The sequence below is a fragment of the Carcharhinus amblyrhynchos genome, chromosome 4, assembly GCF_965287045.1.
Source record: "Carcharhinus amblyrhynchos chromosome 4, sCarAmb.v2.hapA, whole genome shotgun sequence".
Lineage (NCBI taxonomy): Eukaryota > Metazoa > Chordata > Chondrichthyes > Carcharhiniformes > Carcharhinidae > Carcharhinus > Carcharhinus amblyrhynchos.
Genome location: NC_137327.1, coordinates 86,795,256 through 86,912,107, shown reverse-complemented (window position 1 = coordinate 86,912,107; position 116,852 = coordinate 86,795,256). Strand labels below are relative to the sequence as shown.

Below are 116,852 nucleotides of genomic sequence, written 5' to 3'. Positions count from 1 at the left end.
GAATCAGATCCAATACACTCCCCATTTCAAGTCTGCCCAGCACTCAGAATCAAAATGGTAAAATAGGGCCCATAGTGTTCAATTCTGGTCACTACACTACCAGCAGGATGTGGAGGCATTGAAGATCATACAGAAAAGATTTACCAGGATGTTGCCTGGTATGGAGGGCATTAGCTATGAGGAGAGGTTGGAAAAACTTGATTTGGTTTCACTAGAATGACAGAGGTTGAAGGACAATTTGATAGCAGTCTACAAGATTATGAGAGGCTTGGACAGAGTGGATAGTTAGAAGCTTTTTCCCCAGGGTGGAAGAATCAATTACTAGGGGGCATAGGTTTAAGGTGTGAGGGGCAATGTTTAAAGATGTACGAGGCAAGTTTTAAAAAGAATACAGAGGAACTCGTTATCAGAGCAAGTAGTGGGAGCAGATACAATAGTGACTTTCAAGGGGTGTCTTGACAAGTACATGAATAGGATGGGAATAGAGGGATATGGTCCCTGGAAGTATAAGGGGTTTTAGTGCAGTTCGCAGCATTGTTGTGCAGGCTTGGAGGGCCAAAAGGCCTTTCCCTGTGCTGTAATTTTTTTTGTTCAAAATATTTCAAAAAATATTCAAAATCTTTAAAATTTGGAATTCATTGCCACAATAGTTAGTGAAACGGAGTCAAATCACACAAATAAATAGATCAAACACTGCAGGGGTAGACCAGGGAAATTGAATTAAAGTAGATTATACCAATCTGTAATTCACACAGTACAAAAGCCTCTTTCTGTGCTGAATTTTCTGTCAGACAGTTGGGAAAGAGACTGCACATAGCTGCAGTAAGCAGCTGCAGAGAGTGGGGGAAGGCTTCATTCTGAAAAGGAACGTGGTGCTACTGTTTCTTTCATCTACTTCAGTGAGCTCTTTGTTCCCCACTCTGCTTTAATTATTTGCATCTGTAATACTATAATCACAATGCTTTGTTATATTAAATCCACGTACTCTTCTTCACCTCTTGAAGATTCAATGCACTACACAACTCACTGCCTAAGAGGTTTGACTGGAGGTGATCACTGGCCTTCACCTGTGAAGCTTCGCAGCTCAAGCACTCACCAATTTCTGGTGTCACGTCAAATCACTTTGCTTGACAGTTACTCTCAGAGAACAATGGCAATTGGGGAGAAAGAATTAATGGGAATGGGGGAAAACTCTCCACTGGCTGGAGTCATACACAGCACCAATGAAGATGATTGTGATGGCACGATGACTGCCCAAAGCCTGTCCACAATCTACAAGTCAGGGGTGTGATCTTGCCTGGGTGAGTGGAGCTCTAGCAACACTCAAGAAGCTTGGCACCACCTAGGAAAAAGCAGCCTGCTTGATTTGCACCCCTTCCACAAATATTAACTGCCTTCCCCACTGATACAAAGTAGCAGCAATATGTACCATCTTTAAGATGCACTTCAGGAACTCACCAAGGTTCCTCAGACAGCACCTTCTAAATCTACGACCACCATCATCTAGAAGGACAAGGGCAGCAGATATATGGAACAACACCACCTAGAAGTTCCCTGCCAAGTCGTACACCATTCTGGCTTGGAAATAAATCACAAACCTTTCAGTGCCGATGGATCAAAATCCTGGTACTCCTTCCCTAACAGCGCTATAGATCTAGCTACACCACATGGGTTGCAGTGGCTCAAGTTGGCAGCTCACTACCACCTTCCCAAGGGCAATTAGGGATGGACAATGAATGCTGACCTAGACAGAGAGGCTCAAATCACAAGCGAATTAAGAAAGGGCTACAAGCTTTTGTTTTCACAAAATCATTTCCTTTATTAAGTATACGGCATCGATTGAACCACAGTTCAAGCAACAAGTCAGAGCCTATAGCTGAGAATTAAAATCCAGAAACATGCCACAAAGTTTCAAGTCCTGCCTGGACTGTATTATGATAATCACTGATACCAATTCAGCGTAAGCAGCAGATCACTAGCTGTTCAAGCACGAATGATCCAATAGGTGCCACACAGTGACACGGAGGTTAGCGCTACTGCCTCACAGCGCCAGGGACCTGGGTTTGATTCCCAGTTTGGGTCACTGTCTGTGTGGACTTTTCACATTTGTGGGTTTCCTCCAAGTGCTCTGGTTTCTTCCTACAGTCCAGGTTTGGTTGATTGGCCATGGTAAATTGACCTGAATTTCGAGGGGATTAGCAGGGTAAATATGCCGGATGATGGGGATAGGAATGGGATAGTTGTTGGTGCAGGCTTAATGGGCCAAATGGTCTCCTCCTGTATTGTAGGAATTCTATGATCCCTGTTCACAAAGCAGCGAATCCCTAGCTGCTACCTCCCTCTGACTTTTAATCACTCTGTCCCCAAGGATAAGCATGTACTGTACTGAGAATTAGAAGAGAGGACAAGAATCTGTTTAGTTTGGGGCTGCTGTTCAGGGAGAGCCAGCAATGGTTGTCAAAATAAACATAGCAGAGATTATCAAGGAAAGAGCACAGGGCAGCCATGGGCTCATTTGTACAAGATACTGTTCTGGGACGGTAATAAGGTGCAAAGTTGGTGGGATCAAAGCGGCAGGCAAAGCAAGGAAGATATTGTTTTGAAGAACAGAAGTGGTGGAGAGTCTGAAATACTATACTCAACTCTCAAACTCTTAAATAGACAGTAGAGATATATTTGAACTAAAAGAAACTGAGCTGGACACCAAATGTAAAGCCTCCCATTTTCTTCCCCCACTGATACTTCAGTACTTACTTCAGGATGAAGCTCCATTATATGAAATGGATTATGTCATGCAGAGTGTAGCTTTGTGTCCTCGGGTACTTGTTAAATTTGGTGTTAAGTTTGTACCTTGCACAAACACACAGGACTAACGTAATTCATTGAGGGGCAGCATGGTGGCACAGTGGTTAACACTGCTGCTTCTCAGCTCCAGGGACTCGGGTTTGATTCCCAGTTTGGGTCAGTGTGTGTGTGGAGTTTGCACATTCTCCTGGGTCTGTGTGGGTTTCCTCCAGGTGCTCCAGTTTCTTCCCACAGTCCAAAGATGTGCAGATTAGGTGCACTGGCCATGCTAAATGCTCCCTCAGTGTATCAGAACAGGCACAGGAATGTATTAACTTCATAACAATGTGAACGTAAGCCTACTTAATAAATAAACTTTAAACTTTGATGGGAGAGTTCTGCGCCAGCTGTACTTGCACTCTAATATCCTTGTTGGAATGCAGCAATACACACAGTTTCAAATAAGATAGACCAGCTAGGACTGGCCTACTAGCATTTAAGGACTACAAAAAAAAGAAGTGTTAATATCTTTGGAGTAGGGGAAAGGGTAAAATCAGGTTGTGAAGTCAGCATCTGCTTGGGAAGAGAGTCTAACAGGATCAGTTATGATGGCCTCTTGTGCTGGAATGGACTGGTGTCACATGAATCCTGATTTAGTCAGCACCCAGGCAGGGTGGGGGAGGGGGTGCTGGCAATATGGAGAGAGAGAGTGAGAGAGAGCCTCACACACTGAGAAGAGCAGATTAAACAAGAGAAATTACTAATGAGCACTGAAAATTAAAAAAAGAGGACATTATTAATTCCTTTCATTATCATTTATAACTCATATTTTTGAATGGATTCTCCCTGCAAGTGTCTTTCAATTCATATTTTCAGGAATTAGTTCAGCTTGAAAAAACTTTTAAACAGTCAACAGACACAAAAGAACATTACATATTTAATATTTTATTATTCATCATTGCTCTAGGATGAAATTATAGCCCAGCTTTTCACTTCTCATTTCTTAAGTTCAATTCGAAAAAAGAAACAATATTAGCATCATGCAAGTCAAATTCAGCTCCACTGAGATCCATCGATTTTGCACCAAAAAGCTATTCTCAATTTAGGCTGAAGGCTAATAAAGCCTTAATGTTTTCTTATTAAAACTTAAATACCAGCTGATCAGACACAGAAATATATTACAGCACGTAAACATTGAAATGCAAATTGTGTCAGAAAATAGCAGCGACAAACCATTAAGCAATGGTCTAAAGATAAACAGATTTTTAAAAATATTATAAATGAGGTCAAGGCATTACCTCAAATCTCAAGTGCTCATTCATGCCTTCCTTGCTTAACAAATCGATTTTAACCAGGGCAGAAAATTACAGGAAGGAGCAAATGCTTTTTCATAAGTGAAATGTGGTCCAGTTGTAAACAGGGGTGGGGGGTGGGGGGAGGGGGGGTGGTAAATAGCTAACTAGTCCATCAACCAGAAAATCAGTTGGATCCAATATTGCTGTCTTTCATTGCTGTATGTTCAATTAGTCCTTGATTGGGCTGTTAAACATAGATGGAGAGGGGAAAAGAGGAAGGAATGCATAAATATTACCATTGTGAGATAGACAAACTAGGCTGGCATTTCATCTACTTCAATTAGAACGTTAAAGCAACATCACACCAAGTTCCCAATCACCATGTATCGCTGAATGAAGCAGGGTCACTGTGTATAAAGTGCACCCAAGCAATTCACTGTTCTGAAGGAAATGCTTCAAATTTGAATTCCTGCCATGAGATGAAGAGGCTCATGATACATACGGCAGAGGCAATACTGGTTCACTTTACAGCAATACATGACTAAACACAAGAGGTGGCAATGCAACCGGAGGGGAGCTTCAACATTTACAAAAAGCATTGTTTGCCTCCTTTCTGTTAATGTTGCAATAATAAAACAAGGACATTTCGGGATGCTATGCAACACTGGGAACAATCCAAATATTTAAAGGGTCGACAAACAACAGAAAGGAATCCAGCAAAAACTAAATCTTCAACTGAATTTGATAACGAAACAGCAATTATCTAACTGGGCAATTTAGAGCTATATTTCTACTGTAGTAACAGCATTACATCTCTCCAGGTGCAGTAGTGTTTCTCTAACCCATTTTAGCCAGCTGGATGTTATGACTCATGAACTGATTCTATTTATGATCCTTTCCTAACATAGCCTTTTCCTATGGCATTTATTTTCTTAACTACATCAGTGATGTTATATCTGTAACGGCATTTAGAATCAGAGCAGAAAGCTAATTTGCTAAATATGCTCTATTAATCTATACAATAGAATCAGTTTAAGCACAAGAACTGGCACAATCTCAGCAAAAACTTCTTACAAATAATCACTAATGGAGGTAAAAGCTATACAGAAAAGTCACTTATAACAAAATACAATAGAAAGACCACTCTCCAACATTACTAATGGTTCAGTGAATCCCAATCCAGCACAGAAGCTACTGCTAAGTACTTCGCCAATACTTGCAGCAGTATCTGACACATCTTGGTGCAGCAATTCTTCGGATCTGCTCACGGACCAAATGCTTAATGCAACCAACCCTGGAATTCAGTTTCACTAACTGTTCAGTTAGAAAAGGCAAGAAATTTTAGCAGAAGGCATGCAAAGACTGAAAAGGTTCTTATTCATTTAGCTAGCTTCCCACTCAAGAACTTTCTGGGTGGGATATCCAAATCCAGCAGCTCATTGTAATGAGAAATGATACACACAGACATACATTCCATCATGCTTTGGTACAAAGTGTTGGAATGTTCCTGAAAATACCTTGAACAAGACAATCTATGGATGCAGGAAATTGAACTGACAGAAAATGCTGGAAATGCTCAGCAGCTCAGACAATCTTGGAGAGATAAACAGAAGTTAACATTTCAGTTCGATGCCCCTTAATTTGTGACCTGACAAAGATCCTGATCCTGAAACAGTAACTCCATTTTTTTAGCTCCACAGGTACTACCAGATTTGCTGAGTATTTCCAGCAATCTTCTTTTTAACTTCAACAAGAGAATGTTCAGGATTGAAACTCAATAAATCAGATCAATGGCCCTAGGTTTCATGCTGTTACATGTCCAGTGTAACTGTTGAGACCTATAATCAGGGAAGAGGCCCACTGATGGTTCACAGAAAATAGTGGGAATGTAAGGAAGGCTCATGAGAAAACTTCCATGAAAATATAGATACTTAATGACAAAGCTGGGATACAAAGTCTTTAGTACAAACGTTTGAAATGGTTTCCTTAAAAGAAATTCAAGATTCAAGTTTACAAAGGCAACAGATTTCAGTCATTTCAGAAAGTTAAATATTTAAAATGGAAAAAAAAACATGTTATCAAGTCCACTAAGTGCATTTATCAGTCGCTGATTGATTGACAGACAAATGACATTTTGGCAGTCGAGTCTTTTTGCACAAAGTGCTATTTCATTTCAGCTTCTTGCCTCCCAGTTGAGGCCGAAGTAGCAAGGACCCAGGTATCCATTCATTGGGACTGGACACCATTTCTTGCCAAAGAGCCATTTCTTCTTCTGTGGAGTCCATCCATTCTACTGGGATTCCATAACTATATCCTTCAAAACATAAACAAGAGCAATGTGAACGTTTACTCGCGCTAGCAACTATGCACACACGCACATCACTTTTTGTTACATTTACGGGAGTGTCAATGACCAGGAATATTTCAAATAACAGACTAGGCACAGAAGAAAATGGTCTTATTTGAGATCATATTGGAACTAGGTTAACTACAGGCAATATTGACGAGTCAAGCAATATGGAATTTCTCCAATTGCTGCTGTTGAGGCTCCAGAGACACCAGCCCCTTGACTGGGCCACCAACATTGAAATTCCAGCAACACTGAAATTCCACTTACCATCCTTAAAAAGGACAGCGAAAAGGAAAGGCCGTCAATTAGGAGGCTGGTGCACTTGTGCGGCAATTATGACACTGGAATCCCAAAGTCCACAGTAGAATTCAAAGCAATATATTGGAGGGAGTGAAAAGCTGTCTATCCATATATATATTTTTTTAAGTTAGACCCAATCAAAAACCAAATTGATCCAAAGTCCCTATGAGAGAGGCATTACAGATCCAAGGTGACCAGATAGGCCCCAGTTTTCCTGCCTTGGGGTTCATCAACAAGATCCAAGCTGATAGGGAGAGGCATTACACTCCCTCCAGTGCCTGATCTGAGCTTCATCTGAGCCAAAAGGCCTAGATGGCATTTTAAAAAATTGTTTCAAATGAAGTCTTAGTGTAACCTCATTGACTTCTATCAAGTGTAGGATTTGATTTGATTTATTATTGTCACATGTGTTAGCATACAGTGAAAAGTATTGGTTTTTGTGTGCTATACAAACAGACCACACCTTTCATAGAGGAGGAAATAAGAGTGCAGAATGTAATCATAGCTAGGGTGTAGAGAAAGATCAACTTAATGCAAGGCAAGTCCATTCAAAAGTCTGATGGCAGCAGGGAAGAAGCTGTTCTTGAGTTGGTTGGTATGTGAACTCAGACTTTTGTATCATTTTCCTGATGAAAGAAGGTGAAAAATAGAACGTCCGGGGTGCATGGGGTCCTATGTTATGCTGGCTGCTTTTCTGAGGCAGCGGTAAGTGTAAAGAGTCAATGGATGGGAGGCTGGATTATGTGATGGGTTGGGCTACATCCAAGACCTTTTGTAGTTTCTTGCGGTCTTGGGCAGAGCAGAAGCCACACCAAATTGTGATACACCAAAAAGAATGCTTTCTAAGGTGCGTCTGTAAAAATTGGTGTAAAAAGAGTTGTAGTGGACATGCCAAATTTCCTGAGAAAGTAGAGGCGTTGGTGGAATTTCTTAACTATAGTGTCAGCATGGGGGGACCAGAACAGGCTGTTGGTGATCCGGACACCAAAGAACTTGAAGCTCTCGACCCTTTCTATTTCGTCCCCATTGATGTAGACAAGGGCACATGCTCCTCTACACTTCCTGAACTTGTTTTGTTGACATTGAGGGAGAGATTATTGTCACCAGACCAATTCACCAGATTCTCTATCTTATTCCTGTATTGTCTCTTCCTTGTTTGAGATCCGACTCATTATGATGGTGTCATCAGCAAACTTGAAAATCAAGTTGGAGGGGAATTTGGCCACACAGTCATAAGTGTACAAGTAGTACAGCAGGGGACAGAATACAGCCTTGTGATGTTGAGGATGATCTTGGAGAAGACGTTTTTGCCTGTCCTAACTGATTGTGGTCTGTGGGTTAGGAAGTTCAGCATCCAGTCACAGGGATAAGCAGAGACCCAGGCCACGGAGTTGAGTTTCATAGGAATAGCGGTGTTGAAAGCTGAGCTGTAGTCAATAAATAGAAGTCTGATATAGGCGTCATTGTTATCTAGGTGTTCCAGGATTGAATGCAGGGCCAGGGAAATGGCATCTGCTGGAGACCTGTTGTGGTGGTAGGCAAACTGTAGTGGATCCAGGCAGTCCAGGAGGCTGGAATTGATTTGTGCCACAACTAACCTTTCGAAGGACTTTGTAATAATGGATGTCAGAGCCACCAGCCAATAGTTATTAAGGCATACTGCTTGGCTTTTCTTTGGTACTGGGAAGGTGGTTGTCTTCTTGAAGCAGATAGAGAGGTTGAAGATGCCTGTGAATACTCCTTCCAGCTGATCTGCGCAGGATCTGAGTGCTTGTCTGGATACCCCATCCAGGCCAGTTGCTTTCTGTGGACTGACCTTCAAGAAAACTGCTCTGACATCTGCAGTAGTGACCTCAGATATAGGTTCATCCAAGGTTTCCAGAATAGAGAGCATGCTTTCGCTGACCTCTTGATCAAAAAGAGAGTAAAATGCATTGGAGCCGGTGATTTTACATGCCTTCATCTTGTAGTCTGTTATGTCTTGCTGATCTTAACATAGTTGGCGTGGTTCTGTGTGGCTAGTCTGGGACTCTAGCTTTGTCCGGTACTGACTTTTGGCAGCTTTGACAGATCTCCTTTGATTGTATCTGACTTTCTTGTATAGGTCAGGATCGCCTGACTTGAATACCACAGACTTGGACTTCAGCAAGCAGTGGATATCCGTGTTCTTTCATGGTTTCCGGTTGGGAAACATGCACATTTGCTTCTTCTACAAACTTACTAATGAAGTCAGTTACTGTATTGGCGTACTTGTTCAGGCTGGTGACAGACTTTTTAAATACTGACCAGTCCACTGACTCCAAGCTGTCCTGTAGGAGATCATCTAATTTGTCAGACCAACATTGCACAACTCAGGATCAGCAAACTACACTTGATCTTAGCCAAAAGGCTGTCTATCTATATATTTACTACAAAGCAATGTCAAATTAAGCATTACATTTAGAGAGACTCTAAATGAGGAATTGGTGATTCCTGCTGACAGGTGTGTGGTATAAATGTGCTCCACAGTATTATAAGATGTGGAAGTTGTGTTTTTGTTTTATGCACCTGCAGTTCTAACAAATTAGCATTCCTGTATATAATACCCAGTCCAGAATGGTAACTGCAAAAGTTACATGATGATCATGCAGATATGGATGTTTATTTATCCATGTCAATAGATAACATTAGGCACAATAAATCACAACTCTAACAGCAATAAAGTAAACAGGAATTATAGTAGAGATGTGCATCACTTATGAATGTTCATAGTGACTATGCACAGGATGAGGAATTATAAACAGAATTTATATGGGCAGAGTTGCTATCACAAAAATAGTTAGCTTACATATTTGGGACTCGTTGCAATTGCAATGCAGCATTTTTTTTACAATGGTAGCATCACCCTTTCCAATTATTTGTTTAAGGTGATGTTTCCTCCAGATTGGTGATCGTAGGAATAAAGCAGATTTTCTTCTCTCTCTACCTGAGCACCCATCCAACCTTAATTCTGCCATCCCGTTTGGCTGCTATCTCAGCCCTGACGCCCTTAGGCTAAAGCTTGACCTTCAATAGAACCTCCTGCCCCACCTCTGAATCATAAAAAGGCTATGGGTCGGATTTTACGGCCTCACTGGTTCCGAAACCATAATATCCTGTTTGAGGTCAATGCTCCGCCCCCTGTCTGCTCCAATTCCAGCCTATTCCTTTTCCCCTTCATCTGCAAAACATTGTCCGCTTTCTTTCTTGCCCCTTCCACATGGCCGTTGAAGAGTTAATTTCTACAAAACTCTCCTTGCTGCCGATACTATGTCCACAAACTACAGGCCATTTAGAAGCCCATTGACTAATTTTTTCTTGCACAATACGCTATGAACTGATTCCATCATAAGAACATAAGAAATAGGAGCAGGAGTAGGCCATCTAGCCCTTTGAGCCTGCCCCGCCATTCAATAAGATCATGGCTGATCTGTCGTGGCTCAGTTCCACTTTCCCGCCCTCTCCCCATAACCCTTAATCCCCTCTCTTATCAAAAACCCATCAACCCGTGTCTTAAAAATATTTAGCGAGGCAGCCTCCACCACTTCAACGGGCAGAGAATTCCAGAGATTCACCACCCTTTGAGTGAAGAAGTTCCTCCTCAACTCCGTTCTAAACCGCCCCCCTTTTATCTTGAGGCTGTGCCCCCTAGTCCTACTGTCTTTTTTGAGCGGGAAGAGTCTCTCCACCTCTATCCTATCCATCCCATTCATCATCTTATACGTCTCAATGAGATCTCCCCTCATTCTTCTAAACTCTAACGAGTACAAGCCCAGTTTATTCACCCTCTCCTCATAGCTCAACCCCCTCAACTCCGGTATCAGCCTAGTAAACCTCCTCTGCACTCCCTCCACGGCCAAAATATCTTTGCGCAGGTGCGGCGCCCAAAACTGCACACAGTACTCCAGCTGCGGCCTCACCAATGCCCTATACAGCTGCAGCAAGACCTCCCTACTTTTATATTCAATCCCCCTCGCTATGAAGGCCAGCATCCCATTCGCCTTCCTGACCACCTGCTGCACCTGCAAGCTGGGTTTTTGCGACTCATGCACAAGGACCCTGAGGTCCCTCTGCACCGTCGCCTGCTGCAGTTTTTCGCCACGTAAGTAATAGTCCTTCCTACCATTCTTCCTACCAAAGTGGACCACCTCACACTTGCCAACATTAAATTCCATTTGCCATTTCCTGGCCCATTCGCCCAGCCTATCTAGATCCTCTTGCAGACTCTCCACACCCTCCGCACAATTTGCCGTTCCCCCAATCTTGGTGTCATCAGCAAATTTCGACACCCTACACTCGGTTCCCTCCTCCAGATCATCTATATAAATGGTAAAAAGCTGAGGCCCCAGAACCGACCCCTGGGGTACTCCACTAGTCACCATCCGCCAATCCGAATAGCACCCATTGACCCCCACTCTCTGCCTCCTATTTGACAACCAATCCTCTATCCACGCTAACACCCTACCCCCAACTCCATGTCCCTCGACCTTCTGCAATATCCCGTGAATTACTTTATCGTTTTCCTTATTTCCAAATCCATGCATATCCTTGTCCGCCCAGTCTCCCCCAAACTTGCCTCAACATACAGCCACCTGGAAAACATACATTACAAGCTTTCTGCTGCAAAAAAAAGTGTCTTAACGGCAAGAAAACCATTGCAATCAGTGCCAGTCCGAACTGCAATCTCTTTTGGGAGGGTGGCAAATTGTGCATCAGTTTGGGGGGCGGCGGGGGAATAAACACACCAATGAGCTTGATTGCAAAGCGCTTGAGCACCATTTTGAAAGGGTGCCCTGATTTCAGTGCAATGGGAGACCGTCTCTCTCCCCGCCCCCCCCGCACCTTATCAGTGGCATGTTTCCCCACCCCTCCCCAACACAGCTCACCAGTGTTGGGGCACTCTCAGTGGGTCTCCCAATCATGACCGTCCTCCATCATGACTCTCAACTTGCCCTCCCTTCAAATTCCACCCCTGCACAGCCCCCAGAGTCCCCCGGTCATAGCCCCCCACACAGATTCCACACCCACTCAGGGCCTACTCCCTTGGCACTGCTCCGGCCATGTAGCCAACCATGGGGGCTTCAATGGCCTCCAAAGCCCCTGGCATGGCCTTCGCACCTGGTCTCTGCTAGTGGAGGGCAGTAATGATTCTCACTAGTCTTGTACTGCAGCAAAGGTTGGAAGATTCCGGGAGCTGGAAGAATCTGGCATCAAATGGGCTAAGCATACGTTAATGCAACTTTAAATATGTTAGTCAACCTTGCACCCTTTGTATGCAAACTGTTTGGCGCCAAGTGCAAAAACAACATGCTAATTTTTGGGATTGGTGCAATCTGCTCCAGGCACGGCAAGGTCAGAAAATCACCCTGTACTTGTCTGTTCATCATTTTACTTTGAGTCCTTTATAAACATCATTGACAAGAGACAGTCATTGCCCATACAGACAAAAATCCCAGCAGCAGCACTGCTCATTTCAGTTGGCTGCATGGCTGGTTAGTGACGCAGAGTGACGCCAGCAGTGTGGGTTCAATTCCCGTACCAGCTGAGGTTATTCATGAAGGGCCACCTTCTCAACCTTGCTGCTCGCCTGTGACATGATGATCCTCAGGTTAAATCACCACCAGTCCCCACCCTTTGAGGGGGCAAGCAGCCTATGGTCATCTGGGACTATGGCTATTTTATCTTTACTGGTCAATCAGCACCTACAGCCAGGACAACCACCTTGCCACAGAAAACTACAGCCCTCAAAAGAAAATTCCACAAGCCCAAAAATGTGCATTTACCAGTGCCGAAGCCCAGTCGTAGTCCACCCAGAAAGTGATTGGTCAGCTTTTCATGGTCCCATACAGTTAGCTCAACACAGGCTTCCTTAAGATCCTCTGGTCTGAAGCCATCATACACAATAGTGTGGTTATAAATAGGGTTAGTGTCCTTCTTCACAATCCGAGTCTTCTGGTAGCTCTTCTTACTTGTGTCGGGAAGCACGTAACTGAGGATAAATAATGAGGGGAGTTAAAGTAGTCTCATGGAGGGTGGAGAGATTGTGGTCATAGTGGAGGTTTGGTGGGGGGAGGGGGACTTAGATTAATGAGCCAACCAACACCATTTCTGATTCCACCACAAGTTGGTGGTGCCTCAGGATTAAATGGGAGTCACATGGCTTTCCCATGCCTTCTGAAGGCTGCCCAAAACATCCTGTTGGGTTTGCCTGTGGCCCAGGGGCAGAGGTGTACCTCATACACTGGCACTCAGTGCCTGTTAAAGGCTTTGGCAACAGAAAGGGTGGGTGGAGGGGAACGGGGGGGTGGGGGTGGGGGTGGAGGCTGGGTGACAGGCACCCTCAGACATTGCCCCATCTCACAGACCCCCACCCCGACTCCTATCCCACCACTCACCCTTGATCCTTTGATTCGTGGTGCCAAGAAAATCCTGGACTTCTGGTAGTTGCCTTGTCACCAGCTGTCAACACCCCCACTGAAAGCATGAGGAGTTCTTGGCCTCTGATTGGATGGCAGCTTAGTGGGTGAGGCTTCCACCACCAGGTATCTTAATCCCGGTGAAGGCTCAATGGTGACCATCCATGTGTCTGAACAGCACTTGACTCAGTCAGGCCTTCCCCACAGACCTGATGGGGTTCCTCACCAGTTTTCCAACTGGTGGGTGAGACCACTCTCAGTCTGACAAATCAGACACTGGCTGAGATTCTATGAATGACAAGAAATAGACAAGACAATGAGAAAAAAAGTTCTGCTATCCCCCCAAATCTCTTGTGGATTTGAAAATGAAGTGATGTCTCTGCAGGGTATACATTTGAGATAGGTATTAAAGTACCATTTCACAAATGAATCTACTCCAGATGATCGAAGCTGGGGCAAGTCCCTGGCATTTTTCATCCAGATGTGAACCTCTCCAGTGGGTGGATCACCAGCACCTAAAAAATTAGACATAAACTCAAATTAATCCTTTCAAGACTAAATATAGCTGATAGCTCACGTTGTTCCATTGTTTAAAAAAGGTTCTGAAAGTAATCTGGGAAATTATAGGTTGGTATGTTTGACATCAGTAGTAGGTAAATTATTGGAAGGATTACTAAGAGATCGGATCTACAAATACTTGGATGGACAGGGACTTATTAGGGAGAGTCAACATGGCTTTGTGTGTGGTAGGTCATGTTTAACCAGTTTTTTGAGGAGGTTACCAGGAAAGTGGATGAAGGGAAGGCAGTGGATGTTGTCTACATGAACTTCAGTAAGGCTTTTGACAAGGTCCCGCATGGGAGGTTGGTTAGGAAGGTTCAGTCGCTAGGTAAACATGGAAAGGTAGTAAATTGGATTAGACATTGGCTCAATGGAAGAAGCCAGAGAGTTGTAGTGGAGGATTGCTTCTCTGAGTGGAGGCCTGTTACTAGTGGTGTGCTGCAGGGATCGGTGTTGGGTCCATTGTTGTCTGTCATCTATAGCAATGATCTGGATGATAATGTGGTACATTGGATCAGTAACTTTGCTGATGATACAAAGTTTGGAGAAGTAGTGGACAGTGAGGAAGGTTTTCAAAGCTTGCAGAGGGATTTGGACCAGCTGGAGAAATGGGCTGAAAAATGGCAGATGGACTTTAATGCAGACAAGTGTGAGGTATTGCACTTTGGAAGGACAAACCAAGGTAGAACATACAAATGAAAATGGTAGGATACTGAAGAGTGTAGTAGAACAGAGGGATCTGGGAGTACAGATACATAATTCCCTAAAAGTGGCGTTACAGGTAGATAGGGTCATAAAGTGTGCTTTTGGAACATTGGCATTTATAAATCAAAGTACTGAATATAAGAGTTGGAATGTTATGGTGAGGTTGTATAAGACATTCATGAGGCCGAATTTAGAGTATCGTGTGCAGTTTTTTATTACAGGAAGGATATTAATAAGGTTGAAAGAGTGCAGAGAAGGTTTACAAGGATGTTGCTGGGACTTGAGAAACTGAGTTACAGAGAAAGGTTGAATAGGTTAGAACTTTATTCCCTGGAGTGTAGAAGAATTAGGGGAGATTTGATAGAGGTATATAAAATTACGATGGGTATAGATAAAGTGAATGCAAGCAGGCATTTTCTATTGAGGCTAGGGGAGAAAAAACTAGAGGACATGGGTTAAGGGTGAAAAGTTTAAAGGGAATATTGGGGGGGGGGCTTCTTAACACAGAGTGGTGGGAGTAAGGAATGAGCTGCCAGATGAAGTGGTAAATGCGAGCTCACTTTTAACATTTAAGAAAAATTTGGACAGGTACATGGATGAGAGGGGTGTGGAAGGATATGGTCCAGTTGCAGGTCAGTGGGACTGGGCAGAAAAATGGTTTGGCACAGCCAAAATGCCTGTTTGAGCTGTAGTGTTCTATAGTTCTAAATATATCTACTTTGAAAAGCGGAGGTGTAAATTAAAATTATTAAGCGGAATTGAAGAATTATATTAGGTTAGGTTGATTGGCCATGCTGGGTTCCTCTGCATACAAAGTATACAAAGTCTTCCTGGGAACTGGGGGAACAAAGTATTCCTTTGCATACAAAGTAGGTGGATACAAAGGAACTGGGCTTCTTTGCATCCAAAGGAAATCTGAAGGCATGGGAAATCTTACAGAAAATGGAGCTGAAAGTCCCAGTTGCTATCAGCATTTTGCAATGTGACTGTGTCTTAGAATGCTAGAAGACAGGTTTGTGTTTTTGCAGCATTCACTGGAGGCTGCACACAAAAAGAGACAAGGCAACAATTTGGAAAGGATATACATTGATCAATCTCAGCCACCTTGAGAAGGGGGACCCAAACTGTAGAATAGGGGACAATATCATTGGAATTTATATGGTCTTTGCTGGACCATACTGACAAGCATCTTTGAAGATGGATCGATTTTTACCTAAAGCACCCGGTGGTACATATTTGATGGCAAGGTTTATTTCCCCTCTGTGATCTATTCCAACTCCCACAGCAGGACTCTGCAAAAGAAAGTTTTTTAAAAATTTAAAGTTGTACACAAAGTGATCCATTCAGTCATAGTTTGCTTATTTGATAATCAGTGGAAAAAAATACCTAATCAGGATAGAAATCTTATCCCTTGCAGAAAAGTATATAGGAAAACAGCATTGTCACTACAGAATTATTGATTGAAAATTCCATCATTTCTTCCTTTCCAATCAAAATATTCACTGGTGTGATATTTTGTTTTAGAAAAAGGAACTGTAAAATGTGCAATGTATCCTTGACTTTGCCTTCTGAATAGTAATGAATGTAGTTTAAAAATCCTTATATTTGATAACTTTCACACATACAAATTCCAACTACACATGTTTACTTTCTGTTTTCAAGTTTGCCACATGTTGGTCAACTCCCTCAGCCCCCACCCATTTTAAATCTCCACATCCACAATTTGAATTGAAATTATCTGCTTAAATTTGGCACCTTAATGACACCTTCCTACCACTAGTGGCAGCATTGTAACCCTTTTTGACAATTTTGAAAACTTCCAGGAGCAGAATTTCAGGGCCCATTTGCAGTGTGAGGGCTGGGCAGTAAAATGTAGCAAATTCCATGGACTTTGGCAGGAACGGAATGTCCCACTGGCAAGAGGGGAGGCAACAATCCACCCCAGGTATACTGCAGAGAAACTCCACGGGAGAACATTTTGTTCACATAGTGCTAGCTGTGTGTTTTTTTTCCATCGAGAGCACTGAAGCAAGCAGTAGCGGCTGTGTTGGTCGTCTGTGGTGGCACTGCATGTCCATAAGTCGGCAAACATGGAACAAACCTTTTCTTTTGAAGCATGAATCAAACCAAATTATCTCTTTCCCAAAGTCAGAACTTTGGGAAAGGACTAACAAACTGTAAGTAAATGAAAATAGGGACAGAATGTCCATGGTTAAAATGGGGACTGTATGTTATGTTGAAAAAAAATCTTACCACTGCATACCTAGCCAGCTTCACCCAAAGATTACACAATCACAATGACTAATCACAATCATTTGTGCTGCAATGCACATCAACCCAAGGCAGCTCTGAACCAATTTTTGGACTGAATGCATTATTTTGCCTTCACATGTGATCTAGTTTCTGGGTTACTGCTCAGGTGTTATAGTTGAAGACCTTTCTTTTTGGGTGCAATGTAGGACTTCAGCCAAGACATCTTAAAGAACACTGCTTAATTGTATAACGCTAGGGTCAAAGGTAGTACTTAAAGTTCTCTTTCACCTATCCACATTCTTTAATTAATTAATTCAATTTGTTACAAATAAGAACACAATGAACCATTACTTGCTGTACCAGCTGTCTAGTTAGATTTGCACTTGCAAATTGAGCTTTTTAATTTCCTTTGCCTAGCAGGTTGCTAATAATCTCACAGAAAAGGAATTTTCAGAAGGTGGGGGGGAGGGGGGTGGATTGGCTTGGTCACATTTTGCTGATGGCAGCACATTAAGTGACTGCATTCAGCAACAATCTTGTTCCAATAAATGAGTCTCCACTTGCATTTATTATAATCTCCAATTTCATTCCAGAGGCAGTCCTACTTTGTACTGTGAAGAAAACCAGCAAAATGAATGAAATATCTGTTATTTTTTCAATAATCCAGCCTTCAGGGAAACAGGATTTTCCAAAATGGTAATGCTAAAGACAAAGTCTTTGGTTAGAGCCGAAGAGATGAGAAGAAAAAGTGGCCCTTTTGGTATCTATGTGCTATGAGGAGGGGAGTGGGGACAGTGAATCTGATGCCTGGATCCTATATCCTGATAGCTAATGTGGTAGGTTTTGCATTATTCAAATCTTTGCAATTTTGGTTACTGAAATTGAACACACTCATCATTGCTACCTGCCATTCCAAAAGAAGCGTTTTGCAAAAAAGGCTGCAGTGAGGATCTCCATCAGGATTACCGTCAGGTTTGCAGCATGATTTACTTACTCTCGATTTGAGAAGATACCAGTTGAGTTCTCGGTTACTCCAGTCCCAGCTGGCCAAGTCCACATCCACCTCTCCCAGAAAACTGTTTCGGCCCAAAGTATCATTGTGCCAGACAGATAGATTGAGTTTTTGGATTAGCAGAACACTCTTCTCAATTTTATACTGTGTGGGAGGGGAATAAAAAGTAATTACCACAACAGAGATGGTCGTATAAATTCAATTTATTTGCCTGGTGGCTTGGTGCAATTAAATAAAGCACTGATATTTTTCAAAGTCTTAATCAATGATTCCTTCAATCAATTATATCATAAAGGAAATTTATTCCACCGCTGTCTATAGAAGTACAAATTCACCATCATGCTTTTGAAATAGGGACTACATTTCAAAAATAATTCATAAACTGCAAAATGTTTTGGGACTACCCAAAGATATGAAATCTGCTATGTAAACAGCAGTCTTCTTTTCCTCTCAAATCTTTGCTGTCAAGATACAATTCTAGGTCAGACAGAATCAATAAAAATTGAGCTCTATTACTGGCAAGCGAAATCAGACACAGTAGTTGTCAACTGTGTGTGTCTTGCAGAGTGCACAACATAAAATTGTGGAATTTGGCATAGTCAGAGCACAATTGGAAATGCCATGTAGACAACCCATCATGATTGCTGGAGAAAAAAAATGAAATGGTCGCACAAACGTAGTGCATGTTATTGAATTGACATCTATTGGCAGGACGAAAGTTTAGATGACATTTTAATAGGGAATTAATAAGGAATAATTGACTGGCAATGGCACAAAACATGTGGCATCAGATCAACATCAGTACCTGATATTTCATTCCATTGACTGATTTGATTGTGGCCTTTTGTGCAATGGCCCAAATTTCTATTCCCAAACCTCTCACTGAGATGAAGGTACATAACTCTGCAATCATCTGATCCCATCCTACAAGCTCTATAATAGCACCTGGAAACTACCTGTATAATTACCATCATCCTTTGCGGCTAGCAGTCATTGAGATCAATCTGTACACAAGAGTCTGCACAACATTGTAGAAGAACTTGTGCTGCACTTAACCTGAAAACTCTTGATGCAAAATTTGCTCCACTCCTCAAAACGGTTAATACAGACAAGTTATTCATGAAGATCCCATGCAGGTAAATTGGCCCATCAGTGGCCTAAGACTCAGATGCGGCAAACTATTGGAAGATTCTTCCAAAGAGTCATATATACCTTTAAGATAAACCTCAGCTAAAGGTACAATAATTCCCTTTTTGAACAACTGTGCATTTGAGGCAATCAGCTTCCATGGAAGGACAGTCAAGAATGAGATTGTTCGACCACAGACACTTGTTTGTACCACTGCTCAAGACAACTTTACACCTCATGGCCTTTAACTTCCAGCACTCAGAGCAGTATATGGCTAAGAAAGCTACAGGTGCTCCCTGAGGAGAAAAGCAATCTGTTAATGTTAAGGAATGTTAATGTTTACACCATGATAGACAGACAAAAGGAAATTTGAAGAAAAATGGAAAAATTAACCTCAGAGCCTAGGATGTGCTAGCTAGGACTTAAGAATGGATGAGAGGGAGGGAGATTATAAAAAAAAATTCACATTCAAAATTTTGAAGTGGTCCATATTATGTAGGCAAATATGGGAGGCAATTTACACACAAGATGCCACAAATAGTAAAGGAGGAGATCAATGAATCAGAAAATAAATGCATGTGACTCAGAACTCTTCGCTCTTCTTCAAGTTGGTCTCCAGGATCTTTAAAATTATCCTAAATAGACAGACTTAATTTAATGTTCTACTGACAAGGTGGCAGCTTAGACAGTGCACGACCTCCTTGTTACTGTATTTCATTGTTAACATAGAATGCCTAGATCAAACTTGGAAGTCACCCATGTACCCACTGGAACCCTAACAACAGTCCAGTTGATGAACATAATCATCTTCATCTTGAAGGATTAATGATAAGAGGATACGTGCTCACATCCTGGACTGCAACAAAAGTTAATGGCAAACATAATACTGTTGCACATTGGTAAACAAACACTGCTGACTGATATGGTTTTGGCATGTGAAGAATTTTCTTCTGGCAAAGCTGGTCTAATCACAGAAGAATTTTAGGAATGAGGTTTCTATTTAATCTCTAGGCATTGAAAGATATCCACAGTACTCAAATTAATGCAAAGGAATGCAAATATCACCGCCATACCTTCAATATTTCATTGTAAAGTGGATTAATGTTTCTCCTCTTGACAGAGGTCTTTCTCTTGCCCATGCGTGCCTTGTCTGGGAGCAAGTAGGTCTTAACATATCTGCAATTACCCAAACAACATGCTTCAACTGTTCAATCCATGATACAACATGGCCTTTCAAACATTGATACAATGATAAAAAAACTTTCTCAGCCTTTCTCCCCCACATTAGTGGTATTTGATAGCACAAATGACCCATAAAAGACCAGGGAGGTTTAATCTCAGCTTTGCCAAGAAAAAGTGGTTTAAACTAGGTGAGAGCAAGACATGTTTCTATGCAAGGGAAAGGAAAAAGGGGTGGATAAAGTCATCAAAAAAGTCTCAATCTGAGAATCAGTGTGTGGATGTCAACCAGGGATAGAAAACCAGTAGTTTCTTCAAAGTTGAATATCCCAGGAAAATTACACAATAATGTTCCAATGATTTATTTTACTTGCATAGATATAATATCTTTAAAATAAAATCTGTTTTGAGAGTAAAGGTGGGGTGGGGGCATGGGGAAGAAGTGCTGGTTTCAGAAAACAAAAAATAAGCTAGAAAATTATTGACTTACGCATCAGTCCGACCTTTCTTTTCATCCACTACTGCCAGATCCTTACACTGACACACATAAATTTGGAACTCTTTATTCTTCTCGTTGTAATCCAAAGCGAACTGAACTGATCCCTGGGCATCAATGCTGCCGAAATCACCACTGTAGACACTCATGATACTTCCACTCACCTGAAGGTGGCATTCATAGACAATTACTTCTAATTAAACCATCATAACACCAGACAGGTTAACAGATACATGTGCACAGGGTACACAGAATTGTTATATTCACCACTGTTACATGGAATGGTGACAAAAGGAAGGGAAAAACATAATTTTGGTATTGAGATATTCTTAATCCACAAGGCAGTAAAATTCTTCTTCAAATAATCTACACATAACCAGGAAGCATATCTCAAAACTTATAAGCAAACTTTTAGCTAGAAACATCAAGAATATTATTTATGAATATATTAATTAATATTACGTTAAACGAACAGAACTTTAGCCAATTATTATTTGTGTTACCAGTAGAACAGGCACCACTAATGTTTTGACACTACTAGAAGCAAAAGAAAACTTAGAAGGTATGTTCTAGTTTTGTTGCATAGCCAAACAACTAACCTCAGATAATTCAAGAGTAGGGTGGACATCCAAGAACCAAAAGTTTCACAATTATGCATTAGCAGGGTTAGGTAATGTTCTTTTGCTGGTAGTTCAAGGAAAATAACAAACACGCAACCTAAATGGGGAAATCCCAGTACTGAAGACTCAAAATGCTGGATGCATTTTGGACAGTCTGAGGGGCATGCTTCAAAGAAAGACTTCAAAGTTTTGCAAGAAAATATTATTGAATAACTCTTCCAAGCAATTCAAGATACTTCCCTTCCTCTCCTCCAGTGTACAGGATCAATATTCCAGGTCATTTGTGTTAGGTGTACAAGAAGAGTAAGAACAGGATTGGTCTGCTGCATTAACCAATAGACTCAGGAGGAGTTAGATAGTATGAATAGGCAGGTGGTGGGTACAGGGCGAAGGGTATTCATGGAATGCTTGCAGTCATTCACAGAGCCCAGCAATACTGTCCGTCAAAGTCAGACACTGATGTTTGTCATGCATAACATATGGGCCAACTTAATATGGGACACTTGTATACAAGTTTATTTCATTATTTTACAGGATTTACTGGTCAGTAATTACAACTAAAGGAAACTACATAATGCTAATTACAAGCTTGTAGTGTTCAACGTTCACATTAAGCACTAACAGAAAAGTGGAAGAATGGCAATATAAATTCCTCTAAAAGTTAGCAAATGGCCTATACAAACACTTCACTCAGGTTATTCCACATTTGACAGGCAGGGGAGTTCCTTGCTTTCAAGGTTTGAAACTCACTCACAACCATGCTAGCCAGACACTGGCCAACACCCATTTCTATCCAGCATCTCCACATCATGGCTACCATCAACACTGCAAACTGCCAGCTCCAAGTGGAGAGGATCTCCAAGGAGATTGCATATATTGACACAGACATCAAATTTCTATCCGGCATCTCCACATCATGGCCAACACTCATTCACCAGTGACACAAAGTGAGCAAGCTTTCCAGCATCTGCTTTGCATTCATTCCAAAATTCTTATTGACAATGATCTTTCTGTGCGCACAGGATTCCTCCAGCAGCACTCAGTAAAGTAATTCGCAGGCGGATTTGTTTATGTTCCACCCTGGGAAAAATAAGCCAAATCACCAGACAGGGTCAGGTATGAGCCCTGTAGTCCAAATAAATGTGTGCTCATTCAGCTGTTTCTCAGCCAGTGGCATCAATGTACTCCAAGATCTTCCTGAATCACTGAGTACTTGGCTGCTGACTGGTTCCACTACTGCCTCTAGCAGATGCAAACTCAAAACATTCAATGATATTCAATTGTCATTGACAACAAACAGGATAAACAGAGGCCCTGGTGAGCCATAGCCAATAGAGCTTACAGTGTCACTCAGCAGAATATTCAGGATGTCAGAGGGATTTCAATTTTTATACAAATATACATATAACATGTACTAGAATAATTTTATGTAGCATCCCAATAAGCACAGGCTTAAACTATTCCAAGATTTTGTTTCCTGCTTACAAATAAATTCATACCGAAGATACAGATGCCATATCTGAGGAGTGGCTGGCATCACTGGGACTCTTCCTGTGCCACCCAACGTTGAAGCTGACCTCAGAAGCAGAATCTGATTCACTCTGTCAAAATAAGGCCAGAAATATAAAAGGTAATTCAGCTTCGAATCACACAAAAATAAGCAAGATGTTTAATCATTAGGCAGGGCAAAATACGTCTACACTTATTTTTCCTTTCCTTCTCAACACATTATTTAAAGAATTTTTAAAATTCTTGTGTCCCTTTTATTGCCTAAACAGGCCTCACTAATGCTCAGCACACTGGTTTGGTCAGCTTAAAATGCCGTGGCTTCACTTAGGCTGGCTACTAGGAAGATCTAAATGGGAGAAAACAATAGGTCTTTCTGAAGGCTTATCTTTGAGATGTAGCCAACAGCACATCGCTTGTATTAGGAATCAACCATGCTAGCTTAGTATTCCACAATACCAAAGCAACTCAAAGTTAGCAGATCTGCATACGTCATACAATGAATTGTTTTGGAAATACAATTGTTCTGTTATGTAAGGAAATACAACAATCATTCTACCTCATCAATGCTCCCTGATTAGTCATGGGATCAATGAAAATTGCATTGCTTTTTAATTGTTTAGTCAAGGGTGAAATATTTGCCAATCCAACTTATTGCTCAAATAATGCTATGGGATGTTTAACTTCCAGTTGAACATGCAAATTGAAATCTCAGTTTAGTCTCTCAAAAATAGGACAGTCATATTAACTGGAAATGAGAGACTGGTATTAGAAGATTCACCTCAGTAATGGAAGCAACGTTCAAGACTTGGACAGAGAGGCTTAAGTCAGTTGTGAGAAAAAAAAACAAATTTTTCTATTGAAGAGGGTTTTGGAAGCAACTTCTGCAATGGAGGCTGCATACAGTAAATTCTAACTACATTGCAGAGGAAGTGTTAGGTGACATGAAAGGAGCAATGTGTATTTTAAGGAATAGTAGAGGTTAATCTACAAAATTTAATGTATTTGCCTTCTCCATTGGATCCCATTGCTGGCCTTCCAAGGCAAGGTAAGCACCTGTACGCTTACCCAACCACAAGCTTTGAAAAACTCCATATATGTTACTGTGCAGACTTAAACAAAGTTGGTCCAGTGACACTGAATAAAAAGTTTGAAACCCTATGGGAAATAACATAGCAAGTTGAAGTCATCTTCACCATAACTTTTCCCACTGAAATTTTAATTCAGGACAATTGATCTGTATTGACAATAAATCATACCTCTCTGAATCAGTTTCACTTAATTTTTAAGTGCTTTACTTTATTTGGAGGATTAAACTTTAAATACGTTAGACTTTGTGACTGTATTATTATCTTACCATCACTGAAGGAACTCACACAAATATAATTAACATAAAGATTGGTATTTTTTTTAAATCACCAAACTCACCCATTACTACTCAACAGCCCATTGTATTTTTTGGGCGGGGGGTGGGGGGGTGCATGGGGTGGAATTAATTTTTTTTCATCTAATTTATACAACCAGCTCTCATTCTGAATGCACATTTCCTGCTCACAGGGACATTACCTCAGTCATGAGCAAAGGAACAGATTTGCTCAGCTCCTTCACTCTTGCGTGTTCCACAGTTGGAAGGTTTACAACAGGTGCTTTGACATTAGCTGGAAGAGCAGATTTTGACATTAAAATATAGAACTCCTTCTGACATGCAAGGAATAAGCTGTAATAATAGTCTAAACAACAACTTCTAGTGCATTTCAAAGTCATCCTTAAATGTAACCTTGTACATAACCCTAACAAAGTCATTAAATACCAATTTTTAAAAAAGCTTGATGGAAATTCATTCATACACAGTTTAGCACAGCCGAAACCTCTGCCCTACAAATATTTTATTTAAAAACACAAAACTGAAATTAAGGATATAGGATGCAGAAACTCTTGCTGATTGGTAGACATTGCAAGCAACAGAAAATGAGTGCTGAGTGCAACCCACTTGTGGTTGATCCTTACTGACTCTTTATTCTGAAGGTTCAGTAACTCCTCCTGTAACTGTTTGTACGTTTTCATTCTATTATTGAATTCAGTAGCTTTCCACCGCCAGTTGCCTAGCAGAGCACCACAATCTAAAATCTCTTACTTTAAAAATAGTCCCATTAGCAATTAAACGCCATGGAATCTCTACAGTGAACAATGAGGCCATTCAGCCCATTAAGTCTGCACCGACTCTCCAAATGTAACCCCACCTATTTACCCTGGTAATTCCCCTAACCTGCACATCTGTGGACACTAAGGGACAACTTAGCATGGCCAATCCATCTAACTTCCATATCTTTGGCGTGTGGGAGTGAACTGGAGCACCCAGAGGAAACCCATGCAGACTCTGCATGGACAGTACGGAGTCTTGCAGACTCCATGCAGACAGCGACCTGAAACCGGGATTGAACCCGGGTCCCTGGAACTGTGGGGCAGCAATGTTAACTACCATGCTGCCAACTATGCCACACTTAATCACTGGATGCCAGTGGAAGATATCAGGCTGTGTTTTGTGCCTGTGGCAAGTGGTCAATGGTCATTACCCCCCCCTGAAATTGATTGCAACTTCAGGGTGCAAGCCAAGTACAGATTACGGAATTCTGAAGTTTCAATCGGTCATTCATTGCTCCAATACAGGTTGTGCTGTGGATCACTCCACAGCTTGCATTTGTTCAAATCTATGAAAATGTCAACTTTCCTGCTGCTCCCACATTGCCGTTGGAAACATCTTAAAAAAATTGCGTTAAACGGGGTTTAAATGATGATGTGATTAATAAAATATGACAAACAATAGAACTGGCCTTGGAAAAAAACATTTGGGAGTCCTGTTAACTGATTAATTAGTAGATTAACATATTTTTAAAAGAATATATTTTAATCAGTTTCTTCAGAATATTTTAGCTTCTACCTTCACTTCATGTGAGTGTACTAATCTTTAATTTGCTCCAAGTGAACAATTGTAGTGATTTTATCTTGTTGCTTTTTGTTTCCTGTTTGGGTGTCTGTGAAAATCCTTTAACATAATTGGCTGCTTGGACAGCTTGATGGCATTACGGGGCATTGACAGCATGGAGCTGGAATAAAGAACACTACCATCAGTTACAGTACCACTGCGCATAAATAGGTGTGAAATTTGCAGCAGAGAAATCATTAGAGGCTGTAACTTCCTTGGAGTGGTAATCAGTGGTGGATTGACACTCCTTACCAACTTACATGCACTTGAAACAGAAAGTGCCCACCTCGCCCAACCTGAAGAAGCAAAGTGTGCCCATGACTCCAGTGGCGAAGTACAAATGTTAATCTACTAATTAATCAGTTAACAGGATTCCCAAATTTTTTTTTCCCCCATGGCGAGTTCTATTGTTTGTCATATTTTGTTACTCACATCATCATTTAAACCCCATTTAAACAAGAGGACATGCGCCCATTTTTTTGGCAGCACTAGCTGGGATTTTAAAGGTCCCATTGAAAGGGAGAAGATAAGTTTCTAAATTAATGGGAGAATGGGATGCGAGTGGGGGGATTTGGACATCATTGTGGGGTGGTGCACGCAGATGCATGGCCGGGTTGGGGTGGGTGTCATTTGCTTTGCAGGTGGGTGTGAAGGGGGTGTCACTTGGGTCTGATTGGGAACTTGGTGGAGAATTTCATGCAGGCGGGGGGGCTTAATTGGGGATGTGTGTGAGTCTACCATGTGGGTCTCATTTTGGGTGTTTAAAGTAGTTATTCTGAAGTCAGAAGTGTTTTATCTGCTTCCAACTCTTTCAGAGCAACTATGAATGTAAAACTGGCAGAACCATCTGGAGTTAGTGATCAGAATTTTCTGACCTTGTCAGCGACTGTGATTTTCCAGTCCCACTGCAGTGAGTGAAGATTTGGCTGAATGCCAAATTCGCTGTTCTCACTGGCAACAGCGATGGGGTGTATGACATCAGAGAATTCCAGCCAACGATTTCAATTTCTTCGTTGGTGATTCCCAGCCCAGTGCAATTGTCATGGGGAAGTTGTCCCTTCTGGATAATTTCAGAGTAAATCCTTACCTGAAAGCTTCTGAGATGGTGTACTTCCCATGTGTGATGCTTGGGAGCCAGGAAGTTATGGCTCCAAGTCACTTGGCAAGACTTACTCCACAGTGAATGCTTTGCCACATGCAAATCCCTGGTCACTATTTATTAGACCATCCTTAAAAACCAACTTAAGCATTGATGTTTAGCATAAATGCACCCCAGTGCATTTATTAACTGCAGTCCAACACCGGAATCTCCACATCATAGCATATTCGCAGAAGACTTTCAGCATCATTCATTCTCAATTAGACACAGGTAATACCAATGCTAAATTGGTATTAGCACTGGAGAATTAACATGCAAGGAGGACCCAGAGTTAATTGCAAAGTCAGAGAGAAAGCATGCACTTAGTATTCTTGAATCCTGTTTTGCCTCTGGTAAAGCACATTACAATGTTGTCAGAAAGAGGAAGGAGAGGCTATACACTTCAGACACCACTTCCACACTCAGCTGAAAGAATATCACAGAATTCAGCAAATCATACAGAGTTCCCGATGTGGTTAATTTGTGGATAAAGATTGAAAAACAAAACTTTACTACATTTTAATGATTAATTCCTCACCCTCTTCTTTCATTTCATTCTCAATCACTGAAGAAGCGATGGTTTCTCCTGTAAAGAGAAAACAAAACTGAATTCTGGCTGTTATTAAAATGATGAACACATCCACACACTGTGCCAATAGAACCAACAGACTCAGAGTAAGCAGCTTAGGCAAATAAGGAAAAACACTGCAGATGCTAAACAACAGAAATAAAAATGCTAAAATGCTGGAAATACTCAAAAAATCAGGCAGTATGTGTTGCAAAGGAAGCAGGGAAAACAAATTGGATAAAGCAGGAAAACAGGGAAAAGGAAAACTGTAATGCTGATTAATTTGTCTGTTAGTTGTGATGTAGACAGGATGTAAATTTTATACTGCCTGCTGATTTAAATGATTGTGGCGTATAGCCAGCACTTGTACACACTGCTGAGTGGTTACATGCCTCAGCAAGGGACCAGAGTTTGTTCAAGGCTTGCACCATTTAATGGCGAGGTAGATTCTGGTTGTAGTAGGTGCTGGAACTTGCTACAGAAGAGTCCCTGAGCAGGAAGAAGTGTGGAAATGGCATAACAGGCTGGCTTTTAAAGGTTTTTTTGATGTAGCTCTAGATGCCTTGGTGGAGGCATTGCTACGGAGAAATCCTCTTCCCTTAGGGAACAAGGAGGCCTTCCAGACAGATATTGAGAAGGCTGAGAGGGCAGATAATGTTCATTTTCAATGCCAGCAGTCTAGCCCCATGCAGCAGGATGCAATGCATGAAGCATAAGTACTACAAACAAGTGAATGCATCTTTAAATGCCATATCCTTACTTTTTTTTATTCATTCATGGGATATAGGCATTGCTGACTGACCAGCATTTATTGCCCATCACTAGTTGCCTTTGGAGAGCAGATTGGAGTGAACCACATGTAGCACAGGCCAGGAAGGATCACAGACATTAGTTAACCAGATGAGTTTTTTTGACAATCAACAATGGTTTTGTGGCCATCAGTTGATTCTTAAATTCCAGATTTCTTTTTCATTGAATTCAAATTCCATCATCTGCTGTGGCGGGATTCGAACCTGGGTCCCCAGAACATTAGCTGAGTTTCTGGATTAATAATCGAGCAATAACACTGCAAGGCTATCACCTCCTCTCACACCACTCCATTCACCATTCCCTTTCACTCACCTACCAATAGTCTGTAACACGCACGACTCAGACCTAACATTCATAGCGAGCATGGCTGCAAGCCTCACACCAATATTTCTTACTGTGCCAGAATTCAACTGTGATTGACAACTCACCCAAACATATTGTACAACACTCAATGACACATTATCCTCCCTCTTACAGGGCATTATTGGAGGCAGCAACATCCAATCAGCAAAGGCCAATTAAAATTCTGTGTCCTCAAAGCCCAGTCTAGATGCTGCTCACCATCACTTACCATAACAGAGAGCATGGCAAGTGATCGCACAGAAACAACATTATGGCTCATAACCGCTCATCTCCAGGACATCATATTCAGGAGGTACCCCAAAAGAAGTGCTGGGGGAGCGCCCCTACTTCAATTCACACGAATCACCCAGTAAGTTCAAGCTTCCGATACTCAATTACATTGTGCTGGGAATCATCCAATACTCTGATTTAAAATTGGAGACTTCAGATGGCTCTGACTGTACTACCATAATAATTACACTGGAAATGTTAGAAATATTAAAACTACTCCTGGCTAACTATAACACTATCCACCTCCATCTATCCTCTCTACCCCCTTCCCACCACCCAAACTCTCATCACTTCACTCCCATTAATCATCAGATCCCTACCTCTCATCCTAGCAACTTGCCTTCTCCCCGATTCCTCAGACTGGCTTGACTTTTCAACTGACCGCTTTACAGCAGCTAGTGCTGTTGCTTTATTCGACGGAAAAGATTCCTGAAGAGCTGCCCTCCTGACCCGAGTTGGAAGCTTTGGTGCAAAACGTGCAGCAGTGTTTTGGTACAAGTAAAAAGGAATGGAGTGGCCTCAACGTTTTCCTTCGCCTCCTCATCACATCCCTAACCTTGTGCCTTTCTCCTTTCAGAGATCCAAAAACTATCAAGTGGGCAAAACACTGGTGCAGGAGAGTGAGGTGCAAAAGGAGCAGTAACTGATGAAGAGAAGTCACACAATCTCAGACTTTAAACCAGCAGCTCAGGTATTAGTGCTGCACACATTTAAAAGATTAGTGTAGTGGTGTTATCACCACATGTTGAGTTACTGGACCTGCAGCCAGGTAAGGGGGAAGGGTTGCCCAGGTGTCAGCTCTCTAGAAGGCCATAAATTCTGCAGGGGACTCAGCTGAGGAGTCTGATGGGGTGGTGCACAGGAAAAGGCTGACGGGCACATGGAATGAAATATTTGGTGTAGTGGCAGGCCTTTGGGAAAGATTAATATCACTATCAAGGAGCACAAAGGAATCCAGCAGCAATATGGCACTAGGTGTCTGCAGGAAGCTTGAAGTCCATAGTTTCGAATGTGGAATTGGTGGCCAACTCCATATGAACATTTGCAAACCATTAGTGCCCTTGCCTCCCAGGCAGTTTACCCAGACTGCTGCTACCCATTCTGAGGTGATGCAGTCCAAACCAAGGCCTCCAAAGCCCAGGGCTGCTCCAGGTCACCTTTCAAAGCCATCTGTAGTCTCTCCCAATAAGAGTTAGCAGCTTTCCACCAGTCACGAATCAACCACGGGGATGACACTATAAAGGAGCATTAGACCAAGCAGATACTTGAAAAAGGCTAAGGGAATGAAAAAGGGCAACTGATTGACTTTTGTGTAGAATACTGGACGGTTTGTTAGGTAAAGTTGATTTGGAATAATTATTCAATGTGGGTTTTATATCAGTATTTTCGCCAAGAAAACATTATGATCATTAGTAACAGAGAAATGGTAAGATGCTTGCCTTCATTGGCCAGGGCATTGAGTTTAAAAATTTGCAAGTCATGTTGCAGCTTTATAGAACCTTAGTTTATAGTGTTCAATTCTGGCTGCCACGCTACCAGAAGGATGTGGAGGCTTTGGAGAGAGTACAGAAAAGATTTACCAGGATGTTGCCTGGTAGGGAGGGCATTAGCTATGAGGAGAAGGTTGGAGAAACTTGGCTTGTTCTCACTGGAATGACGGAGGTTGCGGGGCGACCTGATAGAAGTCTGCAAGATTATGAGAGGCATGGACAGCACGGATAGTCAGAAGCTTTCTCCCAGGGTGGAAGAGTCAATTACTAGGGGGCATAGGTTTAAGGTGCAAGGGGCAAGGTTTAATGGAGAAATACGAGGCAGATTTTTTTACACAGAGAGTAGCGGATGCCTGGAACTCGTTGCCAGGGGAGATAGTTGAAGCAAAAGTAATGACTTTTAAGGGGCATCTTGACAAATACATGAATAGGATGAGAATAGAGGGATATGGTCCCAGGAAGGGTAGGGGGTTTTAGTTAAGTTGGGCAGCATGGTCGGTGCAGGCTTGGAGGGCCAAAGGGCCTATTCCTGTGCTGTAATTTTCTTTGTTCTTTGATTGACTGTTGTACAATGGAGATTTGGGGTTGTTTTCAATGGAGTTGTAACTGGATGAAGTAATTGTTAACAATCTGGCTGGAAAGGGAATGTGTTGATTGCCTCTTCTTCCTCTTCCTGAGTTGCTGGTAATACCCCTGGAGATAAGAATGATGGCCAGGTTATGCAGATATAGCAAACCAGCAAATAGCAGGACATCTGCTCTAATATACATGACAGGGTTCCTCCAGATCAATCCACACTCATCAGCCTGTTCCGCAGCACGGTTCTTAGTGTGCTAGCCATGGGTCACTGGGTTGCACAGCAGAGTCATGAGTCAGGTGCTTAGTAGATAGCCTTGTCGCCCAGCAGTCAGCCTCCAGTTAGAGGCGATTCTGAGGAGATTGGAAAATGATACAGAATGAAGGCATCTTAATTGCTGCCAGGTTAGCAGGCATTCATCAGCATGATGTGCTGAGCCTGATCATGCACCAACTGTATATTCAACAGGTGGATCTCCTTGCAGTTGGGATACATTTCAGATACAGATGTTACTCCCACAAAGCCATAAATGTGCACCTTGTACCGCAGGGTTGCCTGTTATTCTAGTATGCTGTCTGCTTTTCTCTGGCCAAAAGAGAACCCAATGATTTTTCCACTTCTGGCAAGAGTGCAAGTCGCCAGTAGATAGCAAAGTGAGAGGTGTTACAGATGTTGCCTGCTCCAACATAAAGAAACTCATGGCCACAGCCAACTTCACAGCCTCAGTTCTTCCTGTCTTTACCTGATTCTAATGCTGCGGATTTGCCTGTAAGAGTTGCATAATTCTGTGAGTATCTCCTTCACAAAGCACAGATGACATTGTTACAGTCCCCGTGGGTGAACCATAAACCAAAATAACCAAATTTACGAATCAACCCCAGAGTGAAGACCATACCAACAAAATTTTAAATAGTCAATACAACAAAGAAACACCTTACACATACTCACCCAATTCACATATATCCATACCCACAACCACCCATATCCACAAACATACCCACCCACATAGATCCATGCCTACCCACCCCCAAGAATGGTGAAAACCCAGATTAGAACTTAACCTGACAGAAAATCTGAGGAATTCTTCCCTGACCAAAAATATGGTTAACTTAATTTCAGGTTAACAGACTTACTGGTGACGCCAGCTCCACTGGCTCACCTATCTTCTCATTCAAGATGCTTACTTCTTACAAGGACTCATACTACTCCATTTTGAACATTTGCAGCAAACCTGCACTCTCTGCAATTTTGTTGTTTTCAGAGATCAGCGCTGCACAGAATCTAGTTCCAGACTTCCATTACTTGTATTTACATTCCCTAATCCTCTCTTGCCTTTTGCTGAAAAGCCTATCTATGTGCACTGAATGTAATCCCTTGATTATTTTGAAAATCCTTCATATCTATGCTTTACCCAATACACGAAAGGATGGAAAATAAACAGTTTTAGATGCAGTCTGATCTTGTTGAAAGAAAAGATAGTACATCTTGTTTTATATTTGCCAACCTAGCAATTGATCCCAACACACTTTCAGCTTTTTCAACAATCCAGTGAACAGGAAACAATTCCCCTAAGATTCTTCTCTCACTCAGTAGCTTTGAGCACACAACCCTGACCAACTAATATGCTACCATGCAATATTACCATATTATTATTACCATATCAACTATTAACAGATTAGGTCTAAGCACTATTTCACATTGTGAAACACAGCAAGTTAATTTAATAGTCACAAGTAAGGCTTACATTAACACTGCAATGAAGTTACTGTGAAATTCCCCTAGTCGCCACACACCAGCACCCATTCAGGTCAATGCACCTAACCAGCACGTCTTTCAGACTGTGGGAGGAAACTGGAGTACCCGGAGGAAACCCATACAGATATGAGTAGAATGTGCAAACTCCACACAGACAGTGACCCAAGCCGAGAATCGAACCTGGGTCCCTGGTACTGAGGTATCAGTACTAACCACTGTGCCACCGTAATGCCCATGTTTGCAAAATGCTGCATAGTTTAATGAGTGTTGTATTGTCATCTTTCTCCAATTGCCTGTTAAAGAGGGTGTAAAAGATTCAACTGCAGTATTCAAAGACAAAATTTTTCAGTATGACGTGTCAAAACTCAGATGGCTAGACAGTGTAGGACAGAATTCTGGAACCTCATTTTGGTTCACTTACAATCTCATATTTACAGAGATACACATTGCATACCATGGACTTCCAACTGAAAAAAAAATCCCTCCTTCAGCTTGCTCCTATACACAACAAAATTCCTCCACTGTGCTGGCTCAGCCTCCAATCGACTGAAGAGAGGAGTATTTAAGGAACAGGATCACAAACCTGAGACTAAGATCATGTTTTACTGGGCAGCAGAGCTCCTATATCCTTCAGAGACTTGGACAACGTATAGCAGGTACCTCAAGAACTGGACCCCCAGCAGTGCCTTTGCAAGATCTTCCAAACCTGGTGGTAAGAAACATAGGACATTGCTGTTGTCCAGTCTACTCTCGATCATCAGTAAAATGATGCAAGGGGTCATCAATTGTGCTGTCAAGCAGCAGTTACTCAGCAAAACCTATTCACTGATGCTCAGTTTGAGTTCTGCCTAGATTGCTCAGCCTCATTGGTTGGTTCAGGCATGACCAAAAGAGCCGAAGTCTAGAGGTGAGATGAAAGTGATTCCCATTGATATCTAGGCATTTTGACCGAGCGTGGCATCAAGGAGTCCTAGAAAAATTGGTGTCAATGGGAATCAGGACAAGGCTACCTGCTTGATTGCTACCCTTCTGCAAACTGGCTGGAGTCATGTTGGCACAAAGGAAGATGGTTGTGGTGCTTGGAGGTCAGTTGTCTCAGCTCCAGGATTTCACTGCAGTGGTTCCTCAAGGTAGTGTCCTGGGCCCAACCAGCTTCAGGTGCTTCACCAATGACTTCCATTCTATCCTAAGGTCAGAAGTGGAATGTTCACTGATGACTACACAATGTCAGCACCACTTGCAACTCATCAGAAACTGAAACAGTTCATGTCCAAATACAGCACAACCTGGACAATATGCAGGCTTGGGCTGACAAGTGGCAAGTGACAAGTGCTAGGCAATGACCAGCTCCAACAAGAGGAGATCTAACCATCACCTCTTGATATTTAATGGCAATAGCATTACTGAATCTCTGATCATCAACATCCTGGGGGAAGTCACTGAATCCCTGATCATCAACATTGACCAGAAACTGAAATGGACTCACCATATATATCCTGTGGCTACCACAGCAGGTCAGATGCTAGGAATTCTGCAGTGAGTAACTTACCTCCTGACTCCCCAAAGCCTGTCCAACATTAACAAGACACAAGTTAGGAGTGTAATAGAATACTCTCCACTTGCTTGGATGAGCGCAGTGCCAACAACACTCAAGAAGCTCAACACCATTCAGGACGAGGCTACCTGCTTGACTGCTACCCTTCTGCAAACATTCAATCCCTCTACCACTAACAAACTGTGGCAGTCATGTGTACCATCTACAAGATGCATTGCAAGAACTCACCAAGGTTCCTTAGGCAGAACATTCCAAACCCACAACTACTACTATCTAAAAAGGACAAGGGCAACAGACACCTGGGAACACCAGCACCTAGAGGTTCCCCTCCAAGTGACTCACCAATGCCTCTACTTCCTCAAAAGACTAAGGAAATTTGGCATGTCAGCTACAACTCACCACCTTTTACAGGTGCACCACAGAAAGCATTATTTTTGGTTGTATCTCAGCTTGGTATGGCTCCTGCTTCATCCAAGACCACAGGAAACTACAAAGGGTTGTGAATGAAGCCCAGTACATCATTCAAACCAACCTCCCACGCAACGACACTGTGTACGCTTCCTGCTGCCTCAGAAAAGCAGTATAATTAAGGACCCCATGCACCCCGGACATTCTCTCTTCCATTTTCTTCCACTGGGAAAAAAATACAAATGTCTGTTTTTTTTTTATTTTCATTCCAATTCAATCAAATCAAATCCAATTCAGAGTCTCAACAAGTTGGGACATTCCCGATCCAAGCTGACAAGACAGGGCTCTCACCTCCTGTCTTGGGCTTGATCTACATGATCCAAGCTGATTGGAGTAGGTGTAGTTCCTCCTCCAAGGCTTGATCTAATTTGCATCTTAGCCAAAAGGCCGAGATGCCGCTTTTAAAAATTGATTCAAATAAAGCTGAAATGTAACCTAATGACTTCAACCAAACACAGCATTTCGATACTACACTTGATCTTAGCCAAAAGGCCGAGAAGTGACAAGGACACGTACCAACTGAATCAAGAACCAATTCTTCCCTGTTGCCATCAGACTTTTGAATGGACCTACCTCGCATTAAGTTGATCTTTCTCTACATCCTAGCCAAGACTGTAATACTACATTTTACACTCTCTCCTTTCCTATGTACGGTATCGTTTGTCTGTATCGCACGTAAGAAACAATACTTTTCACTGTATACTCATTCATGTGACAATAATAAACCAAATCAAAGACTAGTGGAGATTCCTGGCTTGTGACCAACCAAACTAAAGAAGTTTCATTCAGAAGATATCAAAAATATTTAAGAGATTTAGTCCACAGCATGAAGTTGAGATGTTGGAGATAGTGCAGAAACTGCCAACTCATCTACTTGAACCTTTAACCTTGGCAGCCTGATCACACACTGGACTTGTCAGCCATCTAGAACCAATCAAAAGTAAGTAAGTGAAAGTAAGTCATCCTTGATCTTGAGGGCTGCTTAAGAAGAAGGGTACATACATGAGCAGTCTCTAATTCATACTCACCATCTGAATACTATTAACATTAGTCAACACAGATTCCTCACCCGAACAGATTAGCTGGTCTTCCATTTCATTGCAGTTTGTCAGATTTTACAATATGCAAATTCATTGTATTTGTTTCTATAATTGACATGCCAAAGTTAACTTATTGACAATATGTTTTGGCACTTCTTAAGGATCTGAATACTGCCAAATAAACGCGAGATATTTTTGCTTCCACTGTAGGAATATATCAGGGAATGCCAATACTTACTGTCTGTAGTAGAATTTAGGTTATCCATACTCTTAGTGTTGGCTTTCTTAGCTCTGGCTAAAGCCCTCATTACAGGAGACAATCCATAAGTAGGACCTGAATTAAAAGTAGGGGAAAGTTTTCATGCAAAACTGATCACATTACAAAATAACATACATGCAGAAAGGCACATCCAAACAGCTGAAGTATCAACCTTCAATCTTTGAAGGAGGGAAGCCCCTTTAGCTGGAGAAATCCTAAAACATTACCCTTTTACTAAGAGGCAAGAAGTTGAAATTAACCCAAATCATTTTTTTTCCCCATTGATGACTTTTTTTTTGCTATAAATCTGTTCGCAAAGTACTTTTTGTTCTTAACATTTGAAGATCATTGTCTGGTTTGTTTCATAATTCAAACAAAATTTCTATAAGAACCCAATAATTTTTAAATATTTGGTCCAACAAGCTCAATTCTTTTAATTAGGTGAACTCGATCTATTCCCCTTTTTAACAATACTATCCATCCCTTTTGCATCTTCTTGAACTCATTCCCAATAACATTCCACAATAACATTTCACTATTATTGGCCCCAGATGTAAAAGTTCATCTTCTGTTAGAATCACAGAATCCCTACAATACAGAAGGAGGCCATCTGGCCCATTGAATCTGTACCGACCACAATCCCACCCAGGCCTTAATCCTCATTTATGTCATTAGGGTCAATTTAGCATGGCTAATCAACCTAACCCGCAAATCTTTGACTGAGAGAGGAAAGCACCCGGAAGAAACCCATGCAGACATGGGGAGAATGTGCAAACTCCACACAGACAGTGACCCAAGCCGGGAATTGAACCCAAATCCCTGGCACTATGAGGCAGCAGTGCTAACCACTGTGCCACTATGCCGCGCACTGTTTACACCCCTAGCTTTCCGATTTTTATAATTCACTTCTCTTGATATTTGAATACTTTGTCCATGTTGAACTATCTGCATTTGATAACTGGTAATTCCTCTTAAAATCTTAAACTTCACCTTGAAATCTTACCTCTGGAGGAAAACACATGTCCTAATCTTCACTCCCAATCTTTAAACCCAGACTCAGATCTGCTGCTTAACCTGAAGCTTCTCAATATTCAGGTAACTAATGAGATTATATTTAACTTTTGTCACTTTGTCATGGTTTTCCCAAAGTTGAAAGGGATCTTTGTAGAATACAGAATTGACATGCACCAGTTAAAGCTTCATCTAAATGATGGGCCCAAGTGATGTCAAACCACAATTTCTTTGGGGTGCACAAGTAGATTGAGAGCATGGTTCAGTTTATATCGACCACAAAACAGAGGAGGTAGGTTTCAGGAGTTTAACATTCAGCCATCACAAAAAGATAAATTACTAGATATTAAAAGTCAAACCTTGCTCCATTCCTTGAAGATCGTCATTACTTTCTGAATCATCCATAGAATGGATACTGTTTGAATATTCCTCCTGCTGGACTCTGGAATTTCTTTTTATTGCATTGCCCAAAAGGTCATCTTCATTGTCGTGTGTGCCGGTGAAAGTTAAAGGTTTGCTATTGACAATGGGGTTTATGTCGACTGAATGATTGAGCTTATCTGTAGATGATGCTGTCACACCAGCATCTCCAGAACGTGCCTTTGTGCATAAAGATTTTGATTCTTCACTCATACCTCTTGATACTGCGTGTTTATTGCATTTCTTGGGTTCAGTTAGATCGTCTTTGGATGATTTGTCCACCAGGGCTTCTACTTGGCTCCTCAAAGAAAGATTGGCAGAGTCATTCGTTACTGGGGCCATTTCCTGTTCCAACAGAAGAATATCAGACTTGGAAGAGTTCAGCCTGATTTCCTTGTTACTGTGGTTTGGAAAATCTTGGCATTCCCTGTCAAGTTTTATTGTGTCACTGTCCACAGGGATCCTCATCTCTGCTTTGTGACCATTGTCAGCCAGTATTGGTCTCTCACTGCTGACTTCATTTTCAGCCTCTCTCGTTGTGAGCTCATCTACAGGTGCTGATTCAGCTGCCATTTTCTTTATCTTCTTGAAGAACTCCTTCCTCTCTTTCTCTTTTGATGGAAGAATCTCCTTTTTTATAGTTTCCTCCCTAACGGAATCGCAAGTAGCTTGCCTGCTTTTCTGGTTTGACAGAGATTCATCCCAACTCAAGTCATTGGAGAGCATAACCTCTGTGGATCTTGCGCGTTCAAAGGATTTTGGCACAAAGGAATCTTTGGCCTGATGATCATTGCTATGAGTTTGCTGGACATTAGCTTCAGGCACTTCATCAATCATGGAGGGAGTTACTAATTCGTGCTTATCCCATTTGGCTATCCCTGCATCATTCTTTCCCATTTTGTTAGGTGCTTTGATTCTTGGTGTAGGAACAGGACGTAATTTACTAATCCTGCTTAACGGACCAACTTCTTCCTCAGAGGAATGAAGTTCTGATTGATTCCCTTGAAGCTCAGATTTAAGGAAGTTATTTGTCGGAGGAATTTCCCTCGTTACCACATTGGACCTGGGCTCAGCCACTGTGGAATCCTTCATTTCAGTTGGACACCTCTTATAATCTGGTGATCGGAGCCTTCTGGGTGGAATTTTGGAAACTTCACTTGGAGGCTCATTGTTTGCTTTACTGGATTCAACTCCTGTTTCCCAAAAATTCCTCAAGTTTTTAAAATGGCTGGGATCAGTCAGGATTTCATCTTCAAGGTGCTTATTACTCAAAGCATGTATGGTGAACACAGCTTTGTGGCCTTTCTCTGTCTCATCATCAGAAGAGGATGGCGGATATTTAGCTATTCTGGAAGAAGGTTGGAAGGCAGCCTTTGCTTGACCACTCACGTCAGTAGTCCCGTCCTTACCTGCCAACTGCCTACTTGATGGCTTCAAGTCCTCAACAGATGCTTTAGGAGTTTCTCCTGCTGCTGCTTCTGAAGTACTCTTCAATCTTGGAATTCGAGATGTGGGTGACAAGTCTAATTTCTCAAGCATCTTGAGAGCTTCTTGGTCTTCATTAGCAGGAGCTAATGGCTGTCCTTGTGGACCTACAGTTCATAAAGCAACATTCAGTCAATTATGTCTAAAGCTTGAGTTTAAGCTACACTGAAGTGGACAGATATTAAAATCAGTAAAACTTCACATGATAAAAATAAAGCATTTGGCCCACTCTGAATTGGTATTAACTATTAGATCAATCACATTACACCAATGTACTCTCAGAAATCTTATCCCTGCCTAAATTCAACACTAACGTTCAAGATTTATTCAGCGATCTTTGGGCTGGACTTGACAAATTCAAACAAGCAGATTGGCCAAAATTTTCCAGCCCTTTGTGCTAGATCTTCCTGTCCTGCCAACGTGAACAAAGATTTCAAGGCTCGTCAACCCCACTGTGGGTTTGTTGGAAAATTCCAGCCATTGTGTGATTCAGTTGTGTAAGTGTCTCGTAAACGTACAAAGCACCCTCAAATAACACTAAGCCGAACAAATGTATTTTTAAGCAAACTGAATGAAACAGACTATATTCATAAGACACCAAAGAAAAAGTGTCATATCTTAACTGACATAATACAATGCTGCAAATTATGTTGACACTTCTAAAAGAGAAAAAGCTAATCAGATATTTCTCAAAAGAAGACAATGCCTGAAGGAAAAGTTTATTTAAGGAATAATTTATACGTCACCTGGCTCAGAGGCGAGGCTTTCTGGTTTCTCTGTTGATAATGCTTCACTTTCTCTAGATAAGCTCCTCCATTTTGGAATCCGGCTAATGCTGGAGGTAGATATTTTCCTTTTGTCACTGACCACTGGAGTCTGATAAGTAGGTGCCCCTTTGTAGTGAGTGGCCACACTCTTCTTTGGTTTTGGCACATCCAGGACCTTCTCACCCACTGGCTCATTGGTAACAACAGTGGCAAATCCTTGCTCTGAAACACAAAAAAAATGACGCTCACTTAATGAGCAGCTATGTTCTAAGATAAGCTTCTCAAGTCACAGAATGTACGATACATTCATTGCAATTTCACTTTCAGTACTGAAGTATACACCAATTGTATGATTTAAGATGATGAACAAGTGGATAAATAGCACAGCTGAATTAAATCCAGTTCAAAGCAAAGTGGCAAATCTTTCCCCTCTGCCAATTGCTAGGAAATGTCTGGTGAAACTCAGGCCTTGGTTGGTCTCATATCAGCATGAAAATGACTAAGGCAATGAGGAAGAAATGGCAAAAGGAGGGATGAGTGTGTAGAAGGGAATCAGCTAGTAAGATTCACAGACAGATGTAGTCTTTTAGGAGACAAGAATGAGAAGGGATTAAATGATTCTTTTTAACTAATTAATTTAGACGGTTTGCTCATATGTGAATGCAATAACGGTATTAAAACAAATAAATATGATTTTGAAGTATATAGATATGAAAGTGCATTTTAATATATAAAACGTACTGTTTGTCTTAGTCAAAAAGAGAAAATGCTGCAAAGTGCAACAGTAATGTCAGAAGGTTAGAGCTATAAACCGGCAATCCATGAGTTAGCAAAAAGTATTTGAAAGTTTCAAGTTTTTGGGACAAGTGTTGTAACATTATGATGGCATACACTGTCCTGACATAGATGATGCATTTCTAGGGCCCAGAAATCACGTATCTTTCTGTCTTTGCAATGAACCTTTGGGAAAAGTTCACCTATGGAAAGCATCCATTGTTACACAGCAACCAGGAAATGGGTTTAGCTAAAATGGGAGGATGTCCAGATTGAATAGACTAATGAGATATCATTGTACTGAGTGGCAGATTGCAATTGACCGAAATACTTACCAAAACATGGACTGATATGTGAACACAAAATGAAATTGATTTTAAGCTAATGATGAGGTATATTTTAGATAACAAAAGGTATAAGCATTCTATACTTTGGCTGAATGCCTCAGGCCTTTGGAGAGGTTTTACAATACTGAACCTGAGCTGTTTAACCCTTTGGGGGCCTCTGAACGGCTGCTTATGTATTGTTTGTCCAGTTTGATTTTTGCGTTTTAAATAAATTTTGTTACGTCTTTAAAACAGAGACTTTGCCTTTTGCGAGTTTTTGAATAGAGTCAAAGTTTTTAGATATAAATCGGCCACCTTTTAAAAACTCCCCACAGAGTGGAAAAAAGTACAACAAAATAAAGTCAAAATCCCACCAATATGTGACTTCTTTAGAGAGGACAATATTACTTCAACTCAATGAATCAACTTGCAGTAAATGAACAATGGAGATACTGAGGCCATTCTGGTTCATGCCAGTGTCTAAATCCACCACACATAGCTTTGTTTCAGAGCTTCTGCTCCAGGATTTAATTCCCCCTCCATCTCCATACCTGCCAAAAAACCCACTTTGACCAAACTTTTGGCCACCTTCTCATTTGATCCTTAACTGTCTTATGTCCATTTTCAAATATGAAGTACCTTCAGATTTCCTTTTAAGGGTGCAATGTAAATTCAAACCATGACTATTGTTTCACCTAATGGTTCTGGGAGTGCTAATTACTCTGAGTAATTCTTTTAGCTTGAAATTCACTGAAGTTCTCGACCAGCAACGAAGCTTTCATTTTGGAATGAACGGTAAACCAGCACACAGGTACATTTTCTCTCGTGGTAGAGTTATATTTCTCAAACATACGGGGGAGGTGGTGGGGGGGGGTGGTGGGGGGGGCTGGAGAGGAGGTGCGGGAGGGGATTCTCCCATTCTGCTACACTGCTTTTGCAATTTCTGCACCGTCAGCTCTGCATCAATTTCTGGCACGATCAGAAGGCCAGCAGTGCAGGCCACTGCGCACCCACTGATCTCGGCACTGAGATCAGCTCATAGGCAATGGCCCGCTCAGCACTGTGCTGTCAGCCTCTTCAGGGAATAGGTCCTGCCCATTGGTTTCTGGAACGATTCATGCTAGTACATTCTGCAGTGCACAGAAACTCCTGTTGAAAAAAAGCTTGATATACTCCAGTTTTTATGCAAATTCAACATGAATTTTTTTTGGAAAATTGCCCCCACTATTTTTAATCATAAGAACATAAGAAATAGGAGCAGGAGTAGGCCATCTAGCCCTTCAAGCCTGCCCCACCATTCAATAAGATCATGGCTGATCTGTCGCTGCTCAGTTCCACTTTCCCGCCCTCTCCCCATAACCCTTAATCCCCTCTCTCATCAAAAACCCATCAACCCGCGTCTTAAAAATATTTAGCGAGGCAGCCTCCACCACTTCAACGGGCAGAGAATTCCAGAGATTCACCACCCTTTGAGTGAAGAAGTTCCTCCTCAACTCCGTTCTAAACCGCCCCCTTTTATCTTGAGGCTGTGCCCCCTAGTCCTACTGTCTTTTTTGAGCGGGAAGAGTCTCTCCACCTCTATCCTATCCATCCCATTCATCATCTTATACGTCTCAATGAGATCTCCCCTCATTCTTCTAAACTCTAACGAGTACAAGCCCAGTTTATTCACCCTCTCCTCATAGCTCAACCCCCTCAACTCCGGTATCAGCCTAGTAAACCTCCTCTGCACTCCCTCCAAGGCCAAAATATCTTTGCGCAGGTGCGGCGCCCAAAACTGCACACAGTACTCCAGCTGTGGCCTCACCAGTGCCCTATACAGCTGCAGCAAGACCTCCCTACTTTTATATTCAATCCCCCTCGCGATGAAGGCCAGCATCCCATTCGCCTTCCTGACCACCTGCTGCACCTGCAAGTTGGGTTTTTGCGACTCATGCACAAGGACCCCGAGGTCCCTCTGCACCGTCGCCTGCTGCAGTTTTTCGCCCCGTAAGTAATAGTCCTTCCTACCATTCTTCCTACCAAAGTGGACCACCTCACACTTGCCAACATTAAATTCCATTTGCCATTTCCTGGCCCATTCGCCCAGCCTATCTAGATCCTTCTGCAGACTCTCCACACCCTCCGCACAATTTGCCGTTCCCCCAATCTTGGTGTCATCAGCAAATTTCGACACCCTACACTCGGTTCCCTCCTCCAGATCATCTATATAAATGGTAAAAAGCTGAGGCCCCAGCACCGGCCCCTGGGGCACTCCACTAGTCACCATCTGCCAATCCGAATAGCACCCGTTGACCCCCACTCTCTGCCTCCTATTTGACAACCAATCCTCTATCCATCAATAACATTATTGCATGACTATTGACTGAGGGTAGGGATAGGATATTCAGGCTCCAGGACACCCACATCAAATGGTTCAAATTCATGTTCCAAGTTCAAATGACGTTTTAAAAACTGTATGAAACTATATAACTACTTTGTTCTTTCCTTCCCTATATTAACATACAATGAAGCTCTTTCGTTGGATTTATACATTTCCAGGGTTCAGTACATGCTGCTGTGCAGGTTTATTAATATAACTCGAGACTATTAGTCTTTGAACGACCACATTGCGGAATTCTGTCATTTATAATTTCCTTTCTGTTAAAAAGTTACCTAAAGCAGATATGAGGAAGACATGGCAATGGAAAGCCTCAACTCTGTCACAGTGATTAAGGAAGCTAATAAAGATTGCCCTGATAAATTGCAATTGCACATCCTCATTACAATACAGGAAACTTTTGAAAATAGAGGGGAACATTATTCAAAGTTCACAATGGCTTTAAAGGAATATGATAGAACTTTAAAATTCTTGATACATCAATCTCTAGATTTTGATTAACTTTGTGCTCTTTAAGGCAAGAGAAAAAAAAGTGCGGATCACATCACTTTCAGTACTGTGGGTTTGATGTTTGAGTGGATATAGAAGCATTTCCATTTGCCATATCAGCTGTATTTCTTGGCTCACTTTGGGAAGGCCATTTTTCTAATTCCCATTTCAATTGTTTTTAAAAGAGGCATACATAATTGTTAAATTGAATGTTGATAACCTTGAAGATTCTAACCAGAAAGAGAATAACCAGAGTGAAGGAACTAGATTAATGGTAAAGTCATCATATTGACAAACTGCTTAATGGAAAGACCACCAAAAATGAGGGGGCTGTATTAATGTAAGGAGATGATGAGCAGCAGAAAGAGCAAGAAAATTGGAATAACCACACTTTCATGAGATGATGAGATTGGTTAAGCACTTTAGATCAATTGCAAACTTCTGCACTGAAGTTAAGCCATGCTCTTCATGTGCTGAGCCACAGTAATTGCATTACCAATTAGATAAGTCAAGGGCACTTTGGTTTGGAACCATGATGTTACTAACAGTGAAAGATCCTCAAGCTATTGTTTAGTCAGATTGTTGGGAAATTTGGAGAGAGAGGAAAGGAGGTAATTTTTAAAAAATTAACATGGCTTGAATCATTACATATTGGGCTCATTTCAAGACCACACACTCACCATTTAAATTACTGTGCTCAGTTTCTTCTGGAGCCTTCCATGTTTCATCTGTATTACCTAAATTACTCTGAGCTCTTGTCATCAGAGAGCTGTCATCAGTCGATGCAACTCTTTGGTCCCTAATTTTAGCAGCCTGGTAGGCCTGTGTCCTATCACAGTGACTATCTGCAACACTGTCTTGTTTCGTCAGGTCTGGAGCTTGTTCACAAGTAGGAGATTCTAGACTGGAAACTACAGGAATCTTGTACTGACCTGTAACAGAGACCATATCAAATCATCCCAAATAGTAGCTGTCTCATAATATGGCCTATCAATAGAAAGTCAAACATATATTAAGATCATTTTTGGTTTTCAGTACAAGGAAAGACAAGCAAAAGTTAGCCTCATATTCGCACTGAGAATATGTAGATTCCCTATTCATTTTACGATGACCATTATTGAGGAGTGATTGCAAAGTTTCCAAGGCTGAGAACTGAATATTCAAGCATACTTGACATTTCAGAAGGATAGGAAGGAGGGAAGAGGAAGTGGGGTAGTTCTGTTAATAAAGGATGAGCTCAGTAGGTAGTTAGAAATGATTTTGGCTTGGAAGATAAAGATGAAAAATCAGTCTGTGTGGAAATAAGAAATTGCAAGGGAACGAAGTCACCATGTGGGAATAATAATTGCCACACCACCACCCCACCCCCATCCCGGATAATAACAACTGTGTAAGACACAGTATAAAATCAAGAAATAAACATAGGAAAGGTTTTGCAATAATTGTGGATGATTTGACTCTTTATATACATTGGAAAAATCTAATTGACAATGGCAACTCTAAGGACAAGTCTGTACAGTGCATCCGGAACAATTTCTTACCCCCATCCCACCGTACCAGGAGGTAATCAGGATCACGTTCAGAAAGGGTGTGAACCTGATTTCCATATATTTTAATAAATTTATATATAATTACTGGGATTGACGCTGTTGGGTCCACCCACAATGCTTCATTACCCACCTTGGTAATATGATGTCACATCAGTGCAAAGCGCCACTGGTTTCTAAAAGCAAAACCAGTCATGGTGACAATGCCAGGGACATGGAGGTGCCCATAGCCCCTGGGGAGAGGGATCCCGATGTCCATGGAGGGAACAGTCTGAAATTTAACTTGGAGGTCCGGGTGTCCTTTCCCAGTCTCAGATCCCCAGCATTGCTGATGTATTTAGGGTCCACCCCTCCAGCTGGCTGTCTAATCCTCAACAGCATTCTGAAATTGCAAAGAATGCTGTTAAATCAGGTGAGAAAAAGTGGCTGTGAAACCAGTGAGTTTCTCACACCTGATCCAACACTGTGCAATTTTGGAAAGATGGCACCAACAGTTCTCTAAAGTAGTCAGGAAAATAAGTTAAAACACAGGACTGGGAGGTACTTAAGGAGATATTTCAGAATCCTAAATGAAGAAATGGTACACAGTATTTATAGAAAAGGATAGTGGATTGCAAACTCTAAGTTGATCTTGAACATGCTTCTTCATGCAACTGGCTCAATATCTCCACTAGCTGCCCTTTCACTTAAATTGAGGAATAAAATGGAAAAATTACTCTCCTGACTCAAAGTCAGATTATTTTGTTTTGAAAAAGCAGGTTTAGCTAGGTACTAAGCCTTTGCTTAATGCCTCATAATGCCTTTTTGAACTTCTTTATAGCAAGGGTAGAATTCATGCCTTCATAAGCCTGTCTATATAAATTCAGATTTTAAAATAACAAGGTTTTTAAAATGGAGCAAACACTTCCTCTCCTCAAAATCTTTGTTTTTGTGAATGCCTGCTTAAAATATGGAACTATAAGCAGACTGAACAATTTCAAAAGGTGAGTAAGGTTGCCCTGTGGAACAAGAACATAAGTATTAGAAGCAGGAGTCGGCACCAAGCTCTTCAAGCAGAGAATTCCAGAGACTCACCACCCTCTGCTAAATAAAGTTCTATGCACTTCAGTTTTAAATGATCGGCTCTTTATCTTGCAGCTAAGTCTCCTTGTTCGAGACTTTCCCACTAGTGAAAACATTTCACTATCTATCCTGTTAAGGCCCCTCAGGATCTTAGACGCTTGAATAAGGTCACTTTCTCACTCTTCTAAACTCCAAGGAATATAGACCTTGGTTATTTAGTCTCTCTTGTTAACCCTCTCATCCCAGGAACTGGCCTGGTGAATCTCCTTAGAAAATGCAGAAAACCACCAGGAGAAAAATATCATAATAAGTCACTATCTCATTATTAAGATTTTAGTTTCAGGATCTAGCATTGTCTAAGATCAAACAAACTGTATATCAATCTAATGTTTCAAACATTTTCTGATGATCATGGTGTTCTGTAGAAGGTTATACGTAGAATTCCATAAGCAATTCTTTTGTATTTACCAATGGAGCTTTGTGAATTTATTAACTTACAAAAGAATTGAATTTTCAGAAGACTGTATCATCATTCAGAAATTATGCACATCCCAATAAAGCACATTTCTCCTTCACCTACTTACCATTGACGTGGCCTTGCTCCAATATATTGGTATTTGGTGCTGTAGACTCCCCAGTTTTACCCATGTCTCCTGAAGCACCCATAGAATTAAGTCTTCTTGGAATTCGAGAAACACTAGAACATCTCATCTGCAGGTCAGTGGAAATGTCAGAACCTGTGGAAGTCTGGCAGGTTTGTGGATGGCGAATATTTACATTCTTGGCTTCTTCCTGCCAATCTGAAGCTGGCTCAGATATTGGAGAGAATACATTAGGTCCTGTATCTCTTTGTTGCCCTGCAACATACACCAGTTGAGAAAACTTAGGATTTCTGTTAGAATTAATGATTTATACCATGCATCAGAAAGCCTCACTGCGGCCAGAAAGAGACCATGCTCACATTGGTAAAAAGGTTACTGTGTCTTGCATTATAACAATTCGTCCAACCAGGGTCATTATGGAACAACATTCAGCTGAGGAGGAACAGAGGGACATAGGAAGGCCAGGTAACATCTGAACCAGTTCCAAAATTCAGTCAGATCATTGCTGATCTGTAACTAATCTCCATTCACCACCTTTGATCCATATTTCTTGATGTTCTAACCCAACAAAATTCTATTAATCTCAGTCTGAGAAGAGGGGAGAAATTGGAGAAGGGAGAAAAAAGAAGAAAACCAAAACACACATGGAACATTCCATTTGAGTTGGACTACACTGACAGATTCTCATTCACTCCCCAAAATAACTACTTGATCCAATTCTGTAGCGACATTGATCTCTCACACCATAGATTTAATCTGAAGGTGATGCAAGGAAATGCTGTCAACACAGAACCAAGCCAAAGCAGCTCTGTCAGGGTGGATGTCCATTTTAAGTGGGTTTCAACTGGCCATGTGTGATGTGTTTTGATGGGAAAACACTAAAGAATCCAGAAGAGAAGTTAAACATTTGCTCTGAATGAGGAAGGCAACTTTTGCCACTCTTGCACATTGTGTACTGGTTAAAGAGGTATTGGTAGGATTCGGAGAGCGGTTACTATCTCAGCCTTTTAGCCAGAGGCTGGAATTTTACTGTCTGCCTCTCACAAGAATCAGAGCGGGTGAGGGCGGACCATGGAAAGGTCCGTTCACCTCGGGTGAGATTTTACAGTTTTGGGACAAGTGAGGCCATAAAATCGCGTTCAGAGTGTTTCACTATCTAAACACAATGAAAACTCATCAAACTGAAACGTCAACTCTGCTGCTCTCTCAGCACATGACCTGTCACATCTTTCCAGCATCTGCTGTACGTTGGTTTATGAATATATTTATTGTGTAGTTCAATTCAGCCACCAGAGGGTGCTTTAATATAACATTTGGAGCTCATTTTCACATTTCAAACGCAGGATTTTTAACTACGATCTCGGTGTTTCGTGTTCCATATTTGCATTCCAAAGTCTGTTGACCTGTAAATTGAGGCAAGTACACGGCAGGATCACAAGAGCTACTCTTCCCATTTAAATTGCAAAAATTTATCAGCAAATGCCCTCAAATAGAGAACAGCCACGGAAATGCCTATGTGAAATTAGGATTGGACAGCTAGGGCAAAGTTTAATGTAGACTTACTCATTGACTGGAGAGCTCTGCACTAACTCTTCATCAGAAGATCTGCCAAATTAAGTGCCAATCAAATATTTAACTGGACAGCAGCAGTGGGCCTTGCATCAAGGACCCTGGGATGAAGATGCTGCCTGTGAAAAGCTGCCAAACAATCATCAGCCTTTCATTGCTCAGCAGTGCCACTGAGGAGGCAGTGACTGCTGCCGGCACTACACATGCCCACACCCACATGTCTGGCCAGAATTGCTGATGGGTCAGGCATTGGTGGTTGATGGCGGTGAGGGGGGTTGTGGGTAAAGGGAGAAGGGGTATTTGGCAGCAAGAGGGGGACACTCAGCAGGCCTCCACCCCCCCCTCCCCAATGCTGGGTGCCTCGCTCAGGCACTTGACAGGCTTTGCTTTTCGGGCTTTCTGCATGGCACGTCGGCCGCCTGAAGCCGGATAAGCACCAGCGACGATGGAATGAGGCCCACGGGTGGCTATCAATTGCCCACTTAAGGGCCTCAATTAGGAGCAGCCTTCCTGCTTAATTGGAGCACAGGGTCAAGGAGGAAGCTCAGTCCCCACTCACCACCCTCCTACCCAGTTAAATGCCCCATCACCAAAGTAACCCAGTGGAAGGGCATAAACTTCCATCCTTAGTTTGAGCACAGAGAGGCTGAGGCCTTGCAGCAGTGTTTTCAGCACTTTCAACTGGCACTAAAAGGAGCAGGGGACCTTTGTGAATGTCTCTAGAGGCATCCTCCTGGGTTCCCTCTTCACCAGCAGCACTCGTTCCTCCCAGTGGTGCTGAGTCCTTCTATCGGGGCTCCCTGCTTCCTTAATTGGATGGCGAATGCAAAGTTTATCAATTAAGACCCCCTCTCATGTGAAGTTATGAGGCCATGTAGGGGAAAAATATAGTCTTGAAGTTCAAGTGCAGAATACATCATTGGTTGTTCATGTGCACGAGGTGATCTTGCCACTGCAAAAATTCTTGTACTTCTAATCTAACTATATGGACGGGGAGAGTGACACATTGTCCTCACTAGCTGCCTATGGTTGCACTGTCAAGGTATGCAGTTAAGCGAGGAGCATATAACTCTAGCACATCCCCAAAAAACTTCCTAGAATGTCTGAGTAAACAACTATACTGTATTTCTGTAAATACAGCTATAAGCTCATTCCGATACCCATCATACAAAACAGTCCAATCGATAGATTTGAATTCTATCTGCATTAACAGAGCATTTAATGGGAGGCTGGAGAAGAGCCAGAGGGAGAAAAAAAGTGGAAGGGAATTAGTAGGGATGGGAGGAGGTTGTTGTGAACATAAATACTGGTAAAGACCAGTTGGGCTGAATGACCTGTTTCTGTGCCTCAACATCTACAAAATTTCACAATCAATAGCTTGTGCAGTTGGTGTACCAACCCTTTGTAAATGGACCAATAATCAAGATGAAATGTCATTCAGATATTGTCTAATTACCCTTATTTGTTGCTCGTACAGCAACTTCTGTAGAACTTGGTTCATCACTGCTGCTTTCCCAGGGATCATATAATGACTTGTCCTGCAGCACAAGGAGTAAAGAATTAAATCTGCACATTAGATATCATCAAAATCTCAGCTAAGACATTATTAGTTGTATAGCTCCCAGAAAAGATCATTTCACTTCTGAAACCCATTCCCTCCAAAAACAATGTAGACAAGTAATTCTATTCAACCACACCATTCTCCCCCAAGCCTCTAAAGCAAAAAGCAGAAAAGAAGTGACAGGAGGAGAAATCTACAAACGGGCACTCTACTATGATTCTCCGAGGTTTTTAGTGGAGATTATGGTGGCAGAGATAGGATTGAAGATTCTTTGGCATCCATAGGATAAAGTCCCAGATAAAGGAAGCATGGCCAAGTTGGAGGGAAGGAACCTGGTAGGCAGTGCCAATTCTACCATATGCAGAGAAATTCTGTGCTGGGATTGTTTTAATGATCTCACAGGTTGGCCTAGGTAATTGAAGTCACAAGTGCCTGAAAAGATATTGAGATATTGCTGATAACAGGGCTCATGTTAGATTTTGTGGTCTGGATGGTGAGAAAATGAAATGAATGAGATGTTTATCTGGATAAGCGTTCCCCATCAACCACCTGAAGCGTACACCCTCCTCTCCTATGTATACTGAGAAAGGGGAAAACTGTTGGTTTGCCTGTACCAGAAAGCATGTTCACAAGAGAATGTCTGTATATACCTTAGGTGAGAACACACCATGAGTTAGTCAGTGATATATCCGAATCTTCTTTCGAAAGGTGAAACATGTATACAACCAGAAAGGAAATTCCAGGCGTTAGCATTTTTTAATTCACACTTTATACTCTATCTAATATGTGCTGTACCCAAAGAGCTAAGTGATCCTGAAGTTAATATTGAGAGCAGAGATAAAATGGTGAGATCCAATTTCTTGCAACGTATTCTATTCTATATATCCAAGTGTTCTAAATATTACAAAAACACAGGATAGTTTTATTCCAAAAGTCTAAATCATGTCAATTTCTTTCTCAAGACATGTGAGCGATTCATTTTTGGAAGAAGAATGAAAAGAGGCAATATAAAATGAAGGACACATTTCATAAGAACAGTGGGGGGGCCAAAGGTGTACGCGCATAAACCGTTGAAGGTAGCAGGGCAAGTTGAGAAAGTAGTTCATAAGACACGTGGGATCCTAGGCTGTATAGAAACAAGGGCATTAAGCACAAAAGCAAGGAAGCTATGGTGAACATTTATAAAGCTCTGATTCTGTCTCAACTGGAGCATGCTGCACAACACTCAATCACGCTTCAGGAAGGATATGAACTTTTGGAGAAAGTGCAGAAAAGATTCACAAGAGGAGGGGCTTCAGTTATATGGATAGATTGGAGAAGCTGGGACTGTTCTCCTTAGAGAAGAGAAAGTTGAGAGATTTGATAGAGCTGTTCAAAATCAGAAAGGGTCTGGAAAAATTGACAAACTTTTCCCATTGGCGGAAGAGCAAAGAACCAGAGGACAGTGATGACACAAGAAAAAGTGTTTTATGAGATGAGCAATTAGGATCTGGATGCACTGCTCGTGGGGTGGCAGAGAAAGATCCAATCATGCCTTTCAAAAGGAAATTGGATAATTACATTAAAAAATAAAGTTTGTAGGACTACAGGGAAAGGGTAAGAGAGAGTAGGACCAGCTGAGCTCTTTCTGCAGAGAAGCAATATGGATATGAAAGGCTGAATGACATCCTTCTGTGCTGTAACCATTCTAGGATTCTAATCGATGATTGGAGACTGGGACAATATCAAAGAAAACAACAATTTTTATTGATTCACAAGAGAAGGATGTGCTGGATAGTGAGTGTAGAAAAAAGGATGTTGACATTCTAGGACTTGCTGAGATAAAAAGGGGGGTGGTATTGGAGGTTTTGAAAAACATTAAGGTGGACAAGTCCCCAAGGCCAGATAGGTCTATCCCAGAATACTGAGATGAGGGAAGAAATCACTGAGGCTTTGGCCAAAATCTTTGTATCCTCTTTAGCCATGGGCGAGGTACCAGAGGATGAGAGAGTAGTGGATAGTGATATCCTCTGTTTAAAAACAGCAGAAGAGACAATCCGGGCAATTACAGGCCTGTGAGCTTTACATCAGTGTGGGGAAATTATTGGAGAAGATTCTTAGGGACAGGATGTGCTCACATCTGGAAGAAAACAGGCTTATTAGCAATAGGCAGTGTGGTTTTGTGAAGGGGAGCTCATGTCTCACAAACTTGATTGAGTTCTTTGAGGAAGTGACAAGAAAAATTGACCAGGGCAGAGCAGTGGATGTTGTATACATGGACTTTAGTAAAGCCTTTGATAAGGTTCCTCCTGGCAGGCTGATATAAAAGATGAAGTCATATGGGATCCAAGGTGAACTGGTAAGATGGATACAAAACTGGCTTGGGTAAAGAAAGCAGAAAGTAGCAGTGGAAGGGTTCTTTTCTAACTGGAGGTCTGTGACAAGTGGTGTTTCACCATGATCAGTCCTAGGGCTTCTGTTGTTTGTAATATATAAATGATTTGGAGGAAAATGTAGATGGTCTGATTAATAAATTTGCAGATGATACAAAAATTGGGAGAATAGTGGATAGTGAGGAGGATTGTCAAAGGATACAGCAGGATATAATTCAGCTGGAGACCTCAGCAAAAAGATGCAGATGGAATTTAACCTGGATAAAATGTAAGATGTTGCGATTTGGAAGGCCTGCTGCAGAAGGAAAGTATACAGTAAATAATAGAGCTCTTAGAAATATTAGCATGCAGACGGACCTAGGCGTGCAGATCTACAGTTCCCTGAAGGTGGCAACTCAGGTGGACAAGATGGCCAAGAAGGTGTATGGCATGCTGGCCTTCATTGGTCAGGACGCTGAGTTTAGGAAATGGAAAATCATGTTGCAGCTGTATAAGACTTTGATTGGGCCGTGTTTAGAGTATCGTGTACAATTCTGGTCTCCAGTGGAAGGATGTTGATGCTTTGGAAAGGGGGCAGAAGAGATTTACCAGGATGTTGCCTGCTTTGGAGGATATGGACTATAAAGAAAGGTTGAACAAACTTGGATTGTTTTCACTGGTGCGTCAGAGGATGAGGGGTCCCGGATGGAGGTTTACAAGATTATGGCAGGTTTGGATAGAGTGGACAGTAAGAGTCTTTTTCCCAGGGTCAGAGGGTCAATTACCTGGGGGCATAGGTTGAGTGAGAGAGAGAAAATTTAAAAAAAAGAGGTGTCGGGGCAAGTTTTTCTCACAGATGGTGGTGAATGCCTGGAACACGCTGCTGGAGGAGGTGGCTGAAGCAGATTCAATAACTATTTTAACAGGCATCTGGATTGATACATGAATAGGTAGGGAATAGAGGGATACGGACCACTTAGAGACAAGAAAGTATTAGATTAGAGAGGCATCTATTTTGGCACAGACTTGGTAGGCCAAAGGGCCTGTTCCTGTGCTGTACTGTTCTTTGCTCTTAAAAAATCATAAAAACACTTTCTTCAGCTCCACAGGTAACTCATCAAGTTTATAACATGTTCATAATATCACAATTCTTGCAAACTGTAACACAGACCCTCCACTGGGATCGCCTTGCCTCATAAGATCCCCCACTCAGCTCCCCTTCTCCCTGGAGCTGCCAGGTTGGCTGTGCCAAATGGGGGGTGGGGGTGTGGGTTACTAGCATCTATGGACCAAGCACTTGTCTTTGGGGGAGGTCAGAAATTGGAAAACAAATTCAAAAAAGGTGAAGGTAAAAAAAAAATCAGTAATAGCCAGCACTGTATCCGCTTGCTTTTAAAAAAGGTCAAACATTTGCAGGTTTCACTGGTAAAGCATCTGCACTCCAATCCTGCCTTTTCTACCTGTTGAATTGCAGACTTCAATTTCATTTTCCGCTTTGTCGGAATATTTTCTTCTTTTCCTGAAGCTCCTTCACTGGTTTCATCAGTTGAAGCACTTAAAAGAAAAGCAAACACACAGTGAGATCACAGCTGCTGCCGGGCACATGAGGAGGCCACGTCAAACCAAATGACTGCGTATTCACCCCTGTGCCACCATGCCACCGCAATAGAGAATAAATAGCAAGAGACCATGTTCTGTAGTAAAGGTAGCATTAGCTGCTTGACCCATCAACAATTCTATAACATTACTTTGAATTCCTACTGTGGTCTGCTTACAACATAACATTTCCCTGGCCTGATTTGGAAGGAGGCCATCATCCTGAGGCACACCCTTTATTTTCCTTTTGGAAAACGAAAGGCATAATGATAACTTGAACAGCTCTTCAACATTCCTTAGTATCATGGAAAACCCAGTAGTAATGCTGCACAAGGTCACCATATTAGTCGTATTGAAGCCAAATATCTGCCAAATGGCTGAAGAATAGTTTAGGTCGTCTGCAGACATGTCATGAAAATAAATCTTGTGACTGCCTTACCCAAATATTGATAAAAGCCTGTGTTAATAAGGGTGTGGAGATATACCTATATGTGCCACTAACAGCCCCTCCGCTTGCTCTATTTATCTTGGCAGCATTTGTCTATTTATCTGCATCGAGTTACTCAAGCGGTGAATGCAAGGGTGTTATGCAAACAATACAGACTCCAAGAAAGATAAAAAGACATTAATTGTTAATGGTTTGTTTAGGAGGCAAAGTGATAAGGCTACAGGGCAAGGTGATCAAATTTTCATACATCACTAACTATACAAACCTCACTATGAAAGCATTTAAGAAAGCAGGAATAGTTGGATGTACCATAGAATACTAGAGCACAGAAACAGGCCCTTTGGCCCCTCTTGGCTGTGCCGAACCATTTTTCTGTCTAGTCCCACTGACCTGCACCTGGACCATATCCCTCCACACCCCTCTCATCCATGTACCTGACCAAGTTTTTCTTAAATGTTAAAAGTGAGCCTGCATTTACCACATCATCTGGCAGCTCATTCCACACTCCCACCACTCTCTGTGTGAAGACCCCCCCCCCGCCCAATATTCCCTTTAAACTTCTCCCCCTTCACCCTTAACCCATGTCCTTTAGTTTTTTCTCCCCTAGCCTCAGTGGAAAAAGTCTGCTTGTATTCATTCTTTCTCTAATTCTTAACGTGGCAGCTACCTATGCAAGCAGACGGGTGGATTTTGATGTAGTTTATCAATAACACACATTGTTGCACAAAATCTATCCTTGTGAACACAATGCTGTTTTAAAGTGCCAAGCCAATTTCCGACTTACCTGACTAACGTGAAATTCAGTTATAACAAGGGCTTGCAGAATTTTTAATGAGTATTTAATGATCACAGTCTGCAATCACACCAGTTGTCCTTACATTATGTATGTGTTTGAGATTCAAATTTATTATTTGGAAATCAGAGTTCTTTGTTTTTCCATAGCAGGTGAAAGACAGCAGTCTTGACTTAGTGCGTGTATTATTTGGTTTGCACACTACATAAACCATTTGATAATTAATAGGCGGACACAAACGTGGCTCTGCACAAGTCAAAGCAAAACCATCTAGTGTATCACATGCCGAAAGGATACAAGTTTACATTTCACAATTCCCTGTATTACAATGTTCTGACTCCTCAAAGATCAATTGGGAGTGAACAGCATTCCCCTTCGGCAAGGTGGGGGTGGATAAAAAGAAAGATTTGGAATGAAAGTCAACCTAGGCTGATCTTTGGGGCAGAAGGTGGAAGTGGGTGGGGGTGGGGGGGAAGAAAAGGAAAGAAACACAAGGACAAAATAGTTTTATACATAAATGAAGCTCCAGATGCCTTTATTATTTCCTTTTTAAAGTTTATTTATTAGTGTCACCTGTAGGCTTACATTAACACTGCAATGTAGTTACTATGAAAATCCCCTAGTCGCCACACTCTGGCACCTGTTCAGGCACACAGAAGGAGAATTTAGCAAGGCCAATGCACTTAAATAGCACGTCTTTCAGACTGGAAACCGGGGCACCCGGAGGAACCCATGCAGACACAGGGAATGCGTGCAAACTCTGCACAGTGACCCAAACCGGGAATTGACCTGAGTCCCTGGCGCTGTGAGGCAGCAGTGTTAACCCTATCTGTGTATCCTATTAACAGAAAGGTGCAATTTGATCGATAATAGCCCCAAAATATTGCACAAGTGTTAAAAGGTTAAATATCCTTACTCATCATAGAGCAGAATCCTTGTCCTAGTCCACCATTACTGAAAACAGGGGTCACATTGCAGAGAGAGCCACATGGCTGACTAAGAATTAACATGCTATTCCTGACTTTGATCGATCAAACCCATTCAAATGGCTTGTTCTTTTTTTAAAAAACTTCTACTAACATTGATACAGTCTCACAAGAATACACAATTAGCAACCATTCTGCAAAAAGCTTTAAATATGTTGCTGAATTGTGACTGCTCTTTTTTTTATTAGTGGGCATCTGAGTAACAGCAATGCAGCTCTTAAAATATGACCTTTTTGGCTAAATTTAAAAAATGGCTCTTTACATTATTAAGGTTACCGACCCCTGTTCTACCAGCGATTGGAAACAATGTCATGGCATATTTGAAAGTTGTAACCTGGTATCTTCATATTTTATAATTTGAGAAAATTCTGGGATGGGCACCGGTGGAGTCAGATGAACTTGCTGTGATTCAGTCTTCGCAGTGGTCTCTGGAAGCAGAAAAAAGAAATGCTAACAAACATTCAAAAGGAAATACAATTATTTGCTCAAAAACTCTCTCTCACCTCCTCCAACCATACTTATTTTCCAAAAATACAGTGGGCTTGAGCAATATAATGCTTAGTAATGGCTGCATATCAGGGAGGAACAGGGTTGGGTTGAGAGATCTGATATTAAGCCATCAGCATGCGCTATGAACCATGTACAAAACATCAATTACTTTAGTAAATACCAAATATTAGCCATTATAAATATCAAAAATTATATTTCCAATGAAAAATATTTTATTGAATATTGAATAATTTCATCCATCCAGCAATTCAAAATGAAAGACAACTCGTTATGCATCTACTCTTGCAGATATGTAATCCTCCTCACAGTTCATTCATTTAGAATCCAAATCTAGTACAAATAACAAGATTAAACTTCTGCAATGTTCACAAGGTGCAGATTTGCCACTATGCCAACAGGTCTCTTATTTAAAGCCACCCCACTGACACTGAGTGTGGCAGAGTTTAGTACACAACTCCTTTCACCTCAAGAAACTAGATTCAAATCCAGCCCAGACTGATGGGATAAAAGCCACCTCCCCCCTGCCAGCTGCAAGAGTATTATGTTTCTTGCAGTCTCAACCTGGTTCCTAGCACACTTAACAAATTGTATAAAACTCCACCACATTAAGCCATGCTGCCAGAGCACATCAATGACAATAATGTAATAATTTGATGGATGTTAGTATTGAGAACAGAAATAATTCCCACAAAAGGGCTTTATGGAAATATGTACAAAAATATACGATTGCAGGATTTTCCAGGATTATCTACTCGTGTGTGTGTATTTATCTGTGTAAGTAACTTGGTCTCATCTGATCTTTTTCCCTCCCAATTTTTCCCCCACACAGCCAATGGCATTAAGTTTCTTGACAATTCTTGTTACTAATTTGTTTCTCATCTCCCCGAATAAACAATATCTGAACCAGCCGAATACTGTATTTGATTCCTCTACATAGATTATGGACATCCCCCTGAATCTGGCATTTATATTTTAATTTTCCTTCTCCACTTAACTTACTTCCATCTGATTACATTGTTACTATTAAAACAAGGTTGATTTGTGAATCATCCACTCCCAAAATCAATCCTGTGGGAAAATCCATCTCAGGATTTTGATTCTTCCATTTCAGTTTAGAGAGGTCATCTGATTCCCACAGAAGCACAGGCCAATCAAATTATGGGAAATTAGTTAATATTTACGTTGACATGGTTACAAAAGCAAATCAACTTTCCAGTTGACGATTGTCAAGCAGAAAAAAAACTTAAAATAGTATCCCTAATCTGTCTAGCCTACTGGTATGTACCTAAGCGAATAGAAAGATTTTTCCCAAGTGTCCTTGGCACGTAACACATTAATGCAAAAGGTATGTTTTGCTGCAAACAGTGATCTGTATCAAAGTGCTCTGTGCTGGTGAAACAGAACACCATTCAATCAATTAGGCCCATACTGGAACTGACTGAGGGTGCAGGACAGCGAATAAACCTGAATTGCTCAATTAAGTCCTTCCAAGTCAGAACACCAAAACAAAGGTGCAAATCTCCTTTATTGAAATCTCAATATATCAGGTATAAAAAGTCCGAAAAGCAATCGCTGAGTTCCTAGCATCCCATTTGCTGTGCTTTTTCTCCCATTTCATTGGAATATAGGCGATGCTGTTATATATATCAATGCGAGTGAGAATAGGGGACAGGGGATAGGGGAGAGTAAAGCAAGTGAGCAAACAAAAGCAATCGTCAATAATAAATCAAATCAAGTGAACGTGAGCAAGTGAAAATGAAAATTCTTACGTTAAGAATTTAAGTTTATCAATGACACAAGTGGTCTTACATTAACACTGCAACGAAGTTGCTGTGAAAATTCCCTACTCGCCACACTCTGGCGTCTGTTCAGGTACACTGAGGGAGAACTTGGCACGGCCAATACACCTAACCAACACGTCTTTCAGACTGTGGGAGGAAACCGGAGCACCCAGAGGAAACACACACAGACCCAGAGAGAATGTGCAAATTCTGCACAGATGGTGACCCAAGCTGGGAATCGAAACTGAGACCCTGGTGCTAACCACTGTGCTATCATGACTGGGCAAATGAGTGCAAGGTTGAGTGAGAGGGAGAAGTAAGACAGCATAAGAGAGAGAAAATGAGAGAAAAAAATAGAAAAATAGAGGGAAGGTAAGCTACATAATCTGGAATCCTGTTGAAATTGATATGAATCAACACTCTGGAGGCAAGAGAAAGGTATCTTTACCCGTGATACAATTAACACAATGGATGACAAATGCACATTTGTGCTAATTTCTGACACCATTCAAACATAAATAAAAATGAAAATTAATATAAACAAAATTTTATTTCCTTTCTAAATAGGGGCTCATGCTGGGGTGGGTTTACCAGTATTCTAGGATTTTCCTCAAACATTCAGGAATTAAAGGTTTACCTCCTAGATACTGCACTATGTAACCCAGGGGAACAGCTGTAGGACAGTGGTTCTCAAACTGTGGGTTATTGTCCCAACTAATACCACAGAAATAGCAAATGGAAGGGCTGAATAAATTACATGTGCAGAACAGAGCAGGGACAGGTAGGGTAACAAAGGAACATAGGACTTAGGAGCAGAGTAGGCTACTCAGCCCATCGAATTGGCTTCACCATTCAATAAGATCTGTCTGTTCTGGATATGATCTTAATGCCACTTTTCCATCTGCCCACACTGACTCCCTTATTTATCATAAAATTGTCTAACAGCATTGCCCTGTCGCTATAGCTTTCAGGCGAACAGAATTCCACAAACTAAACTCACTCAGAAAAAAACACATCTCCTTCTTAAAAGGGAGAGGCCTCTTGTGTCTCCTACTTCTACTTTGCCCCTGCAAGAGGAAACTTCCTCCTAGTCTCTATCCTATCCAGTCCCACAAGTATCTTACATGTTTCAATAGAATCAAGGGCAGCATTTTCCTCCCGCTCCCTGATGCGTTTCCTGGCAGCATAAGGTGGTGTGCTGCTCATTCACGGCAGGATCTTATGGTTCCACCATCGTCAATGGGGTTTCCTGTTGGGAAACCCATGGCAGGGGGTGTGCCATTGGCAGGATTATAAGATTCTGCTGGCGTAAATGCCAGCAAAATTTTGGCACATCTCTTATTCTTCTGAGCTCCAATAGATACAGGCCCAGCTTGTCCAAACATTCCTCATAGGATAACCCCCCATCCTAGGTATTAGTAACCCTTGTCCGAACTGCATTTATATCTTTTCATGAGAACAAAACACAGTACTCCGGATGTGGTCTCACCAATGCATTTTACAATTGCAGCAAAACATCTCCACTTTTACATTCCATTCCGCTTGTAATAAATAATAACATTCCACTTGCCTTCCTAACCACTTTCTGCACCTGTACAGTAATTTTCTGAGATTCATACACCAGGACACCCAGATCCCTCTGCACATCAGAGTTCTGGACTCGCCATTTAAATAGTATTCTGCTTTTCTATTCTTACAGCCAAAATGGACAAGTTCATATTTTCCCACATTATACTCAATCTTACAAAGCTTTGCCTACTCACTTAGCCCATCTATGTTCCTTTGCAAGTCTCCTTATCTCTTGTTGACAATTACTGTCCTATGTATTTTAGTGTCATTGGCAAATTTAGCTGCCATATATTTGGTCCTTTTATCCAAGTCACTGATATAGATTGTAAATCGTTGAAACTTCAGCACTGATCCCTGTGGCACTCCATTGGTTTCAGCTTGCCAACCCAAGAAAGACCCATTCATCCCAATTCTCTGCTTCCTGTAAGCTAACCAATCCTTTATCCATGCTAATATGGTACCCCCTACATATTACAGAATCGTAGAATGGTGTACTAACCATTTATATGGCATCTCATAATTGTGTTATGTCTCTGATCAACTCAACTCTCCTGATTGCCATCCTGACCAACATTCCACTCCCTCACTTAAAGAGTGAGATCGCAACAAGAAAGCTCTTAGAGAAGGTCTACATCAACCCAGCCTATCGTTACACGAGCACCTTACCAATCCACCAGCTGGTCATCTCCCATCATTGGCTAAGACCACTGTGCCAAAATGAGATTATATTGGGAAAGGGTTTGGGAAGCACTGCACAAGGGGCACTAAAAAAAACTTGCGCCTCCCCCCCCACTCATTTCCTCCCCCCAACTCCACAGAGAATCTGGATTGTGCAAGCAGAGAGTCAACTCATTCAGTACATTCTGAAGAAAACTAGGGGTCTTCCTAATGCATCTACCTAAGACAGCAAAAAACACTGATTCAACAATCTTGGGGTCTCAAGGCATTTTAAATTCTGTGGTATTAAACAGCAGGAAACATTGGCTGGTTTATACCCAACCTCTAGTCTGGGACAAATCATTAAATCATTAACGTTGAAATAGCCCACGGTCAGAACTCACATGACACTGACTGAAGCAATTCCGTCAGCTTGCCTGTCTGCAAAATGCTGTCCAACTGGTTTGGCGTGTCATGTTGCCATGTACTCTATAACAGAGGGGAATTGTGCATTTGGGACAAGAAGGGATCAATAATTAAATGATGCACTCTAACTATGAAACCAATGCTTTCTGTTCGCGATCCGATTGAACTTTGTTTTTATATCCACTGTAACCAGTATTTTTAATGACCTTTCACCCTATGCTCCCTTTCTAATGCTGATTATCTGAAATAACTATGCTCATCACTGTGCCAACTGAAGATTAGAATCCTCTAACGATTGCCTATTTCTAAATCAATGGTTCCCAATCTTTTACATGTCACGGCGCACCACCATACTATCTATTAAAAAAAATTGAAGCACACTCCTACTTTCTTTGAACTGCCCTCTAGCAAAAGACACGTTTTAGGGCAAATTTCAGCCTGCACTCGCCGTCAGAGAGAATCTGACGTGGGTAGAAAATCAGGACAGAATTGGGAAATGCAGGTTTCCATGTTATATTGTGCATGTGTGATGCCAAAAATCCGATTTCCACCTTAATAATGCTGAGCACTGATAGCTTTGTAAAACTACCACAAAATCTGGGTTATTGACTTGGAAAAATGCAAACAGAACATAAATATAAACTATCTAAAAGGGAATCTTGATTACCTTAAAAACAATTCACAAATAATTTATCTAGTTCATATTAGGTTTAATATATTTCATCAGTATGAATGTTGACTGTTTCTCTCCACAGGTTCTACTTGATCATGGGAATTTCTTGCATTTTTTTCTTATGTCAGATTTCCAACATCTGCAGTATTTTCCTTTCATATTAATATTTTGAGTACTATTACCTCAGATAGAAAAACTAAGCATGAGAAAAAATGTAGTAGCAATTGGAAAGGAGAAAGCTGAAGTGCAGAACAGAAGTCTCAGCATAATGCTAGTCTCATGTCTAGGCATTAGCTAAACAGCATAGGCCATGTTTTTAAATCTCAGTCTCTCGCCTCTCCCAGGGTTTTTGCACCCTTTTTGAGTTTTCACTTTTTGCGTGGGTGCACAGGGCCTTTGTCTTCAGCTCCCAGTCCCATTGGAAAGATACACGTCCATTTTCAATCAGAGCCTGATAAATGTTGGGAAAATTCCATCCAATACATAGACTCTGAATGGAATAGACTTGGTGCTGTGGCAGTGAGATTTGTGGTATAGATTCTCCGGGCATTAAAAGGCAACACTGAGTTTGATAAAGCTATAAAAAAGGCTTATGAGATTGTAAAATTTGTCACGAGGGGCACAGAACATAAAAGCCGCAGATTACGTGGAGCCTATTTAAAAGATTGCTGCCACTAAAGTAGTATGCGGCAGTGGACTTCACTCTACAGGCAAGATATTAAGGCTTTAGACAAGTTGTAATGCAGATTCACTACGATACTGCCTGTGTAAACAAATACAAATATGGAGGAAAGCATGAAAAATGATGTAGATTTTTTTCCCCCCTCAGCAGAAAAGTGATGACAGGCCAGCTGAATGATACGAGTGCTTAAAATTATGAAAAGAACTATCAGATTATGATCTTAAGAAATAGCAGCAGACATAGGTCCTTTGGCCCATCAAACTTCTTCCGCCATATTGTACCTTAACCCTCAACCCCCTTACCAATCAAAAATCTGTCTAATTCAGCCTTGAATATATTCAATGTTGCAACCTCCACTACCTTCCATGGAAGAGAATTCCAAAGACTAGCAATCTCTGAGAAAATTCCTCCTCATCTTAAACAGGAGACACCTTATTTTTAAACTGTGTGCCTAATTTTGATTCCTCAATGAGACTAAACGGAGCGATCCTCCCAGCCCACTACGTTGCTTTTGTAGTGCAGCGGGCCAGGAAACTCTAGCAGAGGCTGTTTCGTGGGCTCCCCAGTGTGTGCCATGGCCTCCATGAGTCTCCCAGCGCCAGATTTCCAGTGTTGTCAGCTCCATGCCGGAAATCAGCAGAGCTGCATAAATTATGCAGATGACATAATTAGTTTACCTACTATTTTCTCTCTAGTGATAGCTTTTATTCCTCCCTCCATTTTGCACTATTTTTGGACGCTTTCTGTGTCTGTTGCTGTGAAAACAGATATAAAATGTCAGACATTTCCTAGTTTCCCCATTATTAATGTCAGAGTCTCATTCTCTAAGGGAATAACACTCAAACACTTTCTTCCTTTCTATATACTTATAGAAGCTTTCACTTTCGGTTTCATAGTTCTTTCCAGCTTTCTCTCATACGCTAATTTCTCCCTCTTTTATTTTAGCCATCCTTTGCTGATTTCTAAAATATTTTAAATCTTCTGGGCTACCACTATCTTTGCATTTCTTCTTCCCCAACTTCTGTCTTCCTTAGTTGGCCACAAACGGTGCATCCTTCTCAGTGTGTTTCTTATTCAAATGAAATAGGTCTTTGTTCAGAGTTATGAAAATTCTCCTCAAAATGTCTGATTCTCTACCATTTTAACTCTTAACCTAGGGGTTCCCAAGATGCCAGTGAGGTCATTAAACCAAATTCTGGGGTTGCAAGTTCTGAGGCAGCAATGGCAAACGTGGAGCTCAGGCCAAGTTTTGACATTTGTGAGGTACCATTAATTGCTTGTTTTTATGCTAGTGATCATGATTTAATCATAAGGCCTGATTGTTTGCTATGACCACAGACTGTAAAAAAGTAGTCTTTTACCTTTATCAGGGAAAATGCAGCAACTTTAACCACCCATCCTGGGCAATCAATGTTTCCTGCAAAATAATCCTCCTCCAACAACAACAACTCTCTAAGTTTCTCACACCACCTCCACCCCTTCCACCATTCTGAGATCACACAATGTCAGAGGCATTAAAATGAGAGTCACAGAGAGAAAAGATTTGGGAAGCACTTTTTAACCCAAATTCCCATTTCATTCTAGCCACTTGATCCTCACGTTATTTTAACTGCTTTTAAGTTGAAGTTACTAGTTTCAGGCCAAAATTTCTCACCCATGCATTCAGATAAAGAGCCTTCAGCTCTATCTTTTTACCAGTTTCCCCTATTCTGATCTTATTTGCTGATGCATTCTTATGTCAGTACATTCTGTTCCTTTATGTCACACTGTGGTTATCATTAACTGCAACACTAACTATTACCTTCTCATTTTTCTTGAGCTTTCCAAGCTTGCCTTCACATAACCATCCCTCCTCCCCTTCCAAACTATTCAGTTCACAGACCACCCTAGAGCCCTAGTCATTTGATTCACCAGGACACTTGTCCCAGCACGGTTCAGGTGACAGCTGTCTCAGTAGTGGAGCTCCCTTCCTCCCCAGTACTGGTACCAGTGCCTCATGAATTGAAACCCATTTCTCTGACACCAACCCTTGAGCCACTCGTACAAAACTACTTAGAAAATTGACGGAGCTGTAGGCTGACGTTTCTGGCTCCTGATGGACTTCATTCTAGGGTCTTAAAAAAGATGGCTAATGAGTTAGTAGGCAAGTTGATGTTAATTTTCCAACTTCTAGATTCTGGAAAGATTACGTCAGAGTGGAACGCAGCAAATAAAATCCCGCTATTCATGAAGGGAGGGAGGCAGAAAAACAGAAAACTATAGGGCTGTTAGCTTGACATTTAACATTGAGGAGGTTATAGCCAGGCACTTAGAAAATCCCAAGGTTTTGAAAAGGTGTCGATTCAAAGATTATTGCAGAAAATAAAAGCTCGTGATGCGGGAGGCAACATTGGTGTGGATAGAAGATTGGCTGGCAGAAATCAGAGAGTATGCACAAATGGATCTGTTTCTGATTGTCAGGATATGATGAGTGGAGTCCCGCAAGGGTGTGTGCTGGGCCTCAACTTTTGACAATTTGTATCAATTACTTAGAATAGGGGAGCAAAAGCATGGTAGCAAAATTTTCAGATGACACTAAGAGAGGTAGCAAATTATGTTGCAAAGAGGACATGAGGAAACTGCAAATTAATATTGATAGGTTGAGTGAGTGGGCAAAAATATCTGACAAATGGAATACAATTTGGGAAAAGCAGAGCATTACAGAAACGGAGAATTAGCACAGAATTCCAAAATGCAAAAGGATTTAGATGTTCTAGTGTACGAGCAACATAAAGCTAGTATGCAGATACAGCAAATAATTAAGTAGTCTAATGGAATACTATCCTTTATTAGGAGAGGAATTGAATATAAAAAGATGTTATGCTTCATTTATATAAGGCACTGGCGAGACCACATCTCAAATACTGTGTGAAGCTTTGGTCTCCTTATTTAAGAAAAGATGTAAATGTATTAGAGAAAGTTTACTAGATTGATACCTGGAATAAGCAGGTTGGCTTACGACGAAAAAGTGGACAGAATCGGTTTACTTCCACTAGTATTCAGAAGATTGGAGAAGGGGTAATTATACTGAAGTATACAAGATGCTGAATAGTCTTGGCAAGGTGAATATGGAAATAAGGTTTCCTCTTTTGGGCGAGTCTGGAACTACGGGACGCTGTTTTAAAATTAGGGGTCGCCCTTTTAGAACTGAGATGAACTCGAAATGTTGTGCAACTTTGGGATACTCTACTTCAGAAGATAGTGGAGAAAGGATCATTGAATATTTTTAAGGCAGAGATGGATATATTCTTGTTAAGCAAGGGAGTCAAATTACTGAGGGTAGATGGGAATGTAGAACTCAAATCATAAACAGATCAGCCATGACCTTATCGAATGACGGAAAAGGCTTGAGGGATTGAATGGCCTACTTCTGCTCCTATTTTGCATGCTTGTATGTTCTTTCCAGTTGAGATGTTACGAATGAAGGGCCATTGAAACAAAGTTAAGTGCAAGAGATTTAAAAGAAGAGGACAGCAGAAATTTCTTTTACATAGAATTATGAGGCTGCTATTCATCTCCAGGTTTAATATTTGAGGCAGTGGCTCGCAACTATTGAAGATTAAAATGGATAGAAAAAAGTGGGGTTGAAGGGAATTGGTGAATAAATTAGAACATGCAAAATAGTTGCTAACTGAGCCAGGTGGCCTGCTCCCATATTGTAACTTTCATCTGCTCTGTCAACTCACATATGCAATGGATCTACAAGAAAGATTAATCATGTTGAAACCAGAAGATGATCTGAATTCATAAAATAATTAGAACAACCTTATTCATCAGACCCATAAGGTTTAAATTTGGATGGAATATTAAATAAGTCTCCCCCTCAGGCGGGTTTAAAAGATCCCATGGCATCTTTAAGCAGCATGGCATCCTAGCTAACACCTTTCTTTCAATCACACTCCAGAAACAAATTGTCTGGTTATTAATCTCATTGCTGTTAGTAGGATATTGTTGAATGCAAATTGGCCAGTGCATTTCCTATATTTGAATAATGACTACAATTCAGTAATATTTAATTGGCAATGATGCACTTTGATATTTCTAATATCACGAAAGGCGCTAAGTGCTCTTACTTTAATTTATATGAAGATATAATTTTAGTATTAGATTTTAAATCAAATTTTTAGAAAAGATAAGCTTCACAAGGCTTGTAGAAAGTATATAAATTACATTAAAATGCATTATTGGTCACTTAAGCATCTTATGTATTCTACAAAGTTAAAATGACGAGGGGATTCAATTGATGCATGGCCTTGTAATTATTTACCGTGCGTTTTGGGTTTTTTCTGCCTTATAGAGGTCTTGATCAGGTCCGCTCCAAGTAAAGAATTCCGGTAACGCTTTGCTTTAACTTCATCAAACCACTGGCCAGTAATTAACTTTCTTCTCTTTTCATCTTGAATGGATTTCTCTGCTGTCCTGAAGCAAGAGGAGAGAGAGGGTTTTCAAACAGCATTCAGGTTTCCTCACATCAAAGCTTACATTCCGGTGTCAGTCTCCTAGTCAAAATGAGAGTGGAGGAGAAAAGGGCAATTCTTTTCTAGGTTTGAAAGTGCATTGCTAAAACTAATGTAATAATCAATTACAAGTTAAAATTCACCAGTCAACCATTGCTATCTTGATTTTAAACTTGAAGACCTCTATGTGCTGGTACACACAAACACTAAGAGTACGTTTCAAGGCCGCGTGCTGATGATTATCATAAGTAGTTCTGAAAGGGTGACCGCGGACCTGTTCATACACAAGAAATATCTTATTAAAATTTCACTTGTGGTTGAAACTAATCTTTTAATAATCATGGTTGTAGCACATGCAATAAATTGGATAATGCTCCCATTAGTGTGTCATTACAACATGACACAGGGTATTATTCTGCTGTAATGCTGACAATGTCTATCAAGGGACAAAATTAGTCCAAGGCAGTAACTCTTAATACAATAGATGGACACAAAGTTTTACAGTTTGATCAAAGTTTCTTCAATATGACGTGCTAGTCAATTGCCAGTTCAGAAGCATCAGTATTTTAAGATTGCTTTCCATTTCTGGCAGTGTGGTATCTATAATCACCTTAATAGCTTATAATAAATCTAATGATGTGCTATTTCACTGAGAGTAGTGTGTGTATTGTGCACCCTTTACAAATATAACACTTCTAATCTCCCCCTTGAAACAGTGTGTGGCACAATTACAGCCAAATCTGGGGAGTGCTTTAAACCACTTACTGAGTAATATTGGCATATTAAGTGTTTTCAACAACATGATTGCTAGGTCAAAGCTGAGAAAATAGAGATAACACTTTTCTGGGACCAGGTGACTGAGCCACGAGCCACATCTTAATTATTTAAACTCAAGTTATTTGCATTGTAATTGATTAATGGTTTAGGACAGTAAGTACAAGCATCTGAATTTTCCATTTGCAAAAGGTAATAAAATAACAGTTTTACATAAACAATGTCTGACCGAGACAATGCTTAGAAGAAGAACAATAGAAGGATTGCCAGGTGTAGAATGTTGTGTGTTCCTCATATCACTGATAAAGGACTTCCAATGAAGGTAGTTTATTCCTAAACTCAACAACTATATACAGTATTTGTGCTCTGCCCGAGATCCTGGGAATAACTCCTCTACTCCCACCAGGTGATCTTTTTGTAATCACCTCCCAGTCTACATCTTCCCCATTTATTCAGGACACCCAATGACATGAGAGATAAAAAGTGTGCTGTATAGGAAACTATACAGGCCTCTGTGTGACATATATAGGGGCACAGATTAGGCATCGCCCCGTTGTGTCTCTTTATCAACCCCGCCTTTTCTGCTAGAAAGAAAGCTGAAATTTGAAAAAGTCAGTTCTTGGCTGAACGGCAATAATGTTCTGGAATCTTGTGTTTGGCTTGTGCCGGCAGTCTGAACATGGATTACACCTGTTGGTGGTGTTGTCATCTTTCTCTGGTCAGTGTTTTCACTATTAGCAATATTGGATGTTTCAGTGTGTTTGGCAGCTGCAGGACTTGCTGCGTTGGCCTCTATAGGATATGCATGTCCACTGATGCAGGGGGCTGGTGCCTAAGGCTGGGTGGCTGAAGTGCCGTGCTATCATTGGTGCTGATTCTGATACTTACAAAAGGTGATGGTATTTGTGTACATAGTGGACACCATCTGAGGTTGCCATTAGCTGTTTGGTTTTGGGGCATTGCTATGTACCACCACTAACTGGTCATGGTCATGTGTAGTCTGAATCCTGACTGTTTCACCTGGGGTTAGAGGGCTAAGTTTATAGGCATCTCAATCATAATGTATTTTGCACCTTAATCTGCACTGCAGGACAACTTCATTGATGTTGGTTTCAAGTTTGGACTGCAGTGATCTCATGCACATTCTTGAGAAGACGCTCGGCTGAGTGAACGCCTGTTCCGCCAGACCATTTGACGGTGTCGTTACTCCTATAGATGAGGTCATGGATTGGATTTCAGCAATACTGAAATCCAAAGTCTCATGCGCGTAAAGTTGTGAAATTCAGCAGAAATGAATTGCTGAATGTTGTTTGTTCATGAGTCTTTGTGGGATGCCGTAAGTGGCCAAGTTTCTTTTAAGCCTAATGATTACTGTTTTATTCATCATGTTTGGCAAGTAATCAAATTCAAACCACCTGGAATATGAATCAACTAAGACTAACTTTTTGTTTGCATCCTACTTGAAGCTGTGGGCTGCTGCGAATGGCCTTGTGCAGCGGCTGGACTATATAGCACGGCACACCTCTGGAGATTTCCTTTCCGTGTCTGCGGAAATTGAGGGCCAGTGTAGTGATTCTCTGGTCCAGTATCTGGATGCTTCCAAAACACAGTAACCTTGGTGAAGTTGTTGTGTCTGTTATCTCTGAAAAGCAACATGGATGCCGAATCATTGGCCGCATTATATTAGCCCATTCAGTATAGTCAGCTCATCTCTGATGGCGAAGAATGTGTGAATGGGGATGCTCCTTGAGGATTCTCACAGCCCCTCTGTCAGTAAAGCCTGCTTGAGTTCCTGTATTTAGTGAGAAAACAGCTCTATTGTCATAATATCTATATCTTTCTCATGATCTGCCTGGTCCATAGTGGGTATGAAGTCTCTGGAAAGGGCATCAGCCAAGTACAGCTCTTTGCCACATTCGTAGATGGCATTGAGGCTGTAGCATTGCAACTTTATCAGACAACTGTGCAGATGAAGTATGGAGAGCTTCGTTAATCTAGTTATGATTCAGGGGCATTGCTGAAATCCATTCCATGACCTCATCTACAGGAGTAATGACACCATCATCCAATGGACCTCACCAATGATTTCTGCTTCATGGCTACTGGTATACTTCTCAGGGCACAGACTTGGCGGGATTGAATCATCTAGTCTTGTGTGATGTAGGATTTCATTCTGGCAAGCAAAAACTAGAGCAAGGAGCGCCTTTCTGATCGGTGCACAGAGAGTCTCAGTGTCAGTGAGGGCACACGAAGCAAAGGCTATTGTCTATCATTCTGGATGCAGACTACAATGCTGGGAGGCATTTGCTGACACAAGTATAGGTCAACATCAAAATATTATAATATTGGTGGGATTGGGAGCACATGTTTGAGTTTGTTGAAGACCTAGGTGTGATACTTTTGCTAGTACCATTTGACATCCTGGTGGAGAAGATAACAAAGAGGTTCAGTGACCTCACTATGACACGAGATAAAAGGTAGAAAGATAATTTGTCATACCAGGAAAGTGCTGTGTGTCGGCTGTACACCATTGGCTGTGAGTGAATGATCCATGTAAGGAACCTGGTTGACCCTGAATCTGCATTTTGTCAGGTTAAAATGGTCCTGATTCTGTTAAGGACAAGATGCAGATATGTATCATGGTCCTACATTGTACGATTCCAAACATGGATGTCAGCAACAATGCTCTTGAAAACTTGGCCTGCAAAGAGTTGCTCCATGCACCACTAAAAGACCTCGCTTCCAGTGGAGATCCCACAAGGCATACAAAGAAAATGAAATATTCCTACTGGAGACATGTGGCTACTTTTGAGGATTCCTCATCCAGCAGGATTTGCCAGATCCCACATTTCACATTGAGAATGCTGAACATTTGGCACGTCTGCTTCCTCCAGTTCCACTGTCTTCATAGGGTGATGTGGTCTGAGCAGCATTTTATTCACATACACTGGGTCAATACATATTCCGAGTATGCCAGCTATTTTTACTGTCGCCACCATTGCTGAAACCCATTTCATGGCCTCATCCAGAAGAGTAATGACAGCTAGTGCCATCATCCAATGACTTCTGCTTCATGGCTAATGGTACTCTTCTTGGAGCACAGATTATCGGTGGTATATCTAGTCTCATGAGACGAGATGATTCTTCATTACAACATTGGATAAACATAGAAAGATAATTTGTCATACCAGAAAAGTGCTGTAAGTCATGCTTGTCTACAGGAATGATTATCTATTATATAGCCTTTATCTTGTCTGTTCACCATAAGCCTCAAGGTATGTCTAGGTGCTAGAGTCAGGTGCTGCTTATAGTCTACTTCCTGTAACTTTTGGCTGGTAGCACATTATGCTTTGCTCCAAAATCAATCTTGGCCTGGTGAAACACGCCATTTACAGGTCCAGGCAGTGGGCAATCTAGGGGGCCATCCATCCCGACTGCCTGCCCTTCAACTGTGGCTACATTCACGGCCAGGTGTCCCTGGGGAGGGAGCAAGCGGTATCCACAGTTGACACCTTCCGCGCCCGTTGGGCACCGCAGAGGCTGGGGTGCATTTATAATCACATTTTAATTTGATGTTTTCAAGTTTCCTTTGTACTTTGATTTTGTTCGGGCTATTCCCCTTCCTTTTGGGGAGCTGCCCCTTTTACTACGTCCTGATCTAACTTGAGTTTGTTTATGTGGTTTGACCTTAAGAGGCCAAAATCAATCTTGACTTTTAAATCTGGCAATACTGCTAATTATGTTAAGAGTAGTGACAATCTCACTCTTTCCTGTGATATTATCAATATCGCAGTAGTGTTGTGGGAGGCTTTGTAGCTTCACTGCTACGGTTGAATTTCAATTCATTCACCTTACCGATATTCCTAGCCCTGGAGGGTTGGACTGCTGCCTTGTTGCTGATGACAGAGAATGGCTGTTGTGGTTTGGATAGTAAGAAGTCTCACAACACCAGGTTAAAGTCCAACAGGTTTATTTGGTAGCAAAATCCACTAGCTTTTGGAGCGCTGCTCCTTCGTCAGGTAAGTGGGAGCTCCCACTGACAGAACTCCCACTTACCTGACGAAGGAGCAAGCTGTCCTGGTCAGTGGATGCTGGCCACTGTAGTTGGAACAGGGTGTACCCTTGTACTGCAAATATTTTGGTTTCCTACCTAAAATTCTGCTTCATTTTACTTTGTTGGCTACTTATAACATTAAGCCTTTTTCTCACAGCAGTTGCTTACGGACTAGAAGTCACTATGTATTCACAAACTAATCAGTCTGCGATTAGGTTTTTATTGAGAGTGCTGAACACATTTCTTTGCCAGTATTTTTAGGGTGGCTTTATAGGATGCACTGACTCATCTGCTTTCTGGTTTGTGAAATTGGAAACATGTCTATCCAGGATTGGATTTTTTTTTAAACTGGGATTCAAACGTTCTCAAATCATTTCAAGATTACTTTGGGGACTTTTTTTCCTTCTCTGGCTGGAAGACAAATGACTCAAATTTTCAATAGTTTCGGGGAATGTGAGATTTGATAGGGTAAAAGCCTATACCTTTTGTGATGTGTCAGAGAGTGCGGCAGTAAATACGCTATTCCTTCTGGAACTCTTCAAAACTACCTGCAATATTTTCATCAAAGACAAGCGGGTTGATGCAGCAAAGTCTCTGTGACATGCTGCCAACTGTCGATACCATGTAGAATGTCACATGTTATTCAAATCACCAACATCAAAGACTTCCAACAAAGGTGATTTATTCCTAAACTCAATAGCTATTTATTCCTAAACTCAATGTGCTCTGCCAGAGATCCCGGGAATAATTCCCGTGCTGTCACGTGACCTCTTATGTAGCCATTCTCATGTGATCAACACTAAGATACCAATACTTTGGACAGAATTCTCCACATCGAATACCATCACTGGTGTTTGAAATGGGACATCTTTGGGAGCAGTCTCTGTTGGAGAAATCAGTACAAGCTGCCAACATGACTCCTTTAAGTGCTGAAATTTCTATGGACTAGAACATTTCTCAAAAAGCTCGATAATCCAGTAGTACATGAGGAAATGCACTGTATGACGTGAAGCTGATTGATCAAGGTGAGCAAATGGCAGCAAAACACAGGCACACAACATCAGATGAAAAGTTTTAGTTAGAGCATCACAATACACTGCCAACATTTTTGAATGCTATTTATCAAGACTACTTCTGGACATCTGGAGTTGGCAATGGATTTATGATAATTTAGGAAATTGAGGATGAAAACTAGGAAAGAGCTTGTAATGAATTTTGATGACTAAAACAAGAAAAATTGTCACAGACCAAAGCCTGGGAGCATTCCCATACATTTGGAGCTCTCGTAATATCTCAAGGGTGACAAGTCTACACCTGCACATAGGTGTGGTTGCTACATTACAATACTGAGCAATTATCAGCACAGACTGAGTTACAGTTGTTAGGTGAATAAATGTTGATAAAACAAAGGTCTTACTTGATTCGCTCATTATCTCTTTTCTTGAGTTCAGCATCTCTCTGTATTACACTCAAGACTGCCTGATATTCATCCTCCGTCAGGAAGCTGAGGTCCAGGTGACTATCCATCACTCCCTTCATTCCGTTCTCCAGTAGCACAGGGTGAAGGTGGGGGAGGTTACACAAAGCACCGCTACTTCTATTGGATTCACAGACAATATTCAACCCAATCCTGCACGATCAGACTTAGTTGCACAAGCAATTAGATAATAAATCTCAGCAGTGGTTCTTCAAAAAGTATCAAGTTCTCTCCTTGCTTGCAGGACTAGTATCAGAATGTCCACATCCAGGAATTATCAGACGCTGCTTCAGATGAAAGAGTCTTCAATCGGAAGCTCGGTAGATTTCCACATCCCGAGTGTGCATGCATCTGCAAATTCTGCTCATCAACAGATCCAGAGGCAACATAACTGAAAGCACCTGCAGCAAGAAAAAAATCACTGTCACAACATTGACATATTAGACTGGTATACTGTGCCAAAGAGATTGTTTCCACAATTAATATTTATATCGCACCTTTGAAACACAATGAAACATTCCAACTCCTACTATATACGCCAGCCAGTTGAATCTGATAGGCATCTTTAAAAACAAGTAACTCTTGGCACCTTTGTTATTTCCTCTAGTCTTTCTCGAAGAAATCAACAGCCATTCCCAACAGGACAGTGAACAGAATGGAGAAATACTTCAGAAGTCTCCAGTAGTAACATCAGGCATAATATTTTGTCCAGATGAACGAAGATCTCACTGGTCTTAGAAAACTTTTAAATTATCCAGTAAACACTCCTGGCATGCCAGATCAGAGGGGCAGAAACTCTGCGGTTACTCCTTGAAGATTTTACACCATGTGTTTATATATTTTGGTAAAACAGTTGGAATATAATACCGTTACGAGTGCCAGTTAGCTGGCATTGAATACAAGAGGACAATGTGACAGGCATCTAATTCCAAGTCTGGTTGTTAAGGAAAACAACAGCCCGTTTCATGGGGGAAAGGGAAGTAAATAAAGCACTTCAAGTCAAAAATGCATTAAATTTGAAGTACTTTATCAAGTTAGAAGTGTCACTATTCCCATACACTATGTAAAAGAAGGCTATTACCAGGGTTTATGGAGAGTCACATTAATCCATCTGACTTTATTTTGGCTGGGAGGTTGGCATGCTACCAAGCCTCTTGTCGGAACGATGCTTCGCAAAATCCACTGGTTTCAAAGCGTAGTTGGGTGTGATTCGTCTTCTGTCCTTAAGGAGGAGGAGGAGCAGTGAAAGGGTGGGGTGATTGGAACACCAACAGTAATAGAAACAGGCCTGTAATCTTACTTCATTGTCTAATTGGTTTGGTAAGTGTTGCCTCATCAGAAAACTTTCCTGAACTTAGCTTTAACAATAGGTTGCATTTTATGAAGAAAGCTCCAGACCTGAAGCTGAATCTGAAAGTTTCTCACTCACCTGGCAGTAGTACCCAGGCAGACATGTACCTGGAGGTGGCCAGTTAAATGGCCATCCCCAGTGAGGACAGCTGTCTGTCCCCAAAGATCTGCCGACCCAATCAGAGCACTAGCAGCTCAGCAGAGCTGCCGTGAGCAGTGGCCATTGCCACAACTGTATCTGAGCACGAGAATGCATCGATAGCTGTGCACCCTCAAATACAGGTAACCACACTTTGGGGAATGCAGTGGACAAGTAGTCTGGGGCATCCAATGATTGGGGAGGGAATTTCCTGAGGCCAGACAGTGCTGTTGCCATGGGCACGGCCATTGCTGTTGGGAGACCCCTCATAGGCCATGAATTGCCCAGAAAAAGAAGCTGCCCTCCCAGTCAAGTGGGAGACCATGAGGTTTTACAAGATGGTCTCCCCACACAGCAGCAGACCACCACAAATCGCTGGTAGAATTCCCACAGAGGCTGAAAGAGGCTCTTAAATCATTTAGTTGGGCTCCCAGCCAAGGGCCGATCTGGCAGTTTTCCCATTACTGGCAAAAGGCACGATAGCAGGGATGCACCAGGCCTGCCACCCCACAACATTTTACCAGCCTTGCCATCTCAGAGCCCATCACCAAAGGGCTGTTAAAATTTCAGCCAATATTTCTTTTAATTCAAGGAGGACGTCCCATCAGTTCCTGAATAATTCCTTGTCATTGTAATAGGACCAAATTCACAATGAGAAACTTGTCTACGATGAATTGAATAAATGCTTATCCAACTTATTCGGAGGAACAGCGCACTACGCACAAGGTTCAGACATTTCTTCTTAAAATATAAGAAAAAAAACCACCATTCTGACAAGATCTTAAAATGATTCTGAATTGAAGGTGAAAAATCTGCATGAGTTTCCCTTATTTGTCTGCAGCTGTTAAAAACCAGTGGGGCAGGGTGACCAGAAAGCAGCAGGACTGCACACAGACCAGCTTTCAGGTTTTAACCAGCCTTTTGAAAAAAATATGCCTGTCTGGTACATTTCTTGTTGTGATTGCATGCATGCAAGAAGAGGTATAATAGTTAAGGAATAGATTCCAGACAAGAAGGGTTTGATTAGTTCCTGATACAAAGATTATTGTCCTTACCAGCTGTAGGTAAACCCACGTGTTGCATGGAAAGCAAATAAGTCGCTGCACGCAATACAAGGGATCGGCACTTACATTTTTTAAAAACTCAAACGCGTGCCTCAACTTGATACTCTGAAGACCCACTGCCTTCCAAATGAGAAAATTGCTAACAGCAGAGCATTTTTGTTAAAACAATTTTTTTGAAAATTGATTTCCAGGTGCAGAGTTTTATGAAGTCATTTTTATTTATGGAAACTTATTTTTCTTACGGCTGTACAAGTCGGTTCGCCTACTAAGCAAACAATAGCTGGCATTAGCCAGCAGGCAGGAAGATGGAGAAGTTACACCCAGTAGGTCAAAAGGGACCAAAGACAGACACAGTCCCATTTTTCTGAGGCACCTCTCCTTATCAAAACTCCCCTCTCCCTCCACTCCCCCCGCCCCAATACCTCTGTCCAGAGGAACCCTCAAACCCCAATCTAAAGTTATTGCACTCAACTATATAAAAAGTTAAATCATGGATGGCAGAATGCATTATTTCTCCCTGTCACTATGAGTAAGTTGTTTTACACATTGAAAGAGTAGGCTCACAGATATGATATCCTTAAATTTCCATCTAGGATAGATCCATTCAGCAGCCGTCTTAATCTTCAGGCTACATGTTTGATAAACTTTATGGCACGAGAAAGGCAGCCCAGGAAAAGATTATTTTGGCCTCGAAGATTTAGATCTCCATTCCCCTGCCCATTGTTAATGGTCAGTAGGGAGGAACCAGATTGATTTTTTAATAAAATTAACAGCAAAGCTGGAAGTGTACATGAAAGTGTTTAAAATGAATAGAGTCTGCTTAAACTCATATTATAGTTCCAATTACAATAAAATCTTTCATTACTATCTAATGTGACACTTCCATCAAAGGCATACAGCTGTTAGAAATATATTTTTACATATAGGCAGGACACAAGAAGCAAGATAAGGAAAGGGCACTGAAGATATTTACTTACTGCTGTAAGGTTAAGCAATTCAATAAATCTTTGCAATTGGAAATTACAGAGGACATTCACCATGATGTTGCCAGAGATGGAACATTTGAACTATAAGAAGAGACTAGATTGGCTTTAGAGCAGAGAATGCTGAGGGGGGACATGGTGGAGATGTGAAAGGTTATGAGGGGTTTGGACAGGATGAAGAGGAAGCAGCCGTTCCCCTTAGTTGAGGGAGTCAATCACAGGGATGCATAGTTTTAGGGTAAGGGGCAGGAGATTCGAGAAAAAAATGTTTTCATTCAAGAGGGTGCTGATAATCTGGAATTCACTGCCTGGAAATGTAGTGGAGGCTGGAAACCTTACAATGTTTAAAGAGTATTTGGACAAGCACTTGAAATGTCACAACCTTCAAGGATATGGGAGAAGTGCTGGAAAATTGGATCAGCACGACTTTTGGTAGATGTCAGTGCAGAGTTGATGGGCCGAAGGGCCTTTTCTGCGCTGTATAGCTCTATGACTAATTCATCAAATTCAAAAACAAGAAAAGGGGTAAGAAATCAAATAGCTCCAATTTGACCTCATGGACTTTGGTTTCCATGCCAACACTGATACATTGCATGTGATTTATTTAGTTTCATTCTCCGCGCTTAATCTTTAGTGAAAATCCTCGTAGTTCATTTAATGCCAAAATCTTCACAAATAAAACTGCTATTGGGCAAGATAAGAAGCATGAAACCAGAAGTCTGGCTCAAGAAAAGAACACTGTGGTATGGTCTGGCATATTTTCCTTCCCACAGGGAATTCATGACCCTAGCTGGATTTTACAGCTAATTTTTCCTCTTGTTCCAGCCCACAGATTTAAATCATTGTTACTGAAGGGGAGAATGGTGGAGAGGAAATGTGAAAATAAAGTGTTATAACAAAATTGCTTATTTTCTCCTCTTGCCCAAAATGAGAATTGTTCTGTTGCAAGAGATCTGGTGCCAGAAAGAAGCATGATTCTGTGACTGTTTCTTTAGAAAAAAGTAAAATCAATTTAGACACAACTTCTAGCTGAGCTACAGATTGAAAAAGTGGTCTCTTAAAATGTTAGGTAGGGTTTTTGTTATACATTAATGTGGTTAGCTCAATTGTACAGCAATGATAAGAGAATGAGAAGGTTGCCACATGAATGAAAGGATTTCTGTCAACTCCTCCAACGTCCATTTATTCTACAACAGCAAAAGGAAGTAATAAGAAACCTCAACTGAAAATTGCACACTGGTGGGGTGGGTAGGATTTTTTTTTCAAAACTCCGGCATGGTAGATCTTGTACTAGAAGCCAAGTAGCATCACAATCTGCCAACTCTGAATTCTTCCAATACATGAGATACCCACTCCGGTGCCCTATAAAACAGGCTGTGCCAGAAGTCATCAGGAGCAGACTCACTGTCAATTTTCCTCCCTCAGTAGCGAAACTTTGGCCCTGCAGAGCAAGCTTTTATGGCCAAGAATTCAGGTAGTCCTCTCTCTAGATGTTTACTGTGCAGAGGTCAGATAAGGAAGATGCACCCTGCCCACCCCCCATCCATGCCATTGTCGAAACTTAAATGAATGATGCTACCAGGGAGCCCCCTGTTCCAATATGCCAGCAAATAGTTAATGAGTTCTGGAAATCAGGGCAAATGGGGAAAAAAAAAGAAAGGGACTGGAAGAATCTATCCCATCACCTTCATGACTGAACAATAACACTTCAGACTTGCATTCTGTGAAAACCATTGCGCCACTACATTTTGCCACAAGAGAAATCACTTTTTCAAAAGGCAGCACATTTTTCCCCTGCTACCAAGTCCAACCATGAACAATACTTTTAATGTGCAAGCGCTGTTGCAGAAAACAAGAGAGTACATATGAAGGTGATGTTAAATTCTAAATTTAAACCACACTGAACGCAGTGCAGTGTTCTGACATTTGACTGCACTGCATATACTCTTTGTTCAGAATTTTTCAGATTAGGTCGTTCCTAGTACAAAGTGAAAACAGTGGTATAGTGGCAATGCTACTGGACTAGTGATCCAGGAGCCTGTACTAATTCTCTGAAGACAAAAGTTCTAATCCCACCATGACAGCTGAGGAAATTTAAATTTAATTCATTACTAAATCTGGAATAAAGATCTAGTCTCTGTAATGATGATCAGAAAGGTACCAGCTCATTGGTGAAAACCCAACTCATTCACTACTGTCCTTGAGGGAAGAAAATCTGCCATCCTTGTCTGGCCAACCTGCGACACCAGGCCCATGGCAATGCAGTTGCACTCTGAAATGGCCTAGCAAGCCACTCGTAAGAACAAAAGAAATAGGAGCAGGAGTAGGCCATCTAGCCCTTCAAGCCTGCCCCGCCATTCAATAAGATCATGGCTGATCTGAAGTGGCTCAGTTCCACTTTCCCGCTTTCTCCCCATAACCCTTAATTCCCTTGTCTATCAGAAACCTACCTACCCGTGACTTAAATATATTTAGCGAGGTAGCCTCCACCACTTCAACGGGCAGAGAATTCCAGAGATTCACCACCCTTTGAGTGAAGAAGTTCCTCCTCAACTCTGATCTAAACTGCCCCCCACTTATTTTGAGGCTGTGCCCTCTAGTCCTACTATCCTTTCTAAGTGGGAAGAATCTCTCTACCTTTACCCTATCCATCCCCTTCATTATCTTATACGTCTCTATAAGATCTCCCCTCATCCTTCTAAACTCCAATGAGTACAGACCCAGTCTATTTAGTCTCCCCCCTCATCTCCAGCATCAGCCTAGTGAACCTCCTCTGCACTCCCTCCAAGGCCAATATATCCTTACGCAAGTGCGGCGACCAAAACTGCACACAGTACTCTAGCTGCGGCCTCACCAGTGCCCTGTACAGTTGCAGCAAGACCTCCCTGCTTTTATATTCTATCCCCCTCGCTATAAAGGCCAGCATTCCATTCACCTTCTTGATCACCTGCTGCACCTGCAGACTGGGTTTTTGCGACTCATGCACAAGGACCCCCAGGTCCCTCTGCACCGTAGCGTGCTGCAGCTTTTTGCCTTTTAAATAATAATCCCTCCTACTATTATTCCTGCCAAAGTGGATAACCTCACACTTGCTAACATTGAACTCCATCTGCCAGGTCCTCGCCCACTCACTCAGCCTATCCAGATCTCTCTGCAGACTTTCCACACCCTCCACGCAATTTGCTTTTCCACTCATCTTCGTGTCATCACCAAATTTCGTCACCCCACACTCAGCCCCCTCCTCCAGATCATCTATATAAATAGTAAATAGTTGAGGCCCCAGCGCCGATCCCTGCAGCACTCCACTAGTCAACAACTGCCAATCAGAATAGCACCCATTGATACCAACTCTCTGCTTCCTATTAGACAGCCAATTCTCTATCCATGCTAACACCTCACTCCCAACTCTGTGCACGCTAACCTTCTGTAGCAACCTTTTGTGAAGCACCTTATCAAACACCTTTTGGAAATCTAAAAACACCACATCCACCGGTTCCCCTCTGTCTACTGCACTAGTCACATCCTCATAGAAATCCAATAAATTCGTCAAACACGACTTCCCCTTAACGAATCCGTGCTGTGTCTGCTCGATCAAACCATTCTTTTATAGGTGCCTCGCTATTTCTTCTTTGATGACGGATTCTAGCATTTTTCCAACTACAGACGTTAAACTAATCGGCCTATAATTCCCTGCCTTTTGTCTGCTACCTTTTTTAAACAGTGGCGTAACATTAGCCGTTTTCCAATCTTCCGGCATTTCCCCGGAGTCCAGCGAATTTTGATAAATAATTTCTAAGGCATCCACTATCGCCTCTGTCATTTCTTTCAGAACCCTGGGATGCATTCCATCCGGTCCCGGGGACTTGTCCACCTTCAGTCCCATTAGTCTATCAAGCACTACCTCTCTAGTGACAGTAATCGCATTCAGGCCCTCAACTCCTACCATCCTTCTATCTTTAATATCCGGCAAACTATTCGTGTCCTCCTCCGTGAAGACCGAGGCAAAAAACTTATTTAAAGCCTCAGCCATTTCCTCATCGCCCACCGCTAAATCCCCCCTCTCATCCTCCAAGGATCCAACATTCACTCTAGCCAGCCTCCTCTTCTTTATATATTTGTAAAAACTTTTACTGTCATTTTTTATATTTAGTGCTAGTTTAGCTTCATACTCTATCTTTCCTTTCTCTATCGCTTTCTTAGTCATTCTTTGTTGTTTTTTAAATCTTCCTCAATCTTCTAATCACCCACTATTTTTAGCCACTCTGAACGCTTCAGCTTTTAATTTAATACTCTCCTTTATTTCCTTTGATAACCACGGCTGGTTATCCCTTCTCCTACAGTCCTTCTTTACCATCGGAATATATTTCTGCTGAATACCGAAAAAGATCTCCTTAAAAATCTTCCACTGTTCCTCAGCTGTCCTACCAACCAATCTGCGCCCTCAATCTACATTCGCCAATTCCTCTCTCATCCTATCATACTCCCCTCTGTTCAAACAGAGGATACAGGTTCCTCTATCTGCATCAGAAATTCAACCATACTATGATCACTCTTCCCAAGAGGATCCCTCACAAGAAGATCACTAATTCTACCTGCCTCGTTACACAGTACCAGATCTAAGATAGCTTGCTCCCTCGTAGGTTCTGTCACATACTGTTCAAGGAAACTATCCCGACAGCATTCCAAGAACTCTTCCTCAAGCCCACCGCGTCCGACTTGGGTCATCCAATCAATATGCAGATTAAAATCCCCCATAATTATCGCTGTTATGTTTCTGCATGCATCAATTATTTGTTTGTTTTTAGCCCGCCCCATCTCAAAGTTATTATTTGGGGGCCTAAAGACCACACCCACCTGTGTCTTTCTCCCCTTACTGTTCCTTATCTCCACCCACAACGATTCCACGTTTTGCTCTTTGGAGCCTATATCTTCCCTTACTACCGCCCTGATATTATCCTTAATTAACAGAGCTACCCCACCCCCTTTTTCCTCCTGTCTATCCTTCCTAAACACCTGATACCCCTGGACATTCAGTTCCCAGTCCCTGTCACCATACAACCACGTTTCCGTAATGGCCACTAGATCATAGCCATTCGTGCTGATTTGCGCCATCAGCTCATTCACTTTGTTCCGAATGATTCATGCATTCGGGTGAAGTGTCTTTATACCAGCCTTTATTTGGACCTTATTAGTAGTAACGCTACTAACCTCTCTCATGCCCCCTACTCCTTTAATTAGTGGAACATCCTCAACATTTACCTGCACATGTACCCTCTCCTTTACTTTAGATTTTGTAATTCCCTCCCCCAATTAGTTTAAAGCCCTATCTACAGTCCAAGTCATATGATTCGCCAGGACTCTGGTGCCGGCATGATTCAGACCACAACCATCCCATCTGAACAGGTCCCATCTGCCCCAATACTGCTGCCAATGCCCCATAAATTCAAACCCATTCCGTCCACACCAATCCCTGAGCCACGCATTCATCTCCTTAATCCTATTTACCCTGCGCCAATTTGCATGTGGTTCAGGTAGTAATCCAGAGATAACCACCATGTCGGTTCTGCTTTTTAATTTGATTCCCAGCTTTGCATACTCCCTCTGCAGATTCTTAGTTCCTATTTTGCCTATGTCATTGGCACCCACATGAACCACAATGACCGGATTCACACCCTCCCATTCCAGGTTCCTCTGCAGCCCAGATGAGACATCCTGGACTCAAGCACCAGGCAGACGACACACCCTTTGGTATTTTTTATCTTTGTCACAAAGGACAGTGTCTATGTTCCTAACTACACTATCCCCAATTACCACTACACTCCTCTTTACTTCTTCCTCTTTGACCTGTGTCTACACCACTGCACTGTGGGCAGTTTGCTCGTCAACCTTGCAGCCCTTGTTCTTGTCCACACTGGGAGCAAGAATCTCAAACCTGTTGTGCAGATTCAGGGGCTGAGGCTTTTGGGTCCCCCCCTCCTTCCTCCCCACACTCCCCTCCTTCCTCTCACCCTTATTCCCCACGCCCCCCTCCACTCAGTTGCATCAATCTGCTACAGCAAAGTCTAAGGAGAATAAAGCCAGACAGGCCACTTGCCATCAACCTAGGCACGCAAAACGACGGTGGTACAACGTGACCAGTCGACTTAATATAGTTCTCCTCATTAAAATCTGGGTACTTGTGTAAATCAAGCATCAGCAAATCAGGTATTTCAGCCAATGTCTCATTCTCTTCCTTCACCATTCCTGACTATGTCCTGTCTCAGCAGGACAGAGGTGGGAGTCCTCAACATGGGATCTGGAGTCAATGAGTTTTCAGGTGAAGTCAAACGTGGGCAAATGTCCTGATTACTATTCATCGTCCTCCCTCAACTGATAAAATAATATTGCTCCATGTTTAATATCACTTGGAAAGGTTCTGAGGATTTGAGAGTCAACCCACAGTATGTGGACTGCAGTGATTCAAGAAGGCAGCTCACCACCATCTTCTCATGGGTAACTAGGGATGGGTAATGAATGTTGGCCAACCAGCAACACCCATGCCTCTCAAATGAACTTTTTTAAAAAAAAAAACATCCTCTGGGTGGGTGGGTACAATATCTATGTTACCATTTACGAGGCAATGACAAATATAATTTATAATGGGGGTCAGTTCAGCATGACTTCCGTCCCTCATTCTGAAGTCCCAGTTCCTGCAATGACTGGAGCTGCAACGGCCAGGAGAGGAAGTGACTGAAGATGGCCGAGTCCAAGTCCTGGGACTGGAAGGCAAGGTAAGTTTCAGGGTCTCAGGTGTGGAAATTGGGCAATTGGGGCATTGGGTCATTGGGTCCAGCAGCCATAGACCTTAAGGAGGTGGTGACCTAAGTCAGAAAGTGACATCTGGTGAAGGTGCCCCCACCATCCCCTTTCCCAGGAACTCAGTCAGCCTAAATATTGAGGCTTGGCGGAAAATAGCCCTAAATGGCTCGGGACTTAACTGGGGCAAGGGCAAGCAGCCCATCTGTGGGCATTGTCCACCCCAGCATAGAAATGCTACAAAGTTGGGGTGGACAGGAACCCAGAGGGAAGTCTGTTCCTTCTCTTTTATACTACCCCTGCCTAAAAGCCAGATGTGGATGTGCCGGCGTTGGACTGGGGTAAACACAGTAAAAAGTCTGACAACACCTGGTGTTGTCAGACTTTTTAATGTAAAAGCCAGATAGCAGGGATGTGGTAAAAAAAAATCAGGCCCAAGGTTTTAATGCATTTGGAGAAAATTTACTGGAGAAATTATTGATTAAAACAAGAAATGTAAAAAAATTCATCACACCAGTAATCCTTTATTTGAGAGTGGAAGGAGATGGCAATCAGGGCCCTGGGGAGTTCTATGCCGGCTATCAAGTTATTAGCAGAAATTGATAGCCAAATTCTGCACATATGAGGACGGCCTCAACTAGGATCTTGGGTTCATGTCACACAATCTGTAACCCCCACAACTTGCCTGGACTTGCAAGATCTAACTAATTGTCCTGGCTGGAGACAATACACATCTCTTTAACCTGTGCTTAACGCTCTCTCCATTCACATTGCCTGTATCTGTGAAGACTTGATTACCTGTAAAGGCTCACAGTCCAACCATTATCTTGTAAATTGAGTTTGTGTCTATATATGCTCTGTTTGTGAACACAACTCCTCACTCGAAGAAGGAGCGACACTCTGAAAGTTTGTGCTACCAAATAAACCTGTTAACCCGCTGGACTTCAACCTGGTGTTGTCAGATGGTGGTGTACGTAGATGTCAAAGAATTACACACAGCAATGTACAAAGACAAGAGACCGCAGCTCAAATATCAGTTCGCCAGTAAGGACATTAGGTAGCCGTTTAATCTGCATCATTGTATTTCCCATTGCAATTAACTTGCTGGATAAACAGAAACATTGGCATGTTACCGAAAAAGTTCGAACTCAATTTTTAAAAAAAAAATCACACACCAATGTAATGCCTTCACATTACACACAGCAAACAAGAGAAGGAAGAGTTAAGTGTGTTGGTACTGCATTAAAATAGGTTTTTGAAAAAACAGTATGACAGAAGTTTTAAAAAGGATGTCAGAGAATAGGATTGAGAAAACTGAAGGCTCTTGGAAAGAATAGTGATGGAGAGAAGGGTTGCAGGAGGAGATAATAGCCCCAGTTCTGCAGCCAATGGCAAAACAACATCTCACCCCTGTTCATGTAGAAGAAAAGCGTTTCTGTAGGGTGATTTTTATCTTTTCGCAACAGTATCTTAAATCTGGCACCTAGCTGCAGAAACAGTAGCATCAGCAAGCAGCCAAATTCAAGTATTTTCACAGACAGCAATCTGGAAGGTCAAAGAACTGAATTCCTCCACTTTTAAATTTTCAGAGGAGAAAATAAATGACGGGTTGATTAAAATAGAAGCTAAAAATCACATCAGAATCTACTTTTCTTTTGCTTATTAATAGAGAAATCTGGCTTTCCAAAAAAATACAAAAATTGTATCTTTAGGACTACTGAGGCGGTTTAGTAGAAACTATAAACTTAATACACCAATAAAAACCCATTTACAGCTCATTTAACAAAACGTAACTTTTTCCAAGGGCAGTGAGCCTAACAGTGGAACTTATCAATTAAATTTATTCCCCACTGACTGTGACTGGAAGTGTAGAAAGGTTTCAGCATGTTGTCAAGTTCAATTGCAGAAGCAGACTTGGATTAAACGAGAGACAAAAGATGGTCAGAGTTAGAGCAGCCTTCCTCAACTGCGCTACCTCACACTTGTCTGGATTGAACTCCATTTGCCACTATTCTGCACACCTGCTTAGTTCATTGATTCACTAGGTGGACCGTTGAACAAATCTAATGTCTTTCTTAAAGTCAGCTGCACAAGCATTCAGGCAAAACTCCTGAAAAATCAACTTTGATGGACTGGACATTATGTCTGGATGGCCAGAAGTGTCTCCCCCACCCTATCTTGATTTTTTAAAATCTCAAATGGCCAATGTTTAAGGTGAGAATAAAGAAAATGCTTCAAAAGGCACTCAGATGCTCACCTTGAAGCATGGCAGCATTGACATTAATGACAGGGAGAGTTTGCTACCAATCATTCAAATGATAACAATTTGTCCATTAAGCTGCATCACACTGAGTCATAACATCTTAACGAGAGGCAGAGCAGCAGCATAGAAAGATAGATAAGGAAGCAAATTCTGTACTCTGGATCTCACTGCCATGTGGGAGATCATTCCCCATGTGCTCAAAAACCTAAGAGTCAAAAATTGGCCTGTTCCGTCACAGTAGGCCAAGACAGAAACTCACAACCTTGAACAGGGTCATCCTCAAATCCAACTGCCAATGAGGATAACAGGTCCACTGACATCCAATAGAGTGTATTCTTACATTCCAGCCAGAAAGAGATGAACAGGGGGTGTGCAATGGACATCCAAAATGAGTTGTTAATAGAGGACAGAAATGTCATACGCTTTTAAATTTGAATTGTGAAAACGTAATTGCGACAGAAATGCTATACATCAGTTATAATTCTTGATGCTGTTTCCATTTCCTCCCACATTCACCATTGTTCCAAGAATGTCCCTTAAAAAATGTGGACCTTCCAAGTTCAATGGTACATTGACTATCTTGGTACTGAACCATACGACGTAGAAAGACCCCGATCGATATTGAGCTAGTCCCCAGCCAGACTGGAGGTTGGGATGATACAACTCAGAATCCTTAGACTGCAGAGAGAGTTGGAGAGGAAGACCAAATTCCTAATTGCCATCTCGGGATCGCCATTGGAATGCGAGTATGGACATAGGTTGTGATACAAAGATTATACAGTCAAAATGCCGTCATCATTCAAGAGCAATGGCCATCTGAACAAGGTATTGGAAAGCAACATATGGAACCATACCTCAGCTAAAACTAACATCTGGAGTAGATAGTTTGACAATTGTGGAAAAACGACATCAAAATCTACTTTCAAAGTAAAATAAAAGAGAAACACACTGAAGACAACAACAATTATTACAATTGTATTCTGGTGAAGCATTCAATAAATTTAATATTCAAAAAAACTCCTGAAACATTTAATATCCAAAACCAAAATCTTCAGAATTTCTAACTAGCTTGAAAACAAACAGCCAAACAAAAAACTAATAGTTCCCCAATTAGAAATGTAAAGGTCAGGCTTGGATTAGGATTGAATGTATATGGATATATCCAGTGTGTATTATACTAGCATTAAGGATGGGATTACATTCAAACTGATTAGTTAGATTGGTACCCTGTGCAGAAAAATTAGCTGTCTTATCCAGAAAGTTATAGTAACTTTCTGAATTCTTTTGGATCTTTTGTAGGTCTTTGTAGCAACATGTCATAAACTCAATTACAATAAGATTGAGGAAGATCTAACGTCAGAGGGAGGAGTTAACATTTCCAGCTTTAATAAGGTTATTAAGAAAAACTGAATGTAGCTTTCAGGCCCTTCTATCCATCAGGCCTGTTAAAACTATCGTTTATGCTTTCCAAAACAAGTGTGTGCAAAATAGCCCATTCCAAATTTTGCTCTAGTTGAGGTAATGCCATATCACACTGAATAGTTTTATACATTCCAAAGTTGCCTTATTCCTGGTTTAAAAGCTGGAATTTTAGAAAGCAAGGGCGTTTAGAATGTCTTGCAAAAACTTTGCTGGTATTTGATTTTATCCCTGTGCAGTCTAGTACTTAGTATAAACTACTGACTCAATTTCCAAAAGCACTTGGTACATGATGCCTGCATGGTTTGGAAAAGAAAACTGTACAGTGGTTTTTAGGCCTAACAAGTTTTCAACTTTCATCAAGCTTTAGATACTAAGAGCTGAATTTTTGCAATGACACCAGTCAACAAGATCATGGCTAATCTTCTAATTCAACATGATTTTCCTGCTCACAAATGGGGTCTGACCAGAGTCTTATACTGCCTCAGAAGTACATCCTTGCTCTTGTATTCTAGCCCTCTCAACATGAATGTTAACATTGCATGCACCTTTCTAACTGCCGACTGAGCCTGCACGATAACCTTAAGAGAATCATGAACAATGACTGCCAAGTGCCTTTGTGTTTCTTATTTCCTAAGCATTTTCCCCATTTAGAAAATAGTCTATGCCTCCATTCCTTCTTCCAAAGCGCGTAACCTCACACTTTTCGCATTGTATTCCATTTGCCACTTCTTTGCCCACTCTTTTAACCTGTTCAAGTCCTTCTGCAGCTCCCCTGCTTCCTTCATACTACCTGTTCCTCTACATATCTTTGAATTATCTGCCATCTTAGTAACAGTGCCTTCAGTTCCTTCCTCCAAATTTTTTTTTTGTATATTGTAGTAAAGGAAGAACATAGAACTATCGTCACTAGGGAAAAAGTACTGAGCAAACTATTAGGATTGAAGGCAGGCATGACCCCAGGACCTGATGGCCTATATACTATGGTCTTAAAGGGAGTGGGGTTGAAGATAGTTGATCCATTGGTTATAATATTTTAAAGTTCCATGGAGGTCGGAAAAGTTCCACTGGATTGGAAAAATACTAATATAACACCCAAAGTGGAAAGGGTTGATGGCTTCAAGTTTTTAGGTGCCCAGATCACCAACAACCTGTACTGGTCCCCTCATGCTGAGGCCTAAGAAAGCCCACCAATGCCTCTACTTTCTCAGAAGACTAAGGAAACCTTTCACGTCAGCTACGACTCTCTCCAACTTTTATAGATGCACCATAGAAAGCATTCTTTTTGATTGTATCACAACTTGGTATGGCTCCTGCTCTGCTCGAGGCCGCGAGAAACTACAAAAGGTCATGAATGTAGCCCAATCCATCATGCAACCAGCCTCCATTCATTGACTCTGTCTATATTTCCTGCTGCCTCAGCAAAGCAGCCAGCATAATTAAAAACCCCCACGCACCCTGGACATTCTCTCTTCCACTTTCTTCCGTCAGGAAAAAGATACAAAAGTCTGAGGTCATGTACCAACCGATTTAAGAACAGCTTCTTCCTACCGCTGCTCAGACTTTTGAATGGACTTTTGCATTAAGTTGATCTTTCACTACATCATAGCTATGATTGTAACACTACATTCTGCACTCTTGCATCCTTCTCGGTATGCTTTGTCTATTAGCGCGCAAGAAACAATACTTTTCAGTGTATGCTAATACACGTGACAACGATAAATCAAACCAAATCAGGGAGGGAGGCAAAATGTGGGAAATTATAAGCCAGTTAGTTTAATATCAGTCATTGAAAAATTCTTAGAATCCATTATAAAGGAAGAAATAAACAGGACATTTAGAAAGTCAAAATGCAACCTGTCAGCATCAGCACGGTTTTGTGAAAAGTTAATAATGTTCAACGAATTTGCTTGAGTTCTTTGAAGATGTAACAAGCAAGGTGGGTAATGGGGCTCCTGTAGACGTGGTTTATCTGGACTTCTGGAAGACACTTGATAAGGTGCCACAGAAAAGATTAATACGCATGGTTAGTTCCTATGCAATTAGGGGTAACTTACTGGCTTAGCAAGAGAGTCAGGATAAATGGATCTTTTTCTGGTTGGCAAGATGTAACTAGTGGTGTGTCATAGGGTTCAGTACTTGGGCCCCAAGTATTTACAATCTATATTAATGACTTGGATGTAGTGATAGGAGTTACCGTAGCCAAATTTGCAAATGACATTAAAATAGTAAATTGCAATAATGAAGAAAGAAATTTACAAATGGATATGGACAGGTTAAATGAATGGGACAAAATTTGACAAATGGAGTTTAATGTAGGTAAGCGTGAGGTTATCCATTTTGGGAGGAAAAATACAGAGGCAAATTATCTAAATGGAGAAAAACTTGACTGCTTTGGGGCAGAGGGATTTGGAGGTCCTTGCGCATGAATCACAAAACTGATATGCAAGTAATAAGGAAGGCAATAGAATCTTGGCAATTATTGCTAAAGAATAGAATATAAAAGTATATAAAAATATTTTGTACAGTTTTGTCCCCCTTTTTGGAGATGGTTCAATGGGGATTCACTAGATTGACTCCAGAGAGGAGAGGTTTGATTTGCGAAGAGAGATTGGACAGATTAGGTCTATACACCCTGGAGTTTAGAAGAATGAGAAGAGATCTAATTGAGGTGTACAAGATAAGGGGACTAACAAAGTAGATGTGGAGAGTAAGTTTCCTCCTGTACTGCAATCTAGAACAAGACATCAGAATTTTAGGATAAGGTGTGGCAGATTTAAAACTGACAAGGAAAAATTAATTCTCTCAAAAGAGTCATGAGTCTATGGAATTCACTATCCCAGAACATTGTGGATGCTGGACAACTTTTTAATTAGTAAGGATTGGAAAGACTATGGTGAATGGGCAGGAAAGTGGCGTTGAGGCCAAGATGAGATCAGCTAAGATCATATTAAATGGCAGATCAATCTCAAAGTGCTAAATTGCCAACTCCTGCTCCTAGTTCCTATGATCCAACATATTCATTTACAAACCTCATCCTTATGATTCGAAATCTCACCACTAAGCGTAACACGGCTTTGTGAGTTTCCATCTCCAAAGTTAAACAGATCAATTCAATTTACACCATTTGAAATCTGGCTATATACATGTGAGACACTTTGCCAGATGCTGTAATAAGATGGTAGTTAATAAATTTTTCTTACCTAACTGACTGCAAACCAAAAACATTTAACACAAATAACACGGCATGCAGTCATGTTCAATAGCAGAGATCTACTGGTGAGTTCATACTAATGTTTCAATTTTAATTTGATCAAGCTTAGTCTCCCAGAACATCACAATACACAGTCATCAATAGACCAGCACTCAATTTTTTGTTGACATTTGATTCATTATTGCTCCTTTGAACTTTCTTCATGTTTTTAGTAAATTCCAGATATTATAGAATTAGAGGAGAGACTTTCAGCCCATTGTGTCCATGCTGCCTCTTTGAAAGAGCTAACCCATTAGACCATTCACCTTCTCCTTCCTTATAGCCCAGCAAATCTCCCCACTTGGCAGTATTGATCCAATTTCCTATTGGAAGTTGTTAAATGCATTTAAGTCACTGTTTCAAGTAAAATATTCCAGATCGTAACAATTTGAAACACAAAAATATTTTTCCTTATGTTGCTTCTGGTCATTTTGCCAAAAATCCCAAATCTAGATCTTTCAGTTACTGACCCTCCTGCTACTGAAATCATTTTCTCAATCAAAATCTTTCAACACTTCTGTCAAATCTCCCTTTCATCTTCTGCTATAACGTAATAGCCCCCAGTTTCTCTCATCTTTCTCCATAACTGAAATCACTCATCTGAGGTACCATTTTAGCAAATTTCCTCTCAGAAGTCAGAGGGTAGGCATAAATATGTTTTTTCTGGTTGGCAAGATGTAACAAGTGGTGAGGCCACAGGGATCACTGCTGGGGCCTCATTATTTTACTATTTATGTAAATGTCTTGAATGAAGGGACCAAAGGCATGGTTGCCAAATCTGTTACACAATTAAAGATCTTGTGTAAACAGAAGAGAAGAGTTGAGAGTATATTAAAATGTGATCTTGTAATCTTACAGAATTATAAACAGAATTTGTTCATTCACCACACCCCAGTGTGCACCTATTGTTTCAGTATGCAATGAAGTGAATAGAACAAAAGTTGACATTTGCAATGAGCGAATATGAGACATGGCATATAAGAACATAAGAACATAAGAAATAGGAGCAGGAGTAGGCCATCTAGCCCTTCGAGCCTGCCCCGCCATTCAATAAGATCATGGCTGATCTGTCGTGGCTCAGTTCCACTTTCCCGCCCTCTCCCCATAACCCTCAATCCCTTCTCTTATCAAAAACCCATCAACCCGCTTCTTAAAAATATTTAGCGAGGCAGCCTCCACCACTTCAACGGGCAGTATGGATCAAATATTCCCTGAATACTTTGCCCAAATAGTAATTTCTAATGAACTTCCTGGGAGGGCAACGGAATCAAATGTCTTCTCAGCTGCTGTGATGAACCACTTTCTTCTCAACTTCCTTTTCAATTTTGTGGTCTTGTTTTTTTTTTACACATAGACTGGAAATGCAATTAGGAGACATTGATGGAAATTTATGAGAAAATGTTTTAAAACTTTCCTGTTAAGAGAGCCATTTGTCATCAGAATATTGCCTTTAATTTGTTTCCCCAACTTTGCTCGGTTGTTCCTGGCATGACAGAAGAATTTCCAGGTTGTGGTCCAGAAGTGCAGTGAGGTGATACAAATCACAAGTGTCCAAATAACATTTGTCTCTTTGATCTCTGCTCAATTCACCATGCTGCAATTAGGCTGAATGACTCAGCCCTGCTGAGGTGCAAGGGAGAGCATAAAATTGACCAAGATTCCAGCACCACTTCGCATCTAGTAACTTGCTGCTGAATAAAGACAAAGATCAACCTCAACTCCAATCCTCTCAAATCATCTGCTGACATTGCATAGCGAGACTCAGAGGGGCCGGAATTTTAACAGCACACCAGCCCTGACTCCAGTGGCTGGCGTGGCTCAGAGAATGGCATTATCCGCTGGCCTCACAAAGGATCATACAAACTTTGGGCGGATGTGCCGGTAAAATTCTGAGGTGGAGATGCCGGCGTTGGACTGCGGTAGACACAGTAAGAAGTCTGACAACACCAGGTTCGAGTCAAATAAATCGGTTGGACTTGAACCTGGTGTTGTCAGACTTCATACGGTAAAATTCTGCCCAGGGAGTAGAAAGAGAATGGGGATGTGTTATTGATCACACTGCAGATTGTCCATATCCATGTTTCAAGATGGCGTCACAACATGGCAAGCTATGTATGGTATGATTTATATGGATAGCATACAAAACAATACTTTTCACTGTATCTTAGTACATGACAATAATAAATCAAATTAAAAAAATGAAGACCGAGTACTGGAAAAAATAGTAGAAAAAACCTGTACAACTATAAAGCAGTAATCAGTGTCTTTAAAAAGAGAAAAATTAGAGGGAAAAAGAATGATACTTAATGGACTAGAAACAAAACACCAAGGCAAGGAGGTTATCTGAATAGCAAACTACCCAAGCACATCCCTCCACACATAGAATGATTTATATAAATATAGCATCACGCAAACATCTTCTTTGTCAATACGGATGCTGTATGCAGTAAGAACCATTAGTTCTTGATACTAACCCCAACTTCCTTATGCTGGAGGGAACTAACAGCACAAATGTTTAAAAATTGTATATATTTTTTGATTTTCGAAAACGGCTTGAAGTTGATTTGCTCCTAATTTTCACCAACAGTGACAATGTTCAAAACCACACGAGAGAGCAGAAGTAGATTAAATGATAAAATAGAGTTGGCTACAATCCCTGGGTCAAGGTCGAAGGAAGAATTGTAGCAGCAGTCACTCTCAGATAACAACAGCACATGGACAGGCAGGAATCCCTCCAGAGTGCACTAATTATAAACCGATGGAGTTCCATCAATGCTTTGGGGTAAATACAATGCTGTGCGAGATATTGGGCCACACAGGCGATGAGTCAATCAATCTCTATATTGTTAGTTGATCCAAGGTTGAACAGCAATTAGAGTATAATTGATCACAGCTTCCCCAGGGTACCAAAGGAAAAAAAATTAGCAAAATTTTCCATTGCTCTCTAATGACTGCTGCTGGAATGGGGATTTTTAGGGGAGGGCAAGTTAGGCTCTTGTAATACAGGAAATCCTCGGACTTGCAACCCAATCAGTTTCCAGGTGGTAAACCAATTTCCCCTTAGGAACAATGTTAAAAATAGGGGACTGGTTCTGCCAGCAAAGAAACAGCAGGAGGAGTTTAATCCAGGCAAATGTGAGGTACTACACTTTGGGAGGGCAAGTGTTAAGGATAAATATACAATTAATGACAAGACCCTCAACAGCACTGATGTACAGAGGAACCTTGGGGTTCAAGTACATAGCTCTCTGAAAGTGGGCTCCACCCTGCACTTTCTACATCTCACTGATTTGGTCCTCTTGTAGTTTTTAAAAATCTTTCTTTTCCTTCTCATTGTATCCTGAATATCTCTGGACTTGTTATTACCACCTATTACCCTCGAGGGAACAAGTGGTAAATAACATTCATGCCACACAAGTACCAGGCATTAACACATATGTCCAATAAGAGAATCTAACCATCACTCCTTAACATTCACAAGTACATAAGATGGTAAAGAAGGCTTCCCTTTATTGATGGGGGCATTGAGTATAAAAGTCAGGATGACATGGTGCAGCTTTCCAGGACGCTGACTGAATAAGACATGAGCTACATATATATATAATTGCTATGGGGTTGTTTTCTCTGGAGTGGCTGAGGCTGAGGGGAGACTTGGTAGAAGTGTATAAAATGAGAGGCACAGATAGGGTTGACAATCAGAATTTTTTCCCCAGAGTTGAAATGTCTACTGGTGGAGGCATGCACTCAAGGTGAGAGGGGAAAAGTTCATAGAAGCTGTGAAGGGCAAGTTTTTTCCCCCCACAGAATGGTGGGTGTTAGGAATGCACTGCCAGGGGTGATGGTGAAAGAAGATACAATAGGAGTGTTTAAGGGGCTTTTAGATAAGCACATGAATATGCAAGGAAGGGAGGGATATAGGTCAAGACCATCAACACCTCCAATATCTTGTCCTTACCTATGTCAATTTGCTCAAAAACCTCACAGTCTCTCTCGCTGAATTCCATGTCATCGTCCTCATTTTCTTGAGTGAAGACATACATAAAATATTCATTTAATACTCTAGCAAAGTACTCTAGCTCCACCCACAAATTGCCTCCTTGGACCTTAATGGACCCCACACTTTCCCTGGTTATTCTCTTCCCATTGAAATACTTATAGAATATCTTGCGATTTTCCCTACTTTTAGCAGCCAGGGCACTTTCTTATCCCCTCCTGTATTTCTAATTGTTTTCTTAAGCTCCACTCTGCACTTTCAACATCTCACTGATTTGCTCCTCTTATAGTTTTTAAAAACCTTTCTTTTCCTTCTCATTGTATCCTGAATATCTCTGATCATTCATGGTGACAGAACACCCTCTGCTTGCATGGTTAAGTGCAGCTCCAACACCAAGAAGCTTGACACCATCCAAGACAAATCAGCCCACTTGATTGGAACTCCATCCACAAACATTCATTCCCTCCACCACTGACATGTGGATGCACCTTCACCACATGGACTGCAAGGCAGTTCATCACCAGCACTATCTCAAGGGCAATTAGGGGTGGGCAATAAATGACAGTTTAGCCAGTGACACCCATATCCCATGAGTGAATTTTAAAAGTAATTGGATGACCAATTTGGGAAAAAAAAATCACTGCTTGGTGCAGGATCTTGACACCTCAAGGTCCTGACCCAAAATCCAAACTCTTGACCCTGGTCTGTATGTATACAAGTGGTAAAATGGTCCTCATATTGACACTGAGGGCACCCACAGGACTGAAAACATTTGTTCACTACTATACTCTGCCTCTACTTTAGTCAATGTCACAAGTGTTTCTTCAGTACAGTTGCTGACATTTTGCTACTGTCCATGCCAGCAGGAGCTTACTGTCCTGCCAACTGTGCACCCCCCTGTGGATTTCCTGGTAACAAGGTGAGCAGTCAATGGAAAGACCTGTTGACAGCGGTGGGACCATATGATTCCATTGCCAGCAAGCATGCACTGACTCCCTCCACCAGGGAGCACGCCGTAGAGTGGGAAAAACCTCACCCTATATTTTCTATTTTACAATTAAGCCTTTCATGGGGTACTTGGTGAAACACCTTTTGAAAATCCATAGATACAACATTTACTGCATTGATTCATTTTGGCTGCCCCTTATTAACCTCCAAATGAGAATTAACCTTGCCTTCAATAACAGTCTTTAGTGGTTTTCCCATTCACATTAAACAGATTGGCTTGTCGTTATCAGGATTTTCCGTCTCCTCTTTTTGAACAATCCTCTGCTTCTCTGACACCACTCAAAATATTGAACGAGGATTATGACCAGAGCTTCTGAATCCATCCCAATTTCCTTCAACAACTTTGAAAGTATATCTGGACAGGGTGAGTTGTTAACTTTGGGTTGATGCCAAACTATTTAGCATCACTTTTTTATCTATTTTATACTATCCTGAAACTTTCCTTGCCACTTTTCTAATACAGCATTAATCTCATCCTCTGCTTTTGTGAAGACAGACTCAGGAGCTTAGCCATGCCCTCTGCTTGCTCAAGGTTTCATTTATTGGTTCCCTAACTGTCCTGTTACTTTTTATACATTTACGTCTTTCCATGGATTGCCACCTTGCTGTGGTTGAGCGTTCCATTGATCCCAAGAGAGATACCATTGGGAATCTTAACTCCAGGCAAGGTCACCCACTATGCTAAGGTTGAGGGCAGGAACAGGGCAAAGTACAATCCAAACAAAAAGTCCTCAATGGCTGATCAGGTGACAGATGTTTGTGCGATATCAATGGCTGCATTGGTGAATGAAGGCTGCAGCAGTAGGTAGATCCCCAACCAGAGATTCCCTTGCCACAAGAATTGGATCTACCTCACATCAAGGATCGTGCATTTGATGATGTGCAATTGCATTCCTACATTACAAGAAGTCCCGCAGGAAGCATCTACCTAGAGGAAACCAATACACCTCCAACTCAGACAGGCCTGCGGTGAACAACGAGCAGTGACAGGACTGTGCAATCTGGAAGTCCCTAGCTTTGGGCTAGCACGTGGGCAGCGGAGTTTGATTCAGCCATTTTACTCTTGGAATACGAGCATCTTTCTTCACAACTGAGCATTCCTCTTCAGGATCCACTCAGCTCACCTGCACTGGGAAAGGGCTAGGAACGGATGGCCTAAAAATAGTCTGCTCTGTCTGCAAACTGGCTGGTAAACCACATCCAGCAGGCTCATCAACCTGCAGTTACAAAATCAAAGTTCAATTCAATCTCAGAACTGCAATGTACAAACCCTCATGGAAAACAAGCAGAACAGTTAACCAGAACGGAGAACTGCAATAGTTGTCCGTGAACTCAAACACTTTAGTATTGACATCCCTACCCTGCAAGAGACCCAAGGAGCTGACAAAGCAGTTATGGAAAGAAAGCTATGGTTATATCTTCTGGAGTGGAAAATCCGAGGTTCAGTCCATGAAGTATGGACTTGGATTCACCATCAAGAACAAACTCATCAACCGATTCTCAGAGCTCCGTGGGCATCAATGAATACCTCCTGACTCTCCATCTACAACTTGGTTTCTTGCAACAGACAATGGTCGTGAGTGCTTATGCCCCAACCTTTGATGCTGACTCTGAAGAAGGCTTCTACTTCACCCTGGACACCATATTCTCATGTAAGCTAGCAGGATTAGGCCATTCAGCCCTTCAAGCCTACTCCACCATTCATCTTGATCATGGTGGATCATCAAATTCAATATCCTGATCCCTGTAGCTCCAAGAACAATATCTAATTTCTTCTTGAAATCACACGAAGTTTTGGCCTCAACTACTTTCTATGGTAGGGAATTCAACAAATTCACCACCTTCTGGATGAAGGAATTTCTCCTTACCTCTTTCCTAAAAGTTTTATCCCTTATCCTCAAACTATGATCTTAGTTCTAGACTCCCCACCATCAGGAACATATTTTCTGAACCTACTTGTCTAACTCTGTTAGAATTTTATAAGTTTCTATGAGATCCCGTCTTACACTTCTAAACTCCGATTAATACAATCCTAGCCAACTTAGTCTCTCATCATATGACAGACCTGCCATATTCTCTCCAACATTTGTAAGGAAGATCAGATTATCCTCCTTGGGGACTTCAACTCCACAGTTGGAAGGGACTCCCAACTCTGGAAAGGATCCATTGGAAAGGACGGAGTTGGGAAATGCAGCTCCAACAGGGTTCTCCTGCCCACTAAATCTGTGGAACAGCAGATTGACATCACTAACATTGTCCCACTTCAAAGACAAATTCAAGACCTTCTGGAGACATCCACAATCAAAGCACTAGCACCGGATCAATCACGTCATCTTCTGATATCCTCATCACCAAAGTAATGACCATTGCACATGACTGCTGGATGCCATGATCATCCAAAATCTGCTGGGCTGGCTAGATGCTCAAGATGCCAAAGCAAATCATCTCCCAGATTAAGGAAGGATCTCAAACAAGAGAAGGACAAAGGAAGTGCTTCAAAGACACCCTGAAGGCTTACTTCAAGTAATGCAACATTGACATCAATGCTCAGAAGACCTTCGCTCAGAAGAAACTTACCCGATTGAAGGGACACAATTCTTCAGAACACCTGACGATAAGATGAGGTTCCGAAAGGAACCCGAGAAAGGAATGTCAGCAATTACAAGTCCAAGGATCAATCCCACCTCCAGGAACTACCTGAAAAATGTGCAGTCAGAGTTGGGGTTCATGAGCCACGCAAGGACCCACAGAATGCATGACCAGTGATATGGAATTTCTTAGGTGGACAATCATACTCGTTAGATAGTATTCGCCAAAGAAGGATATGTTTATAAAGAAAAACTGGATTCCAAGTCACGTAACCTGTTAATCCTTTCTCATACACTTGCTCTTTCACATCATTTTCCCATTGCACTCTCTGCATTCTGCTTGTTCTCTGATGGTATTCTGTAAGTAACATACATCTTAAACCTCCTTTTCTATGTTGCACTACTCTCCCTTAATGGAATAAGTTTGTTTTGTATTCAAATTCTCTCTGCTTTGGCGGTCTACCATTGCTTATTTACAGCTTTCCGAGCCAATATATTTTGTTATTCCAGTTGCTAAGACCGTACCTGGAGTATCTCATTCATCTTTGCGTCCCAGACCACGAGGAGGATATAATGATCTGGGAAGCAGCATAGCTCAGCTTCACTGGAATTGTGCCAGGTATTAAAAGGGTTAAATCAGAGGACAATTTGTACAAACTTAACATCCACCCCCTTGGGCTGACAGGGTTTAGTGGTGATCTAACCAAGATAATTAGCATTTATGAATGGACTGAAGAGAGGAAAGACAGGGATACTATTTCCTCCGGTGGTGGAATCCAGCACAATTGGGTATCATCGTAAAATTAGAGGTAGACTATTTAGTGATGAAATCAGAAAGCACAGCTTTACTCAAATGGTTGCGCTACATTTGGAACTCATCTCCCAAAATGTACATCTTAGCCAACTGAAATTGAAGACTGAGTTAAATTTTTGTGATGTTAAGGGTAGCGGAATACAGAACAACAATGGATAAGGTGAGGTGAGGTACAGGCCAATCATACATTCCTTACAGTGCAGAAGGAGGCCATTCAGCCCATGGAGCCTGCAATCCCACCCAGACCCGATCCCTGTAACCACATGTATTTACCTTGCTAGTCTCCTCTGACAGAGAGCAATTTACCATGGCCAATCAATCCAACCTGCACATCTTTGGACTGTGGAGAAAACTCGAGCACCAAGAGGAAACCCACACAGACAGTGATCCACGACGACCAGAATTGAATCTAGGTCTGTGTAGCTGTGTAGCAGCAGTGCTAACCATTGTGCCAACATGCCACCCATAGTCCAACTCAATGGAAGAACAGGCTGGAAGGGCTGAATGGCCTCACCCTCCTTCTGCGTTAGCTCTGTACAATTCACCAGGGAAACAACATTCTCAAACCCTAACAATAAATAACGCAAATAACTCACCAAATAGCACTGACTGAGAAGGGATTGGGGCAGGAGAAGATATTTAACTAGACGGGAGATAGTTACTTTTCTCTGAATCTAACTAGCTATTGTACAGTCAGAGCGCTGTCATTACCATAAAGCACTCACCTGATTGAAAAAACAGACATGGTAGAAAGAAATCCAACCAGCTACTGAAACAAAAATAACTCAGGCTCTAAATGCGTGTTTTTTTTAGGGCAGGACGGATTATTGGCTTCCTCTAAAATGAGACAAAAATTCCAAAACATGGATTCACACTAGTAACAATTAAGCTTTAAATATCCAGCATCAGTATAACAATCAGCACAAAGAAACTTTTACCTTCTCTGATCAATTGCATCAGGTGTTAAGAGGAAGCCACCATTCCAAAACATTGTTACTCTCAACAGGAAAACTTTTACAGCTTATCCTCACACCCAACCTAACAGGATCTCTGCACAGATATTTGTGCACACCCAGCTCAATGAGCAGCCACCACCAGAGGGAAAACCCGGACTGGATTTACACAACCAAAAGGAGTCCGTAAATCCACCACCAGATCTAACTCCAATTCCAGTAGCAAGGGAACCTGGATGGTTGGGGCTCTTCTTACTGGGTCCAGGATGGTCAAATTAGTAATGTTTCCAAAGGAATAAAGCAACCGGAATAAAATCGTCCATCCTGGAAGAGGTTACATGCAATTAAAATGTAAAATAGCTGTGGCAACATATATTCCAAACTTTGTTTTTATTCTTCAGTCTAGAAAACATCATGTTGAGTTTTTTTTTAATTCTTTCATGGCTGTGAGCATCACTGGCTGGGCCTTTATTTATTGCCCATCCCTAATTACCCTTGAACTCAATGGCTTTCTCGGACATTTTTTAGAGAGTTAATTATATTTCTGTGGGTCTGGAGTCGTGTGTAGGCCAGACTAGGTGAGGATGGCAGATTTCCTTCCCTAAAAGGACATTAGTGAACCGGGTGGATTTTTATAATAATCGATAATGGCCTGTTTTGATTCACATTGAAATTTGTTGCATCTTTACTACCTTATTGTTACAGCCATTGCAGGTGACATCACTCCAATACAACTGGAATACTGTATTCTGCCCATTCTCAATCATAATAGAGATACTGTTCTCCAATTATTCCCCTCCCCTCCCATTCTCCCTCCCATCCCCCACTTCCCCCACTGCCTCCACCAAGTGGCTACAGATAGTCTCCGAGAAGTTTCTAACCTCCATATGTGGTAAGGGTGGTGTCCAGCTACTAGTAAAATTCTGGCAGCCGCACTTTTATGGCCCAAATGGCTCCTGCCACACTGATACCAGGACAAATAAATAAACAAAAGTTGGGTCTGGAGGAAATAGCAACAGCAGAATCACCAGCAAAAGTACTGTCTGAAAGAAATGGGGTAGATGTTATGATCGGAATTTGTTGAACTCCATGTTGAATCTAGAAGGCTATAAAGTGTCAAAGTGAAAAACGTGCCTTTGAACTTATGTTGAGTTTCATTGACACAGTAGGAAGCCAAGCTCAGGGAGGGAGAAAGTGGAGCATGAAAAGGACTTGATTTACTTGAATCTCAGGGTCGGGCTGAATGAAGCTGTTCTACAAAGCAGCCACCCTGTCAGTTTGGATCTCTTAAAGTAGGGGAGAATTGTTACTGGGATATTACACATTTCACATGGTGTGAGTAGAAGCAGCTGGTGGTACAATGGCACAGTGGTTAGCACTGCTGTCTGATAGCGCCAGGGCCCAGTTCAATTCCAACCTCAGGGCACTGTCTGTGTGGAGTTTGCATGTTCTCTCTGTGCCTGTGTGGGTTTCCACCACGTGCTTCAGTTTCCTCTCACACTCCAAAGATGTGAAGGTTAGGTGGATTGGCCAAGCTAAATTCCCCCCCCCCCCACCCCCGTGTTAGGGAGATTAGCAGGGTAAATATGTGGGGTTATGGGAATAGGGCCTGGGTGGGATTGTATGGATTCAATGGGCTGAATGGCCTCTTTCTGTACTGTAGAATTCCATTGGCACACACCTGATGAAGGGGCAGCGCTCCGAAAGCTCATGCTACCAAATAAACCTTTTGGACTTTAACGTGGTGTTGTGAGATTACTTAGCATGGATTGAAAAGGGAGGGACCAGTGAATTGTTCAGATATTACATTCATTATTACAAAGTTTTCCAATAAACTTCAAAAGGCTTGTGACGTTATTAAATAATAGAGTTTCATTTGTGCAGTAAATTGCTATGGTATTCTTTTGGGGAAAAGAAGGGAACCTGTTTATAAAATTATGTCACGGGGTTCGTTTAGCTCACAGTGTAAGTGGCCGGACACGATTTCATAGAACTTCGTAGAAATAGGCTACTCAACCTCTTTGTCCAGTCAGTGCATCCACTCCACTCAAGCCTCATCCCTCTCGAATTACTGCAGTGCATACCAGTACACTACCAGTGGACATCGCGAGAGACAACAATCAAATCCTGGAAATACTCAGACAGCATCTGTGGAGAGAGAGAGACAGACAGACAGACAGAGACAGAGTTGCAGGTCGTGATGACTCTGCTGTTTGACCTGCTGAGTATTTCCAGTATTTTCTGTTTTTATTTCAAATTTCTGCAGCATTTTATTTCTATTACAATAGTTTCATTTATTGTATACCAATAAACATACCAGGGAAGGTATATCTTTCTTTTCATGACTTTTTATGTTTATGTTTAGTTTAATTATTAGTGGTATTTTAAGAAGGACATTTGTGAAAGTTTTTGTTTGGTCAGGCTGGGGTCACTTCTTTGGGCCAACGAAACATGGACATTAACTATTTCTTCACAATCTGATCTACGCATCTTAAATACATCAATGTGCTTCAAACATCCCATGGGATAGCGCGATCCGCATTTTCAAGCACCTTGGGTTCATCACAATTACTCATGAAGTGAGCAATCAGGAAACTGATCAGTGATCCCTGGTGGAAAGATAATATCTGTGATTGTCAAGTGAGTGCACAATTGAGCTTAAATCCCCCCCCCCTTCCCTCCGCCGCACACTGGTTTATTTGATGAATTACACGAATGAAGAACGGTTATTGGGTTAAATATGAGGGTTACAGCTGCCCATGGATCAGAATACAAGTCAGTTTGTACTTTCAGATTTTAAATATTAGACTGTTCTTAGAGGCCATGTGAGCAATGATATCATCTCTCTGGTTCCCACACCCCCCTCATTACCATTTCTGTACATTTCCAGGAACCTGAGACAGGCTGAGAGATTAAGCAAATGGCCCATTTCCATGATTTAGCTGATGCAATTCATGGCTTGGATGTTGGGAGCTACTTAAGGCTGATACAGCAAAAGTTTAAGTTTATTTATTTAATGTAGGCTTACACTAACACTGCAATGAAGGTACTGTGAAAATCCCCTAGCCCCCACACTCAGGCATCTGTTTGGGCACATTGAGGGAGAATTTAGCATGGCCAGTGCATCTAACCAGCATGTCTTTGGTCTTGGGAGGAAACCGGAGCACCAGAAGGAAACCCACACAGACACGGGGACAGTCTCCAAGAAGTTGGTAACCTCCATGGTGAGGGTGGTGTCCAGCTATACAGATTCTGTATAGACAGTGACCCAAGCTGGGAATTGAACCCGGTCCCTAGTGCTGTGAGGCGGCAGTGCTAACCACTGTGCCACCCCATTGTTTCATGACACATTCAATCTCACACACTATCTCACGACACAATCTATTTTTAGCCCTCTGCCCTCTTATTCAATGTGCGTGTTAGGTTGATTGGCCATTCTAAATTGACCCTTAGTATCAGAGGGATTAGCAGGGTAAACACATGGGGTTATGGGATAGGGTCTGGATGGGATTGTTGTTGGTGCAGCCTTGATGAGCCAAATGGCCTCCTTCTGCACTGTGGTGATTATGTAATTTCCTGCAGCCCAGAGCAATGCTAATGAAACTAGACACCTGGGCTGGATTTTCTGTTTATCTCAGGACCAGGGTTCTGGATCCTGACCCTGGTCTGAATGGGAAGCAGCCAATGGTCCTGATTGTCACTGAGGTGGGCCCTAATTGGAAAGAAGGTGGGTTTGACAAACAATTAATGGTGGTGAGTGCAAGAAGAGGACAGGAGTGTCTGAAAGTGCTAGCTTGATTTGAAGGCATGTGCCACCATTACTGTGGCAGCCATGCTGTGATACAAGGAGAGAGCAGAGGCCATAAAATGGCTGCCTCGAGCTTTAGCGATTCCATCCTCAAGATCATGCTGGAGGCAGTGCAAGAAAGGTGAGCGTCTTGGGGCTGTAGGGTGACTGGAGAAGGCCACCCAGCTAAAATCAGCTGGCTGCTATGTGATCCAGAGGACTAGGGTGCAGTACTGTAAGAGGTTCAATACACTTATTTGTCCTGGCAAGGTGCTGCCTGACACATAGATGGCAGGCTTCCAGATCTGCAGCCACAAACAGACACACCAGTTGAGCAAACAGAGTACATGATGTTCCTGCACCTTGGAGAAATGTGTCCCCAGGACAATAACTGACTTGTCATCAAGGCTCAAATATTTAGCACTACTGAGAAGCCCAAAGCAATAATAAATGCAGCTTTTTATCTACCTGCTGGAATTGGTGAGAGTTGCTGCTATATCTTTTGTCCTTGCAGGAGAAGAGGGCACACAATTCCAGGAAGACGGTTTATACAGATTGCAGAGTGCTCACCTCCAGCTTGCTACCCTTGTTAGAATGGAAAGACAGCACTGGACACTCCGAAGCTGCCGTTGGGCAATGGAGGAGCGGGAAACCTGGAAGAGACAATGTAAAGATATTGAAATCTGTAGATGAAGGGGATGGAGTACGTTCCTCCTCAGCCAACAGTGTGCCAAAACTTCAGCTGTGTTTTATACCTCCTGCAGGCCTGGTTGTAGAGAGGGATTATACCAGTGCTGCAGCAAAATCACTGGAAATCTCTGAAGAGGTGGATGTCACAAAGTTAAAAGTGTCACATCATTTCAATGCACCAGCGCAGATAGGCTCACATTGGTGGGTCATTAAGCCTGCCACACTGGACCAAGAGCATGTCATGAGTGCACAGAAGAGGTGAGAAAGGCAGAGCAAGCTGAAGGTCATTTCCACCCCATCTCCCAACCACCCTTGGACAATGGAGGACTGACACAGCCCAGTTGCAATAGCAAGGTGGCTCTACTTTAATCAGCAGTAGAAGATGTCAGGAGTTCCTGAAATAGTGTAGAACCATGGGCCGAGATCAGAGGCCTCCATTCAGCTCATCTGCACCATTGCAGCCCAGGGTTCTGAACACATGAGTTCCATCATGAGATTGTGGCCAACTGCTTGGAGAGCCATACATAGGAATACATACAGGAAGAGTGCACTGACAGTCACAGGAACATGATGTGGAGATGCTGGCGTTAGACTGGGCTAAACACAGTAAGAAGTTTCACATCAGTCCAACGGGTTTATTTGGCAAAAGCCACTAACTTTCGGAGCACTTCTCCTTCGTCAGGTAAATGGGAGTTCTGTTCACGAACAAGGCATATAAAGACACAAACTCAATTTACAGAATAATGGTTGGAATACGAGCTTTTACAGGTAATCAAGTCTTAAAGGTACAGACAATGTGAGTGGAGAGAGGGTTAAGCACAGGTTAAAGAGATGTGTATTGTCTCCAGACTGGACAGTTAGTGAGATTTTACAAGCCCAGGCAAGTTGTGGGGATTACAGATAGTATGACATAAACCCTGGTCATGTGTGCAGAACTTGGCTATCAGTCTCTGCTCAGAGACTCTGCACTGTCATGTGACATGGAGGGTGCTTACTCGAAGATCAGAGGCCCAATGCCCGTGACTGCTGAAGTGTTCCCCAACAGGAAGAAGACACTCTTGCCGGGTGAGTGCCAAGCGGTGTTCATTCATCCGTTGTCATTGTGTTTGCATCGTCTCCCCAATGTACCATGCCTCAGGACATCCTTTCCTGCAGCGATTCAGGTAGGCCACGTTGGCCAAGTTGCAAGAGTATGTACCTGGTGGATGGTGTTCTCACGTGAGATGATGGCATCCGTGTTGATAATCTGGCATGTCTTGCAAAGGTTGCTGTGGCAGGGTTGTGTGGTATTGTGATCACTGTTCCCCTGAAGGCTGGGTAGTTTTCTGCGGACAATGGTCTTTTTGAGGTTGTGCAGTTGTTTGAAGGCAAGAAGTGGGGGTGTGGGGATGGCCCTGGTGCGATGTTCATCTTCATCAATGACATATTGAAGTCTCCGGAGAAGATTTCATAGCTTCTCTGCTCTGGGGAAGTGCTGGACAACAAAGGGTACTCTGTCCATCATGTTCTGAGTTTGTCTTCTGATGAGATCGGTGCGGTTTTTCGCTGTGGTGCGTCAGATCTGTTGATCAATGAAGCGAGTGCCATATCTTGTTCTTATGAGGGCATCTTTCAGTATCTGGAGGTGTCTGTTATGATCCTCCTCATCTAGCAGATCCTGTGTATACGAAGGACTTGTCTGTAGGGGATGGCTTCTTTAACGTGTTCAGGGTGGAAGCTGGAGAAGTGCAGCATCATGAGGTTGTCTGTGGGCTTGCGGACAGTGAGGTGCTGAGGTGACCTCCTCGATAGAGATGCGTGTGTCCAAGAATGCAACCAGTTCTGGAGAGTAGTCCATGGTGAGTCTGATGGTGGGATGGAACTTGCTGATGTCATCACATAGTTGTTTCAGTGATTGTTCACCATGAGGCCAAAGGAAGAAAATGTCATCGATGTATCTAGTGTATAGCATTGGTTGAAGGTCCTGTTCGAATCTGTGCATGAAAATGTTGGCATATTGAGGTTCGAACTTGGTCCCCATGGCTCTTCAGTATGTCTGGATGAAGAATTGGTTGTTGAAGGTGAAGACATTGTGGTCCAGGATGAAGCGGATGAGTTGTAAAATTGCATCTGGAAACTGGCATTTGTCAGTGTTGAGTACTAAGGCAGTTGCAGCAATGTCATCATTGTGGGGGATGTTGGTGTAGAGTGCCAAGGCATCCATTGTGACGAGGAGTGCCCCTGGTTCAACTGCTCCATGTGTGCTGAGTTTCTGTAGGAAGTCCGTAGTGTCACGACAAAAGCTGGGGGTTCTTTGTACAATGGGTTTCAGGATGCCCTCGACATAACCGGAGAGGTTCTTGCACAGGGTCCCTTTGCCCGATGTGATGGGACGGCCGGATGTGTTTGCCTTGTGTATCTTCGGGAGGCAGTAGAGATCTCCAATACAGGGAGTGCAATACGGGGAGACGAAACACATCACTTTAACCTGTGCTTAATGCTCTCTCCACTCACACTGTCAATACCTTTAAGACTTGATTACCTGTAAAGACTCACATTCTGACCATTATTTTGTAAATTGAGCTTGTACCTTTATATGCCCTGTCTGTGAACAGAACTTCCGCTTACCTGACAAAGGAGCAGCGCTCCAAAAGCTAGTGGCTTTTGCTACCAAATAAACCTGTTAGACTTTAGCCTGGTATTGTGAGATTTCTTACTGTATTCACAGAAACATGCAACTCTCTGTAGCATAAACCAGTTAGTGACACTGATGGCATGTAGATGCGTGGTGTGGTCTGCCACGTTGGAGAACAGGCCTACTACGTGAGAGATCAGAAATCAATACTTAGAAACTGGATTAGCTGTAATCTATAAATGTGGCTGTGTGTGTACATACATGATGTGGGTATGCCGGCGTTGGACTGGCGTAAACACAGTAAAAAGTCTGACAACACCAGGTTTTAGTCCAACCTATTTATTTGATAATATACTCATAGGTTGGACTAAAACCTGGTGTTGTCAGACTTTTTACTGTGTACATACATGCATGCCTATGCGCGTCATTGCATTAATGCGGGGTAAGCGTGTGAGAATAAATAACCTTTATTCTAAACTCATGAAATCTTCTTGCTGAATGAGCTATTTGGAATATATGAAATAATAGCATTTGTGAGTGTTGAAAACGCAGCATGTGGACAACATGGAAAAGCTTCGAAAACACAATGCCAGAACAGTGCTCAGATAAAGATCTGTTAAGGAGCTGGATCGTTTGTGCGGAGTTTGCAGTGCACAGACTGCCAGTTTTGTGAGCGCGGCAGTATGTAGAGAGGACTAACATCGGGTTAGCTCAGTTGAGAATGGCGAGTGACCAGGGTGTGAGCCAGATCAATAGTGAACAAGGGAGAGCCAAAAAAAGGTAATTAAGCTTCAGTAAAGGTTGTGATAGCAGTTACAGCAAAACATATCCCAGAAGGAAGGAAGATCAAAGGGATAGTGTTAGAAATTCCACAAAATTCCCCAGTTTGAATTAGAATGCAACTTATGAACTATCCAAATAAAACATTTTTAAACAGCATTCTTATGACCACGATGGGAGGAGTGTACAGCTTATCCAGCCCCACTACTCCATAGGTCACACCATAACTGCAAATATTTACTTCACTCACCAAAATGGTTTACATTCGCTGCTGCTAGACCAAGAATAAAAGAGACTTTAACCAAGCTTCTTTCAATACTCTTAGAATAATTGATTTATCATGAAACAAAAAATATTTTAAAACAAGTTACAAAACTGGTTAACGTATAATTTTTTAAACTGAGAATGTAATGATTTACACCTTTTAAAATCATAACACACACACATACACACACACACACAGACAAATAAGGTCCCTGCAGAAGATGGTGTAAAGGGGCACATTTTGAAAAAGGATAAAGTTCAAAAAGCTCTTGATGCTGTTAATTTAGTTCTCCTACAAGTGAAGACAATCACAGTAGTTGTCTGGAAGTCCTAAGTTAAATCAATGAATGCCCATCTCAGCAATGCACACTTTCATGAACCCATCTCATTGAATGGAGCAGCCATGATCAGCTACCTGATGTGTTGCTACTTATTCCTACTTAGACTGTTCTGATCCATTGTGCAACCTGGACCTATCCACAAAAATGGAAACAAGCCTTTAATGAGCTGACAGGAAGCTCAGCAACTAGCTCAACTGGACACTGATGTGGATTGGGTGGGTTATTGGGTCCCACTTCCACCTTTCTGAGTGATATTGCTGAATGTCAGAAGTGTTGGGAAACCAGCATGGCAACTAACATCATGAAAATTGTCCACTTCCATTTCTGTTCCAATTTGACCAGAAAACTGCTGTCCTTGGTGAAGCAGGGGGCATTGAGCATGAACACCAGCCCAACTGCAATGTCATGGCCTGTTCATAGATAATTAATCACTTTTTTTAATATTTCATATATTGCTTTTATTTGTTTGCAATTCTCATTTTTAAAGTGGAGATTATGGTATTGAGACACTGCTTTTAATCTCTCACATCCTGAATTTTGTTTTTAAGAAATATAGTTAACTGGTTTTATGTTTTGTTTTAAATTATGAAATTTCATAATTATGTAAAAGATATTGGGATGGTCGTGTGGGGAGGGGGTGATATTGATCTGAATCCCTATTGGTTTGGCTGGGAGGAAAGCGAAACATGCAGTGCCATCAACCTTCAGCTTTACTGTCGAGAGTCGAGAGGAGGGGGGAGGATTTGTTTCTTCACCAAAGAGTGGTGAGCCTGTGGAATTCATTACCACAGGAAGTAGTTGATACCAAAATGTTGAATGTATTCAAGAGATAGCTAGATGTTGCACTTGGGGTGAATGGGATCAAAGGTTGTAGGGAGAAAGCAGGATTAGGCTGTTGAGTTGGATGATCAGCCATGATTGTGATGAATAGAGGAGCAGGCTTGACAGGCCAAATGGCCTCCTCCTGCTCCTATCTTTTATGTTTCTATGTTTGACTTGTTGTCACTCTGGATTCCCCACTGGCTATATTTCAAAATATTGGCTGGTCATATGTGGGAGAAATGCTTTCTAGGCAATGAAGTGAGCAGAATAGGTGCCGGACTGTCAGGAATTTGTTGGTGAGAATAGGTTTCGAGCATGCTAGGCTGTTGGTGAATCTGCACCAGTGCAGATGGTCCAGCATCAATCATAAACCTGGGGCTGAATTTTAGGTCCCACCCAAAGTTGGTGGGTTTCGCAGAGCAGAGTCCTGAAGATTGATCTTCAATTCAAAGAGGCTCCAGGCCAACCCTAAAAGTTTGGCAGCCTTACACAGTGGTAACACTGCTGTTTTTTGTGTCTTTTCTTTATCTACCTTTCTTTAAACAGTGGATGAGAGTGTGAGCATCTTCTTTCGAGGTGCCCTCCCTGCAATTTACCTTGGACCATAGGTGATGCTCCACTCATGCTAGACGGTCTCTGATTGGCTCTTCGGTTTCAATAGCCTGCCCTCCACCCTTGGATTTACAAGAAACTTGTTTTGTGCAAATGATGGGAGCACCCATGAGAACGCTTTAATTTTTACTAGTTTCTCCTGGAGGCATGTTTTTGAACCAAAAGCCCAATGGTTCCCACAACAATTCAGCCCTTGATGTTGATGGTCTAATGCAGGATTTATTTGATTTTATTTATTAATGTCATATTTATTAATGTACAGTGAAAGTATTGTTTCTTGTGCGCTGACAAAGCATATCATACATAGAGAAGGAAAAGAGATGGTGCAGAATCTAATGTTACAATCATAGCTAGAATGTTGAGAAAGATCAACTTAACGTGAGGTAGGTCCATTCAAACGTCTGATGGCATCAGGGAACAAGCTGTTCTTGAGTGTTAGTATGTGATCTCAGACTTTTATATGTTTTTCCTGACAGAAGAAGGTAGAAGAGAGAATTTCCGGGATGCGTGGGGTGCTTGATTATGCTGGCTGCTTTTCCAAGGCATTGGGAAGTGTAGGCAAAGTCAATGGATGGGATGTTGATTTGCGTACTGGACTGGGCTTCATTCACAACCGTTTGTAGTTTCTTGCAGTCTTGGACAGAACAGGAGACATACTAAGCTGTGGTACAACCAGAAAGAATACTTTCTATCGTGCATCTGTAAAAGTTGACGAGAGTCTTAATGGACATGCCAAATTTCCTTAGTTTTCTGAGAAAGTGAAGACATTGGTGGGCTCTCTTAACTATAGCATTGGCATGGAGGGATCAGGACAGGTTGTTAGTGATCTGGACACCTAGAAACTTGAAGGTCTCAGCCATTTCCACTTCATGATGTAGACCGGGGCATGTCCTCCATTACTCTTCCTGAAGTTGATCACTATTTCCTATGTTTTGTTAACATTGAGGGAGAGATTATTGTCAGCACATCAGTTCACCAGATTCCCTATCTGTTCCTGTACTCTGTCACATCATTGTTTGAGATCTGACCCATTACGGTGGTGTCATCAGCAAATTTGAAAATCGAATTGGAAGGTAATTTGGCCAGAGAGGTATAGAAGGAGTACAGTAAGGAGCTGAGGACACAGCCTTGTGGGGCACCGGTGTTGAGGATGATCATGGAGGAGATGTTGTTGCCTATCCTTACTGATTGTGGTCTGTGAGTTAGGAAGTTCAGGATTCAGTCGCAGGGAGAGGAGTCAAGTGCCAGACCATGGAGTTTAGCGATGCGTTTTGTAGGAATAATGGTGTTGAAGGCTGAACTTAGGCAACAAATAGGGGTCCAACACAAGTGTCTTTGTTATCTAGATGTTCCAGGGTTGAGTGCAAGGCCAGGGAGATGGCGTCTGCTGTAGAGCTTTGTGGCGAACGGCAAACCGTAGTGGATTCAATCTAGGAGGCTGGAATTGACTCGTGCCATATCTAACCTTTCAAAACACTTCATAATGATGGATGTCAGAGCCACCAGACAATAATCATTAAGACACGCAGCTTGGCTTTTTTTTGGTGCAGGTATGATAGTCATCTTCTTGAAGCAGATAGGGAGCTCAGATTATTGTGAAGAGAGGTTAAAGATGTCTGCAAATACCTCTGCCAGTTGATCCACACAGGATTGGAATGCTTGTCTGGGTACCCCATTTTACCCTAATTATCAACTGACCCCAATAGATTATTTGAATGTGCAAATTGAATTCATTTAAATACTCACTGCTCATACGATTTCACATTTAATGGTGGTGACCTGGCTGATAGTGATCCCCACTATTCACATGATTTAAAAGCAGATTATCTAGTGGTTAGTGTATTTTGGCTTTTGGGAGCTTAACATGTGCATGAATTGACCTGTCACATTTCAACAGTGACGACACTTCAAAAGGTACTTCATTGGCCATAAAGCACTTTGGGATGTTTCAAAGTTATGAGAGGTGCTAGATAAATGCTTCTTGCTTTAAACACAATTGTTACTTTTCTGTCCTGAAGGGCTAAGTCTTTGCTCATACACTATTGCAAGGCTACCAGAGTTCTCCCTTGGTCAAAGGGCAATTGAGACTTAACCACATTATTGTGGATCTGGATTCACATGTAAGTCAGACCAGGTAAGAATGGCAGATTTCCTTCCCTAAAGGATATTAGTGAACCAGATGGGTTTTTCTGACAATCAGCAATGGTTTCATGGGCATCAGTAGATTCTTAATTCCAGATATATTTTGTTGAATTCAAATTGCACCATCTGCCCTGGCGGGATTCGAACTCGGAGACCCAGAACATTAGACTAGTTTCTGGATTAATAGTCTAGTGATAATACCACTTGGCCACGTGGAAAGGCTTTTTGAATAAATTCAGGCTGGCGTTTTTAAAATTCATTTGTTATGTCAAGTTTGTCAAAGCATCATTACAGAAGTTTGGACTCACCTTTAATGCTTTATTTTAATGATAGCAGATTGGGCTAAAAAATATTTTTTAGGCAACTGCAACAATGATAATTTAAAGAAAATACCCTTTAGTAAACTATATTGCTGGTTCACAAGTGTTATCTGGTTACAAACTGTTAATAGCCCATGATCAACTATGGTTATTCCCTCTTGTATTTAGTATGCATCAACTTGTGCTCCTCCAGTTGGCATTGCTTAAAATTATTTGACTGACATTGTTCCCCAGACTGGACAAGATCTGGGGGTTTGATGGCACAGTGTAGAAAAAGTTCAATCTACCTTGATATTTTTGCAAGGTTTGTCTCCCCCTAGAGTAAGACAGCTGTTCCTGTAAGTGGACCTTTGTCCCTGTGTTCTCTGAGGTCGAACAATGACGCCTATTGCAGCCATTTGCTCACTCAGTTGTAAAAGATTTGATGTTACGGCCAGAATTTTATTGCCCTGTGGAATCGGAGCGGGCGAGGGACAGACAATGGAAAGTCCATTGACCTCGGACGGGATTTTATGGTTTCGGATGCGTGGGGTCATAAATTCCCAAGTCTTGTGCCGTAATCCATTTTGAAAATGGCAAGTATTATCAGTGAGGTAAATTCTTAGTCAGGGATAGAAACATTTTGATCAATAAGCCAAGACAGATCCCTAGTAGGCTCTACCTTTAAGATGTTTCCACTCATAGAAAGACAACAGGCATGTGCTAACATAGCAGTAGTGCTGTCCAACCTCCAGAAACGTTTTGCATAATCGGTGGGATTCCCTGGTCTCGTCCATGGGCTGTTGCAAGTGAGAACGGAAAATTCAGTGCTCCAGCCAAAACTTCATTAATTTTTAGCAGCACTGGAAAGTCCCAGCCATGAATGGAGATGGAAGATTTCAGCCTATATCTTAGTTGAATCTTATTTTCTCATTTTTTGAGTGTATTCTATGCACTTCACTATTATTCTGCATTTTTAATCCTTCTATTGGTCACATGGTCTGATACCTCTCAGATTGCAGAAATTGGAACAGGCCACCTTCAGTGACTGTCCAATGGTCAACAAGCAGCAGGGAGAATTCCAGGTGTGACTTTCTCTGCTTCTATTTGTCATCCTGTCAGAGTGCATATGAGGGAGTGCACATCATGAGACTTGTCCCAAATGCAAGAGGAAACATATGGGAAATGGAAGTCGAGGCAAGCACAGAATCAAAAAGTTCAACTTGATCCAACATTTCCAGGCAAAAAGAAACCAGTTATACAACTTTTAAAAGAGGAATCAGATAGGCTTAATGAAAGAAGATCAGGTAATTGACTTTCTCCATCCATAATCATGTTATGATCAGATTCTGTTGCTCTCTACATTTCTGAAATTGAATTAAAAATATTTGCCAAGGACTGGAGGAAGAGGCCACCCTCTCAACCAAGGTAGTGTGGATGGAAAAGGAAAAGGGCTCCATTAGGCATATGCTCCTTCCAACCTGGTTTGAGCACTCAACAAGATCAAAGGCCTTGGGAAAGGACATAATGAGAGGCATAATACTTTCACATGCCAAATTGGATTTTTCCAATATTCACCTGCACAACACTTCCCAGACCAGCCAACATGCAGCTTTCTCTCTTTATGCACCTCCTTAAGTCCCTGTCTGAGCAGCTAATGCTCACATTCATGTATATTTTGTACTATCCCAGATTCACACCTCATAATGGGTGGCACGGTAGCACAGTGGTTAGCACTGCTGTTTCACAGCTCCAGAGATCTGGGTTCGATTCCCAGCTCGGGTCACTGTCTGTGTGGACTTTGCACATGCTCCTCGTGTCTGTGTGGGTTTCGTCTGGGTGCTCCGGTTTCCTCCCTCAGTCCAAAGATGTGCGAGTTAGGTTGATTGGCCATGCTAAAAAATTGCCCCTTAGTGTCCTGGGATGTGTAGGTTAGAGGGTAAATGTGTAGGGATAAGGGGATAGTGCCTGGGTGGGACTGTGGTCGGTGCAGACTCGATGGGCCAAAGGGCCTGTTTCTGCACTGTAGGGTTCTGTTAATCACCCTCTACAAATACAAAAGCAAAATACTGCGGATGCTGAAACACTGGAAACCTCTGATCTCGCCCACAGCTGGGATTCTCCAGTGCCGCTGCAAGTGAATGGAGCTTTGGCTGAGCACCAAATTCTTCATTCCTTGCTGGCAGCAGGGATAAGGTGAATAAGATTGGAGATTCCCACCCAAATGCAAGAACTACTCAGCAGGAATACCCAAGTATCCAGATACTTCAAGCTTAACTCCGGGGAAGTGCCGGAAGATTGGAAAGCGGCTAATGTTACGCCGTTGTTTAAGAAGGGTGCCAGGCAAAAGGCAGGGAATTATAGGCCGGTTAGTTTAACGTCTGTGGTAGGTAAAATGTTAGAATCCGTCATTAAGGAGGAAATTGCGAGGCATCTTGAAGGGAATTGCTTGATAGAGCAGACGCAGCACGGTTTCATTAAAGGGAAGTCGTGTCTGACAAATTTACTGGAGTTCTATGAGGATGTGTCTAGGGCGGTGGATAGAGGAGAGCCGGTGGATGTGGTCTTTCTGGATTTTCAGAAGGCGTTTGACAAAGTACCTCACAAGAGGTTATTGCAGAAGGTCAGGGGACTTGGAGTTGGGGGTAAGGTGTTAGCGTGGATAGAGGATTGGTTGTCAAATAGGAGGCAGAGAGTGGGGGTCAACGGGTGCTATTCGGATTGGCGGATGGTGACTAGTGGAGTGCCCCAGGGGTCTGTGCTGGGGCCTCAGCTTTTTACCATTTATATAGATGATCTGGAGGAGGGAACCGAGTGTAGGGTGTCGAAATTTGCTGATGACACCAAGATTGGGGGAACAGCAAATTGTGCGGAGGGTGTGGAGAGTCTGCAGAAGGATCTAGATAGGCTGGGCGAATGGGCCAGGAAATGGCAAATGGAATTTAATGTTGGAAAGTGTGAGGTGGTCCACTTTGGTAGGAAGAATGGTAGGAAGGACTATTACTTATGTGGCGAGAAACTGCAGCAGGCGACGGTGCAGAGGGACCTCAGGGTCCTTGTGCATGAGTCGCAAAAACCCAGCTTGCAGGTGCAGCAGGTGATCAGGAAGGCGAATGGGAGGTCTTGCTGCAGCTGTATAGGGCATTGGTGAGGCCGCAGCTGGAGTACTGTGTGCAGTTTTGGGCGCCGCACCTGCGCAAAGATATTTTGGCCTTGGAGGGAGTGCAGAGGAGGTTTACTAGGCTGATACCGGAGTTGAGGGGGTTGAGCTATGAGGAGAGGCTGAATAAACTAGGCTTGTACTCGTTGGAGTTTAGAAGAATGAGGGGAGATCTCATTGAGACGTATAAGATGATGAATGGGATGGATAGGATAGAGGTGGAGAGACTCTTCCCGCTCAAAAAAGACAGTAGGACTAGGGGGCACAGCCTCAAGATAAAGGGGGGGCGGTTTAGAACAGAGTTGAGGAGGAACTTCTTCACTCAAAGGGTGGTGAATATCTGGAATTCTCTGCCCGTTGAAGTGGTGGAGGCTGCCTCGCTAAATATTTTTAAGACGCGGGTTGATGGGTTTTTGATAAGAGAGGGGATTAAGGGTTATGGGGAGAGGGCCGGAAAGTGGAACTGAGCCACGACAGATCAGCCATGATCTTATTGAATGGCGGGGCAGGCTCGAAGGGCTAGATGGCCTACTCCTGCTCCTATTTCTTATGTTCTTATGTACATTGGAAACATTCTGAACAGTCTTCAACGTTCACTTAATCCACAGAAACTTTCCAGATCTGCAGAATTAGTTAGTGACTAGATCTTCCCTGACCTCTTGTGCTCTCGACCTTGTTGCATGACAATGGGTGGAATTTTAACTGTCACGGGCAGTGGTGGGGGGATTGAGAGCAGGGGGTTGGGGGGAGAGATGTGGAGTTGCTTGAGTGCCGCCATGAGCTTTCTCCTTTTAGACTCCTGGTCATGTGGTTCCATTACATCATCATGTGAATGGTATTGTTCCATCAGTTCCACATATTAACCCCTTCAGCCTGAATACCCTAATATTACATCTCCCCCTAAGTTTTGTCCAAATATATTTTATATACTTCCCCTTTTCCCCTTTTACCTCAAAGTCTCTGACTTCATTGTTTTACTCAGTCTGGAGTTTTCTCGACTCTCCTGGATTGTATTCTTATCAGACTTGGAAGATTGGCAGCCTCTCTTCTTAGCTTTGACTTGTTGGTCTTTGGTAAAAGTTGCAGTAGCTGGTACATTGTTCGTTTGACTCCCAACATCTGGGTCACCCCTATATAGAATGGAAACTTCTTTTTGAGAGGCTGAATAAATTAGGCTTGTACTCGTTAGAGTTTAGAAGAATGAGGGCAGATCTCATTGAGACGTATAAGATGATGAATGGGATGGATAGGATAGAGGTGGAGAGACTCTTCCCGCTCAGAAAGGATAGTAGGACTAGGGGGCACAGCCTCAAGATAAAGGGGGGGGCGGTTTAGAACGGAGTTGAGGAGGAACTTCTTCACTCAAAGGGTGGTGAATCTCTGGAATTCTCTGCCCGTTGAGGTGGTGGAGGCTGCCTCGTTAAATATTTTTAAGACGCGGGTTGATGGGTTTTTGATAAGAGAGGGGATTAAGGGTTATGGGGAGAGGGCGGGAATGTGGAACTGAGCCACGACAGATCAGCCATGATCTTATTGAATGGCGGGGCAGGCTC

The 116,852-nt window shown here is 41.9% G+C and overlaps 1 protein-coding gene and 1 non-coding gene across 4 annotated transcripts; both read right to left on the bottom strand.

Moving 5' to 3' along the window:
• Positions 1-4,218: 4,218 nt before the first annotated feature.
• LOC145342168 (synaptotagmin-like protein 2) lies at positions 4,219-99,889 on the bottom strand. 3 transcript variants are annotated; one of them, XM_080187464.1, is made up of 21 exons: positions 99,774-99,889; positions 73,106-73,566; positions 66,671-66,822; positions 56,401-56,494; positions 53,704-53,797; positions 49,788-49,869; positions 46,745-47,017; positions 44,232-44,483; positions 39,562-39,804; positions 37,270-38,922; positions 35,879-35,974; positions 27,283-27,330; positions 24,190-24,281; positions 22,617-22,718; positions 20,492-20,661; positions 19,896-19,998; positions 17,677-17,838; positions 15,643-15,721; positions 13,579-13,678; positions 12,531-12,736; positions 4,219-6,393 (listed from the first exon to the last, which is right to left on the bottom strand). In XM_080187464.1, exons 2-21 carry the CDS (start codon positions 73,225-73,227, stop codon positions 6,248-6,250), a joined length of 4,269 nt encoding a protein of 1,422 aa, XP_080043590.1. In that variant the 5' UTR covers positions 73,228-73,566; positions 99,774-99,889; the 3' UTR covers positions 4,219-6,247. The 3 variants fall into 3 exon arrangements, with proteins under 3 accessions (XP_080043590.1, XP_080043592.1, XP_080043591.1); XM_080187466.1 differs by having other exon boundaries at positions 38,740-38,922; XM_080187465.1 differs by lacking the exon at positions 44,232-44,483.
• Positions 34,913-35,104, bottom strand: LOC145342786 (U2 spliceosomal RNA). The gene has a single exon (XR_013886635.1). It is a non-coding gene; the product is annotated as a U2 spliceosomal RNA (small nuclear RNA).
• Positions 99,890-116,852: the final 16,963 nt, after the last annotated feature.

Excerpts from the sequence above, each read along its gene's own strand:
- LOC145342168 (XM_080187464.1), bottom strand. The coding sequence starts at position 73,227 with ATGAAGGGAGTGATGGATAGTCACCTGGACCTCAGCTTCCTGACGGAG. Across the intron at positions 66,823-73,105 it reads AGAGATAATGAGCGAATCAA|GACAGCAGAGAAATCCATTC; the intron begins GTAAGACCTTTG and ends CTCTTGCTTCAG. Across the intron at positions 12,737-13,578 it reads GTAGATTCATTTGTGAAATG|TTACGTGCTTCCCGACACAA; the intron begins GTACTTTAATAC and ends ATTTATCCTCAG.